Here is a 144,179-nt window from a genome sequence, read left to right on the forward strand (position 1 = left end):
CATCGACGGGAGGAGTTTAGGATGTAGAGTGGAAACGGCTCAAAAACTTGTGTATAGTTTGTCAACAAAAAGGACATCTGGCTGAAAAGAGTGAAATACGCCGGAATTTCTGGCGGCAACGGAGCAATCCCGGAAGAGGAACGTCGTGGATATAGACTATTAATACCCATACCCATTTATTAATGACAATAGCTGCATGTGAGTCACTGTATATACAGTTTAGTATATGCTAAACAGAAGGAATCCATGGAAAAATGCCCAAATGAACACAAATAGACCTGTTCTCAAGAATTGATTTGGCCTTTCCCATGCATGAAATATCTATACATGTAATGAATAACAGCAGCTTAGAAACAGGCATGTGTAAATCACACTTTCCCACACACAAATTGTTCATGCATCAGTGTAGCACTGATTTACGAGGCACTGAATATTTCTTAGTGATGCCTGTTTCTGCGTTTGTCTTTCATGTCTTACACACACACACACACACACACACACACACACAGACACTGACTGTTGTCCTTTCATGTGTGGAAAAGGGCAACTGCAGTAACCAGCTGTTTAGAGCCAGCAGTTGCTTTTCTGCAGCTAGGTCTCTCTCTCACACACACACACACACACACACACACACACACACACACATTCCTTTACCGTTATAAAATGTCATTGGACTTGACATAGTGACGACTGCCGTTTACCCTGGAGAGCTTCTGGTTGGGTGGGACGGAGGCTCAGCGTGTCTACGATTTCATAAAGAGTGATATCTGAAAATGAATAAAAATACAACTAAAATCACAGGGTCACTTTTCTACTCTCTCCTCTTCCCTCCTTTTCTTTTTTTTCCCATTCTTTCTTTTCCTTTATCTTCTCCTTTCCTGTTGTTTCATTTCCTATGCTCTGCTTTTCTCACCTCTCCTCTTGTCTTCCTTTCTCCTCTCCTCTTGCTCCTCACCTCTCTACTCCACTCATCTCCTTTCCTTTCCTCTGCTTTCCATACCTTGCCTCTTTTCTCCTGCTTTCTTTCGCTTTACTCCTTTATCTTTTTCTTTCCTTTACACCTTTTTCCCCTCTCATCCTTTCCTTTCTTTCCCTCTCTTTCCGCTCTCCTCTCTACTCCACGTGTCCTTTCCTTACCTCTCCTCTTTTACTATATCATGGTTTCCTTTTATTTCCTCTCCTTTTCTTTGATTTCCTTTACACTATTTTTATCCCCTCTCATCTTCACTACTTTCTTCCATCCTGCTCCTCTCAGCTCTTTTCTGCTCCCCATCTTCCCTTTCCTGTGCTTTCCTCACTTTTCATTCTTTTCCTTTTCCTCTCCTCCTGCCTCTCCTTTTTGGAGTTTGCTGCCATCACCTGCAGAATCACCTCTCCTCTTCCGCTCCCACCCCACCCCTTTAGTTTTGAATTACACCAGATGTGGAGCCTCGCTGTTTAGAAGACTGATTGATTTTAGGCCTCACCGCAACCCAGCTGTTGTATTTGTGTACCTCTTGTAGTATCTAGCGAGAAAGATTTCTGCCTCCACCCCAATACAATGATGGTGAGTGGACTTTCATTGGTGGTGCTCACGTCATTGTAAATGTGCAAAGTGACATTTTGAAAGTATTTTGACAAAAAGAAATAGTCCCTATGATACCACTACAGGTAAAAATATTTCTTGTAACTTGGATGAACTGACCCTTTAAACTCAACCTATTGCGTAGAATGCAGTGGCCGCAGCAGAAACACATGGGACATTTTTCTTTGTCGACCAGAGCCCTTCACTGAGTTGCCTTCAAAAAAAAGAGGGGCTTCTGAGTGGAGCTGGGTCATAACTATGATGGATCACCCCCCTGTGTATGTGTGTGTCTACATGTAAAGTGTGTAGTGTTTGTGTCTCGTCTACTACTATGGAAGTATGTGTGTCACTCCTGTGTACTTCTGTCATACTTGTGTGCATATAATGCTGTGTTTGTGTGTGTATCAGTGTGTGTGTGTGTGTGTGTGTGTGTGTGTGTGTGTGTGTGTGTGTGTATGTCAGTGTATCCCAGCCTGAATGTTTCACTGTGTTTTTTTGTCCGTGAAAGACACAAAGACTGCACGTAGATGAGTGTATAAGTGCATGTGTGCCCGTCATTTGTGTCTTCATCAGTGTGCGAGTACACGTGTTTCTATGCAGAAGCCTGTGTGTGTAAGCACAAACACGTGTGCCAATTCATGTCTATGTGTGTGCACATGTGGAAAAGTGTTGGTGTGCCTGCCTGTTGGTGTGTTATAGTTCAAATCAGCATGTGTTTTTGCTGCATGTGTGTGTTTGTGTGTGTGTGTGTGTGTGCGTGTGTGTGCGTGTGCGTGCGTGTGTGTGTGTGTGTGTGTGTGTGTGTGTGCTCTTTTATCTTTGTGAGGACCAGTTTGAGTTTTCAACCTATGAGGACATTTCTAGAAAGTGAGGACATTTTGGTAAGAGTTGAGGTTAGGCATAGTTGTCATGGTTAAGGTAGAATAGTTAGAAGCTAGGTAATCCATAAAAAAACAAGGGTTCTCACAAGTAAAGAAACACCAACATGTGTGACTATACATAATATGTACTATTATGTGCAGGAATTCTTGTCATTGTGTTTCCACAACTCTGTATATGCATGTGCGTGTGCTCTGTGTTACACATTAACACACACACTTCAGCGTGCGTGAATGTGAGCGGCGGTCTCCAGGGCCGGGCCATAACAGTGATGGATTGGCCGTGTGTGGAGGCCGTTATTATTTGTTATGTGAGCGGGTATGTGTGACTGGGCCGAGGGGGCCATACACCTGCTGCGCGTCCAGAGAGCCCCTGCAAGCTCGGAGAACAGCTGGACGCATTGATTTAGCTGCTCGCTCTGCAGCCTGCAGGAACAAATCAAGCAACAGCTAATAAAACCGACCTTTATGATGGCTGCTCCATTTGCCCTCCAAAACAACTGGCTACATCATGTGTTTTTCTAACGCCCGCCGCCACACAAAATTAAATCCCGGGCTAAGGTGTCGCTTCTGGATGCTGTGGAGCTCATGGCTTAATGTCTGGCTTTAATGCAGCGGGGTAATCAATGTTGCATGGTGTATGTGTCTGTTTTCAAGCACAACCTCTTGCTTTAATTGAAAGTCTATATATCTGTGTGTGTGAGTTGTTTAGTCAGTTTTTGATGTTTGCTCGAGCATGTGTGTATGTTTTTAAGCATGTTTGCCTTCACGCCTTGATTAGTTAATGCGATCAATACTTTTTGATTATACGTTTGCTCAGAGCGAAATGCTGCAGCAGGGCAAATGAGGTGTGTGCGTGTTTGTGTTTGTAAGAAAGAGAAAGTGTGTGTGTATATGCTTACATGTGTGTTTTTTGGTGGGTGCAGAGTGTATTTTGTATGAGTCAGCCCTGTTAAGGCCGTTCCATAAAGAGCGGTGGGTTCAGCTGTGCTGTGTGTCTCTATGCTGGCAGATGATACAGAGGCTCTATTGTGAGTCTATTGTGAAGCTTTTATCCCGCCCGCTGAGCCAGTGGATACAGAGAAACAGATTAACTAAGCTTCTGCACTATGTTTTTCTACACATTCATACAACCAGATACATGTGTGACTGTAATTATGGTTCTCTGAAGATGCACATGCATGAACATCTCTGTGGGGCTATGCAGAGAAGGATGTTATTGGTAATCGAAAGTCACAGAGGATTACACGGTATTTTGCTGATTGGTTGATCCAACTGTTGGGTGGTGGGTTTGACAAGGAAAAGAATAATAACGTCTCAACTACTCAACATGCGTACACCCATGAGAACGTCTCATGACACCTGTTCATATTTGCTTCCGTGCAGCCCCGAGAATTTTCCAGCCTTAAGTCATATCTCATAGGGCTGGGTATCATTTAAACATTTTCGGTACCGATACTAATACCATGACTTCGATACCGGTTCCTAAACGATACTTTTTTCGATACCAGTTTAATAAAACAAAAATAAATTACAACGTAACACATTACGGCACAAATCTTTTTATTTATTTTTCTGCTCCTACTACGTGAGCCCTGTCTCTGTGTAACGAGGCATTTTTCGATACTCGGTACTTTAGAGGCAATTCGGTCGGTGCCTAAAAAGTATTGAATTCGGTACCCAGCCCTACTCACAACTAATCAGTGAAGTGCTCCCCCCTCTTTACACACGTGCATTTATCAGTCTTTATTGGGATAACAAAATAATAATGTTAATGGACCTTGCTTACTTAAGTTTCATGTTAAGTTTAAGTTATTTATTTGTTTTCATATTTGACACAATTTGGCTATTACAATTACAGAGAAGAAGTCGTTGGCAGTGGAAATCTTAGATCTCAGGGTACCTCCAACAATGCTCATTTAAATGTTTATAATCACACAAGTAAAACATGAAAATCTAAGATATAGACTAGTGCAGAAGTAAAATATATAGGGATACAATATAACATATAATATATTTGTGGTAGACAATAATGTATAAACTATAATGGAAACCGGGATGGATATATATATATATGTATGTATATATATATATATATATATATATATATATATATATATATATATATATATATATATATATATATATATATATATATGTATGTATATATATATATATATATGTATATATATAATAAAAACATAAAAGTATATAAAGGTAAAGTGACAGTATAAAGTATGAAGGTGACAGTATATAAGAAAAATTAGGATAAGATTAAATGAAAGTAATGTGACAACCATAGACTGTATATATTATTATTACTAATATATACAGTCTATGGTGACAACATATGAATCCACTGCAAGGATCCCAAACATCACGGGAAATAAAAATTGTACTTCCCCCTGGGATTGTTACACATACACAATTTCCAAGGGTAACTTTTGCAGGAAAAATACTCCCCACCCGCCAACATAGCAATTCTGAATCTGTCTTAGTATATTCAAGACAGGTTATAGTCAGTAATATGTAAATGTGAATCTGAATCTTGCGGCAGGTGACAGCCGCTGCAGTCTGTGAGCTGAGATGCTTTCAGGAGAGGGTATTGAGCAGACAGGGTGCTGCGTGGTCATCACTGCCGAAACACACACAAGAGGTGACACGGCGTCACCCCAGCAGCTGTAATAAACAACTATCGTGTGATGCCGTGTCCGATGCTGTGACATTGTTAAACGGACAGAGCGTTGGTGAGTGACACCACTTAGTGTCACGCTGGGAAGCCGATAAAAACAGACAGGCTTTATTGTGCAGCGAGCTGAGCCCGTCAGCTTGTTGTTGATGTGAGAGTCTTACATCCCCCACTTCTGCTATAAATACATCCCAATAATAGATTTACAAGTCAACGAGAAGCAGTCAGAGATCAGAGGAAAGTTGAATCTCACAGACAGGACAATGATCAGTTACAAAGGAAATATTTACTGCTGTTATTCAGCATCGTATGGCCTCGCTAACATTTGTAGCCAGCAGTAATAAAAATCTGATTTAATAATTGAAGCAAAATGGAGAAGCTGAAAGATTGTCTTTGACATGGTAGTTGCACCCACTTCTGAGCTCTGCGATATCTATTTCAGGAATCCTGCCGGCCAAGCCGAGACTGTAAAAAACCAAAGCTGGACTTCAGATGTTAAAGCCATCAGCTGCGTGTGTGTATGTGCATGTGAACATGCAGTAGATGAGCTTGTACCAGATGCCTGCAGTGCTTGCAGTCCATAGCTAAACCATGGAACTTCACCATTCCATCATCTTCATTCACCCGTGTGAAAAAAAATCCCTGGCCGGTGTCAGAGATGGAAAAAGATGTGATGACCCTCTCTACTCACTGTGGCCCGGCCTTCACAAGGATGTGATTTCCTCGTAAAAAAAAACACTCACACTCTTCTATTCTTACAGAGGTCCTCAGGAACCTGGGATCTGTGTGGGACCAGAAGGAACTGCAGCCACATCGGGGTTGTCTTTCCCTGTAGAAGCCATCCCCATTTTTAAAAACACGTTTTCTTACTTACCTCTGATCAGGCCAGGCAGATCAGAGGTTTTGAGATATCTGTCGCAGATTTCTGCTGCCCCTCCAATACACTGGAGGTAAAAGAAATTTAGTTTGTGGTGCTCACAGTATTGAAAAAATTACTAGGGCTGCAACTAACGATTCTTTTCATAGTCGATTCATCTGGTGATTATTTTCTCCATTAATGGATTAGTCGTTGTAAATGTCAGAAAATGGTGAAAAATGTCGATCAGTGTTTTCCAAAGCCCAAGATATGATGTCCTCAATTGTCTTGTTTTGTCCACATCTCAAAAATAATCAGTTTAATTTCATAGAGAGTTTAATTTTCACTAGAAAATATTCAAATTTTAAAATCTGAGAAATGTTTTTTTTTAATTTATTTAAAAAATGACAAGCCGATTACAGTAACCGATTATCAAAATAGTTGCCGATTCATTTAATTGTTGACAACTAATCGATTAATCTTTGCAGCACTAAAAATTACTATTAATATAAGGTAGCCATAGCCATCCACGGATGAAGTTAAGCTTAAGGATTCACTGTGCCATATTTTAACATTAAAACATGATGTATACATATATGAATATGTCAACAATTATTATTTGAATAGCTTAGTATTGTATGCACCATAAAAAGGTATGTGTCAAGGCTCTAGGCCGCCCTACACGTTATTGTAGGCCCAGTTTAATATGCAACTCAATTTTATACAACTTTATATTGGCCTAAAAAGCGTTGAAGACCCCTGTCCTAGTGTTTTGGGAGTTAAAAAATGTCTGAAGCCTCTTCCACATTAAACGCAGCTCCTTTAGGCTCTCCCTGCATGCAGCAGGTCAGGTCCGTTTGTCCTGTAGAGTCGTTAACCGACAGGTCAAAGTCAGACATATAACCTCTCTGATATCCACGCTTTATGTTGTTCACCTTTGGCCCCTGGGCCTCTGAGGTCAGATGGACCACACACCTCTTGCAGCAGGTGAGTATGAACTGTGGAATCTCATAACGTTTACAAGTCTGGAGGCAGGTGGCGCTAAAGAGAGCGATGGTCATCACTCTGCTATGTCAACCATTATTTTCTGCACCTGTTCGTTACCATATGAGATAATAATGATAATATTATTTCTTATTATTCTGGATTTCATGTTGATAAGGCGGCTTACCCTTACTGCACATATTATGACGACTATTATGATGTGTTGTACAACTGGCAGTGTGCAATTTAGTTGCATGCAACATGAGCATGTCCATACAGAGTGATGCAACAGTCTGTGTACTTTATGCATGTGTGTATGTATGTATGTATGTATGTATGTATGTATGCACTATGTTGTGTTGAGTTCTTTAAACAGCAGATATTGTTTGTTTGTCCAAGACGAATTTCCTTCGGGATAATAAAATCTATCTTAGCTTATGATAAAAAAGAAACAGACATACTGTAGATATCAGAATTGTAATCAAAAGTCTCGCCAACAACCGAACAAATTGATTTTCTCTGGAAACTTTCCGTACATTTCGAGGCCATGTGGATTCTAAGTAGCTATCGAGTTAACACTGTTTCCATGAGAACACAGTGGTTATGTAGGTGCTATTTACACACACAGCGAGACGTCGCTGATAGTTGGACATTTACGCTCTTGAGCAAGGCTTCGGTGGACGGCGGGTGATTCATACCCAGTGCCCACTGCTCCCAGGGAACAAGCCCTAAATTATGTGAAGGGGAAAAGAGCTGCCAGACTGAAAATTAAGGAGGAAAAAACTTTTCAACGTGAATTATTCACTGGACACGACTCAAGGGCCTCAGACGTCCCTTTACAGTCTGACTCCCAGCTTCAGAATGCATCTCCCTCGCTGCTCTGTTTTATTGCCTGCGTCGCAGAACCGTCTACTAGCGCAATGCCGTTCGATCCTGTCACCTTACTTGTTTTATTATCACTCCTGAGATGTCAGCACAGACCTCTCTCTGTCACCTACCAAAGTTACTCTGAATTCTCATCATGGCTGTTTCTGTGGAGGCGTATACAAGCTGCCGGATGGTGGAAATGACATTTGCTCCTCGCAGAAATCTGGCAGGGAAGGCGAGAGCTGCCATTTGGCAAAGCCATCAGGGGCACTTTACGCATCTGACCTTCACGTGTCTACATGCAGTAAATATAACCCCAGGCCTTTGTGGTTGATCGCTGAGAACTCTGACTTCCAGAGGGAGAAACCGGGAGAGGAGAGCGTGAGAGACAGCTGAGGAAAGAGAGAAGTTTAGCTGGGAAACATTTTGTGTAAAAAAAAAACCCGGTTATCTTAGCATTAATCACACAGCGGGGCTACAATGTTTGCGTCCACCTTTAGTGAAATTCACAATATTTTCCCAAACTAAATTCTGGTAATGGCTTTCATCACTTCTGTGTTCACAGAAAATGTCCTGGCCTGTATTGCAACTGGAATGTTTTCATGCAACCTACATTATATACAAATCAACAATATTCCAGGAGTTTAAACCACTCAGACACACTCATATTTAAGCTGGCACTGGATATAAATGCCCCGATAAGTAACAATTTAAAGACTTGGCTCACCCAAATAACAAAAACTTATTTTCTCACTTCCTGATAGTTTTGTTTTCATTTGGATTAGAGGTAGCCTATCTCTGAGGTTTCTGCCTCCAGTAGGTGAATAGAATTTGGTCTGTGTTGCTCGCAGCATAGAAAAATTGCATTTACAAAATTAAACAGCAACATTTCTATCCTCTGGATAACCCACTGACCTCACCATGAACGGCTTTTCCTCAAACTACTTTCTGATATAGTCAGTATAGAAACTGTAGATGTTGCTACTGAACAGAGGGTTCCCCTCTCGTCAAAATAAAGAACTGTGTTTAACTTAACATACAATAGATAAGGTTACATTTTCATACAAATGTATGCATTACCTTGACATTCAGAAAGCCACATCCTGAATCAGTGATATTCCATTTTTGGTTAAATTCTCCTCCTGCATCCACACATACTCACTCCCTCTACTGTAAGTAACTGCTCTTGTTTCATCCATGTCTAGTCATTGCAATACAATTTATTGAACTTGTCTCACATGCTGCATGAGTGCTGTTCTAATAAACCACATTTAATACCTCAGCCTGTTCTCATGAACCATTCGTTCAAAAAGCTACGAAAAGCACTGTAATTTGTAAGCATTCCACATATTTTTTGCTTACGAGTCGATGTTCAAATTTTGTGGCTAAGTCCTGGATCTTCACAATCCTAGCTACAGCACCTTTAATGCAGTGTTTCTCTAATGGGGGTACTAGTGCCCCTAGGGTTACTTTGGAGAACTGCAGGGGGTATGTGAGATTCTTTTATGCATAATTCCTAAAATAATTTTACTATATTAGCGAATTAAATTAGTGATGGATTCTAAACATTTGATTTGTAGGCTAGCATTTAAGGGTTTTTTCAGTTACAAGGTTGTTGTTTAATTGTTGGTAATTGTTGGGTCTCTGTAAATATAGTGTGGTCTAGACTTACTCTGTCTTGTAAAGTGTCCTTCTCTTATGATTTGACACTATAAATACATTTGAATTGAAATAGTTTAGCCTGAACAGGGTGTATTGTACCTCTTTATATAGGCTTTTTTTTTTTTTTTTACTACCAAAAATGTTTTGCACTGTTTGATACCCCCTTTGTTTCAAAGGGGGTATATTATTGGAAAAAAAAAGTTTGAGAATCACTGCCTTAACGCATCATCACCAAGTCTTAAAGAAAGCTGACCAATACAGTTGTTTCTTACGGACAGATAATGAAGTATTGCTTGACAAAACAATGTATATTTGCAGTGATGCAAGTAATGCAGTAGTGGTTTGGTAGTGCAGCAAATAAACAAAGCTAAATGCATGCAAGTTCTGAATTTATATATGTTACTCTTTAAACATGTATGTGTGTGTGTGTGTGTGTGTGTGTGTGTGTGTGTGTGTGGTGAGCCAAGTTCCTGTCCGTGTCCGTGTCACCCTCAGATTGAAGCTCCAGAGCTGAAACTTTCCCTCAACAGCACATCTGGAGTCCAGCAGTGACGCTCCGTCAGAGTCCAGCAGACCACCTCCTTTGCACAGCTCGCACTCTGCTGCTCCTCAACTCACATCATCTAACTTCCAGCTCACTCAGTCACAGTGTAGCTGTGTATTAAAATTGCGATTATAAACTTCTGCAGGCCCATTTAAGGGCTGTCGTGGCCGAACCAAAGTTTGAGTTAAGGTGTATGGCATGGTTTGTTTTAATGGATAACGATTCATTAAAGGGGAACCTCTAAATCCCTTAATAATGAATTGAATTGATCCTTAAAGCCATACACTGTACCTTTTTTTTTTTTTAAGTATGTTACCTTTAGTCATGCATTTGTATAGCTTTATCACACCTTAAATTATTAATTATGTTAATGTTTTTGAAAAAGGCTGCTTTCAGCTTTTCAAATTAAGGAACACATTTAGGAATCTATACCAAGATAGCATTCAGGGGTGAACTAAGGTTTGATTAATGGTATTTTAAGAGATTAGATTTATTTTTCTGGTGACATCTGGTGTTTTTCGGCACTCACACACACCTCCCCTGGGTTATCAGTGCTCATGCCAATTACACAGTTCTTCCTCTGTTTATATCAGCTTTGAAAAACACATCACTTCCTGTGTTCCTGAGGAAGTGCAACAAGACACAGAACAGGAAATGTAAAAGCTTCCATTAGAGACAGTGAAGCAAAATGGAAAGTTATCCAGTCTATGGAAAAAACATTGTTTTTTGTTTCTTGTCAGAATGTAAAAATGACTTCACGTCAACATGTTCTTTCTTTCTCTCTCGTGTTTGACTCTTTGAGAAAACGAGGCCCAGAGCTTCAGCTTGTAATGGGTTTCAAACTCTTTGACCTTTGCCCCAGGAAGCATGCGTTGGTGTCGCTCGCATTTAAACGCACAGACTGACAGAAAACAAACGTCAGTGTCAATGAAAATGTAAATCATTTGAACTTAGTGAAAGCTCTCGGTGCCCCGGGGAGCAGCAGGGGGATACACTGCAATAACAGCAGACAGAGAAAGCTGCCATTCACAACGATTTTCAAAACCCCACAAACGCTTGTCGCTTTGACCTTGTCGCTTCCGGCTTATCACTGCACTGTCAATGATCAGATGTAATTGGACAATACATTTCTCTTTAATATTGGCCCTATATATGCATAATTATACTGATAAAGGGCCAATATTTGATAAAAGAAAATCAAGTATCAGTGTTTCCTCCTTGTAGAGTAAATAGTATTTCATAGACTTGATTCAGTTCTCCTTTCTCGTATAATTACTCCAGTTGTCAATTGAATATGTAAGCATGAATACATAAGTATGCATCATTAAATTGCTATTTTTATGAATATTTTGGAGAATTTAATGCATTTTGACATTTTTCACCTTGAAAACAGCAACTGTCTTAAAAATCTCTACTCAAGTTCCACTTACTCGCTTGTTCTGTAGTTTTTGACCGTGTAACACAGTCTTCATTGGCAGATGAGCTGTAATGAGACTAGATGTTCATCATTATCCTGAGCATTTTTAAGGCTTCTCTCAGCCTAAAAAGTTGAGCTTCAACCTGGACTTTCAAGTCAACACAGATGACAAATACTAATAATTAGACAATTGTTTTTTCATTGGTATAAACAAATATTACAGTGAAACAATATACCAGCATCCATTGGTCTCCATCAGCGTGTATTTCTCACTTGACATTATGAGCTGCTATCATGTTGGATTTGTGGGTTAAAAACATCTAGATTACACATTTAGGATGCTTTAAAATAATTCATAGTGAGCAGGTTATTGATATTTAAAATGTAACCTGATTTATGTTTGTGCTTCTGTTACTTGAGAGCACTTTCAACATTTGTGGATCATAAGATTTTCTATTTATTTATTGCGAACCGTATAAGATTTGGGTTTCAGTTACTTGAAATGTGTTATATTACTGTTATATAATACTTGAAAATAGAGTCTAGTGGCTTTTAAATCCTCCATAGAGAGTAAATTGTGTGTGTGTGTGTGTGTGTGTGTGTGTGTGTGTATGTGTGTGGGTGTGTGTGTGTGTGTGTGTGTGTGGGTGTGTGTGTGTGTGTGTGTGTGTGTGTGTGTGTGTGTGTGTGTGTGTCTAGACTGAACAGATAGTGTTACACAGTGAATCTGTGGCTGAAGAGCTGGTGGACGGATTGCTATAAATTGACTTGCCATGCTGACATGCTGCTCTCTTTGAGGTCTCTTTTTACAGCATAAACGCTCCATCAGTCAGCACAGACAGTTCACCATAGATGGAGCAGATCCTAGTGTAATCTCTCCCCAGGCACAACAGTACTTACATCACATCCTGTGCACAGGGGAAATGCCACTGAACCTTTTGGTACAGGTTGTTGCTCATGTGTTTGCCGACTGCACATTGTTTGATCAGCACTTCATGGCCCTTACTACTACACAAACTAGTTGAGTTTAACTTCAGTGTGCAGACCCAGGCATGTGTTATTGGGTGTTATAGATGGATGTGACTTGGTCAATCTGGGCCATTCTGTGCCCCAGTTGTGCAAGTATCTCAGCATCCGCATTCATATTTTAACCCTTGTGTTGTCTTCATATCTTTTTTTCAATGTTTTGGTGGACTTTTCGGCACTTTTGTCGTTTTTCCTGATGTTTTTGTCACTTTTCCCGATGTTTTTTGTCGATTTTTTAAAAATGTTTTTGTTGTTTTTTCCCCACGTTTTTGAAGCTTTTCTGACAATTTTGTCACCTTTTTCAACATTCTTTTATCAATTTATTTTCAAATGCTTTAACAATTGAATAAAACACCCAAATTCAATGAAAGTAGTGAACTGATCATTTATTTTACTTGTGAAGAGCGTTGTATGGAACCATCCATGTTATATTTTTTGACAATTTGGTTGAAAGAAACCCCAAATTTCTGATATAGAAACTTTTTGAAAATGGGTCAAATTTGACTCGAGGACAACAGGAGGGTTAAAGGTACAGTAGGTAAGACTTATAAAACTAACTTTCTGTCATATTTGCTGAAACTAATCCCTATGTTCCAGTAGAACTACATGAAGCAGGTACTTTAAAAAAAAATCTGGCACCACCTACAGCCTGTAGTGTGATTTGCAAAATTCCGCCGGTCCCTGTTCAGATGCACCAATCAGGGCCAGGGGGGTGTCTAACTGCATGTCAATCACTGCTCATGCACACACATTCATTCTCCCTTGTGGGGGGGGGGCTTAGGAGACCGTTTTGGGCTTTAGCAGAAAGGGGGAGGGACTGAGAAGTTGTCGATGTTCAAGGACGTTAATACAGAAGTACAGAGTCATTACTATGGAGATGATACACCTTCTCGTCTATTCACATTGGTGTAAACTGGCACGTTGCAGACCGGCACATTGTAATAGTAGCAAGTTTCAACTCGTCTGGTCGCGGATCTCTGATCTGAGCTGGGCTTTAGAGTCCACCACTGCTACGAGCCTTTAGTGGTTTTCATAGCAGAAACACCCCAGCTACTGAAGTCTATCAACTGGACTGTTTAGCCTGCCTCTGAGAGACATTTGTATAACTGCAACATCAGTTTATCCCCTGTAATCTGTAAAAGGAGACACATTTCAAATCACGCATCAACAGCATTCATCTGCAAAAGCCTTTTTCTTTGTTGTTGCTGCCAGTAAGAGATCAGATGGAGAGAAAGAGTCGAGAGAAATAAAGCCGAGAGCTCTGGGAGCTTACACGTAAACAAAATGGTCCAATGACCCTCTCCCCGTCACCCTTTGTCCCCCAACTCATCTCCCTTGCACCCTGTGTCATCCTAAATTTAGTTTGGGTATTTGGGGCAACCACCCCTACCCACTCCCCTCCCCCCCTCCCTCGACCTCCCTCTCTCCTGGCATTTATGCTCAATTTATCTTTGTCAGGGATGGCGTGGTGATCCGTCTGGGCGCAGACATCTCATGGTGAGACGTAAATGTTCTGATAAGCTGTGAACAATGTCGTTTCACGTTAATGATCCCGGTCAGAAACATGATGTATAAACCCCAACAAACACACAGATATGCACATGCTTACACACACATTTGCCGTTGAACAAATGCTGCCACTGCCCCTGTTTGGGCACTATTAAACTTAAAAATATTCCAACAACAAATTATTATTTTGAAACTGGATTTGGCAGAAAAACTACAGCCATTTAATAAATGTGTTAAACAAGAGACTGGACTGTTGGTCAGTCAATAACAAATATGTTCATAATATATAATTGCTAATAACGCTTTAGCATGCAGTTGCTAATATGAACTGGCAAGTTTACTTATGCTAAACAGTAACTTGTAACTTTCCAGAACTGATGTGATTCAGAGTTGTCATCGTTCATTAATCTCATTCACACACAATCTTTTGAGACTAGTCACACTGTAGAGGGACTGAGATATGTGGGCGTGAGGGAGCTGTGTACGCAGATCAATAAGGAGATAGAGAGAATGTCAGATAAAGCCAAATGTTTTCAGAAGCAAAGTAATTAATTAATTAATCTGCAAGTATCTTTAAAAGAAATCCATATAGTAACAACAAATCACTGTTACAATAAATGTGATTATGTGATTTTGATGTTTTTATATGGAGCACATATTCTGCCATAATTAATCTTTTGGAACCTAAAACTCAGAAAGGCGTGGTGGTTGCTTTTTGTTCTGCGCCTGAAAGGTGAACATTTGGGAGATGCAAGAGTGATGAATTTCCATTTATCATCTTCTACCCTTCTGGAAAGTTTTGGTGAGCAGTGACATGATTTTTGTGCATAAGTACAGTGTGTTCACACTCTTTGTACACTTCCATGAGGTGTGTGTGTGTGTGTGTGTGTGTGTGTGTGTGTGTGTGTGTGTGTGTGGCCAGGCTGGGTTTGTTTGGCCAGCTGTTTGGAGGGAAAGCCTGATCCCAAGTGACCTTGTGTTTCTCCAGCTGCTCTCGGATCAGAACAACCAGCTCTCTCTGCCAGGAGACCCGCAGGACGGGCCCAAACCCTGTTTACCCTGCTTTTTCTGGTTTTCTTTTTAGGATTATTATTGTTGGTATCGGTAGTAGTTGGACTGGTACAAAGAATGACCCCTTTTAGAGAGAAATGTGGGAACATTGACGTTAACTCGATAGATGTTAAATGGGTGAATTCTGCCCTATGGCAACAAAACAGTCCCATAGTGATAGAAATCCTGCTTTAGTTCTTATCTGTCCATTGCATTTCATGGGAACCTGTTCCTGATTTGTGCTGCTACAAGCCACCTAACTAACTCTGGTAAACGTAACATAACTGAGTTGATCAGTGAGTCAGTGATGGGAATTAGATATAAAACCTCCAATGATCTGACAGAACCATCATCTGCAGGCTTTAGCAGTTAGATTAGGAGTGTCAAACTCCAAAGGGAAAATGAGAATCACATCAAGGGCCAGATGTGGAGTTTATTGACATGCTTTTATTTAATCGGAAAAAATATCTTTGACTGTATTATTGCATGTCTCATATAGTGTTCTCACTTCTCACCCAAAAAAAGTCAGCCATCATAGAAAAAAGCAGCCAAAAGGTCAAATAAATTGAGAAAAACGTCGGAAAAAGTGACAAAAATTTCGGAAAAAGCGACAAAAACTAGGTGGGCCAAAATGTATTGTGAACCTTAATTGATATGTAGGCCGGAACAAAATCTGCGAGGCCTTGAGTTTGACACGTGAAATGTTAAATGATCCAGTATTTTTGCTCGGCGTATAAAAAGTATAAAACATGGCTTTGAAGTCATCAATCAGTCAATCATCATGGTAAAGGTAAATTATATTTGACATTTAAGTAAATAATGGCAGTATGAACTTCAGTACAAAATGGAAATATTGCTCAAATTAATCTTTTGTTATATTGTAAAAAGCTGTGTCTAACAACAATTATTTTAACAGTGGAGTTTGGTGCAGATGGAGATGCCTATAGTATGAAATGGTATTAAAGTAATGCTTGTCCTAATTTATTACTACAGTACACACTTTTTCAAACTGTTTCCAAGTGTCTGTAATCACAGAAGCAGATGAGCACAAATGACTTCACCTTGAATGTAAAAAAAAAAAAAAATATGGAAAACTTCCAAACAGACATTATTGCAAACAGTCTTTCTATCAATTTATGTCATTAGCCCACATAAAGAGTTTGTGTGACAGAAGTGCACCAGTAGTCAACAGATGTGGCATTAGATGCTGGTTCTCCACTAAAATTAGACTAGATTAAACTAGCAAGCAATACTCATATGAAAAGTACAATTAAACTTAGGGACAGTTAATTTCACATAACTTCCTGAGACCAGACTATGGTCAATCAAAAATAAACTAAACTTGATCAAACTTGCACCTGTTTGACATTAATTTCTATTATTTGTGCGATAAAAATACGGTATATATTCTCAGAAAAAAAACATGTCTGTCTGAAACGATAGAAAAACATCACTAGGTAAAAATATGAAAGGTTAAATTGAGCAGTGTTTGTAGATGCAGTGTAAGTTCAGTGTAGTTTCAGATAAGCAAGTAATACTTGTAGTGTGATAAACATCCTAAATGTTGTTAACCATCATCTTCGAGGCTACAGAGTTACAGGAACTGAAGACCAGAAACAGGATTCTCAAGAAGATAGAAACGAGCCGAGACCGTGGATCAGCTAGGTGGTGAAACCTGTCGGCTTCACACTCGCACTGTCAAACGCACATGCACACACACACACACACACACACACACACACACACACACACACACACACACAGAACTTAACACAGACGTACACACATGCACATATGAACAGCTCTACACACAGATACGCTCAAAATCATACATACACACATGCACACACATTCTTGTAGACACATGCACACACAAACACACACACACACACACACACACACACACACACACACACAAAGCCTGTTGTAATGAGAACATTATCATACATCCGCCATGTCTCATGCTGTTCACAGTAGGTATTTATAGTGTTGTTCACCGCTAGTAAAGACTTCGATGTGTGTGTGTGTGTGTGTGTGTGTGTGTGTGTGTGTGTGTGTGTGTGTGTGTGTGTGTGTGTGCGCACCAATTAAAATGGCAGAAGAGCCATGACTGGATGTCAGGTGGAATTTGGCGCATGACCGTGCTGAACCCTGACGCCAGCAGGTTCCCCAAACACACCAGTTTGTGCTAAAGAGACAGATATAGACTTTCATATATTTATTTGTTAAATATAGTTTATTAGTGATACTAGGTGTTGAATCAATTTTTTATTTAAAATTGTGTTCAACTTTGATTTATTGTACATTTAAATCATGTGTTTTAAATCACAATAAACACATTTGTGTTTGGGCTATTATCTAAATCTATACTAATATAAATTCCATTCATTACTTCATAAATTAATAAAAATAGTAGAGTTGTTAGTTGCATAGTTTCTGCTTTAGTCATTATGTTTTTATTTAACAGGGATAGTGTACATTTAAAAAATAGAAAAAATCTAATTAACTAAATTAAATTAACCATAATCTGTTTTTTGTAAATGTGGGAGACAAATGTTTACCATATTCCCTAAATAAATATAACAAAGCCAATAACATGTTACTTGTTAAATGGCTTAATAACAATGTTAATTGAAAATAGAAACATAAACACAAAGAAACTGTTATATTCAACAAAGTTTTCATTTCTATTAATCTATTAACAAGGTCTTTAAGAATCAACATATGCCCATGTGTTTTATAACTAACATAGCCCATATTTCACGATAATTTATTATAATATTTTACATTTACTCATCTATTTACCATAATCAGAAAAAGAGATTTCTTCAATGAAGTAATGATACAGTGCAGTTAATAAACAGGTCATTTGTCAGGCAGAAAGATAGATAGACAGTTAGTCCTCGACATTTCCAGTAATCCCTCGTCTGTTCCCGGCTCTTGTTTACAGATGTCTCTCTCTCTGCTGCTTTAAGTCGCTGATGTTTAAAAGTGTCCGGACTGCCTTTTCACAGCTTTCAACTGCCGCTGAGGCTTCCAGCTCAGCTGGTCGCACATGTCTGTCAGCACCGCTATTACCATCCTCTGTGCGTGTGTGTGCGTGTGTGTGTGTGTGTGTGGGGGGGGGGGGGGGACCCGGGCCTGTAACCTTGAAACTAATGCTGAACATTATACTCAAGACCTTCCAACATGCACATACACACAAGCACAAAAGTTAGCTAACTCATATTCTCAGCCAGAGGCTATTGACCCTTTTACTGGTTTTACATTGCAAACACATGTTCAAATCTTTGCATTCAGTGTGTATATGTGCAGTTTTTAAATGAGTTCTGTCTTAAAACTTCATTGAAGCCCAGTTGAGCTCAGCGTGCAGGACATTTGTCAGAATGAGGATAATTGATAAGCTCTGTAAGTTGTTTTGCAGTTCACATAAGAACTGTTTTGGAGTTCACATAAGAAAGTTCAGCCTGTTTTCTGCGATCTCAAAGGATTACATTGGGAAGATTAAAGCGTTTCTTTCGTATTAAAACCCTAATATTATAGGCTAAAGCGGAAAATCATTTCTGCACTGGCCTCTATTGCTACTGCCCTTCTGACCCCACCCAGTAAGACAGTTCATGGGTGTACTGTTGAACACTACAGTGCATTATGATGTGTTGTACTTCACACAGTGTGGACAGACCATGAAGAAACTGATAGATGGCAGCACAAGCTGGATACACTCTGGTTTTCATCCCGTGTGTAGTTTCCTGTACTCTTAAAGCTAGCCGCCTCTCTAAACTAGTTTGGTCATGTTAGGTCAAGTAGCAGTAATAGAAGTACATTTTGGAGGAACACATTCAGTTAATAAAGTACATAAAGAGCAATATATTTAAATATGTAACTTTGTAAACATGGACCAAAAAAAAAAAATCACAAAATGTTTCTGCTTTTTAACAGAACACACTGGTTGGTGAAATAGAGCATAACAGTGGCCGCCCCCTTTTTGAACGGCTGTGGTTCCAGAAGTGATTTTCCCCATTTAATTGATTGAATCCATTGATCTTTCAGAAAATGCTTATATAAAGAGTTTTAAGCCTGGGACCAAGCCAACCAGCTCCAAGATGAATCGTGACCATAAAACATTTGATTGGGCGCCAGAAAATCTTTTGAAAATGTAAAGAAATGCAAAGGTACAAGACATAAACGATCATAGACTTGAATGTTAGCAGCTCACTTGCTGTTCCTGGGTTAGCAGGTGCGGTAAACATTTCCATTGTGACAGCGAGCTCCACCAATCAGACACTCCGCTGTAGAGTAGTGTAGTACTTCTCCATGACATCGCAAATAAAACATGTTTTTCCTAAAACAAGGTTGATTTCATACAGACTTGTAGCTTCTACAGGGGCATGAACCATCGTTTCACAATCTTGTAACTTATGGTAAGCCTACCTTGGATTGTTCAGCCATTATGGCGAATAATCAAAATCCTTATGGAGAAAATGAATGGGATTTTTATTTTCAGAACCACACTGTTAAGCTTTATGGACTAGCTACAAAAGCTCTCTTAAGTATTGTATTTCACCGAATGAGATGCCAATTAAACAGGGTAGGGGGTATTGTCATTTGTCCTTTTTTTGGATGCTCTGTTAATGCATTTTCTATAGGCACACCTTAATAATATTCAGTTGATGACAGAGAGCATAAGGTTACTTATTTAACAAAGAAGGTAACGATAATTCATCCTCCATTATGCTGTCTTCTTTTAGCGGTCTTACTTCCTGAAACATTGACATCCTGTGTGGAGAAATTCATATAGCCCTTTTATTTCGGAGATGCCAAAGATGTTTATATGCAAATCTGTATCCTCTCGAGGGAAAAGTGTTTGAGCTGAAGTGCCGCAGTGCTAAAGTGAAGAGGCTCAGTGGCCATGACAATGTGCTAATGCTACAATGGGTCTCTAACGAGTGAGAGCCAGCGCTAATTTCCCTGTTTGACAAAAGGACTCTGTGATCCTTGGCTGTCAGTGGTTTGCTGCACTAGCAGGTGTGTGTGTGTGTGTGTGTGTGTGTGTGTGTGTGTGTGTGTGTGTGTGTGTGTGTGTGTGTGTGTGTGTGTGTGTGTGTGTGTGTGTGTGTGTGTGTGTGTGTGTGTGAGCGCGTGCGTGCGTGCGTGCGTGCGTGCGTGCGGGCGTGCGTGAGACAGAGAGACCAGACTCAAACACTGTTACTGAAACAGCAAAATGGGATTTTGTAGCATTCTGTGTGTGTGTGTGTGTGTGTCTCAAATTACATGCATTCTTTTAGCATACACACATCAGTGCACCTGCCTGTGTGTTAAAATATGTAAGTTTGACTGAAAGTGTGTTGGTTCCCATGCTGCATGTAAGCGATTGCTGAGGTTACGGGGTCGGTGGTTGCGGCGGCGGCCTGCTGGGGGTTATTGGCTGCAGGTCACAGAGCAGACAGGTTGAGCGACAGATCATTTACATCTCCCAGCATGCTCGGTGTGTTCCTGTCACAGGAAGTGCCACTGGTGCTGACCGCTCACAGCGAAAAGCCCTGATGAAGACGAGCTGTCAGCGTCAACCTGTCACGCAGGACACCCACAGCAGCAAAACATTGGCTGGCAATAGAACGCTGAAGTGGAAGCAGAACTTCCGGCCGAAGAAAACCTAATTCAAAATCCCATTGACACCTGTAATAATGCAAATTACTAAAAGTCAAGCTCTACAACACAACCAGGCTCAAGACCAAGACAAGGATCATAATTAATTTGACAAGCATGTCTTTCCTTTCCTTTATTTCTTTTATTTATTATTCAAAGGGTTAAAATTCTAACAGCAAGTGCTGCAGTAGATAATCAAAGAATGAACGATATCCTGATCCTTGTAATCATATTGATTTTATTTTGAAAGACAATAATATTTTAGTTTTTTTCTGAATGTTCTTCAGAGTTTTTATTTATTCATTGAATGATTATAACAAAAGCAGGAATAGAAGAGAGCAGGTGAGACATGCTGAGGGTATAATGTCTCTGCTAATGTAAATCTCAGTGGGGTAAAGTAGAGTGAGACACTAACCACAGGTTTAGAGTTTGGCTTGGGATTAGTAGGATGCTTGCATTGCACTCATGTTCCCACCGGTACCATTTCCTACTGAGGAAAACCACGCTAAAAATGTACACAGCCATGATACTGCAAGGAACTCGGGATAAAAGTATCCACCAAATGCCACATGTGAGAGGAAGAGACAAGCGCTATGTGAGGAGATGAAGAGAAGATGGAGGAGGCGATGAGTGATTGGACAAGTGGAAAAAGTGAGGAAGGGGAACGAAGAAGAGAGTGAAAAAAGGGAAGGAGGACGGTGACAACTCTGACAGCTTCAGGCCTCGTCCACTCCTTCAGCCTCCGGGATAAATTTAAATCTGATGATTGGATGTGATGTCCCAGACCTGTCACTTCTACAGACTGCATTTTTTTCTGTGTCATATATAACCATCCTTTCCCTGTCAGAGCTCATGCGTTCTGAAACCCCCTTCACACCAAAACAACTACAGTACAGACGGTTGTTTGAATTGGCCAAGGCAGGTGATCCAACAAGCCATCCCAGATTACACCAGTCCACATTGTCTACCATCTTGAATTTCAATACATTTTATGACAAACTTAAACTCCACTGTAGAGTACTACAGTTGGAGACCCAGATTTTAATTAATCTACATGTATCCATCCAACTATTTTCATAAACTCTTACAGTACTTGGAGGAAACCCTCACAGACTACAGCAACAGTCCATTAACCACCTGGAATATTGGATATATTCAAGTATTCTTCGGTTCTGTTGACTTTATTTGATTTTATTCTTTTCTCACTTATTAAATAAAAAACTCCAGCCTAGGGTTCACCTACGCCTTCGGCCTCCCGAGCAAGCTCCTCCTCACCATTTCCTCCCCACATAGCTCTATATTTTGAATTGTTTCGTAAGTCCTGAGCTAGCTCCCATGTTCATGAACCAATTTAATGGAAATTGACATATTAACCGGGCAACTTCGGTTGGCTTGCTTGCGTGCCTGCAGTCCGTGCAGTCAAAATTTTGGGCGGACATCATCACGCAGACTAGAGGCCAACATTTTCTTCGTGAGTCCTGTAAGTCACGGGATGTGAGTTCATCCAGGTCTGAAGTAGCATGGCGAACAGAGAGATAGGCGTCCTTTAATGTTGTTTATACCATGGTCCAGTGTGTTTTTGTGGTTACACTTTACTTGAAGGTATCTACATAAGAGTGACATGACACTGTCATGAACGTGTCATAAACATTATAAACAAGTCATAAACGTTTATGACATAACACTTCTGTCATTTGGTTTTTGTCATGACAAGTTAGGGTTAGGGTTAGGGTTCATGTGTCATGACACTGTCATGTGTTCATGACAGTGTCATGTCATTCTTATGTAGATACTTTCAAGTAAAGTGTTACCGTTTTTGTCCTTGGTGGGACACTTGATGTGATGTCTGTATTTTGGAGTGCGCTACGTTTGTAATCTGGTCAGCCAGGTGTTGTAACACACTTGTTCACTAAGAGATTTTGACTATACCTCTCCAAATCTCGATGGTTTTGTCCTCTATTTGTCCACTATTGTGTCTTGTTTTCTTTTTTCCTAAGCAAAAATACCGTTTGTATGATATTTAACTCTTACTAATGTTAATGTCAACACTGACAATACTGCAGTTAGTTTGAATACAAATTACCTTTAATTTCAGAGTAAATTTGACAGTAAACGTGCATTAAAACACGAAGTGACAGTCTCATGGACTTTATCTTGACTCTGCCCTCTATGTCCCCCTCTGCTGTCCACATCTCAAGCCATACATAAATCACACAGTGTATACAGCCACGCAGACTCCCTGGGGTGACAGGCTGGCATCGGTTTCTGTCTATCAACCCTTCTGTCTGTTCTCCATAGTTGTCTCTTTGCATTTCTCCCTCTGTGTTTCCTCTCACTCTCTCTGTCTGTCTTACTCCTGTTCACATGTACACAAATGCTAAGTGGGTGTTTGAGTGTCTTGAGGACTTGTGAGCTTAATGACTGGATCGCACACCTGCCTGCCAGTTCATTCATGATGAAGAAAATACAGGGAGAGATTTCAACATTTGCTTAGTTGGTTCTTAACCAATTGTTATACTGCTCTTAGCATGTGTCTAGTGTTAACGCCATCTGTTGTTGCAAGTTATTTCCATCCCAGCCACCTTGTAAGACTAGAGCATGCTGGGATGGTAACACACGAGACGAGTAAAGATTTAGCTTGGCACAGGACTGGACAAGCTAATGAAGTGGGACACTTTGTTTCTCTGGGGAGGGATCATAGCTTCGTCTGCATCAAGTTCTGCTTCCTCTTGTTTCTCAAGTTAGTGCCTTCGGTTGCTTTTGGAGGCCACGCTTTAAATATCTTATATGCCACATTTGATAAAGCAATGAAATAAGAACTTTGAAATGCAGCTTACATTCCGTGGATGGTAATGTGAGCAGAGCCATAATTATTAGGCTAGCTTACTGGACTGGATTAGAAGACTCTAGTTAGATAGTTCATTATTGACCTTGAAAATTGTAGTTTGAATGATTTTGACTCAGTGACTACTTGCTGTATTTTTCCAGAGGCTTTTCGCCATATTTCATGGTCTTCATTAGTGAAAAAAAACTCAAATTACAACCATCGTTTCGTTTCGTATATTTTCGTGAAATGCAGTTGAAAGCTCTCGGAGAAGTTAGTAAATAGACCTTGAGTCAGGATTATTCTTGTCAAACTTTAGTTTAGATTAGAATTATCTTTATGCAACTAAACACAGTACTGTAGTTGTGTGTTGCACAGACTCAGGCACGCAATTTAGGCACTTCATTACATTTAGTCAAATGTGAAAGAAAATGGTACTTTAGTTTGTGTTAGTAGTTTGTGTCTAACAGTATCCACATTTCATGGATAAGATGTATTCATTTTTGTGCATTGGAGGTTGCATTTTAGGGATAGGTTTACATTGTTTCAAGTGGGATCTTCAAACAATACTTGTAGAGTTAATTGGTGGCTGTTATCATTCCTCCTGTCCTGAAGAGATGTGGTTATGAAGCAATTTCAATGTGTTGGGGGATACAATCCACATTTCTTTTGTGCATCCCATAGTACAGAAAAAGCTAACATTAAGCTTGGGCAGTCTGTGTTAGACCAAAATCAATTTAGTATCTTTAAACGATTTTAATACAAAATTCCCACTTTGACTGCATTTCCTTGCATGGGCTACAGTGGAGGGACACTTGATTTGTATAACTCAGACTGCTGAAGCCTCATATTATCTGAACTTTAGAATGTATTTTTGCACAGATAGACTGTAGATTTTGTCAACTATCACTTACATAGAAATGCTTGTAGTATGGGATCTGTTCAGAGCCAGTGTGAACAATTACAGCCGGCAATAACTTTTATAGTGTTCGAGACAAACTTGAAAACTGTGAATCTATGTATTTTTATCTTGTGAAAGAAACAAAGACACAGCCATAAAAATAGATGAAATAAGGTGATACAATTTATTTATGGAACCAGTAGTTTTTAGTTAGGAAAACACAATGCATACAGGATGTCTGAGATTTGAACTTGTAATTGGCACCAGCAAGACTGGGTCTGTCAGGATGGCCTGGATGTTGTAATTCTGATACTGGCTCTTTTGGTGGTCAGTGTTACATTTTATCATGGGGATCAAAACACCTAGCAGTTCCCTAAATAATACCCTTTTTCCTCCTTTTTTATTTTCTATAAAGTAGGTACTATCAGAGGAGGAGTGGAATAAAGGCATGCGATTGTTCAGAGCTGTTTTTATCTATCTCAACTCTCTACACCACAATCCATCCCACCACAGAACTGCAATGTAAAATGATGTCTCGGATCACAAACGTTCTTTGCATGATGACGAAATTTTTTTTATATTACACCAATGGAGAAAGAATTTGAGACAAAGATATAAAACGTGCACTTGTGTCTGATTTTGCAGCTGCTTAGCCATTCGATATGAAATCATCATCATTGCAAAGCCTGATAGATGTAATTAGGCACCACAAGTGCAAGCAAATCGATTTGTATGTATCTTAAAACGAATTGTCTCATTTTCACACTGCTATCAGATAACTGACTGTGATCTGCCAGCGCCGTGTAACGGCTGGTGTGGATTTGAAATTAGGCCACAGCTGTCATTGAGAACCTTATCGTGCCTCCACATTCGTGTTTTTTTCGCAGAACGGGATAACCTTTCCGTCCCTTGGGGGGCCAAGACAGAATGGCTGGGACCATCTGACACCAGATCAGCCGTGTGGAATTTGGGGAATGGCGCTGCCCCTTTGCTGTGCCCACCCCACGGGGGAGGTGTCATCTCTGAATTGTGTTTATTTGTTGGCACCCTGTCGTGCAAACCTTCCCATCAACTGCATGTTAATCTTGTCAGTAAATTACTCTATGACATTTCGTTTCAAACCCCAATCTCAACCACTTGACAATAACCTTCACTGCTCCACTCCTCATCATCCCATCCTTTCTTTCTGGCATTTTATTCTGCTGGTACACACCTCTGCCTTCTTCGCTGCTGCCATGCACTTAGACCTCCCAAATACATACACATAAACATGTAGCCCAGCATTGGTTTTGGTGACATGTGGTGGTGGTGGCAGTGAACGGCACTAAACAGGCTCCAGCTGTCCAGGGAAGCCATCTTCTGTTTCACACCGGGCGAAATTTATGAGCTCAGCACTCAGCATCTCTGCTCTCCTGTTGAGATGGAGAGAGTTTCAGAGAAAGATATATAGAAAGAGAGAGAGAGAGAGAGAGAGAGAGAGATAGCAGTGGAGCGAGTAGAGGAGATAGAGATGTAGAGGAGAAGTAAGTGGTCAAGAGAGAGATGGAGTGACAAGAGGAGAGAAGAATATGCAGATGAGAGTTTAAGAGGCAAAATGAAATTGAATTGATTGACATTTGTCAAATGAACAGTAGTGCTAGTTGGTCATATCAAGATTAGCATACAATTGATGTCAGCCCAATGTATCCCAGTTGTCTACAACTGGAATACAATCCTAAAAGGGAGTTTTTCCTCGCCACTGTCACACTAAATGCTTGCTCTTTGGGGAATTACTAGAATTGTTGGGGCTTTGTAAACTATAGAGTGTGGTCTAGACCTACTCTATCTGTAAAGTGTCTCGAGATAACTCCTGTTATGATTTGATACTATAAATAAAATTGAATTGAATTGAATTTTATTGAATTGAATTGAATAAATGTCACAGACATGCTTGAACTGATCAGATTTCTTTTTACAATTTTGAATTGGCATTTGCTAGACAGCTGCTAATTTATCAACTAACACAATAAAGTGATGTTATATTATGACAGGGCATACCAGACGAGAAACTAAATATTAAAGACAAATATAATTTCCTTATTCAAACTCATACTGTAGCCAAACACTCCTGTGGGGAGGGTTGGACATCACTGACATTCTTTTCTGCTCGATACCAAAACATTTTTCTCATTCTTACTTAAAATTGGTAAATGTAGACATTAAATATGTTGTGTTTGCAATAATATATAAATAATATCAATAATTAGACATTTAGCTTCTGTTAAAAAAGTGAAGCTCTTTGAGAACGCTAGTCTAAATGTAAAAGTGGAAAGTAGCAAAATATATATTGAATAAAAAAAAAACTGCAGTCTTCTCGTTGATTTGAATGAGGACAGCTGGTGGATGCAGCAGCGGTGTCGGACCGCAACATGACGTCATCCAACAAGACGCTAGGGAGGCCAATCAAATGTGCAAACATACATTCCTGGTAAATATCTTTGTAAAGTGAACAACCTATTACTACTGTTGAATTTGTGATCGTTGCGACTAGAGATAAAATAACATTTGAGAGTTAGAATCTGCAGTTTGCTAAACAGGAATGATTGAGTTTGTCAGTTACAAAGCCAGTTTTATGAAGCCAGTGAGGCAGGGGGAAATACTGCATGTTGGCGAGTAAACTACTGTATGTACTGTAAAGAGACATAAATATAAACAACAACAACCTTTCTGTGTATCTTTTTCATCTACATTTTCCATTCATCTTAATAAACTTTATATCTATTATTAGCAGTCTTGTATAAAGTACTTGAAAGCAATACTTGAGTAAAAGTACAAGGATGTTACCAGAAAATGACTGGTAAAAGTTAAAGTCTCCTTTTAGAATATTACTTCAGTAAAAGTCTTAAAGTATCTGATATTTACTGTTCTTAAGTATCAAAAGTAATTGTTTGATATTAAATGTACTTAAGTGTTAGAAGTAAAAGTAAAAGTAAAAAAAATAGCTTTGATTATGAACTTTATGGACAAAAGTGTGTAACGTTATCTTCATCACCACTGTCGTCGGGGTTGTCATCGTCTGTTACCATGGCGGCAGAGCCTGCAGCAGGTGCTTCCATGACACTATCAGTCATTATGTTTCTTCTCTTCTTCTTTAGTTTTGGCCTATGTTTTTTTTTTTTTTTTTTTTTTTTTTGCCGCTTGGCAACAAACAGGCATTAGGTCACCAACCGGAATGCAGCGTGCATTATCTTGGCAATTTAGGAGCAATGATTCGCCAAACCTGCTTTCTTCCAGTGTAACAAATTTCTTCTGATTTTATTTTGTACTAACGAGTAACTAAGATGCTTAGGGGAAATGTAGTGGAGTAAAAGTAAAAGTTTCCGGAAATATAAATAATGAAGGAAAGTACAGAAACGTGAAAATTCTATTTAAGTACAGTAGTGAAGTATTTGTACTTCATTACATTACAACACTAATCATTAGTACTCATAAAGTATAAGATTTATGACTAAATTCAACACAAATAAAAAGGTCAGTAAACTGAGTTACCCTTCACTACATCCCTGATCTCAACCACTCACACCATTTAATGGAAACACTGCTCGCCACATAAGCACAAATTAATCTGAATCTCATGTTTTCCTACATATTTGAAAGGCTTGAAGTCGTGTTTTGCCCAAGCCTGTCAGACAGCCGCTACATAATGCCTTCAAAGAAAGATGGATTCACACAAGTAGAGGGTCCAAGCAACAGAAAAAAATGACCTCCACTATCCATCACCAAGTTTATTTACTTGGTGATGAGATCAATATTTTGTAGGAGAGCGTGGTGGAAAGTTGGATGTACTGACTGAGTGTCGAGCCACATTGACAGCTCATGGAAAAAGTGTCGCTCAAGAAAATGGCTGAAGCTCAGCCAGGGCATGCGACTGACTCTATTTTGTGCCGGAGATGGATGAGGGAACTGAGAAAAAGAGCTTCACAAGCAACACATGAGCGTGTTATCAGTCAAATCAAAAACAAACCCAACTCCTCGGTTCACTGCGTCAAAGAGAAACCCACTCCTGCAGATGAGGGTTCAAGTGTCAAAGGGTCACCACTATGCTAATTAAAATCCTGAATGTCAGCCAAGGGGTCACTCCAGTTCTCATTCCCGCATCTCCTCCCCATCTTCTCTTATCCTGCCACCTAAACCTTTAGCCTGACACCAGAATACGTCAAGCAAAATCCGAGACTATCGAACTACAGACTAGCAAGGCAGAAATGCACAGTTTGGAGATGAGGTGGGAGGCCGGAACGCGGTAACGAGCACTTCAGAGGGCAAAAATAACAAAGACAATGATCATGGCCGTAAATTGTGCTGCAGACACATCAAGCTGTCTATGCACTCCTTAGGTCGAGTGTCAGCTGGTTTGGGAATGAAAACACTTAACCCCACCATGGCTTAAAAGGTCATAACTGTCTTTCACTGACATGAGTTACTGCGTCTCGTTAGGACTGGACATCCCCGTCTCTCACCTTCTGCCTCTCGCTCTCTCTTTCCTATCCCTCCCTCCTGTCCCATTTGTGTAACTAGTAGATGTATCCATTGCCTGAATCTCTGGGGGCACTGAACAAGATACTCTTACTCAACCTACCAAAAATGTGCCACAAGTGTGCAGCGAGAGGAAGTGAAAGCAGCGGTGGTGTCACACGCACTTTATTTTTACAATCCGGACACACGACGCTCTCATGCGGCATGGGTGGTTAATCTCCCCGGATGTACATTTATATTCTGTTCAAGCAGGGAATAAGGCAGCTTCAGTACGAAGTCCCTCCCCCCCGGCAGTCGATGGCACTCTGCCCGGGAGACCCCCACCACCTCAAAAACCAGTAGATAGTGGTCCTTAACCCTCTCAACACCCCACGCTGCCAGAATTCAGGAGCAGCCTGATCTCAAATCACTTCATTTCTAAGGCTTTGATTTATCTGAAGCTAAACATAACCCTCAACACAGCAGTTATATCGTCTACTCTTTTTTGCTTTTTCAGCTAAGGCCGGGGATGAAATACAGAGGGCTTGAATCAACATGGACTTTCACTGGACTTTAACAGTAGTGTGATGAATGAAGGATTTATATAGCTTCATAGATTATTTTTTTATTATTTGGGGATGTGAAATAAATGTGCTTGCCAAGGTGGTGTAATCAAACCGTGGGAGTCGCTGTGAGCACGGGGGAAGATTTATCGCCCGTACTGCAACATGTTAGCCAGATAAAATGTTACTTGAGAGACATTAAAACTGCTGTAGGTGTTTAAAAATGAACACAGGACTCAGAGCGGCTGGGAGTGAGATAGCGAGGCTGAGAGATGTTGACAGATAAAGAGGTATACAATGACAGAGAAAGGTAAGAATTGAGGTAAATTGAGAAAGTGGAACCAAAAGAATTCCCTAGCTTTCCTATCTAATGATCTCTCACACATGCAGCTTATCTTATCTCTGCAGCAGCTGAAAAGCCTTCTCCTCTCTTCTCCTGCGGCTGATAAAACAAGTGTGGAAGGGAGAGGATTTCTCAAAGAGGTTTCATATGTTTTTCTATCCCTCCCCGACATCCGATCGGAACCACAGCGGCAGCCTCTGGAGATGAGGCCCGGCCGTGTTTATTCGGTGCTAAAAAAAGGTTATCTGCAATTTATGAAGGTGCTAAGCAGAGATCTGTCATTGTGGAGGAGGATGGGGAGGAAAGTGCTGATGAGCTGGGAGGAAGAGGGAGGGAGTTATGGTACAGAGAGGTGATGAAAAATACAGGATATATTGAAAGAAGAAGTGGAAAAACATGGGGGGAACGGAGTGAAAGGATGCAAGATTAGCACTTTCAACTTGAAGAAGTTATATGATTTAAATAGTGTATCTCACCCTGAACTAGAGCCGAGCGATATGGAGAAAATCAAATCTCACGATATTTCTGACCAAATACATTGATATTGATATTATGGCGATATTGTAGGGTTGACTATTGGTGCTTTCACAAAATATTTACACAATGAGATTTTTGATAAATAATCATCAGTAACATAGATATAATGACTAAGTGGGTAAAGGCAAACAATAGAACAGCTATAATTATCACTTTACTGTAATGTAGACAACACTTATTGGGTGTCATATTGCACTATTACGATATCCAAAATGTAAGACAATATCTAGCCTCATGTATCGATATAATATTGATATATTGCCCAGCTCTATTCCGACCACAGAGTAGTAGACTCTCAAAAAAAGAAAATGAGTGGCACTTAACTGACAGAGGCAGCCAATAGCATCAATAAACTACGTCTCTGTAGTTTGACAAAAAAGGAGCGTTTTTGGTCTGATATAGGCGTTAAAATCTTCCCACATATATTGTACATGACCAGACTGAGCAAACTCCATCTGCTGAGGAAGAAGAGAGATCAGTTACAAATCTGTAGTCTTGCTAGGCAACTTGTATGTTAAACCTTGTACTCAAGGAAACCAGTGCAAGAAGCAGAAGCAAACAAACTTTTTTCACACTCTTTAAACTTTAAACATTAGCAAACCGTGGAGCAATGCCAACACTGTCCTCGCCTTATACACAACTCTTTCTCCGTTGCTTAAAGTTCCCGGGCGTTACTAGCACTTCCACATTACATGCATCAATCTACATACTGTGTATTCTGCGTGCGGCTGCATGCACCAGACCGTGATCCCCGTACCGTGACGGTTGGGCTTGGATACATAAACCGTTTTATTTTGTTTTCTTCTGTAAAATCTCCTGTTGTCCCTTGTTTCTCTTACCTATACTTCAAAACACAATGAGAGCCAGCAGGAGAATACAGAACAGCTTCTGCCATATATTGTTTTAAGTGATGAACAGATCAGAGAGTAAAAAAAAACAGTATCATGCTAATTGGTATTATCTTGACTATCTTGAAAAAGGTTTTCATGTCAACCCCATTGTGTCATATGTATGATTTAACTGTCAGAAGATGGCTATGGCGTTTAAACAACTGCCAGATATTACACTGTATATTGTTCTGTATATTAAAATTCGGACAGTCAATGTTAAAGATTAGATCTGAAAAAACAAATCAGATTTTCTGGCTGCCTGCTTCCTCCTTCAATATTTAGGATAAAAGAGCCCTACCTGCTTGTCTTGGCAGCAGTGAGGCCCAACTTTTGGCCGGAGGGTAAAACCTGAACTTAAGAAAGTAAAAGGTTGGACACTGTCAGGGCTGATCGGAGATGAGAAAGAGAGCAGGTAGTATGAAAAGAAAACAAAAAAGAGGGGGCACCAAAGACAAAGTGAGAGAAAGGTTTGTGGATAGATGGAGGTCTGTGTAATAGTTTTATTGAGTTAATCACATGAGTGAGACATCAGCTATAGCCGGAGGCGTCAGGGCTGCAGCGGTGATGCCACAATCTGCTTTTTATGGCCCGTGATCCCAGGCTGCAGGAACGCTGCAGCTCAGAGCCATGAAAGAATAGACAACTTCAATTGAGTTATTGGACTGTGGAGCAAGAGAGGTGGAGAGAGGCCTTTTAACTTAATTAAACACTAATATGAAGCAGCCAGTGCCTCTCCCCTTTTTTCTAGGGGGCTTTCATGTGTGTGTGTGTGTGTGTGTGTGTGTGTGTGTGTGTGTGTGTGTGTGTGTGTGTGTGTGTGTGTGTGTGTGACGTTTGTGAGCTTGGACCCCCCCAGGAGTCTCCAATACTGGCCAAGTCAGAGGTGTTATTAGATAAGGATAGAAAGATGTGTGTGTGTGTGTGTGTGTGTGTGTGTGTGTGTGTGTGTGTGTGTGTGTGTGTGTGTGTGTGTGTGTGTGTGTGTGTGTGTGTGTGCGCACGCTTGTGGCACTGTGTGGGAGCATGTGTTTTGATAGCATTAGTCTGATAGGATTAGTCAGAGGCCACTGGATTGTGTGTGTGTGTGTGTGTGTGGCTGAGCCCTCAAGTGAAGAACGTTTGTTTTATGAGGAACATATTTTTGATATTTGACATTTTCACTCTGGCTTTTTACATTGACTGTGAAACAGCTTGATTCATTAAGACATTTTAACAGCAGAGGGGTTGTTGTAACCACCCTGACTCTAGATGTCCAATATTATGTGGACGTGTGGTGGAAATCCTACCGTAATGCTGAACAAAACAAGGTCCAAGAAATGCCTCGTCATAGTTTAAAATTTTTGTCAATTCTGAGCTTATTCTTTCAGTTAGTGTTGATTAAGTGTGTTGATTCAGGGGACCAACCCTTTTTTCTGGTGCAGTGGAAAGTCACCATTATGCATTACCTTTGTGTGACCATACCATATTCGACAAAAAAACGCCCAGTGAATAATTTCATAGTCAACAAGGGCTTTTTTTTCAATGTGGAAAGGTGTATTTAGGTGTTTTGGTGCTCCATGTAAAGTTTGGTACAAATACACCTTTTCCTCAGTGAGTTAAAGCAATTTATTGGATATTGTCCTGGCCTTTTTTTAGTAGACAATGTGACAATCATACATTTTTGTGCTGTCTTTACACACACACACACACACACACACACACACACTCATGACTAGTGTAGCATCGATGCTACGCTGGACTTTTAAGGGTTAAAGAAATGTTGTTCACAGTTTTGACTGGCCACTTTTTGGGATTAATTGGAACCCTAACTGAGAGCCAGACCTTATCACCCAACATTGGTGTTGGACCTCAGTGATGCTCTTGTGGCTAGATGGGAGCAAATCCCTGAAACCATCTTGTCTCAAGCATTAAACCAGAAGAGTGGAGACTGTTATAGCAGCAGATTAATACTCATGCCTTTGGAATTCAACAATCACATATACAAGAAACGTTCACATATCCACATACTTGTGTCCAAGTAGCAGAGTTACAGTGTTCTACAGGCCATCTATTACTGTGACCCTCTGTGTTTTGTTATGTACCCTGCTGAGTGCACCTCTGTATTATTGTGCCCTTGGCATGTTTTAGCTCTGTTTTATGCTCTCTTGTGCATTTCTCAGTATCAAATTGCAGAATTCCAAGATTTTTATATACATATAGTCACACAATGTCTAACCATTAGACGTTGAGCTGTAAGGTCACAGGTAACTGCCAGCACAGTCTGCTAACGTCTCTTTGGATTACCATACCAGTGGTTTTGAATGTTTTAACCCATTTGCTACAAACCATGCAGACTTTACGGCTGAACATTTTGCAGACTGATAAATGTGTTTTTTCTACCTTCCAAGCAGCCACTGGTTTTAGTTTGTGTCAGTACAGCAGAAACTTTAATGTACTGTGTGGATAAATGGCAGATGATGTAAAGTGTATAGGATTGGGCAAGTATGAAACCACTGGTATGATCCTTTATAAACTGGATGAGTTTGGATGTTTTGTATTCAGCACTAGAAGCGACAATAGGCAAGGCAAGGCAGCTTTATTTATATAGCACATTTCAGCAACAATCCAAAGTGCTTTACATAAAACATTATAGAGCAGTTAAAAAATGAAAATCAGATAAAATTAGAGAATAAAAGTTATAGTGCTGTATAAGAAATTAAACATTAAAGAGCAGTTCAAATCAATGAAAAATATAAAAGCAGATAAAATACGAGATTTTAGGCTGCTAGTATGGGACAATGTATAAGGCGTTGCTCTATACACGCAATCCACTCGCAATCCTTGCCATTCCCACAACGGGCCAGTCCCACCGGTCTTACCTTTTAATTCTCTTTATATGCTTATATAGATTGTCATAACAATTATTAAAGAAAGGCAACATCAAAAAGAAAGATATGTGGATAAAAACTGAACGCTGCTTCCCCCTGTTTAGTTCTGACTCTGGGGACAGAAAGCAGACCTGTCCCAGATGACCTGAGAGGTCTGGGTGGTTCATAGTGTACTAGCAGATCAGAAATGTATTTCGGCTCTAAACCGTTTAGTGATTTATAAACCAGCAAAAGTATTTTGAAATCAATTCTTTGAGGCACTGGAAGCCAGTGTAAAGACTTCAGAACTGGGGTGATGTGATCCACTTTCTTGGTCTTAGTGAGGACTTGAGCAGCAGCGTTCTGAATCAGCTGCAGCTGTCTGATTGATTTTTTAGGGAGACCTGTAAAGACACCGTTACAGTAGTCAAGTCTACTGAAGATAAAAGCATGGACACGTTTATCCAAATCCTGCTGAGACATAAGTCCTTTAACCCTTATATATATTCTTAAGGTGATAATAGGCTGACTTTGTAATTGTCTTAATGTGGCTGTTGAAATTCAGGTCTGAGTCCATGACTACACCAAGATTTCTGGCTTTGTCTGTTGTTTTTAACATTGTCGTTTGAGTGACTTTTAATCGTTCCTCTTTTGCTCCAAAAACAACCACCTCAGTTTTTTCTTCATTTAATTTAAGAAAGTTCTGGCACGTCCAGTCGTTAATTGTTCAATGCACTTAGTCAGTTTTTGTATTGGACTATAGTCCCCTGGCGATAAGGTTATGTAAATTTGTGTGTCGTCCGCATAACTATGGTAACCTATTTTGTTTTTTTTCCATAATCTGAGCCAGTGGAAGCATGTAGATGTTAAACAGGAGAGGCCCCAGAACAGAGCCTTGGGGAGCTCTGCACGTCATATTTGTATGCTCAGATATATAATTACCTATAGATACAAAGTAATCCCTATTCTTTAAGTAGGATTCAAACCAGTTTAGTACTGAGCCAGAAAGGCCAAACCAGTTTTCCAATCGGTCTAGTAATATGTCATGGTCGACCGTGTCAAATGCAGCACTGAGATCAAGTAACACGAAGACTGAAATTTTGCCACTATCTGTGTTTAAGTTGATGTCATTAAAGACTTTAACAAGAGCCGTCTCAGTGCTGTGGTGTGGTCGAAAACCCGACTGGAAGGCATCAAAACTGTTGTTTAGTGACAAGAAAAGGTTGAGTTGTTGAAAAAACGCTTTTTCAATGATTTTACCTAAAAATGGAAGGTTTGATATCGGCCTTGATATAGGTTTGATGTAGGCCGTGTTTTCACTGCTGTGACTAATCGGACTACAAACTAACTACAATTACCATTAACATTAACATAAAAATGAAAGCATAATTGGTCCATTCCTTGTTGAATTTGCTCAAATAACTGTTCAGAGTCGGTGCATGTCGGGGTTTCATCATCTGCTGCCATGTTGACAATAGCTCCTATCATAACAACTCAATCATGAGTGGTCCTCAGTGTTTTTCAATATGTAATCGTATATCACTTTGTCTGTCATTACATGAAAGCAACGCCGTTTACATCAACTTCTCTTAAATCTCCCTAGATTAGCCAGATGCCAGAAGGCTGTGTGGTGGTCTGGACTGAGGCAGCAGGTTATGTTTGGACTGATGTTGGTCGGTAAATTGGTTGGTCAGTGGCGTGTGTGTGTGTGTGTGTGTCTGTGTGTGTGTGTTACTGGCAGGAGATCCAGTTATTGACAGAGGGATTACAGCGAGCTTGGAGTTCAAGCCTCTGCGCTGACAGACAACTCGTCCCTGAGAGTCAACACTCTGGAGACACACTCCGCCTGCGCCCTCACCTGACCCTGATGTGTGTGTTTTTATCACGGTGATGATTGGGCAGCACTGCAGGGTTGTCTTTATCATGTTTATCAATCTCACTTTATTCTGAACTGTCTCTGTATTTCGGTGAGATCGCCTATACAGCTGCAGTACTCTGAAGATGCACGCCATGTTTGTGAGTTTAAGATCAATATTTGCTTGTTGCGTGTTTTTCAGGCTTCAAATGCCAGCCTGTATGATATCAAAATGGATCCTGAATTTCTTCTAAATGCAATCTCTACACAAGAAAATCTGTCTAAAAACTTGTGGGATTCAAGTTGTCTGAATGAGTTTAAGTTGAAAACATGCATTACTTTTCCCATAAAGAGATATTTAGAAACAAATGTTGACAACCAAAAAAAAATGAACCCCTGTACTCACAGACATATAACAAAAATGATGTGTACACCACAGCAATATATGAGTCTCCCTTATATGAGTTAGAGAGAAATCTGGAGCAATACTTCACTAAGAAACAAAATACTGCAATGTTTATCCCCTAAATGAAATGACTGACAGCTCACTATTCTTTCTGGGTGGTCTCTGGGTGGTGGTGGTGGTGGTGCTAGTAGTGGGGGTGAGGGAGTTGACAGGCTCTATGTTACCCTCTCAGCTATTTTTCATCCCTCGTTTTTTCCCCACAAAAACATTTTAAAGGGGAATAGCCACATTACTCAGGTCATTTGTTCCTCAGCCCAAAAGGCCATTCTGAAACATTAGACACAGAATCCTACTCACTTTAAGAGTCACTCTGCCCTTTTTAAAGATCTCAGACTCTTGACTTTCTCTATTCTGGATATTGTGACAGATTTTAACATGGTTCACTCTGGAGTCACAGACGACCTGCATGCATGGCTGTGAGCGAGTAATATTTAAAACATACAGCCACTAAAATCGCTGAAATATGGTTTAATATCACATTCATCTGGCTTTGTTACAGGTTTTATGTTGTAATTCCATATTCAGCTTTAGTAGTTTAGTGATTATTTGGGATTCATGACTGTTGACCTGAAGTAGGTCATAGACTGATCTTATTGTGGCTCACACTATGGCAACCGCTAAGGTGTTTTATAAGCAGAACACTTGCAAGATAGATGTGAATGGTGGAGCTGCACAGGAAAACTAGGAACTTGGAATATTTTCAGTGAGTCAACTCCATTGTGTGAAATCAATCAACCAATAATCAATGAAATTGATTGGGTGGTAATGGTGCAGTGGATATGACACATGCCTTTGGTGTGGGTGACCCGGGTTTGATTCCCACTGCGATACATCAACCAATGTGTCCACAAGCAAGACACTTAACCCCTGGTTGCTCCAGAGGCGTGCAACCTCTGACATATATATAGCAATTGTAAGTCGCTTTGGATAAAAGCGTCAGCTAAATGACATGTAATGTAATGTAAATTACAGGTATGCTATTTTGTGGGGATAAACTCAGTGTTTCATTTGACTCTGAAACTGAGACAGGCAAATAATCTGGTAGTAATTCACATACTTTGTCTTGTGAAAAGCCAACAAATTACAAAATGTGTCCGACAACATTATTTATTCACTTTAGTGCACTATAGTTACTTGACGTCATTTTATTTGAGGGTACAAAATTTAGGTGTAAAATGTCTGCACTCTATGTACTGTATATAGACCATAGAGCCCCCCCAAAAAACCTACTCTATATTGAATGTAGTGTCAACAGCTTGTGCACCCACACAATGCATGTGTAAATTACCCTTATGTTTATTATATCTGTCAGGGATACGTCAAATATAATGAAGAGAACTCATAACTCTATCGACTCACTATAAACTATTGAGTGTTTATCATGTAGAGAATTAGCTTCTTCTTCTCTTACCACTTGCCTATTTAAATGGGCTGTAATGTTATTTAACCACAGAAGCTGTAGTTTTTTGTCCCTAATATATCCCTCTGGAGTTACTGTTTTATAGATTTAAAGTCATTCCTGTTTAGCCTTTTTCACCAGCATAATGTAATCATGCTATTTCCCTGCCTTGTAGTCCTCAAGCTGTGTTCAAAACTGTTCCCTATCACAGAAATAGTGCACTATATTATGGGTTTGCCATTTTGTAGTGGTGTTCAAATTCTCCACGGTTACTTTCATTCACTATATAGTCCACTATAAAATACCTACAATGCACAACTAATTTGAGTTTACATGCGATGTACCCTACATTTTACTCCCGTATACCACAATGCAACGCGGCCGTGTTTTCCCGGAGGATGATGCAGGCTGCGCCCACCTCTGTCACACAAATAACTGGCGCATCTTCCGACCGAAACGATATCTGGAATTAAAATGGCCTTCGAGTGTGTGATGAGAATTAAAAAAAAAAAAAAAAGATAAATATAATTTGATAGTCGGTTTTAGCTCAGAGGATGTTTCCTGACTCGACCAGAGTTTAGAATGCCAACACAAAGAAAGCGGAAGGTGACAGACATCCGGCCGAAAATGAGGGACATCCGGCAGAACCTCCGGCGGCACAATCCCGTAAATGAAACATTGTTGATATAGATTATTAGTTTTTTTTTATATTAAAAGGAAGGAAAAAAGGTCTTCATCAGAATTCCTCCTCTTTGTCTCAAACCTACGCTGTAGCCTACATGGAAACAGCATGTTGTTAGCCGTGGTATTAAAGAGTAATATAAAGATCACAGCAGCATCTAACCTGACTAAGTAAAAGTGACATTTGCTGTTTAATGTGCTGCAGCTGAGCAGCTAATAGCTATCTAACCTGCAAACTGACGTTACGTTAGCAGTGCACCACCGGTGAATGTTTGTGTGGACGCTCGTTCAACAGGCTGTTTGTAAGTCAGATAAGAAGAAGACTTTAGTATAAAGCTAATGTTGTTCAGAGTCTCTTGTATTGTGTAGCAGGCTGCTGTCTGGCTCAGTGTGACAGTCTGCTCTGCCTGTGACAGGACGCTGACTCACTGCTTTATGCAGTATTTGATTGGCTGTATTAAAATAAAGTCTCCATTAGTGCTGCACAGTCGTCATCGCAATATCACCTTGCGGAATAAACACTTCAAACCTCAGGTGTTTTTTTTATTATTTGAAAGAGAGAATCAGTAGAAATGTGAACTTTAGAATGTAGCTCATTCTTTTATTTTAATTGTGCCTTTTGTGTTAATTTTGTTTTGTTCAATGAAATCATGTTGGAAATAATTACTTTTTTTATTTAACAAAAAGTTTGTTGTAATTTAGCAGTGTACTAAAAGCAGTAGAAAGGCAGAACTGAGTACATTTTAATATCTGTTTATATATTTAAGTAATATCGTTATCGGGATATTCAATAATGGTATCTAGTCTCCTTCTACGTATGTTGACGGATGCCTAAGGGTGTTGCGTCAAACTAATGCAAAACTAGGCGGTGCTATCATGAAACCAAAAAATATAAAATATAAATTTCTCCTTTTTGGTTTCTGATTTTTGTTTTTCTCAAAGGAGAACAGTAAATATATCTATGCTGTAGCACCCAAATAAAATGCATGCATTTGAGTACATTTTCAACACTCAGTCCTTAAACAGAGGTTATGTTTTATCGCTGTGAAGGAGCCATAATGGTGTTCTCCTTCCTTGTGCTGTAAGTCCCTCTGGGCCCAAACGTCTCACCATTATCTCTGTGTGTGATTTCAATCATCTTGCTGATGTCCAGTTGAGGCATTTTTTTTTTATTTAAGCATTGCAGCTTTGCCTCAGTTTGTGTCGAATCTGAACCTTAACGGTTCAACTTGGCTGTAGTCGCTAAGAGGAGAGAGTTGAACTTCCATATTTTATAACTCCGTCATCATGGCAACCGTCCCATCACAAGCTGTCTTCCTGCTCCAGTCTAATAACCATATCCTTGCTAAAGGCTTAAACAGTCGTTGACCTTCTCACCTTTAAGCGTCGTACCTCATCCAGATGGAGGGCTTTACCACCAACCAGACTTCACAGGCATTCTTCAAATTTTTTCTCATTTTGTCTGATTATTCCTTGTTTCCTCTCGCTGGGTCCACAGTAGTTTGAGACACCTTGATCCAATGCTAGACCAAACACCGGCTGCAGGGATGGACCACTGATCATGTCTGTCTTAATGCCCTGGAGGCTGTTGGGGTTAACAGAGTGAGTGGACCTCCCCACTGAAAGCAGTAATTGGCTGTGTGTTTGGGTTTGTGTTGCACTACCAAGGAACTACAACACTTAGTGCGGTCTGCAGAGAAACAAAGAGTGAAGCAGTGATTGGATTTTTGTAGACAGGTGGGTTTTTGAAAAGACGTGTATTAAAAATTTAAAATGTATGTATTAAAAAAGTCTTTTTTGCATACAAAGGCAACTAACTATTCATGGTGATACTTTTTCTGCCTACCATGACTTGTTCTTTAAAGTGCTCATATTATGCTTTTTGGCTTTTTCCCTTTCCTTTATTGTGTTATATATTTTTTGTGCATGTTATATACAAAGTGAAAAAGCCCAAAGTTCACCCCAAAGGGACTTACCATCCTCAACAGAAAACACTGCTCACAAACTGCTCCAAACAGCTCTATTGTAGTCCAGCCTTTTCTTCCGTGACGAACGTACGTCACTTGTGTGTAACACACGTTCTAATGCTCACCTAGCTGCTAGCATGGCACGACCTCATACTCTGCAACTGACAAGCTAGCAGTGCTTAACTAGCTACTGCGCATGTGTGACTCCCAACAAAGATGGAACAGAAGTGAGATGTCTCACTCTGTAGCTAAAACAGAGAGCTGAACACACAGGGTGAAAAGAGGAGCTGCAGCAATGTGAAGTACAACAAATATATGGTGTTTTTTGAAAATTAAACCATGTAAACCTATTCTGGTACAACCTCTAAATACAATTATGAACCTGAAAATGAGTATAATATGAGCACTTTAATTGTCTCTTATTTGAACCTACTCTGGCACATATAGGCCAATGATTTTTATCCATTTGACACTCATTTTAAACATTTTAAATTGTTTTGTAACTTTTTTATTATTTATTAAATCAATGCCCAACGTTTCCCTTATAACTTACAACCTATGTTTTAGGGGAACAAGATTTGCAGTACCTCTTTTAGTCTTTGGATGTGACTTTAATGATTTGCATCTAATGCTAAAAAACGACAGATAAACCATTTATGAGCTGTGAGAGTTGAAGAAAAATAATAATTTAATTGCTAGTTTGTCCTAATGAAGACAACACTGTTGCCCATACTTGTTTCCATAATAAGCTTAATTTTTTAAAATACTAATAATCCAAACTAGCATGCTTCCATCTTGACTCATACATGTTAAACCGCACTGCACTGAGTATTTTTTTTTAAATAATTTACTAGAAGATTTACGATAATGTCAGAGCTTGGATGAAACATTTGACTCTGACGTAAACATGGCCGTGCGTTTTGATGTGTGTACAGAATATTTATGATGTGTGCCTCCCAGATTTGTGGAATTACATAAAGTAGGTAAACTTTGCAGGCCAATTGTGCTGTCAGTGTTTATGGATTTTCACAGGAAATACCGTAAAAGTAAATAGTCTGAGGTTTTTCATAGGAAAATATGAGTTGAAGCTCTCGAGCAGTGACAGTCTAACTGTTTTGTCTGCTAGTGGTTTGACTATTATTCATGAACAAATAGTTTCTGTCCGTGGCTTTCTTTGCTGTATGGATTAAGTTAGTGTTTTTTCACACAGGAAATTGCATGTCTGTCAGGAGGATTGTGGGTCAGCGTCCTGCTCGTAAATCACGGCTCTAACAGTGAGCACACGGTAACTGCATGTTACATAAAATGGATCTGCTCCCCGCAATGTGTTGTTATACAGCTTATACAGTTATTTTTCAGCAGATTGTTGATTTGATTTAAAAAGTCCCTGAACTAACAATCACATTACTCAAGGCTGACTTCAGTTTCTGCAAATTTACTCCCTTTATCCTTTTTAATGATCTCTCGTTAGACCCTCATTGGATTTTGTTCTTAATGCACAAACTTTTATTGCCCTTAACGTCCCATTGTTCCAAAAAAACACAACATTATAACACAGATTAAGCCTTCAGCAAACATCCAGTCATTTCATCGTTCAGCCAACATCACCCTGTAATTCCAGCCGAGTGCCGTTGTGTTTTTGGAGCAAAATTGGGGCAGAAAAAGTCAACTTAATTTTTGTATTTATTTTCTGTGTTTAATTGGACAAATGAATAGCATTCCAGTCTGGGAGCATAGTGGCATTATTGTTCTCGGAGAATAAACACAGAAGGGTCCTGCGTGGACTATAAAACTCCAGAATAAACAGCTCTCTCAAAGCCCAGTATTGAATGTCTGTTTATGACTTGTAATATGAAGTGCAGAGCTCTAAAATCACTAATTACATCAGCTATGTGGATTTCTGGGGAGAGCTCTTAAAAGGGGTATTGGTGGTTGTAAGAGTGTATGTGTGTGTGTGTGTGTGTGTGTGTGTGTGTGTGTGTGTGTGTGTGTGTGTGTGTGTGTGTGTGTGTCTTTGTGTGTAGTCTAGTCTAATGAATATAGACTAGAATAAAGTGAATATTTTGGTATACTGTATTCTACATTTTTCTATAAATGTAGGTCCATTTCCTCAGTCTTAACTTAATGCCTGCGTGTGTGCTGCAGTATTACGAGCCTATACGTGTGTTGCACATGTGCACACGTATGTGTGTGTGTGTGTGTGTGTGTGTGTGTGTGTGTGTGGCTTCATAACAGCCCACAGAGGGCTGACCTCGGTGCAGCGCAGGAGGAAAAAAATAGTTTCCTCTCCCCTGATCTCTGCAGACTCTGGGTATTAAAACATGTTTCCCTCTTCCGCGCAGATGAGAGGAGGTGAGCTGCCGACCCCCTCAACACGTGCAGTGACGACTTTTTCAGCCACTATTAAAACCCTGACATGGAAAGGAACAGTTATACAGAAATAGATAAAATAGTTTTTATTGATGAACTTGATAGATTTACTTTTGGATTGATTGCACTTCTGGGATTTGATTGAGGCAGATTTTTCACTTAAGCAACCAAGACTTTCAGGTCTTACAGTTACACTCAATGCATTTTCAGAAAAACACCATTGGTGAAATCTTGGCTTTGACTCAGAATTTTGACTTTATCACCAATGAAATAGAAAATATTTGTCAAGTTTTTGTTCATTTTCACCCCTGCACATTGAGCAACTTCAAGTCTACACATTTCAAGCCATGTGTTTACTTGATGATTTTTTTGGACTGCATCTGCCTTCATTTTTATGAAACTACCTGCGTCTGAAGGAAATCAGCTGCAAGAGAAGACAGATCACCACAAACAAACATCAAGGGATGAAGTGTGAAAGGCCTGAGGACAGCTGACGGGTGGGGGGAAAAAAGCAGAGCAAACGCAGAGAATGGAAACATTCATGGCCCTATGTGTGCAGCTATGCAGTTCAGTTAGTGGCCAGTTAGGTCTGTTGGCCGCCTCTGCATGCACCATCACCTCATCACTCAGCGACCTGCCTGGACGCCCAGCAGACACCGCCCACCCCTCCCGCCCGCTGCTGCTGCTGCTGCTGCAGCCACATTACGACTGCGTCTCATCTGAATGACCTGCCACCTCATATCTCAGCGCAGGTATGGGCTCATTCATGAGTGCTGGACACAGATTTAACACGAGACCCGTCAGTGGGATGACTGGTGGCCTGTCAGGCTGATGGATGGCCTGCCTGTCAGTTGAAGCTGTCCTGCTGTCTGACTGGACGCCGTTTCGACGGTGCTGAGGTCATCGCAGACAGACGAAACGAAATGTGCTGCTGGGAAGTATTCCTGGACATTAGAAGCTATTTTGATGAGCCAGTTGGCTTGGTAGATTAAATATAGTTGAAGGGTTAGACGAAATGTGTTGTTGTTGCCATATAGGAAGACGTATTACCTGAGATAAAGTGAAAATATGAAGATGAAATCGCATCATAAGGTTCTCAAACAGCGAAAGCAAAAATGCCAACTGATTTCAAGGCAGAGCTAGAAATGTGATTTTGCATAAATTATAAGGAAATAATACCTAGTATTTATAGCATAATGTTACCGTAGCTTTCAGTGGTGGAATAAGTACTCTGATATTTTAGGTAAACATAGCAATACTAAAGCGTAAAAATACTCTGTTACAAGTAAAAGTCCTGCATGCTAAAATTCACTTAAAAAAAAGTATTGGCATCAAAATATACTTAAAGTACAAAGAGTACTCACCATGCAGAATGTCCCAGTTCAGAATAACATATATTATTGAATTAAAATTATCGATGCATTAATGTGTTCATCACTTTAATGTTGCAGCTTGTAAAGGTGGGGATTATTTTTTACTACTAAACTGCCGGTTTGTGAAGGTTAGACAGGGATTCAAGATTGTACTTAAGTACAGTACCTGAGTAAATGTACTTAAGGGACTGTTTGTTACTTAATTAAGGGGCCACAGGAGCAGTTTTGTGGCCTCTAATCTAAAAAGACGTGACCCTCCCCTCGTCAGTAATAATTTTCCTATGACCCTCCAAAATGATTTGAAGAAGAGAAATGACCCTCCCCTCGCGTGCAAGTTTACACTTAACAAAGAAGTACAGATACCATTTGATTTTTACAGCCATGACGGACAGGAGTTAACCTCTGCATTCTCATCTTACACATCCCACTCCTCTGTTATGGTGTGGTGGCCATTTCAGTAGATTTACTCACTAATATTGTTGTGAAAAAACAATAAGCATGGAAACTAAATGCACACTTCCTACATTACTGCATTACTTCAAATACTAAGTTACTCCTCTAGTAAACTAGTATTCATATGAAATAAAACAATAAAACATTGAGACCATTCAGCAAAGGACGCTGGGATATAACCAATTCAACACTGGTTGCTATGGACTTGTCACTATCGTCATTGTATATTTTAGCACATAGGTAAAGCTGCCGAAGCTGAACATTATATTCCAAAACACATATGTTTATTTTTAAAGTTTTTAAGTTACATTGTAGCAATTTAACAAATCGCCCTTATGAAATCCAATCGCGACACGGCTGTTTTGGAACGCAATTTAAATTCAACTAAAATGTAACAGTGAACAATCAGTGTTGGACCTACAGTCTGTTGAGATGCCTCTCCAAACTCACCATAAAACGTTAAGACACGTTGAGAAAAAAGATCCGCATTTTGCCGTAATCCAATGACACGAAAAAAAAGTTATCCACAGAGATAAGTAGATCCACAAAAAGGTAAATGATACGGTGTATCCAGCAAGGCCGATACGAGCGTCACATTCACCAGCCAGCTCCAAACAGGTGAACGAGGTCTCTCCACTTCGCCGTTTAAACAAAGTGGAATAAACGTATAAAAGTCCAAATCTACACAAAACCCGCAATCAATTAGTAAGCTTACATCACATGTATATACATGGCATTTAGGAAACCTTTATTGCAAGGTTGGCACGGCAAGATGTCCAGACTAGTGCAACAGTAACTTTCGTTTTTTGCGTCCTGCTGCTCCCATCGTCAGCCAGGTAATATTTTTTTTTTACTAAAGCAGTATATGAAATCAGATGTATTACCTATCACCATTTAGTTGTTTTGTGTTATTTAAGATATTTATAAAATATCTGGTCATGCCAGATGTAATTATTCCACTATTTTTTTAAACAATGCAATTACCTGTTTGAGCCACCAGGGGGCAGTGCTCCTCCTGCCCCTCCAGCAAACTCCACGTATGCGGTCAGACCATCTGGTAGGGGGCCGAGACTGAGAGCTACATGGATAAATATGCACCAAACAAGCCACTTTGAATTTGCTCTTTTCATGAATAAAAAAGTTGGGTGACCCCCCCGCCCAGACTAAAAAATGTTGGATGACCCTCCCCTCAGCAAAAAATAAAAAGACATGACCCTCCCCTATTTTCCTCCGGTGGTCCATTCCATAAATACCGAACGGTCCCTAATTACTCTCCACCACTGGTAGCTTTATTTTAATTCATTGTAGTTTTGACGGGGTTTCATTCAGTTGAGGAGGTCAGAAAGGTATCTTAACTGAACAAGGAATTTAATTGAAGTGACAACTATTTTGGTCTAACTACTCTCATTTCTACCAAAGACTTACATTTAAAAAGTATGTATATTACTGTAATTCATTTTTGCAGTTCACTGCATATGTTCTTTTTTTTAAAGTATAAATAAATGATGGACACATAAGTTCTCTTGGTAGTTAAATCACTCCACTTCAGTCAGACTGTTAGTGAGTTGCAGTGCAAACTGTTCAACAGAGGAATAGTGCTGCTGTAACAGGAGGCCTGTCACTGCCAACAATATCTATCTACGGGTACAGGTCATACACATTTATAGCTCGTATCACATTCACCGGCCACCAAATCAAGTCAGCAGCTACGAGTTGATCGTACCCTGCAGTATATAATATCATGCTGACCATATGATGACAGACTATAGCAGTGTGGACCACAAAGTAACACTATCTCCTGTCCATCAAAATGTAATGCAAATACGGGCTGTAAAATAACACGCTGGCCTGTCTGGTAGCTCCTTCCAGGAAAAAATCATCTGTCACACAGGAAGTGATGTGTTTTACTCTTTTTTTATTTGGATTGAAAAGTATAAGAACTAGATAATTATCATACCTAGCACCACCTACAAAAAAGCCAAACTTTATTGTCAATGCCAGACAATCAAAGTAAAATACAGGGTGCTCCTTAACAAACACGCATGGTGGCTGTAGGAAAATGTGGCCTAAAGCTGATCAGCACTGAAAGTGCCAGTAATGCCATGTGTGGATATACAGTATGTGCAGAGATGATGACCCCTGCCCTCAGGATCTCTGACTTGTGGCCAGCCGCCAGCACCGGAATCTTGACCATTATGGGCTGAGCGCTGCAGCAGAAGGCGTGTAAGCTCCGAACATGGAGCAAGGATATGAGCCCAGATACCAATCGGGACAATCTGGAACCAGTTTAAGAAAAGGCAAGACTGCCATCTAGTGACTCAAAGGCAGACTGTTCAATGTCCTGACCTGGTTATTGTCATTTATGGTCGTCTCACCATTGAAATAAGTACAAACGGTTGCCTTACGACAGAAGATGTGTGTGACTGGACTGATTTCTCATCTGAACAACAGCGTACTTGCAAAATAGGCTGAAAAATGTAACATTTAATATATATAATTTTGTCTGTAAGAAGGCATCATAATTTAAGGGAATTTAAGGCTTGTCAAATAAACTACATGTAACCCAAATAACAAGGCAAAGGAAGGAAAGGAAAAGGCTACACATAAACAACCAAACCCAGTAAATTCTTGATCCATGTCCATGACATGAAAGATTCCTGTGCCTATTCATTCCAGTTTAAGGTGATTGGCGGCTTAAACCTATCCCAGCAGGGAAGTGCAGGTCAGCACCCTGGATCCACCACACAGCTGACAGACATAAGATGATCATATGGGCCTCATTTACATGCAAAGCTGAAGTTTATGAAAACAATTAGTTGATACCAAAATCCTTGGAATAACCTGTCTTTGGGATATTTACCACTTTGTGTGACGCTGGTATTGTTTTCACCTTGTGTGTGTGTGTGTGTGTGTGTGTGTGTGTGTGTGTGTGTGTGTGTGTGTGTGTGTGTGTGGTGTTGGAGACCTACTGCAGCAGGAACTACCACAGAAAAGGTTTCGAGTACAGGTGTTTGTCTGTCTGCAGACAGATTTTGTGTGTAGTTGAGATTAAAATAAAGGCAGAGTTCAAAGTTTAGGTGTGGTCCGAGCAAAGGCGCCAGAAGTAGGGGGGTAAGAAGTATTTTACGCCCCTGGCCCGATTTGGTGTTGTGGCGGGTGTGATCCCATCACAAGATGGTCTCTAGTTTAAGTTTAAAGTAATTTGTCATAAATAAAGATGCTATATATAAGGCTTTAAGTTACTTGAGGTTGTTTTACTACACAAGCTCTCTCTCACAGCTGAAGCCTGACACAAACTCTTGCTGCATACTAACTTTGTGGCCTGAAGTTAGGGAGCACGAGGCTGAAAATGTTCAAAGTCAAGATATGCAATGACTCGCTTACTATTTACACTGGTGACTGTGAAAATGGCTGTAATAAAGTTGTCTGGACACAGATGAGTGAAGTGAGTGAAATGTTGTCAATGTTTCATTTACTCTGCATGAGGTTCTGTTAAAAAGCACGACACACCCAGAAAATATTGCTGTGGTTTTTTTTATATTCAGATTTGGCATGAGCCATTTGAAAATATTATAAAAACTATATCTTGTGCTGTAACCTCACTTTAAGTTCAAAGAAATGTTGCAATTATTTACATGTTTGGTAGACACTCGTAGATTGAAGGCCTTCACTTCAACGTTGCATTGTTCCCCTTTAAATTTGTGATGATTAATCTAAACTGCTGTTGGGTGCTAATACGGTGTAAGTGCTGTGCGAGTGTTTCTGGGATTTTCCTAAAGAATTTTTAATTTTGGTAGGTGTGACATTTACAGCCTCGAGACCAAATCCAGCCCCATAAAGAGCTGCTGGCCCCTTTTTTTTTTTAACAACCCTGTAAATACAGAGTTAATTTGTTTTTTGTCCGCCGTGAGATTAAAACATGAACAGTGAGCGAGAGGTGTTTTAAAGGGTTCATTTCATTCCACAGTGCCCCACGGTCAGGAAATAAACACGCTTGTGGAAAATTAAGTGTCAGATGTGGGTGTGAAACTTTTGTAAAGGTCACAGGATTAGAGGCCTGGGCACCTTGAAAACACACGCTGTTCACATTTCTCCCTCGCTATGAAATATGTTTACCACATCTACCCGGCCTTGGGACTATAAATTCAACCAAAGTTACAAGGGCTGTAAAGTCAAACTACATCTCCCTGATTTCAGTGGTGGACGGCTGCAGCGAGGCCAACAGGGATCGAGGGACGGTTTTTTTCTCAGCGACTTGCTATTTGGGACAGTGTGGTAACACCCAGGTGGTCTGGAGCTCAGGTAGTCTGACCCCAGCCATGTCCAAACCATCTTTCGCCTGGTTTGGCACGGGGCCTGAATTGCTCCCTGTAGGCCTGTAGGACAGAAACCAGCTTAAATCATACCTGTCCTCTGTGTGTGGTGATCATGGAGGGAGTACTAGTGCTGCCTTAAACATGAAATGTATCTATTTAAGGCTCAGCCGTATATATGGATATATTTTATAGAGACCTAAAGCTGCAGAGGGAACGGCTGTGTAGACACTACATTTCTCTCTGCAGTGGAGGATTTATTTGTTTTGAAAGCCCCTTATAAAACCTCAATTACTGTGAGAAAAAGTCAGACAGTTTATTTGGGAAATGAAGCGTGCCACTGAATAACATTGTTAACTTCCTATCAGGATTTCATAACATAGAAAAACCAAAAGTGTAAGCCCACTGGTCTACCCCTGCAATACAGCTGGGAGTGGATGTTTGTACACAAACAGTCAAAAATGTCCATTATGATTCAAGCGATGGTCAGGATGGCTCGCTCCCTTTTCCTCCTCTTCTTCTTCTTCTCTGCCAGTTGGCCTGTGGCGTCAGCAAAGAACATCACGTCCTCTTTGCTCTCGATTTCCCGCTGGAGGAACTGGAGCGCCGCGCTGTTGAAGCCCATCACGTCCTGAGACACAAAGAAAGAAGAGTTGGTGAGGAAATGGAAAAGGAAAGGTGTGATGAGGAAAATAATCTCTACATCGGTCAGGACGACAAACAGCTTCTCTCTGTGACAGAATTCTCTTCTCTGGATGTTACTTACTCTGATCTCGCGCACTTTTGAGACAGTATTGGTCCGTAGCTCGTCTATGACAGACAGCAGCATCTGGTTACTGGAGATCTGACCAAAATGGATCCTTAGAAGGAAACAGACAACAGTGTCAGCCCGATACTGTATCACCAGAACAATCGACAGCAGCGTGTGCAGATCTACATTTACAATTAGATATGCCCTACCACAATTACTAGTCTAATTACCCTTAATACTGAATGCTGTCAAACACTTTTTTTATGGCTGTCAACAAGTTCTTCTTCTTATTATAATTAGTTAAAGCTTTAGTGCGTAACTTTTTGATATTAATGAACATCCGTTACATTCAAGCCATTGCCAAATGAGTTGCTACAAATCTAATTAAGACTATCAGCTCCACACAACTCTCTCTGGATTTCTCAGTATGACTATGTTCAGAAGATTGTGTCGTCCGGTGACTTTCCCACGCAGAAACTCGAGTGAAGATAATTACGGAAGGCTTGTATCATGTGGACACGCCCGACAGTTTTGTTGTCATTACTTAGAATTCCTCATGGGGGCGGCAGAAACTACGCACTATAGCTTTAAAGGTAAAAACTAAAAAAAGCCATTTAAATCTTACACCTTCACCAAAATGATTTAATTTACCCATTAAAGGTCCTATGACATGCTTCTTTTTGGATGCTTTTATAGGCCTTAGTGGTCCCCTAATACTGTATCTGAAGTCTCTTTTATATAGGCCTTGGTGGTCCCCTAATACTGTATCTGAAGTCTCTTTTATATAGGCCTTGGTGGTCCCCTAATACTGTATCTGAAGTCTCTTTTATATAGACCTTAGTGGTTCCCTAATACTGTATCTGAAGTCTCTTTCCCGAAATTCAGCCTTGATGCAGAATTACAGCCACTAGAGCCAGTCCCACAATGAGCTTTCCTTAGGATGTGCCATTTCTGTGTCTGTAGCTTTAAATGCTATTGAGGAGGAGAGAGGGGGGGGGCAAGGTGGAGGGTGGGGGTGTTGCGTTGACCAACTCCCATGCTTTGCTCGTTTTCAAGCCATGATGTCTCTCTCTTTCTCATGGGCGGCCCAAATTCTCTGGGCGGGCAAAGCAGAGAAAGGGGAGGTAGATTCCAGATCGGCCCATCTGAGCTTTCATTTTCTCAAAAGGCAGAGCAGGATACCCAGGGCTCAGTTTACACCTATCACCATTTCTAGCCACTGGTGGACCATAGACAGGCTGGGGGAACTCATATTAATGTTAAAAAAAAACCTCATAAAGTGACATTTTCATGCCATGGGACCTTTAAAGAATTTAATCTTTACAGATTTGTTTTATGTTTTTCAACAATGATTTATTAGTTTTTAATTCACATATTTTGCATATCATGGCCAACAGAAGATTTGCTCAGCTCATCCTGTTCTTGTTTTGTCTGACAAACTGCCAGATCTCTGAACTTCATTTAACAACCAAATACAAAACCTCTTTTTTTTTTTTGCACACACACACACACACACACACACACACACACACACACACACACACACACACACACACACACACACACACACACACACACACACACACACACACACACACACACACCTTACTTGAGAAGGAAGAAAAGGCAGCGGCAGACCAGCTCCACCTCCAGGCCCTGCTTGATGTAACTGTTGAACAGCGTCAGCAGCTCGGGGATGTAAGGGAATGGTAACACCAGCAGAGAAACCTCCAGCTCACTGGGGAGCACAAGAACTTGGCTTTATATGCACGCAAAGATCAGCTTTATGGGTAAAGTCAGAGTGCAACATCATGTTTGTTTGGTCTCGTCACCCTGAGCTTACGTCTTACCTCGATCTGACCTTCTTCACGACGTCTAAAACGTAGCGGGACGGCTGACAGAGGGACAAAGACAGACTTAGTTACAAGCAGCTAAAAACAGCCTAAATACAATATTAGGTGTATTATTGATAATGTTCAGTTACTGGAGGCGGAGTTGGCTACACATTTTTTCCTTCACCATTGTTCTACTTACTGAAACATTTCCAAAAGCCACGAGGATAGGGTTGGGTTTGGGTGGAGGAACCTGAAAAACAACATCAGCTGTTTGTCAAACTTTAGTTGAGAAATCATAATACTGACATCATAAAAATGAAGCTAAAAGAACGTTTCCCATTGCATCCAAAAACAACACAACAACAGTTTGTTTTATGGCCCATTCTAAGAAGGGGCAACAACAGAGGGAATAAAACCTAGGATTACTGCATCATGTCTGTACCTCGTTGCCTGCTGTCTGACAAGCATATTTATACACTTCCATCTTCCTGTTTTCCTCTTTGTAAAGTTCCAGAGCCTCCATGATTCGCTCTGCCTGCAGAAAGAAATCACACGACAGCAAGAACATCATAAAAAGAACAAAACTTGCTTATTCATACTTTGTCGTTTATGAAGACTTGAGTCAAACTGAATTTAAAATAATCCTGTTTTTCCCGAGCACCCTATAGGCGGGGTTTGCGACGCAGAAAAAAGATGAATGCAACTAGCTTTAGCCAACACAGATTATTTTTAAAGATTAGTTTTGGGCTTTTCCGCCTTTAATGGACAGGACAGCTAGGTGAGAAAGGGGAGAGAGAGGGGGAAGACATGCAGGAAATCGTCACAGGTCGGACTCGAACGCTGGACCTCTGCGTCGAGGCATAAGCCTCTCAGTATATGTGCGCCTGCTCTACCCACTGAGCAACCCGGCCACAACACAAAGTATTTTAATGTCAATGACATCAAATAAACTAACAAACTATCTAAGTAACTGCATCCAATTGGTGCTCCATATGAAATCCAACGCGAGGGGAAGTCAACTTACAGCTTTGACTGTCTCAACGGTCTTCTTGCTGGCTGGTGCTGCCTCTCCTTCAGTCTCTCCGGGGATCTGAAGATAAAACAAGTCAACGCATCTCTTACATCCATCTTACACAAAAACAGAACAGAGTTTTCTTTCATTTAAACTGGCAGGGCAATTCAACATTTGGTGGTGGTATAATTAATGATAGTGTTCTTCAATTCAGCTAACTGACCGGACGTTTCCATTCAAACTGTTATTTGAGATGTTTGTAAAAGTGTCAAACATCTTCTAAGTGAACTGTAGTGTTTTAGGACTGATAATGCACTCTGAACCAATGACAGGACATAGAGCTAAAATGCAAGGATCTGGGGTTGTTTTTTGTGAACAAATGTTCTTCATAATTATGCTTTGAAATTAAGTTTCAAGTTTTGACTGATGCAGCCTTGGTTATGGTAGGTAATAACAGCTAGATTGCTGCTCATATTACTGTACAGGGACTGGAAACTGTTTTTGAAACAGGCCAGTGTGAAGCTAATATTCAAGTATAGGTAATGTCTGGTGAAAGTCGAAAACTGAGTGCTCACCACAGGCACATCTCCTTTGGCCATGCTCTCCTCAAACTCTGCTTCCCGTTCCTGTGAATATGAAAAGAGGGTCATTTAGAAGAAGAAGAAGAAGAAGCTGTTTACGTGTCTGAATAACTGTCAAATCTGTCTGTGTCCACACCGCCCTCCACCTCACCATCTCCCGTTCCTCATCCAGGATGATGGGCTCCCTGGTCCTCTCCCACAGTCGCAGGGATTTGTCGTGGGATGACGACACAATGTGGTCCCCGCTTGGGCTGATGGTCAGACACCAAACCTCCCGATGATGGCCCTGTAAGGCCGAAAGAAAAGCCAAATGTCACACACGGCGATACACTGGTAAGAGCAACTTACAATTAACCATGTATCCAGCTAACTGAAATAGCTCACGTTACTGTGCTGTGTCAACAGTTAACTTCATTTAATATTTTGTGTGTCGCTTTCTTCTGCGGGGTGCAAATGTTCCACCAAAACAAGTTCCTTCTCGAGACTACTTTGCAGAGCCACCGTCGCTGCGTCGGGAACTTTTGTCAGCTTTGCAAACAATTTTTTTTTTCTTCCTATCCCAGAATGTATCTGTGGACTACCAGATAGGTCTGGCAATGCGAGACTAAGGTGGAGCTAATTTTATTGAATTTATATACAGTTTAATCTATAATAATCATTATATTATAATAATGAAGTAGTTGATTTATATTTTTTATTAGTAATCTAAATCTGTTAAAAGGTGCAGTAGGTAAGACTTATAAAACTAACTTTCGGTCATATTTGCTGAAACTGACCCTATGTTCCAGTAGAACTACATGAAGCAGGTCATTTAAAAAAAATCCTCTGGCTCCTCTGGCTCCACCTACAGCCTGTAGTGCGATTTGCAAAAATCCACCGCTCCCTGTTCAGATGCACCAATCAGGGCCAGGGGGTGTGTCTAACTGCGTGTCAATCACTGCTCATGCACACACATTCATTCTCCTTTGTGGTGGGAGGGGCTTAGGAGACAGTTTTGGGCTTTAGCGGAAAGGGGGGGGGGGGGGGGGACTGAGAAGTTGTTGATGTTCAAATTTTTTGGCTAAGTCCTGGATCTTCCCAGTTCTACCTACGGCACCTTTAAGTCAACTAAAGTGATCCAACTGAAGGTAGTGAAGAAAAAAGTAGGCTTCCAACATGTAGAAGTATAAATTAACATACGATGGAAATACTCAAGTAAAGAACAAGTACCTCATCTCATCATACTAGTAATAGATAAGTACAGTAGGTGAGTAAATGTACTAAGTTACATTCCACCACTCCTTTTAACTGCCTATCAATGCAAATGATCGTGCCGAATCCACCTACTAACAACCGGACAACACAAGTGATCCAGAAATCATTTATGCAAAAGCACATAATCTAGTTTTTGACTCTCTCTTTGACAGATCTGTTTTAGAGCTGACTAATGAGGTGTGGTCAGTATTTCATTTCAGCATTTCAGATGTGAAGGAAGCCTGCCAGAGGACGCTTGATCTAAGCCACCAGGTCGCAAATATCAAGGGTATGAAGCCGAGCGTCACCTCTAGCGTCTGGATGTGCTCAAACTTGTCGGCGTCCCACTGTTTGATCTTCTTGTCCTTCCCTGCTGTGAAGAACAGATGAGTCTTGGGGACAAACTGGAGGAACATGACGCTGTGGAGAAGAAACAGAGTGAGGGAAGAGAAAGTCAGCCAAGCGAATGGGTAAAATAGAAAATAAGTAAATCCAGAGCTAGAAAGGAGGTAAGGCAAAAAGAAAGAAAGCAGGCACCTCAGCAGGAACTCAGAAGAAACTAAGAAGAGAGGGACATAATCATAAGGTAGTACAAGAGAGAAAGACAAAAAGAGAGACAACCAAAAAGGTCAAAGAACAGACAGAAAACTAAGTGAACACAGAAGGGCTGAAAATAAATTAAAAAAATGATAAAAAAAAATAAGAAGAGAACAGGAAAAAAAAAAAGGACAAAAAGTGAGATGATCCGAGAGAAAACAGATGAGCGGTGAGATGAAGGAGCAGCTGGTGTGAAGTCACAGGGCAGTCGGAGTTAACAGGAGACGGATCAGAGTCCCTGACCACAACAGATGAAATCACAGCTGGAAACTCAACAGCCTAGAAAATGATTTCATCATTTAATAAAAAAAAAAAAATAAAATAAAAAAAGTGGTTTTCGTTCCAATGAACCCATGACAAACATTTGGTTTGGGTCCGTGTTGTTGGGTGTTACCTGTCGTCATGAGCAAACATGGAGCGGTGACAGTCGCCGAAATCCAAACCCCAGATCTTCACGTTTCTGTCAGCGGAGCCGGTGGCGATAAGTGTGTTATCCTAGTTAACAGAAACACGAGGTCAGTCAGAGTCCTGGGAGGCAGAACTGAGGGTCAAGATGACCCCAAGTCGATTCCAAACAAACTGATGCAATGACAGCCATGACCAAGCCAAAAAACAGGGTTAGTGAACAGTAAACATTAGAAAGCAGCATGGAGGCCAGTAAAAATGTTATGGTGTTAAGTTATTATTCTTATTCAGTCCCAGTGATGACTAAATTGGAACGATGTTCGAGCGCTGCTTGCATGCAGACGGACAGAATTTGTGGCTGAGGTGACAAAGTTGCAGAAGTTGCCGACGGAGGCGACAAGCGTCATTGCCAGTCCTGCCAGTTTAAGCTACTTCCCTCAGGCCGTAGGTACTCCATGCCCAGGTGCAGGTCCAATAGACTCAGAAACTCTTTTATCCCGACTTCCATTTCCATTTTAAACAATTTGCCAGAACTTTTTTAAATGTATTTATTTATTTATTTACTATTGCGTTTTAGATACTGCGGGTATTTCATGTTTTGCTGTATTGCTGTGTGTCTTGTCCTTATGTCTGTCTGCTGGCTGTACCCCTCGGGGACAATAAAGTTACCTTGACCTTGACCTAGCATTGCGCCGGAAAAGGGGCGAAAATTAGCGTGTCCACCTGGGTGTCGTGTTTCCATCACTGCCGATCGGAGCTGGAGCCGATAAATACCTGTGACTACTGCAGTCATTTGGGCTGGGAATAAAGGCCATTTTTCACTGACTTAGTGGGTTTCTTGTCCAGTGGAAAAGGGGCTATGGATGTAAACAAGGCTGGATTTATTTATTTATTTTTAAATTGGCTTTGAGGTGTTGAGAAAACTCCACATGGCCCCTTCAAGGGTGAACAGACATGTAGATGTATTCATCTAATTGATCTCATCAAGTTAAGAACTTTTTTTTTTTTTGGAAGTTCAACTTTTTTGTCTTTGGTACTACTGAGACAAATTTTCTGAGTTGTTAGCTGCGATCCTCTTGCAAAATGAAGCATGTTATCACATTTATCACTGAGGCCTAAACGCAGCAGATAGTTAAGACGTTTTGCAGTTTGAGAGTACTCACATGTGAGATGTCCAGACAAAGTACAGGCAGCTTGTGTCCATACAGCGACAAGAAGAACTGAAGCAGCGAGAGGGAGAAATGTTCAGTTATAATAACAGACACTATGACACTCACAATGAAGCAATTACACAGAATACGCCGTACTTATTTCATGTGGTGTGTACCTTAAGTGTGTCTGTGTAGAAGACCTTGACAGTGCAGTCTAACAGAGAGACGGCCAGCAGTCTGTGGTCAGGAGAAAACTTCACGCACAAAATGTCTTCCTCCAATTTCAGCGTGCGTGTGTGTTTCACTGTCAGCCTTCTATATATCACACATACACACACAAAATATTAAATATGAGTCATGTCTCTAAGTCTTGTTACTGAGCATTTATGTGCTTTGTTAAGCAATTCACGATTGGAAATTGTTGCACACATTCAATATAAGATTTAACATCAATGGTAGAGACCAGTTTATATTTAGTACAGAGAATATGATGGTGTGAGTAAAAAGCCAAATATAGTAGAAATAATCTATAACAATACATAAGTATTCTGATGTGACTTTAGACCAACTACTTATTTATTAAAGCTGAACTAAACAGTTGTTAGAATAAAAACAAACAAATGTTTTGTCCCAGGAGACAATATCTTAAGATCTCTGTTGTAGTTGAGTACTTTGAGGTGCAAGGAAATATGAGACTGATCGTCCCAAATGAACCGTACAGGTAATTTGAACAAGGTGATGACTTACTTCTGGCCAGTCCCTTCGTCCTTTATCAGCTCAAACTCCCAGAACTTCACCATCTTATCTGCACTTCCTGTGACAATCCCCCTCTGCAGGAGTGACACGCACAGCGAATAAGAAAGCACAGAAAAGCCAGCTATTTTTCTGATGAGTGTAAAGGTTTGACATGGTGGGAGAGATATTTAGAAAAAAGGGGTAAGACAGGTGTGAGTGCAGGTAGTCAGGTTTACCTGGTCTGGGGCCAGGCACAGGGACCACAGAGCTCCATTATGGGCATCCACAGTCTCCAGTAGGCTTCCTGAGGCCAACTCAAAGATCTGCAGCTTCCCGCTCTGACAGGAAAAACAGCACAAAATATGAAAAGATGTTTCTTAACAGCTAGCAACCCTGTCCTCCTGTCCCATAGAAGTTCTTAACTGAAAGGTCAGAACGGAACACAAAAGTCCCTCTCAAACAGCAGCAAATGCATACAAAGATGGCATCTAATACCTTAGTTCCCAGGATGATCTGTCTGTCTCCAGGCACGAAGAGGGAGCAGAGGGCGTATTCACAGGCCATGGTGCGAATCACCTGCAGCGTTGACCTGTAACGGGAGGAGATCGCAGGAGATCTTGTGAGACCACCTCCCAGCTTTCTATCGGTTTTGTCACATTTGTCACAAGAGCTGTAAGACTTTTCACCTGTTCCAAACTTTGACTGTGTCCCCAGAGGCGGAGAGGACGGCCAGGTTGTCCGAGCTGAAGGCCAGCGTGCGGACATCTGTGCGGTGGCCGCCGAGCGTGAGGCGAGCCGTCTTGTTGGCTGTGGGGGTCTTGTCTGAAGTCCTCAGGCTGTACGTCTCGATGGTGTTGTTCTGCAGCAGCAGCGCCACCTTCAGCTCACCACCTGCACACGACAGGCAGTCCACCCACCTGAGAGGGGATGCAGGAGACGCGTGTGAGAGAGGGAATTAAACACACCTGTTGGTCGCGAGCTCACCTCTCTAGCCTCTGAGCTGCTGTTGTGTTTAGCTCCATACTAGTCTACAGTATATCGACGACATTTCATTTTCGGGATTGTTCAGGCGTGGCCGGAAATTCCCCCGGATGTCCCTTATTTCAGCTGGATGTCCGTCACCTTCCGCTTTCTTTGTGTTGGCATTTTATTGGATTTATGAGGACTATGGTTAAAGGAGAACTCCGGGCAATTTTAACGTTAATCTTGATCACTATGCGTATGCGAGTACTGTCGATAGCAAAAAAAAATGAGCCGAATCGGTGCTAGCAACACAGAGCTGCTTCAGCTAATGCCGAGAGCTCCCACTTAGCTAAAACGGCAGTTTTGGGGGCATAAGATAAAGAGTGCCTTTATGCCTCTTAACAGACACAAAATGCAATTAAAATGTCTGTGCAACATGAACAGGGCCCTTACATGACAACAAGATGCATTTTCAACTCAGACATTGTTTAAATTCACCTACCCTGTTAGCTGCTAGCTGCCGTCTGGCAGTTCTCCTTTAAAGGACAATTCCGGCGCAAAACAAACCTAGGGGTTAATAACGGATGTGTACCCACTCTGTCGTTCTCTGGGACATGTTTTCATGCTAATTGATTGTGTTTGTAGCTTGAAGGAAGCTAGCGCGGACTGCTGGTTAGCTTACAACGCTAGTATTCTGGGCACAGGGAAAGTAAAAACAAATCGCTATTTATACCACTAAAAAGGCTCAAAATATCACCACACTTCAACGGTAGCATAGTGAGGGTCCCTACATGTTAATCGAAGCATTGAGAACTTTTTAAGTGTACCAACAGTTTATTGAACGAAGAGCTGCGGGAGCTCCGTGAAAGGGCTACGAGAGAGAGAGCTACACAGCCTCATACTTCGGGGAACTGGTGGTGTACCTGCGGACATTGTGAAGCTATGGCCACCGAACAGGAGTATCTGTGTTGCAAGGAGTGGGACCTGTTGCGTCGCAACACCCAAGAGACGCAGTGTTTTGTACAGTCTGAAGATTTCCCCTCTCTGATGAACAGGGAAACTTTTTTCCATGTCCCAAAAATAAATTGGAGACGGCGATCCAGACCGGAGGGACAAGATGGACAGTTATCCACTGAGTAAGTAAACTAGACAAGTTATGTTTTACATCGGTGCGATTATTTCAGATATATTGTGCAAATTGCTTTTGATTTTAGTTGGCATCGCCAGCTGTAAGTCATGACTGGTTTCCCGAAGTACGAGGCTCTGTTGCGGCATAGCTCTCTCTCTCTCGTAGCCCTTTCACGGAGCTCTCGCAGCTCTTCATTCAATAAACTGTCTGTACACTTACAAAGTTCTCAATGCTTCGGTTAACATGTAGGGACCCTCACTATGCTACCGTTGAAGTTTGGGGATACTTTGAGCCTTTTTAGTGGTATAAATAGCGATTTGTTTTTACTTTCCATGTGCCCCGAATAGCTAAGCTAAGCTAACCAGCGGTCCGCGCTAGCTTCGTTCAAGCTACAAACACAATTAATTAGCATGAAAACATGTCTCAGAGAACGACAGAGTGGGTACACATCCGTTATTAACCCCTAGGTTCGTTTTGCGCTGGAATTGTCCTCTAACTGCTCCTCAGATCTCTGCAGGGTAAATCCAGACAGCTAGCTAGACTATCTGTCTAATCTGAGTTTTCTGTTGCACGACTAAAACAACTTTTACACACGTTCCACCAAAACAAGTTCCTTCCTGAGGGTATTTTGCCGAGGCACCGGTGCTCCGTCCGGCGCTTAGCGCCGCCCAAGACGATTGTGATTGGTCTAAAGAAATGCCAATTAACCAAAGCACATTTTCTCCCATCCCAGAATGCTGTGTGGACTCACAAGACCCTCCATTGCAGCGCTGTGGAGGAAGGTCTGGCAATGCAAGACTATCTCCACACTGACCTGATCTTGGAGGAGGCCTTGATGTTGGTCAGTCTGAGGATCTCGTCCTTCAGCGTCCTCTCCACCACCGGCTCTGCTGCCTCCTCGCATGCATCTTCCTGAGATCTACAGCAAGGGGGCAGCCACACAACAAGCTCCAGCTTCAGCATGCAACTGAGTAACTACTGCACACTACAGTGTAGCAATATCAGTATAAGTGGGTGCAAAGATAAAAAAATACTTCTAATACTAGAATAAGTAACATGTAAACATTTCAAATGAACTTAAGAGAAATAACTGTCTTTACTTTGCTGCCTTCTTTTTGGCTTTCTTCAGCTTCTTTGTCATTTTCTTCTGCACTTCCTCCTCTGACAGCACAGTGAAGAGCTCCAGGACTGAATCATTGCCCTGATGAAGGATGAAAAGAGATATGGATAGCATTAATTTCCTACAGAATATCAATATCGATACATTTGAGTGTTACAGATTCTGATGAAAACAAAGCACATTAATTGCATAAAATACTACTAAACAACAATGTAAAAATCCCTCTGTAATTCCAGCTTTAGGGTCCTGACACATCAGGCCAACTTTATAAAACTAACACAGACAGTAACCAACTGCTGCCTTATTTTGACTCATGTTAATTGAACACACTGTAAAAACTACATCTGACAGCCAGCTGAATGCCAACAAGCATGTTTATTCTGCCTGAGCCTTCATGGGAGAAAATAATTTGTCAGTAAACACTGTCCCTTTCTAATCCCAAAAACATGAAGGAAAGACAAACAAAACAAACTTAGCAACAAACTAATTTCACGCCATTGTGAATCATTTCAAACAGTATCATCATGTGGTCAGGAAACAAATTGATTAAAAAGACAAAAATGTGCAGCTGGGTCTGCAAAGCCTTTCTTTGATTTTGCACTGTGGTCTCATGCTTGTGGACAAAGAAGATCTAGAAACCGCACTTAATGAGCAAAATCACTAATTCTGTGGCTGAACAAGACAGACAAGAAATTAATCAATGTGCTCATCAGCCAAACAGCCACTGATGACAGCCTATCAGAGCCAACAGGGCCGGGGAAAAAAAAACCAAACTATGGACAATGGTAAGCCTCAGATGTCAAATTAAGTCTCGTTCAAACAAAAGAAAGGCTGACATCTGAGCTCCAACATGAGAGAGTAATATGGTTCTAAAAAGAGAGCAGAAAATAAGTGAGCTTTATCTGTTCTTTATTGTGGCTATGATGAAAATTTCACTTTCATAAACTACAAATATTAAGTTTGATTTGGGCAGAACATCTTCCTTAAATTCCCAGATTTTTCCCAGATGATTCCTGAAGGAACTAGAGATGGCCCGATACCATTTTTTGCTTCCCGATACTGATTCCCATACCTGAACTTGCGTATCGGCCGATACCGAGTACCGATTCGATACCAGTGTGTTGAAAAACCCAGATTTTTGACTATGTTTTAACAGCAGTATATTACGTTCCCTGTATGGATGTGATATGATTTCTATCTTTGTTGTCAGCCTGGCTCAGGTTAAACTCTTTGTTAAACATGAACAAACTCAAACAATGAACGCCACAGAACTTTATTGTCATAACGGTAAAAGAACATAAATAAACTTCTTTAAAGTAGAATTTAAAATTACGTGGTATCGGATCGGTGCATAAACTCCAGTACTGGCCAATACCAATACCAGCATTTTAGGCAGTATCAGAGGCTTTTCCGTCACTGGTATCGGAACATAGATAGATGGACTTTATTAATCCCAAATTGGGAAATTACTCAAGCAGCAAGGACTCACACACAAACCAAAAATACAAGAAATATACTAGAAATAATAAATAAGATAAAAGATGAGATGAAATAAAATAAGATAGCAAAGATTAAAAAAAATGCCAGAACAACTACTGAAAAATATACTTAGACGAATGAACAAGAATGTACATGTACTGTATATACAAGTGTATACACCAGTGTGAACATCTCTAGAAGGAACCCGGACATCCTCTGCATTGGGTATTCCAGACTTTTTATGATCTTTCAGAGGAAACCGAAGGACGATTCGACACTTACATGACAGGCGATGACTCTGGCCTTGGCGTCTGCTGCCAGCGAAACAACTCGGTCTCGGGCCTCTCTCAGGATTGATCCGGCTTTCCTACAACTCAGGATCCGCTGAGAGAGGAAAATAGGAAGAGAGGACATATATGAATGTATGTAACGTATATATGAATCAGGTTTTGTGGCCTCAAATGATGCAGATATATATTCACCTTTTTCCCTCTGAAGACATTACATTACTTGTGTTAAAAAAATATATATATCCATGTAGTCTTCATCATTTTGTTGCAGTATTTTCTCACAGGAATACATTAACTCTCGTACCTCTTCAAGACTTTCATCCACCCCTTCCTCGTTGTTGTCCTCATCATCGTCATCATCCAGCAGAGTTTTCCCCTTCTTTACCTTGGGCTCACCTTCAGCTTTCTCCTGAGCAGACAGGCAGATGGACAGACCTTTTACAACAACTGAGGCAACATCAGTTTCAATTTTACATCTCCTTTGGTGAAGTGTCCGTAGGAGGCTTTATTCGGCCATGGTGGCTGTGTATTAGGGCTGCACAATATAATGTTTTTTTTTTGTTTGTTTTTTTAAATCGGCATCACAATATCAACTTGCGCAATATACACATCGCAAAAGGCTGCAACATAGTGCGATAGACACTCAGATATTAGTTAGTTGAAAGAAAATATCAGTAGAAAACTTCACTTTAAAATGTAAATGTCATTCTTTTTTTAGTGGCGCCTTTAATATTCAAGTCAATGTTCAATTTGTTCAATTCAATTCATGTTGGAAATATTTCCTTTCATTTGTTTTAAATTTAACAAGCAATCTGTTGTATTTTAGCAGAATACTGAAAGCAGAAATGCAGAACTGAGTACACTTTAATATCTGTTTATTCATCGCAAGTAATATCATCGTGATATTCAACGTTATAACATATTGCATATTTTTCTCCTATCGTGCAGCCCTATGTATCAGCACTTTAGCTAACTTCCCAGTTCTTCTCTGTGTGTATCGATAAGTTATACAGGGAGCAGAACAACTGGCATGTACTGTGTCGAGCCTGATCTTTCCCACCTCCTGCAGGTAGTTGATGTCCCAGGCTCGAAGCTCACTGTCTGCTGAGCCTGTTAACAGCCTGTTCTCCTGGTTCAGCAGCACCATGCCCCAAACCTAACACACACAGAAAAATAAACACCGTCACAAAGACTCCTCTTATTCATCCAGGTACAAAAATATCATGCAGCCTCTTAAAAGACCAAAAAAGAGCAGAGAGATGTTAAAGATATATTTGACATCGTCTAAAATGTAATATCTTCCCTTTCTCATAACAAACTTAAAACAAACAAACAGTGAAAATGCATGAACATACAGTATATCATGTTCGAAATGTCATGTAAAATAAAAACACATCTGGACCTTTACAAGCTCTTAGCTTATTTTTGTCTGGACCGCAGCAAACCGCTCATTCCCATTCTATCGCACGCTAAGAAGTCTTAGATATTACTATCTGTAGACTGAAGACTTCTCAATTCAACAATGTGGCCACAATCAGCACACTGATCAAAGACTGTCCACCCATATACAAAGTTTCGATTTGCAAAAACAGATATCTTCGTTTTATTTATCTTCCTAAATCATGGGTTTTTTTGTGCAAGCCAGGGAATATCAGTCAAACTGGTGTTGGTTTATTACCTCCACCAAGGAGGTTATGTTTTCGGTTTGTTTTTTATTTTATTTGCCTGTCAACAGGGTTACGCAAAAACTACTGGCCCAATTTTCATGAAACTAAGTGGAAGGGTGTAGCATGGGCCAAGGAAGAACACGTTCAATTTTGGAGCGGGTCCGAATCCACAAAAATATTTTTCACTTTTGTTAACATTGGATGACTGGGCGTTTGTGCTGCATTCATGTGGTGTTGAAATAATCGGAAGGAAATAAGTTTAAGACTGGGATTCTCACAGAAGAGTGGGAAATTCACACTGCATTAACATTGTGAAGTAAGGCATGCCTTGGTCTGCCTAGGTCTGCGCTCTCTGAGTGTCCTTCTAGGTCATTTTAAAATTGGCTTGTATCTGTTTTTGCAAATTTACTCTTCTCTTGTTTCTTTGAGATTGAGTACAAGGTCTTGCTTACAACAATGAGAATATTGTCACAGTGATCTAATTATGAGCCTCCACTCAGTTAAATGAATCAATCCTGTCTGTTAGTTGTAATACAATCAAATAAACTTTTTACACAAAACTCAGGAGACTGAAACATTAGCTCTGCTTTAGAAAACAGCCAGAGCCATGGAAATCAAATTGAGTATGAGAAGTGAGACAACACTGGTTATGTTAACCTGTGTTTAGTAAACTGCACTGGGTTGCACCAGCTTTGTGTAAGTTCTCTCCTCAGTCAGGGTGTAAAGTGGACACTAGAGGCTTAGTAACTGCTAGTTAGTTTGTAACTAAATCAGCTACAAAAATTGGTTGCATAACCACTTGAGTCATAACTAGTTTTACTGACTAACTTTTTCTTTAAAGGTCCCATTTTATGCTCATTCTCATGTTCATACTTGTGTTTTGGGTTTCTACTAGAACATGTTTACATGCTTTAATGTTCAAAAAACACATTATTTCAGACTCAAACGGTCTGTCTGAATATACCTGTACTCACCCTCTGTCTGAAACACTCTCTGTCTCTTTAAACCCCCCTCCCGAAAAAGCCCAGTCTGCTCTGATTGGTCAGTGTTTCCGGGTTTCCAGTCATTCCCCGGCTGCAGCCGGGGAGTGACTGTAACGGCACTGTAGCTGCACTTTCTACTTATATATAGTATAGTTGTGACATTACAACCGTACAGACATCCTGACAGCCTGTTTAAAGGCACAGTTTCTAAATACGGGCTGTGTGCATTTCTCTGTGGATTGAGTGTTTCGATACTTTCGCGGTATTTAAATATCGCACCTCGAACAGCTTTGTAATAAAAAAAAAAAAAAGACATGGTTTATGTTAATAAGTATAGAGTCTGAAGCCCCTCACCTCACTGCGATGGCCCACCATGGTCTTGAAGCAGTGCTGTGTGTCCAGGTCCCACCACTTCACAAAACTGTCCTTGGAGCTGTACAGCAGCAGAGCACACAGACGCACATAATGTGTTAGCAACACGGCACTTCTTGTTTTGAACAGTGTTAAGCGTAGGAGGGTGTTTTTATTGTTATTAAAGGCTAAAGGCTTAAAAATCACAATTAAAATGTCACATTGAACTTTATATTACATTTAAGATTATATTGTTTAGTGAGGACTAATCAAACCCACATGCAAGTTCATATGGTTGCATCAAAGGCAGTGTGAAGTCATGTAGCCACCACATTATTTAATGTTACTGTTTGTTGAATGATAGCATAGAGGGAATTACATTATCCCAAATGTGTATACTATTAATATAAAAGTCTGAGTAGAAATGTGCTAATTAAAAAGAGAATGAGGAAAAAAACACGGATGGTATTTCAACAAATCAGAGCCCAGAAACTCTACTGGGGAAAATGTCCTAAAGCTCTCGTTATTATCTGTAAATATGAAGCTATTCAATATGGGATAACTTCTCGCAACAGTTGCTCAAAGTGACAAAAAGCTGTGATTGTAGTTGTTTTTTTTGTTTATTTAGATGCATAACATGACATTCTTTTCCTTTTTCAAAGTTGCATGTCATCAAGTCATGTTAGTGTCCGAGGAACTGCAAAATAAACGAGTGTCTGGCATCAGGTTAATAATAAGAAGCTTCATAAAACTCTGACTTATATTTTATTCTTTAATTATTAATCATTTGTCATAATTGTGATAATGTCAAAGGCATCAGGTAGAAGGGTTGGTTACCTCGTGACCAGGAGGTTTTTGTCTTTGAGGAACAAGGCCTGTGTGATGACGTCTTTATGGCCTCTCAGCCTGTACAGCCCACACTCATTGATGATGTCCCACACGATCACATCTGTGTCCTGAAGGGGGAGGAAGGGGTTATAACATGCTCAACACATGCTTTAACAAATAGTAAGCTCAGATTGGAATTAGATTCATTTGATCAAATCTGTACACACACACACACACACACACACACACACACACACACACACACACACACACACACACACACACACACACACACACACACACACACAGGGGGGGGAGGAACCACGTGAAACTCAATTTATCTTCTGATTGTACCTTAATACCTGTGTCTCAGGTGTAATTGCATATATGTAATTTACATTCTCATCTTGATCTCAAAGGCGCCTGTCTCCTCAACCCTTCATCCTGCTCAACTTACCTTGGAACCAGTGACGAGCCGAGCTCCGAGCGTGTCATATTGCATGACGCTGACAGAAGTTTTGTGGCCATTGAAGGAGACGTTACTCTCGCCGTTCAGCAAGCTGAAGATCCGCACGGCACCGTCCTCGTAACCCACGGCGATATGGACGCCATCGGGCGAGGGGCAGAGGAAGGTCACCTCGTGTTTCTGGCCCTGCAGGATCAGGACCTAGACAGAAAGACAAGACGCCGGGTTTGAATTCTGGAAAGTTTGAAGAAGACCGGAGACCTGAACCTGCCGTCATAACCACGTCGAAATCTCACCTTCTCTCCTTTTCGGGCATCCCAGATGAACACATGTTCACATGCAGCCACAGCGACGTAGCGCCCCCTCTCTCCTCCTCGGAGGGTCACATATGCAATGTTGGCTTTTTGGCTTCCGATTACTCCAAACACTGCACTGGCAGTGTAGCGCAGGTACTGCTTGGTCAACCCCATGAGCGGCAGCCTCAGGTGATTCTGAATCCTGTTTCACAAGAACATGAGAGCGACTTCGTCTGATCACACTATAAAAAAAACAAAAAACAATACTGTAGTATTCATAAACTACTCCCACAGGAATCTACTGTATGGTGTGTCTGAGGCATTTTAGTTCCTAGTGACCTTATCCTACTTTATTGAGTGTTTCTTCTCCATAATATGCCAACAGCCTTGTATGTGTCCTTACAAAACAAACACATTCTATAATATTTTTTTGAAAACTATGTTTATTTTCTACGGCCAGGCCAGTCAAGTTCTTCCACATCAAACTGGAAAAAACAGGGTTATTGTCATGTTGAAACAGAGATGGGTGTCCCCCAAATGTTTGCCACAAAATTGGAATCACACTTTTGTGTAAAAAATAATAGATTTTATATATAGAAATATATAGATTTTGCTTAATTGGAACTAAGGGGTCTAGACCAAACCATGAAACACAGCCGTCCGCATATTGTTGGCCAAAAAGTGTATATGGTAATTATAATGTTACAACACATTTGTAGAGAACTTAATTGACACAAATAATTAAACACCTCACAGCAATACACATGAAGTACTAAAGATTAAATGTATTACTAACCTTAGTGTGCTATGTTACATTATTAATGTGTTAAAAGTATGACCATAACCAGTGGTGGAATGTAACGAAGTACATTTACTGAAGTACTGCACTTAAATACAATTTTGAGGTACATAAGCATTTCTATTTTATGCTACTTTATCTTTATCCTTCTATTCCATTTTAGAGGCAGATAGTGCACTTTTTACTCCACTACATTTCTTTTAAAGCTTCAGTTACTTTGCAGAGTCAGATTTTTTATCCAAAATATAAATCAACTGAATAATTAGAGAGATGGACACATTAATGCATAAATATTAAATAACTATAATTCAGTATTATAATATACATAAACTATATATACTTTTGGTACTTTAAGTATATTTTGATGCTAATACTTTTGTACTTTTACTTAAGTACGATTATGATTGCAGGACTTATACTTGTAACAGAGTATTTTTTACCCAGTACTATTGTTACTTTTACAGTAAAATATTTGAGTACTGTATACTTCCACAACTGATCATAATGCATAACGTTCCACCACAACAAGTTATAAATCTGTGGTGGTCCAGAGTGAGAATATGAGTGTTTCGTGCTATTTCATCTCAGGTGGTATCACTTTAATATACATACATACATACATACGGTTTTCTGTACCTACATATTTGTATATTATGCTTTTAAATAAGCGACAATGAACCTAAAGGCTTACTTTTAGTCCATGTCTAGCTTGGTAAAGCACGCTAGTCTTCTTAGTCAAAGGAGCGTTTGTTTTGGTATTAAAAACTGCCCACGTGGCCGGGGTTTAGAGCCTCTGACCCATGAATTATCTACATACGCAGCAAACCCTGTCCGCCCAGCCAACGCTGTACAATGAATCGAGTGCACCTAACCAGGACACACCGCTTGTTCCTGAACACACGTGGTGAAGTTCCTGCGTAAACGTAGCTCTTATAATCTGATATAACATAGATTTATGTCTGTATATGTTTTACATCAAGATAACATTTCTTTCTATAACGCAACACATTTTAATGTTTGGTTAGTTTCTCCTCTTACCTCCGAAATGCTGCTGCTGCTGCTAGCTAAACTTGTGTTGTGTTCACTGCGCTGCTGTTTTAGACCCAACCAGTAGATCACACATCGATACAGTGGGGAAACAAAGATTATTGTCGTCACCATGCAACCATGGTAGTGGAAGTATTCAGATCCTTTTTTAATGGCTTAATAAATACTTAAGTAAAAGTCGTAACAGTCCTTGGTAGAAGTACAAATACTACACTGTAAAAAACAAAAAACAAAACATTACAAGTCATTGGAAATGTCACTTAAGTAAAAGTATGTAGGCTAAAGTATTAAATGTTGGGTAGTTTAATGTATTACAAAATATTGTATAAGCTCCAGATATGTTTTGTATGCAAACATTTGAATTTGTAAAGTAACTGGTAACTAAAGCTGTCAGATAAATGTAGTGGAGTAAAAAGTACAGTATTTCCATCTGAAATGTAACGTTAGTGGAGTAGCATGAAAAGATAAGACTCCGGTAAAGTCAAGTACTTTAAAGTAAATGTACATAGTTACGCTCTACCACTGCTGTGCAACACTTCAAGATACGTAACATTATAATATACCGTTACAACAAGTACCCAGTGATGGAACACACTGAGAGAGAATAAAATCAGTTTTCTTTTTGCTCGATCATTTTCTTTCTGTTGCTTTTGTCTGCGTTGCCAAGAAGCCCAACACACAAGAGACTTGCCAAAGCTCTTAATTCTTGGAAAACAAATCCCGAAATTACGCCTTTGTTATGAGTTTGTTGTAGATAACCATTTTGTTTATTTTATCAGTGGTCAGACACGTTTGGCGCACAGAAAAATGCAGCGACTTCTCACAAGACCCTTAACCTAACAGTCACAGCGGAAGTGTTTTCGCTTATTAGTCAGCTGATTGAAACTGAAAAACAGATACGTCAAGTTAAATAGTAATAACAGAACCAGATGTGTACTTGTATGGTCCCTAAAGAATAAAAGCATGTGTTGTTTCGATCTCAGGACATGAATTCACAAGGATCCCAATGGGAAAAGGATAGGGCAAAAAAGCATATTAAACATACTACTCAAAAAGCAGTGCACCTACATGTTTCAGGGTTAGAAGAAGCAGAAGAAGAAGAAGCCCTTTACCAGCTCTAATTTGGCCATACTATATTATTTAACACATGATCAAAATATGGAATTATTACAGAATCTTTTACAGATAGGTCAGGCAGATGGATTGACCTGATGTGTTACGTACATGCACGGGAAAATGAATTATACAGTAAAATAAAAATGTTCTTGTGTTTCTAATGTCATTTTAAGAGCTGTTTTAGGCGTATGAGCCCCTCTCCAAACCTGTAAAAAAAAAGTGCACATAATCTGAAATTACTTAAAATAAATAAATAAATGAAAACCTATATATTTTGAGGCCTCAACTGGACTTGCTAATGATACCATTCACTATTCCCCTTTATACTTTTACTTGCACCATATTTTAAATAATAATTCTGCACTATATATATTTTGAATTTTGCATCTTTGTTTGTATGTATTTTCTCTGTTGTATATACTGTATTGTTGTATATATTGTATGCTTACTTTTTTAAATTTATATTCCAAGGACAGGACTGTAGGAGGCAAACAAGCATTTCATTGCACAATATAGAGCTATGTTGAGAATTTGAAAAAAATAAAAACCTTGAACCTTGGACATTTATTCTGAAATTCACAACCGGATGTTATTTACTCAAGCTAACTTGATGTTGCAGCAATAAGCACCTAGCTAGCATATTGGCTAAATGTGTAAACCTGGTTAACTGGCACTTTTAAACTAAATTTATGACCGCTTTTGTGATTACTTTGCTCGCTAGTATGAGGAGTCAGTGGAACGACAATGCCTCCTGAGTCTAAAAATTGTCGTGTCAAGATTTATTAATTATTTCTTTGAATTTTGGACATCACAACTGCCTGGAGGAAATACAACTGGCGAGGTGGGTAGCTGCTGATGTTGTGGTCGTGAGGCCAAAATACAGTCTGGTCTGATACAGTGTAATCGGTTTATTAAGCAAATATAGCTATTGAGGACTGTCGTAAATATGTTTAGAAAGACAGAGGAGTTCAGTTATTTGGGTGAAATTCTTTTTTTGACAGCACGACTGTTCCCTTCTTACTTTCTCATTACGCTGCTTTGTTTTTGCTGTGTTTAAAGGGGAGACACTGCAGGTGAATAGGGGAAATATTTCAACTAATATATATCACAATGAAACGTCCCTAGTTGATTACTTACATTAGGACAATATTTTTTTGTATTACAAGTTTTCTGAAATTCAATGTTTAAATATGCAAGTGAGGCATCATCTAATATGTGCTAACTTGCATAGCTAGCTACATTTCCAGAACACAAATCTGAACATTGGATAAAGCTAGTTTCAAAATAGTTTTTTCATTTTGTTGACAGAGTCAAATTTGTTTTCCAAAATACTGACAACTGCCATAAAAAGAAATACATTTTCACCATGTTTTTAGGAATAAAATGTTACAAAAATCAGGCTATGAATTATAAATGACCAAACCCCTCTGTAAAAAACCTTCATAATATAGATAGGAATTAAACTGCAAAGTCTGGTGTATGTAAGTGCTACTAAAGTGGAGATTTCTAGCTCAGGGTATGAGAAAAACTCATTCTGAGAAAACAGCCTTTAAAGATATGGATTGTAATCAAAACTATTTCTGATTCATGAACTCTGTTGAAGGTTTGGTTATGTGGAGTTTAGATTAGGGCATCACTACGTCACTGAACAAAGAGACTGCTGTCATGCTTGTAGTTTATGAAGCATGCAGACAGTTCAACCTTCTCTGCTGATAATGTTATTACGTGCAGGGTTCTCAGTGGGTTTGCTGCCTAAAATCAATAGTTTATGTGACTGCAGTTAGACTGATAGCCCTGTAAGTAGTTTTATCAGTGCTGAGTTTTTTGAAGACTGGCAGTATTGTGTGCTGATCTGTGGTATCTTCAGATTTGAAAGATGTCACGCTAACAATGTCAAGTATTCCCTTTATTCAGGGAGTTTTCTTCTTGTCAAGGCAGACAAGTCTATGAAAAGACTAAGTGGGTAAAGGCAAATAACAGAACACTTACAACAGTCTGGTAAGTTCAGAAAAGTACATCACTTTACTGTAATGCAGCCTTTAAAACCAGGAAAAGACAACACTTATGTCATGTTGCGATATTACGATATCCAAAATCTAAGACGATATCTAGTCTCATATCACGATATCGATATAATATCGATATATTGCCCAGCTCTAATTTAAGCATACTGTTGATTGGCAGAATATTAATTTGCAACAAGTTTTATGGTTGTTTAAATAATTTAAGCCATTTATTATGCAATATCAAACATACATTGACTGGTTCCAGCTTCTCAATGTGAGCCCCTTGTCTGTTTTATATTATTGTCAATTAAACATCTTTCGATTTTGGACTGTTAGTCAGACAAAATGTGCAATCTGAAGACATTATTGCGGACTCTGGGAACTTGTGATGTGTTCTGGAATTTTCTGGAGTCAGTTGATTTTAAAAAAAAAGAATCCATACATTAATCATAATGACAATAATCAGTAGTGCCGGCCCTAGAAAAAGATCACAATGGATCACAGTAGAGTCCAACGGCACAAAATGTTTCTGCAATCTCAAAAAGCAAATATCAGGTTTTAGTGTCCTGCAGAATCGGATAGGAAGGTCTTATTTCCAGAGCTGCTATTTTACACCAACCTGCAACAATCCATCCATAGAAGAAGCAGCATTTTTCGTTCACATACAACAACATTTGACACATCCAATGCATCCAGGTAGTCTTGTTGGAAGGAAAAAAACATATCCTACACAGTGTATGTTGAAAACAACAACCAACTTAACCTAAGCCAGAACGGCTTCTATGACTGAACCAGTTACCCATTATCCCTTCCCACCCACTGCTAGAGGGAAAAAAAGAAAATAAACCACAGGAATAAAATAAAATAACAGAATTGAATAAATAAGTAAAAATCAACCAATAAAACAAACTAGAGGAGAGAAGGGGGAGGGGGTGGGGGGCATCTAGTCACTTTCTGGGTGAATAGTAGTTCTGTCTAAGTATTCTATAAAGGGCTGCCAGGTTTTGTTGAAAGCATTACCACAACCCGCAAGCGAGAATCTAACCTTCTCAAGATTGATATGAGTTAGGACCTCCAGCTATTGTGTGAGGGGGAGAGAGCGTGTTTCCACTTAAACAAGATAAGGCGTCTGGCCAATAGAGTCGTAAAGGCCAATACCCGACGCTTTGTCATAGGAAGACTGGGTATTGTAAGAGGGGGGGGGGAACCAAACAGGGCCATGCAAGGCTCAGGACTAAGATCCATACCAAGCACTATTCCAAGTGCGTTAAAAATTTGGTGCCAGAGGTTCGGGACCAATTGAAGTTTTTGTTTAATTGATTAGTGCTTCTCCGTCACTATATTAACACTATTAAAGCCCTTTTGAGGCAGCTTTCTGATATATATATATATATATATATATATATATATATATATATATATATATATATATATATATAAAATTGATTTGACTCTATATCTAATGTTGTAATCCAAGTTTCTCTCTTTCTCCCCTGCTTGCAGCGTGGCTGCTTGGAGTTCCAGCGTCAGCCTGTAGTGCCAGAGGTGGGATGGATCCTCTGGGTGCTCGCTCCCAGTTCGTGGACATCCAGAATCTCCCCACGTGGCAGCAGCAGCTGGATGAGGATGGCGAGGAGACACCGCTGGAGCAGAGCGACAGCCTGCTCAGCCAGCAGGCCTTCCCCTCGCCCTTCCCCTTCAGACCAGACATCAACCGCAAGATCATCCTCTTGTGAGTCACTCTTGTGTTTCTTCACATTGTTGCTGTTGGGTGAAAAGCTGCTCACCAAAGATGCATTTTACCAGTCTGGGTTATTGTGGATCGCTTTGCCAGACCTTCCTCCACAGCGCTGCGGAGGAGGGTCTGGCTAGTCCACACAGCATTCCTGGATTGGAGAGAAACGTGCTCTGGTTTATTGGCATTTCTTTAAACCGATCATAATCGTCTTGGGCGGGGCTAAGCGCCCGACAAAGCCACGGTGCCGCTGCAAAATAGCCTCAGGAAGGAACTTGTTTTGGTCAACGTGTACGTTTTAAAAGTTGTTTTAGTCGTGCAACAGAAAACTCAGATTGGACAGATAGTCTAGCTAGCTGTCTGGATTTACCCTGCAGAGATCTGAGGAGCAGTTAACCATAGTCCTCACAAATCCACCGGAGTTTAGAATTCCAACACAAAGAAAGCGGAAGGTGACGGACATCGAGAGCAGCCCCATGATGAACCCGGTCAAATATCACATTTGATCTGACTACGACACTGTATGTTTTTATTTGGGTTTCTTTATGTGCCCTTTGCAATCTTAAAGCAATAGGGCTTCACAATGAATTGCAATGGACTAGTGCAATATCCAAATCCCAGAAGGGGGGCGCAGTATTTGTTAAAGGCAAAATATGTGTCAAACCACTCTGAGTTAAGTATCGTGGTGCTGCAGAGACGTCCCGGCCTACAAATCCTATCCTACAGACTAAAGAAAAAAATCTTTGTTTGGTACAGATCCTCGCAAAAATCACACTTATGATCATTTTCATTTTTTTAAATTTTAATATTTTTCAATGAAAATGAAAATAATGATACAAAAATGATCATTCCCTCCAATATCGCGAATCATATCGCAATGGCAATATCAGTCAAAATAATCGCAATTGGATATCTTCCTCATATCGTGCAGCCCTAGTTCAGAGTCCAGACCACCTCATAAAATCCTCTTTGTGGAGGAACACATGACCGTCCGGAGTGTGACTTGGCAGCGGCTTCTCTGTAAGAGCCTTGTTGTTGCGGCCCCTCCCCTGCTCAGTGATCAGAAGCAAGCACATTCCTGCAGCAATGTGACCAGAGCTCCTCAAGCATTGGTAGCTTTTTTTTTTTTAGCTTTTTTTGATCACTTTGTCACAGTTCATGAGTGGTGAACAGTCCCACCATAGATGTATTTTCTCTTATAACTTTGTTAGATTGTTGCATTTTTAAAGATAAAGTTGTCAGTATTTCTCATGTAAAAAAAGACAATTTAAGAAAAAATATACAATGTAGTTTCATGAAACTATATATTTCCTATCCTGGTAATCATTTCAATGCTCCTCAGCTTTAACTGGAGGGTTCCTGACCTCCAGGTTGAGGATGACGGTAGAACCCTGAAACAGGTTTGAGCTCCTACAAAAATGTTACAAGCACGCATTTACTTAAATGCCAGTCTGCATCATCATTATAGAAGGACATTAATCACGTGATGATTGAATAATGACGTGATAATGAAAATATGAGAGGCTCTGATTGTCTTCCAGCAGTGTTCCCGCAGAGTCTTAAAAAGTCTAAAATTCTGAACTTTAAATTTAATGCCTTTTAAAACGTATTAAAAATGGCCAGATTTTCTGGACATAGTTATACTTGAGCTCTCTACAGCAAGGATTAACAAAGCCAAATCATCAACTATCAGCCTATGGGAATGCGCAGCAGCACAAATATCAGACTTAATGACCTCAGCCCCACAAGAATTAGAGGAGAGTGACTAGGCAAGGTGTAATTTCTGTTTGTTTGTTTGTTTTCCTTGATACTGCAGAGGATGGGGGGTGGGAGAGGGTCTTTGTTCTGTTTCAATTTGTGTTTCTCTGTTCTGTGCACCATCTGATATTACCTGTCACACATTGTGGAATTTATTTTGTATGTCTGAAGGTGCTAATAAAAAGTTTGGCTAGGCCTGCGTGTGGTAAATGGGAAAGTGTACTTTTAACGAGACATGGCTAGATCACAGCGATTTCCGCTGTTGGTTACAAGCAGTTAGGGAGTCTGGCTGTGAAGGCGCTGGAGTCACACAAAAAAATTTTTTTTTCAGAATTTCTTTGAGTTGAATATTTTTTTGGTAATGCGTCGTGTAGGTCTTAAATTTCAATCTTTATGGTCTTAAAATTTCTTAAAAATGTCTTAAATTTGACTTACTAAAACCTGCAAGAACCCTGTCCAGGTAAACCTCCCAAATAATAGTCATACAGTTGGTTACATACATTTATTTTAAAAAGAAATGTTCACCTCTGATTCAAATCTGATCTAAACATAATTCACTGAAGCCTCATAAAGACATTATCCATAACTGTATTTTTTTTATTTGTTTGCTTTTGACATAAGTTTGAGGCATTTGCAAAGTTTTTTTTCAGTTCACAACTTCTACAGTAAACATGGCTCATTAAACAGATGAGTAAATGTCTTTACACTTAACGACCTCTTTAAGTGTCTTATTTTCCCTGTGGGATGGGCCAGACAAATATTAATATAATTGATAATAAAGATATTTGAAGAAACAGGTGAGAATAGTCTGAAATCCTGTGGGATTGAAAACACAAAATAATTAATAACAATCTTCATCCAAAGACCTGGACAGACCACTAGATAAAGGCTGCTGAAAATGATTTGATATTACAGGTTACTTTTGCAATGATTATTATCAGCGTTTCTGCTGGGGCTTAAAAAGTCTAAAAAAAGTCTAAAATTTCAAAATCAAAATTTGAGGCCTTAAAAACTCTTAAATTTGCTGAAGTGTTCTAGGTATTATTATTATTTTAAACAGGTCTTTATTTTCCTACGTCCATGTAACACTACCTCTAATGCTCATTGTAATGTCCCCGCAGCACTAGAATGTTATTTTTTTAAATTCTGTGTGTTATGTTGTAGTTCTTTCTGTCGCTAGTCCAAATATAATTCGCTGTATCTCGACTACAAATGAGACCAACATGCAACTTACTGTATATTGCAGCCAATCTAAACACCAGGCCTATAATGCCAATGAGGAAATCTGGGAATTGTTTCAAACAATGTTTCCGGACTCTGACATCTTACTTTGTTTTTGATGTCGTGATACAGGTCTTAAATTTCATTCATAATGGTCTTTTAATAGGAATCTTATATTTGACTTGGTGAAACCTGTAGCAACCCTGATTAATGTATGGCGAATTTATTTAATGCAAATTATTAATTGTATTATTGATTTACTATATTATTAAAACATCTTGCCAAGGATTAGGCTATCAAAGTCTGTGAAATACATGTCCTGTGTTGTTACCATATTCCTAAATCTTCTTACTGCTTACATTTATTTGACCATGGTTTGATCTGACCATTCACAACCAAACCACTGCCAAACGACCAAAGTCAACTCCCTTTTTTGGAAACAACTGCTTCACAGCAGAGCTGGCAGCAACATTACTTTCACTTTCAGACATGCATGTTGCTGCTGTAGTCATGTCAAATATGTGAACATGTCACCACATTAAAACATTTTGAACAGTTTGATGTCTGATTATGACTCGTACACAAGCTGCATGCAAATAATTCTGTTCCAATGATAAATGGGTCGAGGGGAGAGACTGGAATGTTGTTGATGTAGCTCAGTGTATATAAAGCTGCTTGTCTGGCCAATTACATACTCAATGTCATTTAGAGAAAACTGTCCTCCCTCCATATTGACAGAACCTTGATGACCCTATTATATCGTGCTTTCATTGAAACCATTTTGTCTTTTTGCCTGGTGTTACGGTTAGGGAACCTGTCTCTTAAAAATAGGAACCATCTAAACCAAATTATTAAGTGCTCCAGTAGGCTGATGGGAGAGCCACAGCTCAACCCAGAATCCCTGTATTCCAAACAGTTACAGAGGATAGCTGGATCTATTTTGAAAGGCCACTCCCACCCTCTACACAATGAATTTCAGCTCCTACCGTCCGGACGCAGGTACAAAGTACCAGCCTGTAGAACTAAGCAATACACAAACAGCAAAGTCCCAGTGGCTATCAGTACAATCAATAAGTAATAGCGATACAGCTCCGCCACCTTATTTTAACTTTTTGTTTTTAATCGGTCTGTTGATTTATTTATTTGTTGTATTTTTTTTTTATTTTTTTTATTATTAGTACTGAGCACTGTTGTCACTTTGTCACATTATAGCCTACCATGTGCTGCTGATTGTGTGTTTAAAAGGAGGCTGACCCACTCAAAACCAAATTTAAAGTTAATTTAATTTAAATTTAAAATAAAGTTATCTTGACCTTGATGTGTAAGACTCAGTAAAACAGCATCTTAAAGGCTGTGACTGGCAACAAGGTCTGTTTTTCATTCAGAGTTAGTGTCTGGCAGCATTGTGACTCATTTTTATCAACCTAAAAGGGGCTAATGTAGAAAAAAAAAAAAAAAAACCTCTTCCTTCTCGATCCTGGAGGCTAAACTCGTCTTGTGACCAAATGCTTTCAACACATGCTCGAGTAGTTCCTCATTGTTCTTTCCAAAAAAATCCTGAAGGGCTTCAGAGTGAAGAAATGACTTTACTGAATCATTCAAATAAACTTTTTACTTTGGCTAAATGGCTAAATGTCTTTAAGGTTCTTTTGATAAATGTGTGCAGAGTTATGATATGTGTGTGGTCAACCAGTCACTGCTCCAATGTTTTGAGATAAACTGGATACAAGTGGAGTGGCCCTTGTGCTGATATTTGGAGATTGAATGCAATAACTATTGAAGTAGGTATTAAACATTAATAAGACTTTTGGCAAATGGAGAGTGTCTCTAATGATGAATACCAGAGAAATGTTGAATAAAGCAATTTGAGAGTGCACACCAGCAGCAATATAACATGAGGACCCTCAGAAAAATGGTACAATAAAAACATACAAAACACAATGATGTATATAAAAAAAACATTTAGTGTCTTTTTGGGTTTGTGCAAGATTTTAAGTGAAATAGAATCTTTACAAAATAGTTTAGTAGTAGTTAGTATTCTGTAGCCAGATAACACAAATAAATTCATGGTCATCAAATTCATCAATAAAAAAAATTCAAGATTCAAAATCCTTTATTAATCCCACAATGGGGAAGTTCACACTGTTGCAGCAGCAAGGGATAAGGGGAAAAGTAGAAGACACAGATAAGCAAACAATAAATAAATATAAGTAAAGAGAATAAATGGTAAAATATATTTACGGTATTGCACATTTTGTGCCTACATGTTTATTTGTATATGTGTCATGTATTTAAAATGAAATAGAAAAACCTTTTTTTTTGTCTTCCACAACAGCTGTGGTGACATCGCCCTGCTGAACTGCACCGCCATCTTGAACACCAGCAACGAGTCGTTAAACGACAAGAACCCAGTGTCTGACAGCGTCCATCAGCTGGCAGGGCCCGAGTTGCGAGACGAGCTGCTCAAACTCAAAGGTAGAGTTGAGGGGGAAAAACCGGAAAGATGAGCTCCAACTCCAAACAAATGTTTGATTTTAGCTTGGCTGCTCAGTGATAATGTGGAGTCTGGAAGCAGAGGTTCATAAATGTTAGCGGGAGTCCAGCAAATATGAATGTGACTTCACTGGAGACATAACCAGGCACATGATGCTCAGCTGAACTTTAATAAAAAAGGATTGTACAGTAACTGCTATAGCTACTCTGATATATATTATAATGCTCCACAGCTGCTCTCGTGGAGAAATACAAACTTAGAATTTCCTTTAAACTCCACCAGTATGACATATTATCCTTGGGAGAGTGTACATCATACCGTACCCAAGAGGAATTCAATTAACAAATACATTTTTTCAAGCTTTCAAACACACCTCGAGGGCTTACTTAGTGGATGGAGTTGCTCAGTTGTCACATACACAAATGTACTGTATATTTTTCCACTCACTCACTACTAGTGGTATCAAGGCAGATCATTTTGGTTTTTGTCTGTTGAGGTTCTGCTGTCACCTAAATACAAAGAGGTGTAAGCAATGTTTGTTTTTAGGTGTTCGCATTCATAATCCCAGCAGCCACTATCTATTTCCAGAAACAATGTTTACTCCTTTCATAAGAGCTACGCTCTACCGATTAAAAATATTTCCTGTAAATATGATTTTCATGACTTTTTTTAACCAGGACATTGTTCTGGAAAGAGCTGCTGCTTTTATAAACTTTACATGTGAACACCACAAATATGTCATTCATCGTAATTGTATGTTTGGGGTGGTTGCATGCTGCAAGTTCTAAAGGCAGATATCTTAAAAGCTTGGCACTCAAAACCAAAAATATCTGCATGGTTATACCAAAAAAACATAAATACAGTTTTAATGGTAAGCCTTTTTTTAGCTACTTGCTGAATGTTAAATCGGTTTTATTTGCATGTTTGTGTGCAGGATGTCGGACAGGTGAGGTGAAGCTGACCAAAGGCTTCAACCTGGCAGCGAGGTTCATCGTCCACACGGTGGGACCAAAGTACAAAGCCAAATACAGGACGGCGGCGGAGAGTTCACTCTACAGCTGCTACCGAAACACAATGCAGCTGGCCGTGTAAGAACCATCAAATCAAACGATTGTTCAATCAGTCAAGGTTAAAGCAGGCAGACTTGTAAAGACTTACGTATAAACACACATCACTTCTCACCACTTGCAACATGTTACATAAGTGATATGAGATCCATTAATTTCTTGTAGAGTTGAACTTTCATGACAGTTATTTAGATTTTTCATTTCCCTCATATGATTTAATTTGATAAACAATATTTGCGCCTGACTGGTGCAAATAAACAATGGTTTAATGAAAGCCACTCGGATTCCCCAGTTTTTCTCCAAAAAATGCGTTGGAAAGACTGCAGGAATAAACATTTCAATAACACAGTTTGAGAAAAGTTGCATCTGTCTTTGGGGTTCATGGTGAAACCTAGCTAAATATATTAATTTAAATCATTAAAGTTCTAAACAATGTAAAAGGCAGTTATTCAGAAATGAAAAATACAGGATGTGCACATTCAAAACACTACAGCCTCGGGCCGCAACTTCAAAGCTGCATCATTCAGGCTTTCTGTTGATTATGCCACTGTTTAATACAGCAGCTCTGATTGTGGTTTACCAATTGGCAACAGTGGGCTTTAATAGCCGTGGAATAAAAAAATATAAATAAATTCTTCATGTGAAATGTTATATTTAATAACATTATATTTTTACATATATAAATGTAAATAAAGGAGCGTGTAAAATACATTGATATGAAAATATATAAACTTCTGATAATGGTCTCTTATTAACTCATTACTTTTAAAATGAGAAGTAGCATTTGATCAGCGTGTGTGTGTTGTGTGAGACCACCTGGTGTGTATTGTAAATGTGGTGTACAGTGTGTGAGAGACCACCTGGTGTGTGTGTGTGTGTGTGTGTGTGTGTGTGTTTGTGAGACCACCTGGTGTGTATTGTAAATGTGGTGTACAGTGTGTGAGAGACCACCTGGTGTGTGTGTGTGTGTTTGTGAGACCACCTGGTGTGTATTGTAAATGTGGTGTACAGTATGTGAGATTGTTTTTTTTGTCACCTCAGAGAGCAGTCAATGACGTCTGTTGGCCTCTGTGTGGTGAACACGGCCAAAAGAGGTTACCCACTGGAGGACGCTACACACATGGCTTTCAGTAAGACACACACACGCACAAACACACATACACAACCTTTTTATCAGTGAGGTACAGAGATACACAACTTGTGGTAATAAAAACCTTTATCGTGTCATATATCACACTTTCTTTTTCTGTCCCACATACAGATAATGGCCTTGGAAACCTTAATCTCAGTCCCACAAACACACACACACACACACACACACACACGACTCGTTCTCCAAAATTAGGTTAACAAATTATACAGACAGATGCACACACACATTTTTACTGTAATTATAACACACTGCAAACCTTTACTGTATGGCTGGCTACCATTCAAATTAAATGACATGTTCAATATAAGCACACATGATAGCCTGATAACATCATAATCTTATAATGTAAACAATTACAAGCATACAAACACATTACAGATCCAAAGACTTAAAACTGAATGTTATCACCTTCATGTAGGTAGGATTGATTGCAGAACTGTTGTATTAGAATGCATTAGGTAGTTTAGCGCAAATAAATACCTACAGTATGTGTTATTATATACCGAGTATTTGTCCAGGTAATGCTGACAACATTAGTCGATAACTTCATCCACACAAAAACAAAGATTTTGATGATTAATTATTGTTTAAGCCACTTAAAAATGCCAACGTTCAGTGGCTCCTTTTCTTGAATGTGCGGATTTACTGAAAATCTTTGGGTTTTTGAAACAAGCACTTTGGAGACATCTGAAACTTGTTTTGATTGTCTTTTATTGTCTGTCTTAATATGTAAGGTAACACAAGTGTGTGCTTATGTGTTTAAAGGAACAGTGCGCAGGTTCCTGGAGAATCATGGAAACAGCCTGGAGATGGTGGTGTTCGCAGTGTCAGACACAGAGGAGGTTTGTGTGACTTAACTCTGTGCTAATTCCCTAAAAAAAAAGGTTTTAAAGGACTTTAAAGAAGATTTCTTATTCATGTGCAGATTGATCTTGCATTGAGTGAAAACTGAACCTGCTGCAACAATATTGTTTCCTCACCCCACACTAAGAATTAAGGTCACTTTCTCATGATTAAAAGTACATTAATTAAAATGTAAATAAAAAAGCACACCCACTATGTAGGGCTGGGACGGAAACCGCAATACCACAATACCGCGGTCACATGCGGGTCTGAGCTCGTCACCGTCATCACCGCAAAATAACATTGGCCTGCACGTGTGTGCACGTTGTGTGTAATGACATGGATCCATTGATTCTAATGACATGGATTGTGTCTTACATGGATTCTAGGTTTTCTAAACAAAACTTCAACATCATCAAAAGATGGAGTAAATCTAAACTGTCGCGAGTTGGGGAGCGAAATATTCAATGACACATAATAACATTCCATTTGTGTTGACTATTAGGCCTTTGCGAGAGTAGCCTACCTGTGTAATGTCTTGTATCGTATAATTGTCCTTGCCTTTCCTACCGTAGGAAAGACATTTCTCCGTTCTCAGCTGAGGTAGACACATTAACGTTACAGCTGCAGTGTTTACCATTGCACATTATCCTAGCAGCTAACGGAGTTTCCTTCTGTTTATAGCTTTATCCCGATAAAACGGCACGGTTGAATTTCAGCCTGCATGCACGTTTCATAGCCTAAATCAGAGCGGCTTAGAGAGAGCAACAAGTTAGCGGACTGCCGAGTCGCCCTCTCTGCTCTCTGTCTGCTCAGCTGCTAGACGGGCTGCACACGGACTACAACATGTTGTAAGGTTTAAGCCGATGTTTTTCGGGGGTAACGCCATTCACTTTACCGGCAGTATTGACAATAGATAAAGCCACCGTGTCTTGAGAAGCTCTAGCTTGTTGATTTATTGTTCACTTTTAACTCACTTTACATCAACTTTGCTATTTCTTTTTCCTCTCGCTTTTCCTCACTTCGCCATTCATACACTACTCTCCTACCGCTCGCTCTCCTTGCGCGACCACACGGGCACTGACGTCACTCACTTAAGGCACCCTGCCATTCTCGCTCTAACTTAAGCTACTCTCATAAGGGGGTTGCGGTATACCGCTCTACCGTGGGAATTTCTTGCTTTTCAACCGCGGAAAGAAAAAAATCCATACCGTCCCAGCCCTACCACTATGTTTATCAATGATATTTAAACTTTGTCAGCTGTTTGAGGGCATCTTTGTGATGAAAAACATAGAAAGCTCTGAATTTATAAGTTGATAAAAAAGCGCCCAAATGCATCATTAGTTTTGGTCTTTGGATCTTCTGAAGGATCCACCTTCCTTGGCTGCATCCTTCAGACGATTCAGCCCCTTAATTGGGACAGCATTAAAGGGGTCAGTATGCTTAAAGCTAACAAGTTCATAGGGCGTGTTTTAGGGCTACAGCTATCTATTATTTTAGGTGTTGATTATTCCACCGATTATACCTTTGATTAATCTAGTAATTGCATAAGAAATACTACTAATACTTTATTAAAGAGCAATAGTAAATATACAAAAGAGGAAAAAAAGACAGGTCTCTTAAAATGAACAACTAACCCAATCAGCCAACCACCTCTGTGTCACCGCAGTATGGGCAGTGTGTGTGTGTGTGTGTGTGTGTGTGTGTGTGTGTGCTCCCCGCTCATTATTCGATCCCGGGTTTTGCGTCACTTAGCGGATGAGCAGGGAGCTCTCATCTCAACTAGAAACCATATTGATTTACGTTAAATGTTAACGTTAACATTACCTTTTGGGTAACTGGGTGCATAATATGAGACTGGATGCTTTCTGCTGAGATGCTGAAGCAATAACGTTGTACTACTGTGGTAAGCTAGTACTGTACAGAGTTTTCATTTTGCTCTAGCTTGAATTGATCCCAAATTTTGGACACTTCCTGTCGTTTTCTCTGGCCTGTCTCTTCTCTTCGCCCCTCGCTATTTTCTCTCTCTTCCTCCAATTTTGCAAACCCTGCCGTCTTTTTCACGTCGCCTGTAGGCCTACACGGCCCGTAAGAGCATTGTTGAACAGTAATAATCATTCGTGCAAAACACAGTGGGCTGTATATAGTTACATGGATTAAAATGAGCTTTGATGCAAAGAATTTGCATGCTTGTCAAGAGTGCCGGGTTTTGGAAAGTTACAGAAATTATATCGAATACAGTTTTGACCATCCGACAAGTATTTAGGTTGAACCATACTGACACCTTTTAATGTCTTGCAGAAAGGCAGATTCAGAAAGTTAGATTATGGGTGTCAAGAAAGACTGAACCTTTTCTGTCTAATTTGCCACAACGTATATTTTTGACTGAGATGTGTATGTGTGTTCCTTAAGCGGCTGTACAGGAAGTTACTGCCTCTGTATTTCCCTCGCTCTGAGCAAGAGGAGAGGGCCTGCTTGCCTCTCATCCCAGCTGACATTGGCAACTCTGAGGGTGAACCCGTTGTCCCAGAGAGACAGATCCGCATCGCAGAGAAACCAGGCACCCTGGAAGGTACACAAATCTATTTCTACACACAATGTGATGAGATGTTTCCCGGCATTAAAAAGGACATGTAATGTATTCACTTTCATGTCAGCAATCTATTTTTAAGAGTAGGCATCTTTCTTTTCAAGTTCATTTAATTTTGGAATCAGACTATTTTCTTGTGTCAATAGAAAACAGTCCAAGATCAATTGCCTTCATGGCGTTAAGCATCACACAGGCTTAATTTAATATTGTGTTCCTCTCCATTTCTGTCTCCAGTCATCTCACACTGAGGAAAAAGGAACCGTTTTGTTGTTTTTCCACCTAGTTTAATTTTGACTTCAAACAGATGACGGCTTTTATTTCAGCTTGAGGCACAAAATTAACAGAGAAAGTGTCACGTGCACAATAAAAACCCCTTTTTAATAGTTTAATAATGTCCAGGTTTTCATGTTTACAGTGTTTCTGTTTTTAATGTTGAAACAATAAAACACAAAATCACCTTCAATTTTGTTCAGTCAGGGTGGGCAGTCTGTTCTGCCTCTTTGGGTTGAGAGTTAACCAGTTCAGTCTGTCAGTTGACCAATGAATCAATCAACAAACCACGCAGTCAGTCGGCCATTTGGGCTACTAGCCAGTGGACACAGGACGGGTGCCGTGTCACAGCCGATTAGTTAACAACTCGGCACGTTGAAACAACAAATATAGCCCAAAGATGAAGGCCTGGATGAGGATTCAATTCTGATGAGGACAAAGTGTTTGATGTCAGTCATTAGACGTGGAACAGCAGGGCATCAAAATATTTTGCAACCAGGACAGTGAGCGGTCACATCTGGCTGCCTGGAACCTTCACACACTCTCACACACACACACTCTCACTCATTCAGCGAGCCATGCCTTTCTGGAGGACTTCATTTTTTTCCACAGTGTCATCTGCATATTACAAAGAGTTTCAGTTGACAACCTGCAGGCCTGACTAAGATTGGGGATGTGACAATGTCACAGCCAGCTTCTTTAAACCCCTCGGTCAGTATACTCCTACATCAGAATCAGAATCCGCTTTATTGGCCAGGTTTGCGTAGACAAACAAGGAATTGGACTCCGGCTAATCTTTGCTCTCAAGTACAACACTCACTTAATCTATAAAGAATAAAAAACAGAAATGACTGTTAAGTACACGGTATAACACTGCACTAGAATTTAGATAGACAGGTAAAACACCATGCCAGTACCAAATGAGGGACGTTATATTCTAGTTCCAGAAACTTGTAGAATCTATATCAAGTCACATTGAAGCTGTTCTGGAGGCTCAGTGTGACCCAACAATACATTTTTATGTTGTTTTTTTCTTTTATTTTTTATCTTTTAATACTTTTTGTCGTATCCATGAAGGAACTGAGAAAGGGCCAACACTTATATGACTGCATGCACAGTGTTTGGCTCTGTTGCAGAGACAATAAAACAGGCAAAGAAGAACAAAAATGTTAAAATAAGATTTTGAAAGCATTTTGACTATTGGCAGCTTCAGTTCAAACTCTCTTTAAAGCTTTAAACCCTCATATAAACTGTAATTTGTATGACCTCTTTAGATTACCAACTGAAGCTTTTGCTGGCACTTTGTCTCAGTGTTTGCAAAGGATTGCAAAGCTGTGTTTGTGGTTTCTGCGTTGAGCCTGTTGACTTCATTGACCTCCAGTTGGAATATCTGCTGGCATGGCGCTTCAAAAGTGGCGAGATGCGGCTTTGGTGTGTTGATCCAAAGCAAGCAGGCCGCCTGCGAGTGAAACCCAATAACAACAGGCTGATGTATACACACTGACAGATACACATGCCCATTTGGATGCAGATAATATGGTCATTTGCATGTCCATGCATGTGGTTTCTAGAAAAACATGCAGAGAAACAGACCTAACCCTGAGCCTGGATTCTGTCTTCTGAGTTTATGACCTCTGTGGCAGCTTTTTCACAAACGTACACACACATAATGTCATCCTTGTGGATAAATTAGGAGCAGTGAAATAAAGACAGGCAAGCAAGCACACCCATACAGTGTAGTAAAACAACTTTACAACTTGAAAGATTCAAGCATACAGTTGATCTTTTCAGGGAAAAATGTATCATATCAAAATGAAGCATAGTATACTTGGGTGCTGCAATATCTGTCCTATCTAACTTTACCACAACTCTTGTGCATGCTACCACTACCATCATGAATCCATTAAAGCTAGTAAAATAAATTAAAAGTCCAGTTGTCATTTGTTTGTTTGTGTAGATGATTCTGAAGAGGAGAGTCTGGAGTCAGATCTGGGTCAGGTGGGGAATCACGCATTCGCCCGGATGGAGGGTGATGTGGACAAACAGAGGAAACAGATCCTGCAGGGCCAGATGTCAGAGGCGGCCATCCACAAACAACACCAGAGAAAGTAAGAGTCCAAAACCAAACTAAAATAACTGGAACATACTGGAAAAAACACATTTTATATGATAAAAATCCAAGTTGCAGCTGTGATCAGTTGAGTTGTGTCCCATGAACACTAGCATTAGCATTGGCATTTCTGGCTTTATTCAGTAGTTGACAGTAGGTAAAGATGTTGTGTGTACATGTATGTCATAAGGACGCCTGCATTGAAGTTTTCCCTCACAAGACCAAGACCATAAACGGTAGAAAACAAGAAAGGCTGCAAAATAATCACAGGTGTATGCAGAGCAATATGCCTGTATGAAAAGGTTTTAACTGAAACTTGAATTTCTAAATAAATAGGTTTGATTTATTTCTTGATTATACTTGAAATGATCTTGTTTAGGCATTTGACCAACAAAATGATTTTACTGCCTCAATGAACTGTGCTACCCCACAAGTCATAGTAGAGATTTATAGCTCTCATACATTAATCCTGCCTTTACATTTTACCAGATAAACAGATATAAATACATATAAACAGTTGCAGTATTTTAGATGAACGTCCAATCTGTATTGTATGCTGCGTTTTGCAGCGATGTAACCGTGTGTGTCTGCGTCTGTGTCTGTCTGTCTGTCTGTCTTGCAGTTACAATCGCTGGCTTTGTCGTGCGAGAGCAGAGGATCTGTCAGACATCGCTGCACTGAAAGCCTTATATCAAACTGGTATGTGTTTGTGTGTTTGTCTCAAAAAATGAAATCCAACTTTCCCATCTCCTTTCTCAGCTGTCACAAGGTGCAAATGTATGTCATTACCAGCAGGTGGCAGTGTTGTTGTACAGTTTAGCCCCAGTGTTACCTTATTTGGTTATCAGAATACTTTATTGATCTCCTCAGGGAAATTGTTTAGTTGAAGTTGCTCACAGTCAAATCCAAGGTAAAAAAAAAAGAGTAATGGGGGTAAAAAGCCAATGTGCCCATGATCTCAGAATTAAAATGATATTTGAAAACTCCCATGGCCAGCTTTCTCAAACCAGGGAAATGATTAAACCCACTTTGTTCTGATTTAAATAGTAATGCTATTTAATTGTAATCAAACACAATAAATTGCATAAATCTAATGTTGTGGTTAATTGTCTTATGAGGATGATCATGACTAGAGGCCTCTGTTTTTATTTACCAGTATATGACTATGTCCTCTCATAACAAAAAATTAATATATAAATATGTATTTCAGACAGAAGGAGGGCAGAAGATTAGTTTTTCTATTTTGATATTGGGTGATGTTTGATTGGATTTCCACTTTATGTTCAAAACAGGCTCTTTATTTCAAAGTGTATATGTTTGCAGACAATATCAAGGTTGAGTTTATCTTTCATTTTAGATGTAAGAAATACAGTTGAAATGAAATGTTTCTTTAGAACCAGAGTATAAAACTGACAAATGTTAGACAAAACAAAAAAGCGTCAAGACAAAACCAAAACATCTAAAGTGCAACGGTGCAGGAAGATCTGAGTGCAATAAAAGACCTGAGTATGTTTAAGAGGAGTGCATATATTAGAAAAAAAAAAGATAAATGATGGCTCTAAATACACAAACATACTTTGGATTTTTACATGAAGAACCTTTATTTTTCATGGTCGTGCTACAGGAATGAAAGGATTCTATTCCATTCAGAAGAAGAACGAATAAAGAATAAAATAAAGTAACTTGAATACACTGGACACAGCCCTCAGAAGACATACCACAGAATAAAACTCCCAAATTAAAAACATCTAAACTTCTGTTATGCAGACCACTTCTCAGTCTTTTCCAAAGAAATGATTGCACTTTCTTCGTGGGGACAGGTTTTCTTTTGCAGGAGGAGGCAGAATGAGCTCCAAGCAGAGCTTTTCACAGAAGGGGTTCTATAGGCCATCAAATTTGCGCAACCATTACTAATATTTTGGAATATAACTGTGATAAGGAGAGACTGTATCTTTACATCATTGCAAATGAAGTAAGCCTGCAGCTAATGGTTATTTTTACTTTTCGTTTAGTCTTTAACATATCAGAAAATAGTGAAAAATGTGCATCACAAGATCCCAGAGCTTTCAAATTACTTGTTTTTTTTCCTGACCAATAGCCCAGAAAAAGCTCAATTTAGAATCATATAAAACAGTAAAAAACTGAAAATTCTAACATGTGAGAGGCGTGAACCAGCGTGCGTTCGTGCATGCGTGACCTGTTTAATAATGTGTATGTCCACAGGTGTGGATATGTGTGGCAGGACAGTGATGATTTTGGTTGGACGAAACATCCCAGTGACCCTTATCGACATCGAAAAGGTAACAAAATAAAAATTATTTCAAAATAAAATGCTGTTATTGATGTTACAGTCAGTCAATCTTTCAGCACATTCTGTATTCACATGTGCTTATTATGGCTGTGTGCAAACTGTGCAAATGTATTTCATTTAATCATTTATGTTTTATTCCATAATACCTGTTGGAAACAAATACTGTATAGACCTATTCAAAACTTCTGTTAACATTAACACTTGAACCAAAAGAAACTAAAACTTCTTTATCAAACAAACACAAGAGTGATCGAAAAGTGAAAATCTGCTATTAAACCAAATGATATCGAACTTCGAATTCAAATAAAAATGAAAAACTGTAAAAGAATATATAGAAAATTGTGGAAAATCCAGGACTATAAAAGTGTATGCACACTGATTTGGTCTGTGTTTGCATGCGCAGGCCCTGCTGTACTTCATCCATGTGATGGACCACATCACAGTGAAGGAGTATGTGATGGTTTACTTCCACACGCTGACCAGCGAACACAACCACCTGGACTCCAACTTCCTCAAGAACCTCTACGACATCGTGGACACCAAGTCAGTCTGACTATTTTACTGTACTTAGTGTTAAACTGAGCTAATAACCGCTATTCCGAGTAACATCCTCTGGGAGGGGTGCATAGATGGGACAAAAAGTAAAAATGAACATAATCTAAACCTAATAATATTGGACATTCAGTTCCCATTGTTTTAATCTTTTGTCTATCTTTTTAAAGTTTTGTCTCATCCCTCAGACACACACAATGATTGAATAAGAAAGCTCTTATTGCTTTAACTCCCCACCCGCAAAAGGGCACGATTTTAATGTTCTGTGCTGTATGTTCTGGGTTTGCAGTCATTTGGCTAACTCACGCTGGCTAGCCATGTCTGCGGTCTTTCATAGCCAGAACTGAATATAAAAAAATGGTACGAAAATTCTTAGAAACATCTTCCAGATGGAACAAAGTTCTGACGGGCAGCTCCCTGGCATTTTTGTTGTTTCTTTGTTTATAGAAATAAGACATTAAGTCAACCCAGGTGCAATATCTTAATGAAATTGCAAAAAAGTGCAAAATGAAAATTCTCTCTTACATCCTGAGAGTCAAATCTATAGCTGGATATGATACATGCAGCATCTTCTTTGAGGCTTGGGTGTTATTTGACCCTCTTTTGCCCTTCAGTTGGCCGTCACTCAGTCCTTCTTCTGCAGCTGCATTGAAGTTCAGATACATTGTTCATGCTACAGTATGACACCGCCAAGGTTACAGTGTTTATACTTTTGGAAAAGCAAAACTAGCTTTGAAACGCTTTTGTTTCGCTGTGGGTTTTGGAAATCTGGCAGCCATATTTGGAACAGGAAACCCAAACTTGGAACGTGTTGTCGGGGTGATGTATTTGGTTGGGACTCAGCCTTAATCACAGGATTCAAAGTTTTAAATGCAGATTCTTGTTCTGAACTATCTCTGGATAGGCTGGTTATATGAATCACTTACAAAACTAATTCTTAAACATTATATTTGTGTGAAGTTGAAGAATGGGCCTTCAGTGGCTCATCACAATAAAGAACTGCTGGCGATTATTTTAATTCAATTTCAAAGTTTATTGTCATGCACAGTAAGGAAACATGTTTCCCTGTACAATGACATTCTTTGCTGTACACAGAATGCCTTAGAGAAAAGATAAGATCCTGAGGGAAATAGTTGTCTAGAGGTTGCAGTACAAAGTGCAAATATAAAGAATGCATAAAATATATATATATATATATATATATATATATATATATTATATATATATATATATATATATATATATATATATATATATACACATATATATATATATATATATATATATATATATATATACACATATATATATATATATATATATATATATATATATATATATATATATATATATATATATATACATATATATAAAGTGATATATACTGTAAAGTGATAATTATGTTCAACCTTTTGTTTTTAACAGTGAGTTATTACCCAAACAGTCTTTTGTAAAAAGCCATCACAATTTACAGACCAACTGGCTGGTTAAACTTTCATTTCATTTTTTAAATTTTTTTTAAATTTAATCTTTATTTAACCAGGTAGGCCGTTGAGAACAGGTTCTCATTTGCAACGGCGACCTGGCCAAGGAAAGCATAAGCGTGCAGGACAACATACAGTTTCACATTCAATACAATAAAAGAATACAGAATACAATGAAGAGTCAAACAAAACAAAACAAAAACAGTTAGTGCAAATTATGATGTAGTTAGTGATGTTGATCAGTTAAAACGCAATATATTTGTATATAGTGATGTAGATCAGAAATAACACGATATGCATGAATAGACAGTCTATAAAATGCTGAGATGTAGTAAAGAGTCAATATACAGTTTGTGGTGTACAAAAATTGTGTGACAGCAAAGGTTGGAGGAATGAGGAAGTAAACACAATGTGATAGCAATGCAGGTGAAGATGTGCATCTATGCAAATATGCAATGGGGTGTGACATAGGTAATGGATTACAGTAATGCAATAGAGGTGTGTGAGAACAGAGCATTTACACAGGGAGTAAACACTTTCCTTGTGCAATAAGGCATCAGTATCTTATAACAGAGAGATTATATCATAGAAAACAATTGTATGTAGGTTCCCTCACTTTCAGTTGTACCTCTAAATGAAATGTTTTAAGTAATCTGGCTGAACTGTTGTCTGAAAGTTGATCCAAGTTGTAATTAACAGGAACTATCCTTTTAGTGTTTAATTCACTGTAAGCATACTGTACTGTAGCTTTAATAAAGCATGTGAAGCAGGTTTTTTTTTTGTATAGCACTCTTCAACATCAACACAAAGGCATTAAGGCACAAAACAGAAAATAAAAATAGACTATACTGTCATAGCTTTGAATGTATTTATTTTCTTGCTAGAGAGAAACTCCAGGCCTTCATGGATTAATTAAACATTTTTAGTTCTAGTGTCTTTCTAGTTTCTAGTAACCACAACCGAACAGGCTTCCTGTGTCAGTGGGGAAACTCCATGCAGTCATTATGCACCTTTTAACCCCCGTGTTTTTCTATTCATTACTGTCTGAGACTGGTCATTCAGTTGGTTTCGCCACACCTTAATAACCTTCTTCTGTCTGGAAAATTCAGTCAATTAAGCCCTTAAGACTTTGAAATGTAGGAACATATTCCTGATGTATTTCACATGATATATATGTCATGCAAAACCTGTAAAAGTCATCTACTGGTTATTTCAGTCACACGGTGGAGAATTAAGAGAGCTAACAAAAAGAGTGCTACACAAAATGCTAAAATATGAATGAAGACACTTTCATTCAGCTTCCCCTGTCGTTGGAACAGGGAAACCCCATTCAGCTATAAAGAACAACCAGACTCCTTCAGTACATGTTGCTGATTCATCACAGAGAGTTGCAGCTCAGGGTGTAATGCTAATAACCTTTAAATGGCAAGGTTGTTTAAAGTTCCCTAAACTCTCTGCAAATTTTAGCTCTGGCTCATGGAACCTTATTATGAGAAGATGGACTGTAATTAGGAATGGTTTGACTGCCACCAACCAGCTGATTTTAATGTTTTAAAGCTGACAATGTTTTTGATTATTTGTGAAACTTAGATATTAGACTTTAGCCGTCTGTTTGGAACAATCTGAGTAGAAAAACACAGAACCTGTTTCTTCTAAACATTTTTGTTTGGCATTTAGCAGTGACCTAGGCTTAGTAGCTCTCTATGAGTCAGTGAGCAGCAACAAAACACTGTACAATGGTTCAACCAGACTGACAATTGAAAGAGCAGATAGAGAAACAGTTGAATAAGAGCAGAAAAAAAATCAATAGTCATTGGTAAATGAAACTGGAAGCTTGGCATAAAAATGTGTGTAGATAGGAACAGTTTCCTTTTTCAGTGTCAAGTGCACAATAATGCAGCCTATAACAAGCTGGAATTAAACTTACTTAGCCAAAGAATTTGAACATCGACAACTTCTCAGTCCCTCCCCCCTTTCTGCTAAAGCCCAAAACGGTCTCCTAAGCCCCTCCCCCCCACAAGGGAGAATGAATGCGTGTGCCTGAGCAGTGATTGACACGCAGTTAGACACCCCCCCTGGCCCTGATTGGAGCATCTGAACAGGGAGCGGTGGATTTTTATAAATTGCACTACAGGCTGTAGGTGGTGCCAGAGGAGCCGGATTTTTTTCTTCATGTAGTTCTACTGGAACATAGGGTCAGTTTCAGCAAATATGACAATATGAAAAGTTAGTTTTATAAGTCTTACCTACTGCATCTTTAACAGGCAACATGTTGCTTTTGCAGAGCTCTCTCCTCAAACTTTACAATATAAGTAGAAGGTTAGTCTAGGGTTAGCACTAATAGTTCAGGAAATATTAGCTGAACATACAGTACATATGGACTGACAAATCATAGTTCACACCTATTCAATCTAACCACTGAGTAGACTTCAGAGGGCACAAAGAAAAACAGCTTCCCAACATGTTTACAGCCACCATTGTGGTTCAGTAATGATCAAGAGTCACTTACACTTTTTTGGACTGGAAAACAAATTCAAAATGGAAGGGATTTTTTATATAATATATATAATAATATAATATCAATGTAACAGGTGATTCAAAGCTTTTGAATGGTAGTATATGAACCTTGCAGCATTGTGGGGCCAGGTAGACCCAGTAGGAATCAATCCCTTTTTTGTATTCTACTCTGCAAGCGGCACAAAGGTATTTGTTTCAGATCATGTTTAGGGATCACATTTCATATAAACACAAATTTCATCTGTAAATGTAATTAAAGGCTTTACAGTTTCTACGTATGCCCCAACTTGTAAGTCACTTCTCCAGTTACTGCTCTTTTTGCTTGGTGAGGCATTGGTGATCTACTCTGCCAGTGAAACCACTAACCCTGGCCTGGCATGTCCAGCATGTTCAACCCATTAAGCTATTGATTTGCTGCAGATGCATTTTGGCTCCAGACAACCTAACGAGCAGACAAAAGCCAAACATGAACACAAAAGTTTCCAAAACTGTCTGGCTAAGTGGCGAGACATTGATTACTTTCTCCAGGAGACAGATGAGGTTGATCATTATTTTTGTTCCCTTAGGGTCCTGTGCTGTACCAGAGCAGAGGCCCCACGTCATGGTTTAGTACTCCTGATTCCCCTCGGAGTTAGTTTGTCAACTAAAATATTGAGTTCCTCCCTCTCTTGGCCGACTGTTTTGTGTTATATGAGCAGATGCAGCTTCCCCCAGCCAGACCACCACTGTGCAAACAGTCACAAATGTGGCGTATTATGGTCAGAGTACTGCCATGAAATGAACTGCCAAGTCTTCACTACCAGTGCTGAGTAGATTATAGATGACCTGTCAGTCTATAACAACTGCTGATATTTGGTTTGTAATTACACTTAAGGTTACTTCAGATTTGTTGGTTTCAGAGATTCACCCTGAGGGTCTGGGTATTTTGGAGCTGCCACAAATGGGACAGTGACTCTTAACTGGCAGACTGTGGCTCCCATCTTTTAAACAAGGAAGCTGAGAGTATGCTCCCAGTGATTAGGGAATCACTGGTTTAACTGGATTTTACTAGTTGGATGACCTCAGGATTACATCTCTGCTTTCTGCCAATGATGTGGTTTTCTTGCTTCATTGGACCGAGACCTCCAGCACGCACTGTGGTGATTTGCAGCCGAGGGCGAAGTGGCTGGGATGGGGGTCAGCACCTCTGTTCTGAGTTTATGGTACTTTCCCAGATAATGGTGGATTGCTCCCTGCTGGTTAAGACTGAGTTGCTGCCACAAGTGAAGTAGTTCAAGTGTCTTGGGGGGTCTGTCTTTTCATAAGGTGATTGTGAGGTGTGTGAGATTGACAGGCCAGATTGTTGCACCATCTGTGGTTTTGGCTGTGTTGAACCAGACTGTCCTGGTAAAAAGAGCTTTGTCTGAAGGTAAAGCTCTCCATTTACCAGTTTATTCCAATCCACACCTCTGGCCAGTAGCTCAGGGAATGAGATCATGGACACAAGTGGCTAAAATGTTTTCTTTGCCGGCTGTTTTGACTCCCCCTTAGGGACAAGTTTACCTTCAGTTAGGTGATTCTGACATCTTATTAGTTCAGATCAGTGCAGCAAAATAAAAGATCTGTACTGTGGCAGCTGTGATAACTAACACTGTCCATTAACACACTGTCCAATACAGAATATTACAGAAACATTTGTAGAGAACTCAGACATTCAAGCATTGGCAATTTAAAAAAAAAAAGGAAAATTTGAAATGAAGAGTGGATATTTTGAGATATTTTGTGTACAAATTGACAACCTGATTAGTGGCTGGAGGAACAGCCAATTCAATTTTATTTATGGTGTAAAATCATATCACAAGTTATCTCAGGACACTTTACAGATAGAGTAGGTCTAGACCACATTCTATAATTTACAGAGACCCAACAGAGCCAGGAGAGGATCCATGGAAATCCTGCTATTATAATACATTGTCAACAACCAAAAGGTCGAAAGGAAAATTAATGCTGTCAAGCTTGAATGTTGCATGGCAGCACCGGAGGAAACGTAAGGTAGCCTCAAAACCTTGAATGATTTAGGAACTTGGGACATGAATGCCTTTACCAATTTTAATGACAATCCATCCAATAGTTGTTGAGACATTTAACTTTGGATGCACCACTGCTAGCGTGGTTAAAAATGGCCCATCCAGCTGACAAAATCATTAATCATCAGTTGTTGCAATACACACTGTGCACTGTCAACTGATTGTTGGATTCACTGACATGTGTTGCATTGAAAGTGCACTGTGCCTATTTATTAACTTAACATACGGAATGGATAGTCTGATGAAATTAAGTGATCATTTAATGGAAGCTGCACCTGTGAGGTTGATGGGGATCAATTGGCATTGGGGCTTAAACCACGTTTATCTGGTTATGGGTGTAACTTCTTACTTTGTGTGCCACCTTTATGCACAAAATATGTTTCATTTTCATGTCTAAGCTCTCCCTAAAATGTGTCAAAATTCCCAAATAGGGCCACGAATTTGTCATCTGTCATCTCTCTAATAAATCATACAATTTTCATAGAAATAAAGTTCAGTTTTGCGCTTCTCTAACTGAAAGATGTGACATAGCCATGATTCAATTTATATCCTCTTCATGGATATTTAAAAACACATCAGAAAAAGATTGTTATACATGTATTTTATTAGAGGGCTGGGAACTGTAGTTTTTTAGCAAATGTTACTCAAACAGGAGGAATGTTTGCATTTGTGGGGGACTATACACATTTGTTGCTCTAGTCAGTATTTAGTGTAGCAGGACAGTGTACGTGGGATTAACTCAAAATGAACCACCCAGTGCCCATCTACATGGTAATGAAGGATGCAACGATGTGCCTCATTGATTGATTTGATGTTTTTGACATTGACGTTTTTAATAGCTTTTGGACAATAATGGAGCTCAATGGCACAGTGGAATGCAATACTGTACATTTGATCAATAATTGTTGGTTTTGGTCTTTTCATTTGATTTGTTGACAAGAAAATATATGATTTTCTCAGAATATTATTACATACCATTACATAACATTCAGGGTCTGGTAGCTCTCGCCCAGGAATTGATGTGCTGCTATAATCTTTATTTATTTTGGAACAAACTGGATGATTAGCACAAGCAGTGTCTTCATTGTTGTATGTATGTACTAACTAAAGTCAAACTTTGCAGAGTAGCTACGCTTGTCTGTGTATACATTCTCCAGGCTATTAAATAATGATCTACTGTACAAAGACAATGAGTTGTTAATTGACAAGTACACTGGCCTTAAGCAGTCTCCACACACTGCACATGTACCATGCATAAAAAAAAACATCATACTCTATCAAAATCATAACCTTTTGTCACATTACACCCTGGAAATTAAAACAAATTAAATATAACTTTTTTCCTGCTGTATTTACAGATTATAACCCTCAACATCAAAGTGAAAATAACATTTGGATAGGTGATCAGCACCTTAGACTAACCATTATAAACTAATAAAGAGCCAGGAGGATATTGATCAAGGAAGCTACCAAGAGGTCAATGGCAACTAAGGCTTGTTTGCACTTTGCAAAAAAAAAAACTTTGGAAGATTCTGATGCCATGTGGTAAAATGTTTTTTGGTCAGATGACACTTAGATTGAACTTTTTGGACTTTATGTTTGGCGGGGGGGAAAAAACAGTACACCAGCCTAAAACACAGCATACCTAGAGTGAAGCATGGTGGTGGCAATATTATGTTGCGGGGTGAACTCGAACAATTCTGGTAGAGACATTTACAAAAAGACTGCTGGCTGTCATTAAAGCAAAAGGTGGCTCTACAAAATATTAAATAAGGGGACTGATCACTTTTCCGAGCCTGTTGTTCTACTTAAAAGAAAAATCAGAACTGTTGCCTTTTTTCATTAGTTGAATGTTGGAAGGCACTATGTGTAAATAAAGCTCTAAAAATAAGTTTTTATGAGTTTTGACTTTTTCAATTTCAAAGGGGTATAATGATTTTCTATAGGCACTGTTTAAAGGTCGGTGTGCTGCAGATGTTTGTGAATATCTACAAGTATGTGGTAAATGTTTCCTTGCTGATGGATAGGCTGAAACTGACTGTCTCTGAAGTTGTGTTTTTTGAGATCTCGTACCTTTGGACACAACTAGGGATGCACCGAACCCAGATATTTGGGGTTCGGCCGAATACCGAACCCACTGGTTAAGATTCTGCCGAACCCTAAACTGAACTCTATTCCCATCCTCTACTCCCATCTTTTATCTTTTATTTTATTTTTTATATTTTATTTTTAATTTAATACATACTGTATACTGTGTACAAATACTTATACTTTACTTATATTGTTTATATTCTATTTAGAGAATGTGTGACATGCACCAACAACACCAAAACAAATTCCTTGTATGTGTTAAAAACGTATTTGGCAATAAAGCTATTCTGATTCTGATCCTCAGTCCATTAACACAGTAAACACATTAATTAAGTAAACAACGTCCACAGCCTCTAAAATAGTTAAATGTAACAACTTCATATTGAATTCACACGCTCTTTTCACATCGTAGGAAAGCACATCGCTATCGCCAGCTGAGTGACAATTTTGTTTGGCAAATTTTCACTAACCAGTGTATGATGAAGGCATGTTGTGTGGGTGAAATTAGAAAGCTAGCGTTAGCTAACGAGCAGCAGTTGCTCTGCTCCGCTCCCACTGTAGGGAGACTCATTTGCCAAGAGAACAGCTGACAGGCCGGGAGAGGCACTGTCTGGTTAACACAAGTTTTTAGCTGTGACTGTCCTTCCTAACCTGAAGTTGCTGCATTTTGGCTGCTGTCTGTAGATTCCTTCATGCACAACTCATACGCAAATGTCTTAACAGCGACGATGTTATGTATTATTTAGGGCCCTTGCCCCCACAAGACAAATCGGCATTGCAAATTGAACATGCAGCTCTACTTGAATCGCCTTCTTTTGACTGAAAGTACTCCCAAACAACACTTTTTCTGCTCACAAGTTCCATTTTCACTTTCTCACAGCCTGCTGCATTGAACGCTCCACCTAACGCGCCATCATGACATCGACCAGCGTAGTGCGCGAAGTGCAAGCGTAACTCTACAAAGAGTATAGAAGTAACAAGAGCGTTCAGTCTAAGATGGCAGAGCTGCAGCTGGGTCATGGGTGCGTTTGTTGCAATGGAACGTTCTATTGAGTTCCGCCTCTTGTTATTTCTATACCCTTTGACAAGAGCAGAAACTCAACACAACGTTCGCCTCCTTTTTCTCAAGTTTCGCCTCTTGTTACTTCTCTTTGGTAGCGTTCGGTTCGGTGGAAAAAAATTCTAAAGTTCGACAGTACCCAGACTCCATCAAAAAGCCCAAAGTTTGGCCGAACCCGAACCCGAACTCTGGGTTCGGTGCATCCCTAGACACAACTACAGTGACTTTACACATATCTTCTCTTTCAGAGGATTAATCTTTTTCACTTAATCTGTCAACGTCCGTGTTTTGCTTCTGTTGTATTTTAGGAGTAGTGAATCATTACTTACTGTAAAGTATTCTGTTTTATGTATTTCAGGTTTAAAAATAATTTAAAGGCCTTCTACTTTGTACATCCAACATTTCGCTCTAAGGTAAGAGTATGTCTTGTCATGTATTGATATTTGCAGTGTCAACAGGGTTTACTGTATATTCAGGCCTAGATGATCATATCGGTGTTTACATTCCTGTTCCTGTTAGAATTACTGGTCATAGGAGTTAAAGAACATGTTTATTGCATTGTCATTCATATATTTCAACTGAATAAATCCCTGTATGTTTTGGCTTATGAAGGCACCATCATTTATTATATTCCTTTTTTTCCTTTTCATTCCCATTGAGAGATATTTTCCACCATTAAAAACCAAATTTGGTTAGTTTAGTCAACCTTAAAACAAATTAAATGTGTTAGTTTTTTTACATGTAATATTATTTTACTATACTTGCTTGGCAATGTTTTACTAATTGTGTACTACATAACCTGCCATGATGCATTACAGTTAATGTATTGTGCAATTGCAATCATCCCTGCAAAATTACTACAGCAACACGATCATTTTAAATGGCTTGGTGGTTGTGGTGGAATTTCCGGAAACACCATGTTGTGGTATGATGGGACTAAGGGAAAGCTTAGACAACATCAGGTCATTATCTCTGATAACCAAACCTGTTCATGTATAATTATGTTCCTCTACAGATTCAGGGAGTCTAGACAGCTGTATGATATGGGAATGTTTTGTCTCAGGACTGTCTCCTTTCAGAGGTCGGTGGGCCTGCCACACTTTAGCCTACTTCCAGAGAGAGAGATAGGCTGAACTAGGCTTTAGCATCAGTGTTTAGGCGACTGCAATATCTTTGTTTACCTTAAAGGTTCAGCTAAACGTAATGCCTCCAGCATGAGTTTAAATACACCTTCAGGAAGACAGGAACTTCAGAGAGTTGAGACGGCACTGCACAATAACACACCGTGGTTAAACTCTACTGCCTGCTTAATTGTCTCCTCAATTGAGTGTTCATTAAATGCTCATGTGTAATTCATAAGTCTCCCGAACCTTCTTCACACATGTGGAATGAGTTGTGCTGCTCCTGAATTTTTGGCAGAATTTTTGTCTGCCTTGCTTGAAATTTGAAATTGTGAATAATTTTGTCCTGGGACAAAGCCCTAACACTCCCAGAATGAAGTATTATCCACAAAATCATGCTTGTCCATCACACTATGTATTTAGATGCTAATCCTGACCCAGATGCAAAATCAAAGACTTCTAAATATTTTTTTTTATTTTATAATAACATTTCTAGAGAATTATGCAGCCTTGGCAGAGATATACGCTCTCTGAGTGCTTTCTGGCTTATATCTGTTTCTTTGCTGTTTACTGGAATTGCAATACTTTTTGCTCCATTTACCAAACATCTCCTTCGGGATCATTAAAGGTTCATTAGATTTAATCTAGGTCTGTTGTTTGCTTTAGAAAGTTGTGTTGAGTTTTGTCTTTGTTGATTATGGGAAGATTATTATCGTGGTAAATCGAGATCAAATGCCATCTCTAACCAATGAAGTGTCCTTTTCTTATTTCCTCTCTTTTTCTTCTTTTTCCCCGGCTCATTTCAGGTCTCAACCTGGTTCTTCACCAGCTTCAGTGTGTCTGGGATGAAGGACAAGGTTCGCTACCTGGACAACCTGCAGCAGCTCTTCACCTGCATCAAACCTGAGCAGATCGACATCCCTCCGTTTGTTCTGGAGTATGACGCACGGGTAAGCAGCAGAACACACACAAATAAACTTGTGTGTGTGTATATATATATATATATATATATATATATATATATATATATATATTATAGAGATTAATCTACAGTGCACACAGAGAAGTCATTGGCATGTCATCTATAACCACCTCACTCTATTCTGAGACTGTATAGTCTATAAAACTTCATGAAATCATTGCAAACTCCATCTAGTAATTCTCGAAATCCTTAAAGGTCTCATGGCATGAAAATTTCACTTTATGAGGTTTTTTAACATTAATATGCGTTCCCCTAGCCTGCCTATGGTCCCCCAGTGGCTAGAAATGGCGATAGGTGTAAACCAAGTCCTGGGTATCCTGCTCCACCTTTGAGAAAATGAAAGCTCAGATGGGCCGATCTGGAATCTTCCCTTTATGTCGTCATAAGGGGAAAGGTTACCTCCCCTTTCTCTGCTTTTCCCGCCCAGAGAATTTGGCCGGCCCATGAGAAAGAGAGGGATATCATGGCTTGCAAACGAGCGAAGCATGGCAGTTGGTCAAGGCCACACCCCCACCCTCCACCTTGACCCCCCTCTCTCCTCCTCAATAGCATTTAAAGCTACAGACACAAAGGCTGAATTTCGGGAAAGAGACTTCAGATACAGTATTAGGGGACCACTAAGGCCTATAAAAGCATCCAAAAAGAAGCATGTCATAGGACCTTTAAAGTTCTCATTTTGGACATGCAAGTTGCTACCTGACAGCAACAATACATTGGTATCACATTACCTGGAAGAAGGTGTTGGACTGGGTTTCCAGTTACATACCCTATAGCCCAGCATCCCCCAGCTTATTGTGTTTTCAATGGAAACCTAAGCCCTCGCAGATTTCCACGTTCTCACATGCCAAATCTAAACACTGCAACGCTTACACCAATGTGTGTTTTATTCCGAGCACTATTCATCAGCTGTTTTTGAAGGTAGAAAAGCAAAGCAGGGAGGGAATGAGGAAAGAAATGCCTGAAGTCTTTTCGTTTACAGGGTTACACGGGGTAACAATCAGCTAATGACTTGTTTATTGTGTGTATGTGTGTTCGTGCGCATTATCAGAAATGACAGTTAGCTGACAAACTCAATTAAAGTGAGATTGTCCAGGGTGCTCTGTGTTGATTTCCCTCTGATATTTGGGATCTAATGTGAAGACAATTGGATGAAGTCATTGGTATCAATAGCTTTAATTTAACTCTAGTGCTGTAAGAAGACTGATGTAACTCACACTTACTCACAAAAGATTACATTTTTTTTGTTTAAAGTTTTATTGTTGTCCTCTGACCCATGTGAAAGAGTTGCAGTGTGACTGTTTTGAATTTAAGACAGCTGTTTAAAATGAAATTGGGACGTCAGAAAAGTTTTCATGTCCACATACACTGACTACGGACAAGTACCTCATACAACCCCACTTCAAAATATCCAAACTATCCCTTTAATATATAAATTGTTGACATACCAGTATATGGGAACTCAAATTTCATTTCATGGTACCCATATTTTAGGCTCATTATGAACTTTACATAAACAAGAGCCAGAGCAAGTACAAGACTGTTCTTATACTTACAGACTGCACTGATTATGGCTTTGGTTATATTATTATTTTTGCAATACATTTTGAAATCACTTTTGCCTGGCACTAAGGCTGCGTGGCGTGAGCGTGGCGTTTCTGTTGCGTGTCAGCTGCGTGGATTTTACACACCAGAAACGTGTCTGACACGGCGCTGCTGCTTCTAGCCTTGTCTGTACACATGTATGTTTCCCATTGATGGGACTGCACTCAAGCAGTAGTATACTTCATGTTAAACATAAATATATACTGATTTGATTACAGCAAAGACAACATCGGCAGTATTGACGGCAAAATAGGCTACAGAATATTTCGTTCTGTATTGTGTATGTATATGTATACATGCACGCATTTTCGGCACAACTCGAGCCACGCCTGAGATGTGCGTGTCACGCAGGCAGCGTGTAAGCTCTAACCTGTTAACATGCCGAAATAAAAACAGACACGCCACGCAGCTGACACGCTCACGCCACGCTGCCAGTGTGTAGCCGGCTAAGTGTTGTAGTCAGATGCTATGCTACGGCTGCCTCAGTAGTCTTGAGATGCTTCACTTTCACTGCCAGTGTTTTAGTTTTCTCTATGGCTTCGCTTACACATCAGGAACTTACTTTTAGGGTGACCTCCATCTCTTGCAGGGAATTTAACTGTAAGTATATGAACACAATGGGCTGGCCTCCTCTTAAGGCTGTATTAAGGTGCATTTCATCCTTTCAGTGTTATGGCCAGCGAACTGGGCAATAACATTCATATCAACACCTGTGTGTTGCTGTTACCCAGAAATACTTTGCTCTGCTGGGCTGAATTACGGTGCTGGTGCTGGAGTCCAGGAAATAATGATTCCTTTTGTTCACTAAAAATGAAGCCTTTTAGGAGACACACACCACATTAGAGGGCTGCATTGGGATTGGGTCCCGCCGGGTCCCGCGGGACCCAACGCAAATCTCGCGGGAGCGGGCGGTTTTAACTTTGCTGCGGGTGGCTAAAAAAAACACTGCAGGATCGGGATGTAGCCTGGAACCCCCCCATGCCAGCAGAAACCATAGATATACATATATACTGACTGAGTATATACTGTATAGGCCATCTATGGGTAGACACCAGCGTGCCTGAGCCTCCCAGGATGGGGGAGCTCCGAGCCAAGGCTCCGTCCACCGTCCGCTCGCTCCCTCATCCTCGGCTCCTTCCTCCCCCTCTCTCCCTCTCCTCTCTCCCTCATCCTCGGCTCCTTCCTCCCCCTCTCTCCCTCTCCTCTCTCCCTCATCCTCGGCCCCTTCCTCCCCCTCTCTCCCTATCCTTCTGCTCCTTCCTCCCCGTCTAACAGCAGCAAGCACCTGCCTTCTTTGCCTTCATCTTCTCCCATTAACCTATAAAATGACGTGTTTTCTCATGCGGGACGGGAGAAGACACAACGTCAATGCATCTCTATTATTGTGCGGGCATAAATTCTCAGAGTTTTGCGGGTGCGGGCAGGAGTGGACGTACACATTGCGGGAGCGGGCGGGAGTGTAACACACATGTTGCGGGTGCGGGCAGTAATGGTCAGAAATTCGCCGGGAGCGGGATGAAGAAAACCCGCGCAGGGCTCTACACCACATCACAGACAAACTCAGCAGATTATTGGATTATTGGAACACAGATTATTGGTTACCTGAGAAAATATAGAATATATTATATGATGATTTTAACAACCTTAAAGGCTAAAGTCGATATTTTTATTATGTCGCCTTCAATGAGTTTCAGCTCATTGTTTAACTGTCCAACTTTAATGTTTTGGTTCACTCTAACCGCTTTGGTTTTTGGCCGAAAAAGCTGTACAAACTGGAGCTGGAGGACATGGTGAAGCATTTAGCAGCTAAAGAGACAGATATTTCCCATAGGAGTTGATAGAGACTTAACCCAGAGCTAGAAGAGAGAGAATATAGGACTTACGATGACAACATTTGTGATAATGTTGCTCCATATCTGATGGATGTGTAAATAAGTTAAATGAACTTAAAAGCTGATAATATAACAACGTTGTGTTCAACGCTTGTTTCAGCTGCCCCCAAGTAGCCAAAAAATCTGTTATTTGATAGTTAGGGTAAAGCTTCTTTTTAAGGACTTAGTTTAAGAGCTTACACCCGCCCTTTATCACAAACACACATGCACACTCAGCCCCAAGGTATTTCACAATGATATAATACACCACCTGTAACACTGATAAGCAGCATGAGAGAATAACAGGTGAGCTTGAGTTACCTCTGACTTCAGCTAATTGTAGCTTTCCTGGAAAGTTGCATAGGAAAGATAAAGACCACATTCAGGTCTACTTTACTGAAGGCCTCCCATTCAAAAAGGTACAAAACCTCCGAAGATGATGTTTCATCAAAAGGAAAAAAAACAAGTCCCATTTCCACCTCTTGTTTTGTCAGTTGAATAATTTGTAACACTTTTTTGTCTGGAGTCAATCTGGTTGTCACGGTGCCACAGTTATAACAGTAAAGGAGAAGAAATCAAGGAAGGGGAAGTAATTATGCAGACAGGTCCAGCGGAAATGAACTGTGATCCTTTTCAGATCTATCACAGATGACCAAAGGGGACATTATTGTGTCCTTTCTTATGATATATTGCAGGCTTTTTTTTTTTTTTTTGAGAACAGCAACACACACAGAGCGGAAGCAGGGGGGCCAAGGCTGACATTAGGTCAGGCTTTATCCTAGAAATGTATTCCAGTGATCCAGACTACCCAGGGAGCCACTTGCCACTGTTGCAACTATCACTGCAAGCCAGAATAGGGAGAGGTGTTTGACTGTTAAGGCCGTTTTACAGTAACCGCAGCCCGCGTGGCGCATCCAAATGTGACATCATGAGATCGCCGTGACCATTTATACCCGCGCTGGTGGTCGCAACACTAGTTGCAGTCTTCTCCTGAACAGCGGTGGCGCTAATGAGCAAAGACTACCGACGTTACTCTTTCTACGGACTAGAACAAGAAGAAAAAGGTAAACGGCAGAACTGGCAGAAGCATTGCCGTCAATGCTTCGATTTGATTGGATGACTTACTTGGTGGGATCAAGCCTTTCATTCACCATAAAAGAACTCATCTTAACCCAGTAAGTTTACAAGAGGGACTAGCAGTCACTGTGAGAGCCCTGGCATCCGGTTGGCTGCCGACCCGTTCGGCCTCCCGTTTCCGCTTTGTCGCGCGCCGCTGAAAAAAAAAAAGAGCCGTGCGCGACAGCTCGACGCGCGCTATAAATCGGACGCGCCGGCAGGATATGACATCATTTTGACGTCACGATGGCGCGCGCCAGCTTGGATGCGTTCAGTATATAACACCTATTAGAAGGTGTTTGACTTGACCAAAGCCCGTCTACGGAAAGCCGTTCCACTCCCTATTCAGCCCCATTGTACCTACTTTGGTTGCAGTTCCACCAGAGTTCCACTGGGGGTGATCACGGTCCAGTGCAAAATGAATGGGACTCTATGGAGCTAGACGGCTAAATTTGTCTCTTTCGCCTGATTGTCGTTGAGAAATCTCAGATTTGATTGTAGTTTTTGCAAGTTCAACATGGATTATAGGTCGAAAGTTGAATGAACGAGTACTTATGCCCTTTCGATTTGTTACAGGTTGAGTCGTTGTTGCCCATAACACGCTAGCATTCTGCTAATGAATGCTGATTGGTCAGTGAAGGACTGATTACGATCGGAGATCCCGCTTGACGGCATCCGAAGCAGAACCAGAATGCCAGAGTGAATATTTCGGCGTGGTCTTTAAAACATTAGCAAACCTCTTTCTAGCATGTGTATTGACAGGGAGAGTCTAACCTGTCAGCTGTGTTGTCGATGCCTCGAGAGAAAAAAGGAAGCGACTCAGAGCTTGCCGTAAAGCAGTATCTCTGGCCGTATATGTGTATGACGTCATTGACATTTTAAAAGGCTTTTTAGAACAAAAAAGCCACTTTAAAAAAATCTAACACCCAGCAGTGTGTATTTTCTTAGCCTCCCCTTTCAAATGCAACATTCAAATTGCTAGACAAAAAATTATATCCTGAGAAAAGTGGATTTTGAGGGGTATAGCTCCATAGAGTCCCATTCATTCTGCACTGGCCTGTGAGCGCCCCCTATATGGAACTCTGGTGGAACTGCAACCAGTTCAGACGCCGGAAGTAACGAGAGAGTGGAACTTCTTCCCTTATTAGAAATTCTTTGACTTGACCCACCCAAATGTATATTCTCCAGTTCTTAGATGAGTGCAGCTGATTGACAATGCTGATCCTGTCACCTCCTTCAGAGTCGACCACTACAAAAAAAAGATCAACCTATTGGGACTTATTATGTCATGCTGTGACATTTTTGTTACCAATTGGCCCAGAGAGGGGCTGTGTCCTTTCTAAAAGGACATATTTGCTGTTCATTTTTCTTAAACAGTTGATTCTGTTACCCAGTGGTGGAAGGAATATTCAGATCTTTTACTTAAGAAAAAGTAGCAATACTGCAAAAATACTCCTTTACAAGTAAAAGTCCTGCTTTAAAATGTACTTAAAACATGAAAAAAGTACTCATTGTGCAGTAAAATGTCCCCTGTCAGCGTTTCTGGATTAATATTCCTTCTGCATTAATGTTGCATTTTACTACTGTAGATGTTTAACGTTGTGCTAACTTTAACTCTTTTATATACTGTTGGGTAGTTTAATCTACAGCAATGCATCATATACTATTACGTGACGATGCATTTTCCATCTGATCCAAGAGGCTTTTTAAATACTTTATTCAGCTTAAGAAGTAGGAGAATTTTCTCAACACATAAAGGAACACTTCATCCTTCAGTTTATTACAAACATTCGACATCAACACATTGGGAGATACATGGTTTTCACTGGACTGGAAGGGAATGAAAAAGTTATCCGAAAAGTAACTGAAAGCTTTAACTAAAACAAATTTAGTTACCTCTGAGATGTAGTGGAGTAGAAGTATAAGTAATGATCCTTATTTGTCTGTATTAATATGAAAATCTGATACACTATATTTATTTATTTTTTATTTTTATCTACGGTAGTAACAACTATTCTTCCTGAGGTACACAATTATAGTATATAATGCAATACAACAGTAGGACATATTAACATAATATAGTATAATACAGTATGGAATATGAGATATAGTACAAGGTGAAATGCAGTATAGTATAACAAATCAAACTTAATATGATGTACCACTTCTGGCTCATGTGATCTGTGTTAACCTCAACTTTTCGTCTCCTCCATCCCAGGTGAATGGACCGTACCATCCCTCCCAGTCCTCCAGTCTGTGACAGGAGACCAATTGGACCTCCCAGCCGGGGCGACGAGGTGGTGTCAGCCTGTCAAGTGGAAGCCTTTTATGGACATTGTGTTGCCCGTGCGGTCTGAACTCCTAACCTCCTCTTAAGGCTCTGAAACGTCGTCGTGGGGAAACTCTCCTTTTTGTTCTGTCCTGGCCAAAAGGACAAAATTAACAGTTGCAGCCCACATTTAGCAGCATGTGGCCTGCTGAGCGGTCGTTCTCTCTCACCACAGACTATTTGTGGATTTGGTAATGGTTTCTGGATTATGCCTTACACCAACATTTCTTATTCAGCAGTTTCCTCAAACATCCCTAAATATGAAGTTTCATGTCGAGCCTGACAGTTTGCTCAAACGTTTTCCACCTTGTGGTCATATGGGACGCCCTCGCCCATGTCTCAGAATATTGTCAGACTTTTCAAATGCTGGAGTAAAATGACGTCTGGATTTCCACAGCGTCTCATTCTGTACCGTACCATGCTATACAGGAGTAAAGACTGAGCTGGAAATTCCCACCCAGTACGTTGTAATAACAACCTCTTGCGGTCACAATCTGGAAACCCCAGGGGAGAAAGTTTTTCTATCTTAGCTAAGCTAGGTATCATATAACATTTACTTTATCACAAAGTTACGTTTATCTATTAAGCAACTTAAAGGAATATTTCTACATTTTTTACTTACAATTTGCTTTCTTTGGCAAGGGCTTGAATGTAACGCACATTCATTTATATGTAAAAGTCCCGCATTCTAGATTTTATTTAAAATACTTAAAACATTAATCGATAATGAAAATAGTCATTAGTTTCGGCCCTCATCACAAGGCTGTCAGTCAAAAAGTTCTCTTCTTCTATGGCGGTGCCTGTGTAAGAATACCTAGCTGTTTTTAAATCAGCCAACTTGTCAAGCTGAAGGTCCTTCTTGTCTGCAGTGGTATTTTACAGCTTTATGACAGCGTTTCTCCACCTGGAGGTCAGGAGATGATTTATAGGATTACACACAATATTCTCCCACTGCACTTACTTATTGTCTCATGTATTTGCTTCCAAAGTGTTCTACAGTGATACATTTTGTCTTGTGAATTGCTGGCTTATTTTCAGCTGCTCTGCTTCCACCAGAATTCTCTGTTTGGTTGAATTGTTGCTGTCTCACTCACGGAAAAGATAGGGTACACAAGCCAAAAACGATGAAAACCATTTTCACCCTCGCATGATGAAAGAAAGTAAAATTAGCTGATTTTTCTCCTCCTCTTGTCAGTGGAGCTTGACATTTGTTTTTGCCTGTTTGTTAATTAATGAGTGTTTTTCCTTTTTTTTATTTGCACAGTTATGCTCTCCTTCACTTGGTGTTTTCACAATGCAGTAGTTTGATTTAACTTGGACTACCAGGCTGGAGGGTTTACCTTATCAGGGCAATTGCAAATCAAATGCACTGAACTAAACTTTAAAAACATTCCTGTGATTGTGTAACCACAGTCATTATGTAGCAAACCCCCATCTGTCTGGTACCCCAAGAGGTAACACTATAACAATAAATGTAGGCTCTGTTTGACTAACGTATGTCACTTTTGGGAGGGATTTCACACGCATGTACTCATCCCGTCCTGTCTGCTGTGTTTCCACACAACGTCAGAAATCTTTAAATCATTTCAGCTCTGTTGGCAAGAAACAACCTTTCTCAGCTCTTGATGGGAAAGCTATTTTCTTAAATGTTCTGAATGCTGACACAGATGCATGTCTGCACAGTTAGAAAAGTGATGACAGATTATCATCACAGAGTTCAGCTTTAAAGATGAGGCTTCTTAAATTGTAATTTACATGTCAGATTTTGTGGACTCATCATTATTCAGCGGGGTAAAATACTAATCAGTTGCTTGAGGACATTTCATTTGATTACTGTACTGTTTTAAATCAATATACATTCAATCACCCTGTAAGGAAATGCAAGGAGCCAATAACGTTAATCAACTGTTTGTCTTTAAATCTTGTTTTTCTAAAAACGATTGGGGGTTGAGATGATTCAGAGTAGAGCTGCATTGAAAACTAGTGAATTCCTTCACCTCTTGCTTTTACAAAAATAAAGATTTAAAGACTGATATGATATATCTGATATATGACGATGAGATGTTAAAAATTGTATATGTACGACTGGATTGTTTTCAGTTGTCTCCATTGTGAAGAAACAACCAGATTAGCTTCAGATAACATAAACTATATTGTCAGAACTGTGATTATGTCAGAATGTAAATGATGAGCCAAACTTTGACTTCCAGGAAATGTGTATTATCTTTTTTTTTTATGATTTCAAAGTGATGAATGGGGGTTGGTTGTCCACAATGTCTGAGATTTACAGTACAGTACTGGTACTGTTTTTTTTAATATATATATTCACACTGATTAAAATGATTTTCCTCTGTAAAACAGTTTTTCAGTTTGATAATTGATTGTCCTTTTAGAAAAGAGTTGGTTTTGTTATGGGACGTCTTTCATTTAGGGTGAAGAATGAATTAAATTCCATTCAAATTACTTATTCGTTCCTCATGGGGCTATTTAAGGCAAGCGACCGGCAAACAGAAATACACAGAAAATTTACAGGCATACAAAACAACAAAAACTACAAGTATGACAAATATGTTAGAATGACATACACAAGGATTAATAACATATAAATTGTAAAAGGTCAAGTGCATTTATCAGTCTATACACAAGGTAAACTTCCTCCTATTTGTTATACATACAGGCAATTTCTCCTGTAGCAGCTTGAAGTAGTCATGTCATGTACACGATGTTCATGGGCGCCACCCACGTACTCAGCTCTGTTGCTCATCCCACAAATGCAAGTTCCTTACAAATGTGGCACCATTTAAAAGGGAAATAATCAGACTTTCCAACGGTATAAGACTGATTGCCAAGAAGCATTGTTACAACAAAGAAATAATCTACCAAACACAAATTTCCTTATTTTTTGTGCGTAGTTTATAATATCACTCTTTCTACATACTATACTATGACTTTTATTTCGACAAACTATATTATGACTTTTTTATGACTTTTTGGACACATTATACTGTGACTTTTTTGTGATTTTTTTTCAACATACTATACTATGACTTTTTCATTACTTTTTCGACATACTATTTTATAACAATTTTATGACTTTTGACATACTATACTAGGACTTTTTCATGACTTTTTTTGTCATAATATACTATGACTTTTTTATGACTTTATTGACATACTACACTATGATTTTCTTATGACTTTTAACATACTATACTATGACTTTTTTATGACTTTTTCGACATACTTTTTTATGACTTTTTCGACATACTATACTATGACTTTTTATGACTTTTTAGACATACGATATATACTATGACTTTTTTATGACTTTTCATGACATAATATACTATTACTTTTTATGAGTTTTTGTGATTTTTTTCGACATACTATATACTATGACTTTTTTATGACTTTTATAACATACTATACTATGACTTTTTTATAACATACTATACTATGACTCTTTTATGACATGTTATACCATGACTTATTAAGGACATACTAGACTTTTCAATAACATACTATATACTATTACTTTTTTCAACATACTATACTATGACTTTTTCATTACTTTTTCGACATACTATAACTTTTTTATGACTTTTTCGACAGTTTTATAACAATTTTATGACTTTATTGACATACTACACTATGATTTTCTTATGACTTAACATACTATACTATGACTTTTTCGACATACTATACTATGACTTTTTTTATGACTTTTTCGACATACTATACTATGTCTTTTTTATGACTTTTTAGACATACAATATATACTATGACTTTTTTATGACTTTTCATGACATAATATACTATTACTTTTTATGAGTTTTTGTGATTTTTTTTCAACTTACCATTGTATGACTTTTAATGACTTTTCGACTTACTATACTATGACTTTTCGATATACTATACTATGACTTTTCGATATACTATACTATGACTTTTCGACTTACTATACTATGACTTTTCGATATACTATACTATGACTTTTCGACTTACTATACTATGACTTTTCGATATACTATACTAGGACTTTTTATAACTTTTTTCGACATACTATACTAGGACTTTTTTATCACTTTGTTCGACGTACTAAACTATGACTTTTTATAACTTTTTTCGACATACTATACTAGGACTTTTTTATAACATACTATACTATGACTTTTTTATAACATACTATACTATGATTCTTTTATGACATGTTATACCATGACTTATTAAGGACATACTAGACTTTTCAATAACATACTATATACTATTACTTTTTTCAACATACTATGATATGACTTTTTTTGTGATTTTTTGCGACATACCATACTATGACTTTTTTGTGACTTTTTCGACATACTATACTATAACTTTTTTTAGACATACTACACTATGAAGTTTTTGAATTTTCGACTTCCTATTCTATGACATTTTTATGACATTTTCGACTTACTATACTATGACGTTTTTATGACTTGGTGATTTTTTTCGACATACTATACTATGACTTTTTATGATTATTTTTCACATACTATAAGACTTTTATGACTTTTGTGTTTTTTTTCGACATACTATACTATGACTTTGTTTACTTTTTCTACAGAATATAATATGATTTTTTTTTTACTATTTTCGACATACTATACGATTTTTCTTTTTAAATTTGACATACTATACAGTGACATTTTTATGACATACTTTACTATGCCATTTGTATAACATACTACACTATAACTTATTTATGACATTTTTATGACATACTATACTATGACTTTTATGACTTTTTATGACATACAATGCTATGACTTTTTACATGACTTATGTATACCATTCTATAATTCTATACTATGCTATTTTTTACCAGCTGCAATATTAAAGTGATGCATTAATCATAATTATTCAATTATATAATATACTGTATATTATTCTAAAGTTGTTCTGCATAATGGATATATGTTTACTTTTGGTACTTTGGTCGTATATTTTGATGCTACTTTTGTACTTTTACTTAAGTAACATTTTAGTAATTAATACATGGCTTTAACTTAAAGATCTGCATACTTCTTACACAAACACTTTTTACAGATAGAATTTTAAGTAATCTTTCTAAATGTATGCCTCATGTGTAAACTATTGTGAGCTACTTTCTTGCAAACCTTTGCGGAGATCAAATTCAGAGCCCCTGGGTGTGTTTCTCTTTTAAGAACACAGGAAAGACGCACAAGTGGCTGAATAAAAAGGATAAACAGCAGGTGTTGCACTCACTGTTTTTTTCACTACCAATCTCACCTTCCCTCCGCAGAAAACAGCATCATGTTCCAGGAAGTGAAGAAGTGGCCCTGTGCTGATTAAAAATCTCCAACCTGCACGCCTGCCCTCCGCTGTCCTAAACACCTCCTGTCTCTCCACCTGCCCACATCCTGCTAACCGCTGTGACCCTCTTTCATCATGTCTCATCTTCATCTTTTTAATCTCTCTATTCGTTCTACCTGGATTAAAGTGCTAAGCAGGGGAAGGATGCTGCTGTGTGTTCTGTAAATGAAAAACTGTAGTGGTGAGTGGAGGAGCAAATCCATCTTTTCTGGACCTCCCTCCGTGACAGGCAGGGATTAGCTGGTCAAAACATGGAAGCAGACAGAGCAGGAAAACAGGAAATTATCAGTTGCCTTTGGCCACTGTTCAAATTACACTTTGAGGGTAAATGTGTTATTTACTTATATAAAACATACAGATAACTGACTCATATATATATATATATATATATATATATATATATATATATATATGCAGATTAATCCATTCCATATTGACGTTTGACCCGGAGCCGTTCTAGCCACCATTCGACTGTAAAATGAAGGAGGGAGACGAGAATGTGCTGCCTGGATCATTAACTGGAACATTTACTTGTAAAAATCTTCTTCCTGCCAACCCTGGCTACCGAAATCTGGTGTCACTGATATGTCTGCACTTCTCTCTGATGCTCTGAAGACGATACAGGCAACACAAACACCGCTGCATGTGACGCTAGTTAACACTATACTCGACAACAGCTAACGTTAGCCTACCGCTAGATAGTTAGTTAACACTATACTCAACAGCAGCTAACGTTAGCTTACCGCTAGCTAGTTAACACTATACTCAACAGCAGCTAACGTTAGCCTACCGCTAGCTAGTTAACACTATACTCGACAGCAGCTAACGTTAGCCTACTGCTAGCTAGTAGCTGGATTAAAAACGGTTAAAATGCTGACAGCTAACGCTAAACGGTGTAAAGTTTGACTGTGTTTTACTGTAGAGGATTCAACACCGGGATGTAACAATCTGCAGCTGCCGTCGGAAAAACAACACAGACGGTGCGTTCAAAGAAACTGGTAAACTACAGCTTCGTGGTGCATTTGAAGGTATTGTAAATGTTCTTTTCCCATCTGGTGGTTGTTTTTGTCATTCAACAGCAATTTACTAGTGAAATAAGTTATTGTTATACATTATTATTAAATCATTTAATTTTGACCATATGGCCTTAGCAATAAACAAGCCGTTCTTTAATGTCACCGACTGTTGTTTAGTACCCTTCTTTTTTTCTTTTCTTTTTTTACTTTCTTAAAAAGTATCGGTTCAGGCACCGTTAATTATGTATGCGATTAATTTTGATTAATTAATCACAGAGTATGTAATTAATTAGATTACATGTTTTAATCGATTGACAGCCCTAATATATATATATATATATATATATATATATATATATATATATATATATATATATGATGAACGCTGAAGTTCACATATGCATTCACCTACACCAAACAGAGCCTGTTGTGGTCAATTCATATCAGCCTCACACATGAATCAAAAGCACTGGTACAGAGCTAAAGACTTGATATGGACTTGAGACCGTTTAAGTCTTATTGGTTTTAGTGTTTTTTTATTTCTGTGATCCACTTGTATTCTGCTGTATTATTGTAAAAGTACTTCTGGTATACATTTACATAGTGTGTGTAAAATGTAAAGGCCAATATGTACATGCAAGATTTCAAGCTTGAACCTTGTAAGAGGCAGGCCTTGTTTAATATTTAATGATTAGGCCTATTTATGTAACATTTCTAGGCCAACATGAAAAAATACAGCTTTGAAAGGAGTCATTTCAACAGTCACAATGCAGAGACCTGAAAGACTTGTAATTTGCTTGTAGACTTGACTTGGACTTATCTTTGAATAGTTTTACATTTTGGGAACATTTTGTGAGACCGTGTTGCAGAGTAAGATGAGAAGATTGATACCACTTTCCACATGGAGAGTGGTATTGATCTTCTCATATAAAGTGCATTGCCCAAAATATTGAACTAGAGTTTAAAATGTATTATCTGCTCTCACCTAGTCGAACAAACTCAACTGATGAGGTTAAAATAAACCCCTCCATGCATTCTTGGTCTGCACGAATCTGCAGAGCCCTCATGACTCATCTCCGCTTCTAGGCCGACTGTAACACAGACTGCTGTGCAGGTGTTTTACATAATCATGTTTCCCATTATCCACCTTGTCTTCAGACCAGCATGGCAACCTGTAGAGAGTATGACAGAAAGGGAAAGGCTGTGAATCAGAATGACTTGGTCTCTGCAGGTTTCTTGTACAACAGAAGGTTAACACATTCGCACATACAAACAATGACAAGTTAGCTAAACAGCGAACATCAAATGGAATGCAGACTTCAACAGTGCAATGAACGTTAAAAAAATAAACTTTAGAGCACACAATCAGCACCAATGTGTGGATGCAATGACAGTTTCAAGACTGACATGAGCTCATAGCTATTAGATCTCAGCATTTCCTTTGAAGCTCATTTAAACAGTATTGTGTGAGTCATTGATCAATTACACCAAGTCTGATCTCCAGATGATATAAAATTAAAAACTGTATATTAGTAATTAGTAGCAGCACACAAAACAAGAGAGGAATGTTGAAGTGCACGTGGAAGCTGTGTGACGATGTGAGTGGTTTGTCGAGTGTGTGTTCGGTCAAGATCACGGTCCTACCCATAAGAAGTGTGTGGACACACTAATGAGACCTCCACGGGGATGTTAAGTGGTTGAGTAGTTTCCAGAGTCATTGCCTCTTCTGCTGTTTATATTTTCCCTTGCTTTCTACCAGGAAGACACCAATACTGCTGTGGAGAATGAGTCACTTTCTTTGGTTGTGCATTTTATCTACTGTCGCCCATCCAATGTGGTGGTTTGTCCGTTTTAGCGACCAAACTCCAAACGTTTGTGAACCCAAGTCTGGATTGGTTTAAGAATGTCTGGTCTAGAAAAAAATGGAAAATCTGCAGAGGCAAATAGCTTAAAAACCAGAGGAAAATCTGATGCAGAACACACTGAGCTGACACAAAAGTGCAAGAACAAAAAAGACTAAGAGACAACAGCTAAGCTATCAGCTATGTGAGGCTGTAGGCCTACTGACTGATAAATGCTCACATCTGCATTCTAACATGGTCACAGTGCTAATATGTTGATGTTTAACAGATATAATGTTTCTATGTACTTTCTTATTTTTAGCATGCTAACATTTGCTAATTAGCACCAAACACAGAGTACAGCTGAAGTTGATGGGAATGTCATTAGTTTTACAAGTACTAGTGCAGTGCCCATTGAAAATGTGCCTGTTTGGAATGGGCCGATTGCTTGGCCTGTGGTATTGCTGCTTGTAGAATTCTTCAAAACCAAATTGTACCCCAAAATTACTTACAGAAGGACCCCAAACCACTTCATAGGCAACTCCCCTGTATACCCTACTACTAACTTACTGATTTACCTGACAGAGAACGTTGCAGATTCAGAATGTAATCACAAAATATCACAATGAAAATGTGGAGTAATGTGGCCAGGTTGGATCAGTGGGTAGAGTAGGTGCATATATAATTAAAGATGTTTATCCCTCGACGCAGTGGTCCAGGGTTCAAATCCAACCTATGACGATTTCCTGCATGTCTGAGAGCTAAACAGCACATATCTGCATTAATCAACCACCAGAACTGGACTGTGTGTGTGCGCAGAGAGAGAGAGAGAGAGAGAGAGAGAGAGAGAGAGAGAGAGAGAGAGAGAGAGAGAGAGAGAGAGAGAGAGACACACGGTGCTGTATCGTATGATCGTTAACAAATTTAACATTTCAGCAGAGGTGTTAATTTCCATACAGGTTTAGTGGCTTGACAGTTAACGGTGAAGTAGGGGATTTGATTCGCGGGGGTATTTTGGCGACGGTAATGTTATTAGTTAGCAGTAGACTTAATTAACCCGGGTTTGGTCTGATGAAAAGTGCTGTGTCAGCTCTGAAATTTTCTCACATTGCCCAGCGCTGTGAAGGAATAATCTGAAGCGCCTTTTTTTCGCCAACCTTATTCCACACAACAGTCGCGATGAGGTGTATTTCACATTTTAGCTGCCAAAGCTCCGCTGCTTTCTTCGACCCTCTCTGTGTCTGGTCCTGCGCTCTGCTCGGTCAGTGTGCAGTGCGAGAGGGGGAGTGGCCAGCGGTTAGGGCAAAAGCCAATGTGTGCTTCTTTTACCAATATATATTTAACAATATATTTTGCATTTCTAATCCAAACAACGTCAAATTGGCACTGCACTTACTCGTGCCCGTAGCAAGACACCTGTCAAGTTTGAAATCCATCGGACTAACGGTTCGAGAGATATGCGCATAACACACACACAGACAGCCAGACAGACAGACGTTCCTGCAATTTATAGATAGATGTAGACTAAACCCAAACCCATAAACTGAAATTTTGACCTGATGATGGCGCTCATCATTGGGAAAAGTCAGGGGATCAAAGTCAATACAATTCATCCTCAAATTTCACAGCAATCCATCCAGCATTTGTCGAGATCTTTCAATAAAAACCAAACATGTCAACGTCATGGTGGTGTTAGAGTAAAAGTCAGGGGATCGCCGAAGTCAGCAGGATTAATCCTCTAGGGAACATGAATGTCTGTACCAAATTACATGACAATCCATCCAATAGTTGTCAAAATATTTCAGAGACCAAAAGTGGTGGCTCCCAAGACAGGAGAAAGGTAATGTTGCAACTAATAGCCCCACAATCAACCCGTACACCTAACCTCAGCCGTGAAGACTACAATCCAACTCAGCGTACCATGAAACACAGATTAAATATGGAAAATAAACAAAAATAGATCGTGTTTAAGCTGCATCTGGAGGTAATATCTTATCACTAAAAAACATTTCATGGAACACGTGAGTAACTATGTGCATGTGCCTTGGTGAACTGAGTTGACCAGTCTGTCTTATATCACAGTGGCAGGGTTTTCAAAGTGAGCATATGATGGCTTGATCAAAACTGCCTGCCGTGCTGGGTCTGCCTCTGTGAATAGTGTGTAATGTTGAGGCGGCAGGACGGGGTCAGAGCACAGTGAAGCGATGTGGCCACTAGGGGGACGAGCTGGGCTAAAATAGTACAGAGTGGAGTGATGGGTTTGTATCTGCAGGGGTCAAACTGAAACATAGAAATACTTCAGAAGAGGGTGCCCCCTTCTTATTTTATGTCATCTCATTTTTTATAGTTTATTTTACTCTGATCTATGCTTTTTCTTGGTTGTATATATTTTTGTAAAGTATTTGATAACTTGTTCTTTGAAAAGTGCTACATAAAAGCCCTAATATCATCAGTGATGGAATGTAAACAAGTACGGCACATTTACTTAAGTGCTGTACTCAAATACAAATTTGAGGTACTTGAGTATTTTCATTTTGTGCTACTTTGTACTTCAACTCCACTACATCAGACAGCTTTAGTTACTTTACAAATTAAGATTTTTGAAAACAAAACACACAAATATATAGAATGTGATGCTCTGTTATAAATGATATACCCAACAGTTAAGACAAGTACAGCTGAATCAATTAGTCGACTGACACTGCTTTTCCTTTTAATTATTTAAATGTATTCTTAATAATGTTGAGGTTTGGACTGTTGGTTGGACAACACAAACATTGTGAAGGTGTCACTGTAGCCTACTCTTGGTGATTGTGACATAATTTCTTACTATTTTTAAAAAAAATATTTTCAGACCAAACAATCAATCGATTAATGGAGAAAATAATCGTAAAATATGACAACAATCATTAGCCATCCATCCATCCATCCATCTTCTTCCGCTTATCCGGTAACGGGTCGCGGGGGTAGCAGCTCCAGCAGGGGACCCCAAACTTCCCTTTCCCGAGCCACATTAACCAGCTCCGACTGGGGAACCCGAGGCGTTCCCAGGCCAGGTTGGAGATATAATCCCTCCACCTAGTCCTGGGTCTTCCCCGAGGCCTCCTCCCAGCTGGACGTGCCTGGAACACCTCCCTAGGGAGGCGCCCAGGGGGCATCCTTACCAGATGCCCGAACCACCTCAACTGGCTCCTTTCGACGCGAAGGAGCAGCGGCTCTACTCCGAGCTCCTCACGGATGACTGAGCTTCTCACCCTATCTCTAAGGGAGACGCCAGCCACCCTCCTGAGGAAACCCATTTCGGCCGCTTGTACCCTGGATCTCGTTCTTTCGGTCATGACCCAGCCTTCATGACCATAGGTGAGGGTAGGAACGAAAACTGACCGGTAGATTGAGAGCTTTGCCTTCTGGCTCAGCTCTCTTTTCGTCACAACGGTGCGATAAATTGAGTGTAATACCGCACCCGCTGCGCCGATTCTCCGACCAATCTCCCGCTCCATTGTCCCCTCACTCGCGAACAATACCCCAAGGTACTTGAACTCCTTCACTTGGGGTAAAGACTCATTCCCTACCTGGAGAAGGCACTCCATCGGTTTCCTGCTGAGAACCATGGCCTCAGATTTAGAGGTGCTGATCCTCATCCCAGCCGCTTCACACTCGGCTGCGAACCGATCCAGTGAGTGCTGAAGGTCACAGGCCGATGATGCCATCAGGACCACATCATCCGCAAAAAGCAGCGATGAGATCCCCAGCTCACCAAACTGCAACCCCTCTCCACCCCGACTACGCCTCGATATCCTGTCCATAAATACTACAAACATGATTGGTGACAAAGCGCAGCCCTGGCGGAGGCCAACTCTCACCTGAAACGAGTCCGACTTACTGCCGAGAACCCGGACACAGCTCTCGCTTTGGTCGTACAGAGATTGGATGGCCCTGAGCAGGGACCCCCTCACCCCATACTCCCGCAGCACCTCCCACAGTATCTCCCGGGGGACCTGGTCATACGCCTTCTCCAGATCCACAAAGCACATGTAGACCGGTTGGGCATACTCCCAGGCTCCCTCCAGGATCCTTGCGAGAGTAAAGATCTGGTCCGTTGTTCCACGACCAGGACGGAATCCGCATTGTTCCTCTTCAACCTGAGGTTCGACTATCGACCGAACCCTCCTTTCCAGCACCTTGGAGTAGACTTTACCGGGGAGGCTGAGAAGTGTGATACCCCTGTAATTGGCACACACCCTCTGGTCCCCCTTTTTGAAAAGGGGAACCACCACCCCGGTCTGCCACTCCTTAGGCACCGTCCCCGACTTCCACGCAATGTTGAAGAGGCGTGTCAACCAAGACAACCCCTCCACACCCAGAGCTTTAAGCATTTCTGGACAGATCTCATCAATCCCTGGGGCTTTGCCACTGTGGAGTTGTTTAACTACCTCAGCAACTTCCACCAGGGAAATTGATGACAATCCCCCATCATCCTCCAGCTCTGCCTCTACCATAGAGGGCGTATTAGTCGGATTTAGGAGTTCCTCAAAGTGCTCCTTCCACCGCCCTATTACCTCCTCAGTTGAGGTCAACAGCATCCCATCCTTACTGTACACAGCTTGGATGGTTCCCCGCTTCCCCCTCCTGAGGTGGCGAACGGTTTTCCAGAAGCACCTTGGTGCCGACCGAAAGTCCTTCTCCATGTCTTCTCCGAACTTTTCCCACACCCACTGCTTTGCCTCTTTCACGGCAGAGGCTGCAGCCCTTCGGGCCCTTCGGTACCTTGCCACTGCCTCCGGAGTCCTCTGGGATAACATATCCCGGAAAGACTCCTTCTTCAGTCGGACGGCTTCCCTGACCACTGGTGTCCACCACGGTGTTCGGGGGTTAACGCCCCTTGAGGCACCTAAGACCCTAAGACCACAGCTCCCCGCCGCAGCTTCAGCAATGGAAACTTTGAACATTGTCCACTCGGGTTCAATGCCCCCAGCCTCCACAGGGATGCACGAAAAGCTCCGCCGGAGGTGTGAGTTGAAAGTCTGTCGGACAGGGGCCTCCTCCAGACGTTCCCAATTTACCCGCACTACCCGTTTGGGCTTACCAGGTCTGTCCAGAGTCTTCCCACACCCTCTGACCCAACTCACCACCAGATGGTGATCAGTTGACAGCTCTGCCCCTCTCTTCACCCGAGTGTCCAAAACATACGGCCTCAGATCAGATGAAACGATTATAAAATCGATCATTGACCTTTGGCCTAGGGTGCTCTGGTACCAAGTACACTTATGAGCATCCCTATGTTCGAACATGGTGTTCGTTATAGACAATCCATGACTAGCACAGAAGTCCAACAACAAACAACCACTCTGGTTTAGATCAGGGAGGCCGTTCCTCCCAATCACGCCTCTCCATGTGTCTCCATCATTTCCCACGTGCGCGTTGAAGTCCCCCAGCAGAACTATGGAGTCCCCCACTGGAGCCCCATACAGGACTCCATTCAAGGTCTCCAAGAAGGCCGAATACTCCGAGCTCTTGTTTGGTGCATACGCACAAACAACAGTCAGAGTTTTCCCCCCCCACAACCCGCAGGCGTAGGGAGGCGACCCTCTCGTCCACCGGGGTAAACTCCAACGTAGCGGCGCTCAGCCGGGGGCTTGTGAGTATCCCCACACCCGCCCGGCGCCTCACACCCTGGGCAACTCCGGAGAAGAAAAGAGTCCAACCCCTATCCAGGAGTATGGTTCCAGAACCGAGACTGTGCGTAGAGGTAAGCCCCACCAGATCCAACTGGTAGCGCTCCACCTCCCGCACAAGTTCCGGCTCCTTCCCCCACAGAGAGGTGACATTCCACGTCCCCAGAGCCAGCGTCTGCTGCCCGGGTCTGGTCCGTCGAGGCCCCTGACCTTCACTGCCACCCATGTGGCAGCGCACCCGACCCCAGCGGTTCCTCCCACAGGTGGTGGGCCCATGGGTTGGAGAGAGAGGTGCCACGTAGCTTTTTCGGGCTGTGCCCGGCCGGGCTCCGTGGCAAACCCGGCCACCAGGCGCTCGCTGACGGGCCCTCCATCTGGGCCCTCCATCTGGGCCTGGCTCCAGACGGGGGCCCCGGGCTTCCTCCGGGCAGGGTCACTCCATCTCTACCTCGTTTTTTCATAGGGTTTTTGAACCATTCTTTGTCTGGCCCCTCCCCTGAGACCACTTTGCCTTGGGAGACCCTACCAGGAGCACAAAGCTCCAGACAACACAGCCCTCAGGTTCATAGGGACACACAAACCTCTCCACCACGATAAGGTGATGGTTCCAGGAGAGGAACAATCATTAGCTAATAGTTTAAAATGAGTTTCACCTCAACCAATTACAAATCCAACAGTAAAATCCTGCTTTTATATTAATGTATGAGTAATAATAACTAAATATTTAAAATATAATAGTGTTACAGTCACATAGGACATTTTTCTGCATTGGATACTTTCACTTTAAATTAGGGCTGTCAAAATAACGCGTTAATTCCGATTAATTAATTTGAGAAAAAATAACGCGTTAAAAAAAATAACGCAGATTAACGCATTCCAGCCGTTCTAGCCACCATTCGACTGTAAAATGAAGGAGGGAGACGAGAATGTGCTGCCTGGATCATTAACTGGAACATTTACTTGTAAAAATCTTCTTCCTGCCAACCCTGGCTACCGAAATCTGGTGCCACTGATATGTCTGCTCTTCTCTCGGATGCTCTGAAACAGACGGCAACACAAACACCGCTGCACGGGATGCTAGTTAACACTATACTCAACAGCAGCTAACGTTAGCCTACTGCTAGCTAGCTAGTTAACACTATACTCGACAGCAGCTAACGTTAGCCTACCGCTAGCTAGCTAGTTAACACTATACTCAACAGCAGCTAACGTTAGCCTACCGCTAGCTAGTTAACACTATACTCGACAGCAGCTAACGTTAGCCTACCGCTAGCTAGTTAACACTATACCAAAGCCCGTCTACGGAAAGCCGTTCCACTCCCTATTAAGCCCCATTGTACCTACTTTGGTTGCAGTTCCACCAGAGTTCCACTGGGGGTGATCACGGTCCAGTGCAAAATGAATGGGACTCTATGGAGCTAGACGGCTAAATTTGTCTCTTTCGCCTGATTGTCGTTGAGAAATCTCAGATTTGATTGTAGTTTTTTCAACATGGGTTATAGGTCAAAAGTTGAATGAACGAGTACTTATGCCCTTTCGATTTGTTACAGGTTGAGTCGTTGTTGCCCATAACACGCTAGCATTCTGCTAATGAATGCTGATTGGTCAGTGAAGGACTGATTACGATCGGAGATCCCGCTTGACGGCATCCGAAGCAGAACCAGAATGTCAGAGTGAATATTTCGGCGTGGTCTTTAAAACATTAGCAAACCTCTTTCTAGCATGTGTATTGACAGGGAGAGTCTAATCTGTCAGCTGTGTTGTCGATGCCTCGAGAGAAAAAAGGAAGCGACTCAGAGCTTGCCGTAAAGCAGTATCTCTGGCCGTATATGTGTATGACGTCATTGACATTTTAAAAGGCTTTTTAGAACAAAAAAGCCACTTTAAAAAAATCTAACACCCAGCAGTGTGTATTTTCTTAGCCTCCCCTTTCAAATGCAACATTCAAATTACTAGACAAAAAATTATATTCTGAGAAAAGTGGATTTTGAGGGGTATAGCTCCATAGAGTCCCATTCATTCTGCACTGGCCTGTGAGCGCCCCCTATATGGAACTCTGGTGGAACTGCAACCAGTTCAGAAGCCGGAAGTAACGAGAGAGTGGAACTTCTTCCCTTATTAGAAATTCTTTGACTATACTCGACAGCAGCTAACGTTAGCCTACCGCTAGCTAGTAGCTGGATTAAAAACGGTTAAAATGCTGACAGCTAACGCTAAACGGTGCAAAGTTAGACTGTGTTTTAGCCGTCGGAAAAACAACACAGACGGTGCGTTCAATGAAACTGGTAAACTACAGCTTCGTGGTGCATTTGAAGTTATTGTAAATGTCCTTTTCCCACCTGGTGGTTGTTTTTGTCATTCAACAGCAATTTACTAGTGAAATAAGTTATTGTTATTGTTATACATTATTATTAAATCATTTCATTTTGACCATATGGCCTTAGCAATAAACAAGCCGTTCTTTAATGTCACCGACTGTTGTTTAGTACCCTTCTTTTTTCTTTTCTTTTTTTACTTTCTTAAAAAGTATCGGTTCAGGCACCGTTAATTATGTATGCGATTAATTTCGATTAATTAATTACAGAGTATGTAATTAATTAGATTAATTTTTTTAATCGACTGACAGCCCTACTTTAAATACTTTAAGTACCTTTTCCCAATTATACTTACATTTTCATTGCAGGACTTTTACTTGTGATGGATTATTTTTACAGTGTAGTATTAGTACTTTTACTTCTGAATACTTCCTCCACCCCTGATTATCATATCAAGAAGTGTTAACATGTTTACTGTGAACACATGTAAAGAAGATATCACTCTGGATACTCAGGCATGTTGTTTCTGAATAAAGCACGCATGCAGTAACAGTTTAAACAGTGCTGATAAGCTGCTGTACTGATTATAAGAAACTCCAGTACATCTGTGGCGTGTTGATACTAGCTGAGACACTAAGGCATGTCTGTTTTTAAGGAACGTGACTCTTTGCTTATATTCGGAATATTTATATGTCCTATTTGTTTACAGTGCATATATATTGTAGAGAGGGTCAACAGCTTTTCCCTAATAACAATCACAACACCTACAGATAAACTGAATATTAATATTTTTTTATTAACATGGGGACTCAGCAGCTAATACATACAACACCACAATTATAAATAACCAACTTTCTCTATGCATTATTATTATTATTATTATTATTATTATTATTATTTCATATTGATGATCTGAATTTCCAAAGGAACTATTAACTAAAGCTGTCACACAAATGTAGTGGAGTAAAAAGTACAATATTTGCCTACAAAGTGAAGTGGAGTAAAAGTATAATGTAGCTTTAAATGGAAATACTCAAGTAAAGTACAAGTAGCTGAAATTTGTACTTAAGTGCTGTACTTGAGTACATGTACTTAGTTACTTTTCACCACTGAGTTTGAAAAACATGGGTTTTACCTGGCAGGAAAGGGTTAAAAGAAGACACACTAAAAGAAGATACTAGTTGCATCATAGTTAATGTAGGAGCTTGACCCATATCAGGGCTTTTAGTTAGACAAGGGTTTTCATGGCTGTCTGATTTTTTTTTTTCCCCATTGTATTCTTATGTCTATTATTTATTGAATTTCATTTTATTGTAGAGCACTTTGTGATTTTTATCTGTAAAAGGTGCTATATAAATAAACGTTACTTACTATTTACTAGGGACTAAAAGTCAAGATATCTCGACCTCTGCTGCTTCTGTTTTGAAATTCTGTTTTTCTCAAGTCTCCCAACGTCATTGTAATGTATATAAACGTTGAGGTACTTTACTTACTGCAAATACTTTGACATTTCCAGTGTCGCTTGTATATTCTAATAAGTGTATTTTCCATGCACAGCCCCGGTGGCTGCCCTCAACTGAAAGGTCACAGCTTTAATGGCACTAACAAAGTGTATGTGAGGAGCAAAATGGAACCTTCACACGCAGCTACATGCCTAAAGAAATTAAACAAATTCAACTTTAAACTTTTTGGTGAGATGGAGGATGGAATGTAGTAAGTTTACACTCACGCAAACAACCTATTTTGCATAGTTTAGTTTATTCTCATTTTTTTCCAAAGAAAACAACTGAGTTTTGTCAGGTTTCACTTGACTGTAATTTCACATGCAGTTGTTAAAAAACGAGAAAAAAAAAGCACAAAAAAGAAACTCACAAACAGAGAAACATGTTCTTCCTCGTGGTTTAGTTTTGAGTTTAGTGCTAGAAGCAGCTGAAATGCAAGCCCTTTCATATTTCCTGTCTGTTCTTGATATTGAACCTGAATGCAAATATATAAATATTGTACTTTTTACTTCACTACATCTGACAGCTATACCTGTAGTTACTTTTTAGTTTTAGATGTTACATAAAAGAAAAATACTATATTTAGAAAATACAACACACTCTTAAATAAGTGGTTCCCAATTCTTTTTTGGGCTTTTCAAATAAATCAATAAAAAGCATTTTCCGGGCCTTTTTGACATGTTTCAGATGAGTCTATGAGTTGTTAGCTGTTCCATCAAAGAAGGACTTCTTAACTAAACTTCTCATATGGTTTCTTTTCAATAATAAAAAAAATCAAATAATCCAATAATCCTCCTCCCAGCTGGGAGGAGGCCTCGGGGAAGACCCAGGACTAGGTGGAGGGATTATATCTCCAACCTGGCCTGGGAACGCCTCGGGATCCCCCAGTCGGAGCTGGTTAATGTGGCTCGGGAAAGGGAAGTTTGGGGTCCCCTGCTGGAGCTGCTACCCCCGCGACCCGTTACCGGATAAGCGGAAGAAGATGGATGGAAATAATCCAATATTTCACAAAAAAAATAGAAATGTATTTATATTTGCATATCAGAACTTCATTTTTTTCTTCTTTCCTTTCTTGTTACTTATATCCTGACCCCTCAGACATCTCTTGTGACCCTTTGCAAGGGCCCGACCCCAAGTTTGGGAAAACTACTGGACAAAATTACCAGACTGTATTTAAAGAAGTTAAAACTAGCTCCACCTCGACAAGTTACAACAGAAAAATGCAACTTACAGTATGCATTGATGCATCAGTATTAACAATCTAATAATGTCTTAGTAATATATCAGTCACAGAGGACGTTTTACAGCAGAAAGAATACTTTTTACTTTTGATGCTTCTGTATTTTTACTTAAGTAGGATTTTGAAAGCAGGACTTGTACTTCAGCGAGTACATATTGTTTCGTGTATTAGAGTACTTCATCCCCCAGTGAAGATGCAATCTTCTTCACTGTGATCCAACTTTATGAGTTAGACCGGTGATGCGAGTGACGGAAACACATATTCAAAACACAGTTTAAGAAAAGTCAGTTGTCGAAATTGAAGGTAAAAAGTGGTTCGTATTTTTTTTAAACACTCTCTTTGTCCTGCTTATGTAGGGATAGCCTGATACTTTAAAGGCATTACCTCATCAGACCTCTGTTCTTCACTCTGCAGTCCAGGCATAGTGTGAGCGACATGCTGTTTGACCACAGAAGAAGATCCATTTTCTTATTCGCTTGGAAGTGGATCATACACCCTGAAAGAAGAGGGCTCCATCTGAGAGGAATATAATGGGAACAGCATGTCATTAAAAGTACAGAAACAAACTCTCGGCCAACAAATGTTCACAGAGTTTAGGGGAGACGGACACAAACGCAGTCGCAGGGATGCTGAGGTTCTTCAGCATTTACGACCACAACACATTCTTCGCTGGCCTCGCTCTGCTGGAAATATGTAAAGCAAAGCACACACGTTATGTCACATAAATCTGGTGGTAAGATATGCACAAGTCCTCAGGAGACAGACATGCTTGCACAGGATCTGTGGGGCTGTGGGTGTACGTTTTACATAGATTTATGGCTGTGTGTGTGTGTGTGTGTGTGTGTGTGTGTGTGTGTGTGTGTGTGGAAGGGGTTTATTGCAAGTCTTTCTGGGAAACAAACCACCAGTGCGTAGAAAGGGACATGAACATGATTCTTCTCTCTCTCTTTTTTTCTTTCTCTGTTTCAGCCACAGGTCGGTCACCCCTCGCTCGCCATCCACACACCACCCATCACCTGTTTTTCGAGACCTTGATGTCCTCCTATATATGGCCCTCCACTGGGGCTCTGTGAGGTTGGGGAAGTGGCTGTTGATGTTTGTGCAGCTTGCTTAAATCCTGAGATACGTGGACAGTTTACACAAGCTGCTCAACTTCTCACACTTTTTCTTTTTTTAATGTTCATTTGTTTCCTTCACAGATCGAAGTCCAGGCAGTAACCACATGGAAAGGAAATTTATTGCGTCTAATGGACCTACAGGCAGGGGCGGAAATATAGACAGTGCAGTGCACTGGGGCCCGTGGGGTAGGGGGGGCCCATAGACAGAGCAGACCCTCCAACAAATTGTTGGGCAGTGAGTGTGAGTGGCTTGCGAGTGATTCAGATTGCCACCTCAAAAATACACCTGTGTTCATATTTTTTAGACAATAGTGTGCTTCCAACGTTTTGGCGACGTGGTGGAGTTTGTGTAAGCTTCGTTTTGCCCTCCCAGTAGAGTGGAGGCTGTTATAGCAGCATATTAATGCTCATGCTTTTGGAATGAGATGCTCAACAATCACATATTTTTGGGTGTCCAGATAGTTTTGGCAATGTAGTCTAATAGTAAGTTCAGTAACTGTATAGCCTTGTAAAGTACATCATACCTTCACTCGATACAAAGATTAGTTTAGACTAAATTTTTTTTATGATTCCAATTAAATCTACACCAAGTAACTTTTCATGTGAGCAGTGGCAACAGACATTTTGCCTCATCTTACCAGCCCAGCTGTTCTGTGAGTTTTTCTATCACAGACACCAAAGGCAGGTTTCATACTTGTGCTCTTATGTTTTTATTTGTCATGTTGTGTGGGCACATATCTCAACACCTCACCTTATTTGAGCACACACAGTGAATTTCAGTTTGTGGGGATTTGACGCTCTTCTCTTTGCAGCAGATTAAACAGGCATAGTGAATTGTGATCAGTGCAACTTTAAAAGGATAACACTAAAAACCCCAACTTTTTAGCATAAATTTGGGGTTTAAGATTAAGATTTGATTGACTGTTCCTAATATCCATTAAATAAAGTTTACATTTAGCAGCATGTCATCCTGCAGAGAAACTCAGATTCCTCTCTGGGACTAGAGTCAGAGTCTACAGGTGGATGCTGGTGTGGTGGAGTGGTGAGTCTGAGTAAAGCTAAGCAAGCGGCAGCTATGATGGTTGTGAAAATATTCACAGAGCAGTGAAGCAGAGGAGAAGGAGAGCTAGGCAGTTTTACAGCTCACAGGACAGAACTTCCAAACTGTAAAGATGTTTTGAATATGTGTTTCAGACGGTGGGGCATGTCATGCATGACTGTAGCAGTGAAACTTGACTTGATTGCCTAAACTATCTTGCAGGCTTTGCTTAATCACATGACATACTTATGAGTAGAAAAAACCCCAACATAATATATATTTATAATCAAAAATGCTATAAACACAAGGTTTAAATAGAAGCCAATGGGTGTCTGGGTGGTGGTGACTCAATGTTAAAGTAATGCAGCATTTATATGTAATTTGTAGTCAATGGGCCACACATACCGTAAGTAGGGTCATTTAAAGGATTTTTGCTCTGTGGAGAGAAACAACATGACATAATGTAACGATTATGAGGTGAGCTTGAGCCATTTTTAGGTGACCTGGGATGATACAAGCTGGAGGGGAGCCGAAGAAAAGAATAAAAAATGTATTTAATTATTATCGGACATCTATTCAACAGTTAAATGTTTGTCAAACTGACGTCCAAAGGATAAATCTCGCCCTGCACGTCACACTGACACTCACTTATAGTCATATCACAATTTAATCCTGGTTATTTAGATTCTGTTACAAAGTGACCTCTCATATATAGAGGAATGTGAATAACTAAATTACTTACAAATGTTTGAAATAAAAGGAAAGCTTGAAAAGATAAGTGGAGAAACATAACAAATACAGCAAATAATAGAGAGGACAGGGGGTTCACTGAATGCTTCGATGAGAATGAAAATCATTCATCCATCCAGTAAAGTTCAAGAGACTTGGAGGGTCTAGGAGCATTGTACTTCTTATGTTGGTTTTTCCTGTATGTTCTGTGTTGACATTATATCTTAAATACGACCTAAACAGGTCCTCTAGGTGGGAGGCTGACCACCTGGTGACCTGGTGCAATCAAAACAATCTAGAGCTCAACGCTCTAAAGACAGTGGAGATGGTTGTGGACTTCAGGAAGAACCCAGCCCCACCTGCCCCCATCACCCTCTGTGGCTCCACAATTGACACTGTGGAGTCTTTCCGCTTCCTGGGAACTACCATCTCCCAAGATGTCAAGTGGGAGCTGAACATCAGCTCCCTCGTCAAGAAAGCACAACAGAGGATGTACTTCCTGCGGCAGCTGAAGAAATTCAACCTGCCAAAGACGATGGTGCATTTCTACACAGCCATCATTGAGTCCATCCTCACATCCTCCATCACCATCTGGTACGCTGCTGCCACTGCCACGGACAAGGGCAGGCTGCAGCGTGTCATTCGGTCTGCAGAGAAGGTGATTGGCTGCAATCTGCCGCCGCTCCAGGACCTATACGCCACCAGGACTCTGAAGCGTGCTGGAAAGATTGTGGCCGACCCCTCCCACCCCGGACACAAACTCTTTGAGACACTCCCCTCTGGCAGGAGGATGAGGTCCATCAGGACCAAAACCTCACGTCACATGAACAGCTTTTTCCCCTCCGCCACTAGCCTTATCAACAAGGCCCGGAAACCACCCTGACTCTCCACCCCTGGCTCTTCATGCCACTGTTCTCTCTCTGCTGTAATGCTCTTTGCTCTTTATTTTTTATTTATATCTTTATTTTTAATTTAATACATACTGTGTACATATACTTATATTGTTTATACCTATACTTATATTGTTTAATATTCCATCTAGAGAATGTGTGACGTGCACCAACAACACCAAAACAAATTCCTTGTATGTGTTAAAAAACGTACTTGGCAATAAAACCCTTTCTGATTCTGATTCTAAACAAGGAAATAGTGCACATGTATACAATTACTGATGGATGGGCAACATGTTGATGGTATGACACGAAAGACGAGGATATCTGGCCCAGGCAATGGTGGAAGAAGTACTTAAAGCCAGGGTTGGTAATGTTGAAAAGCTAGCATCTCCTCGGGTGCTAGCAGAGCGGAGAAAAGAACCGCAATTTTACTTCATGTCTGATTCACCAGTAAGCAAACACCGATTATTATCATACCAAATGTTTAAAGCAAACATGACTGTTAGCAATGCGGCGACGACGCACATTGAGCTCCAGCTCGTACACGGGAGGGGTAGAGTACGCACGGCGGGCAAGGAGGCATTTCATTGGTTCTTTCCAAGCGGACCGCGAGGCAATGATTGGTGGGCTTTTTTTTTTTTATTATTATAGGACTTCGCTCCTTTTTCAGAGCTCATGAGTTATTTATTGCTGTCGGGGTGTAAAGATCATTTCAAACTATATATATATATAAAAAAAGTTTATATCGGAAACACCCTGCCTTTAAGTAAAAGTAGCAATACTACAGGGCAAAATCAAATACAAGTAAAAGTACAAAAGTATTTGCATCAAAATATACTAAAAGTAAAACTAAAAGTACTCATTATGCAGAATGGCCCATTTCAGATTAACACATATTATATTGCTGTATTATGATTAGTGATACAGGTGGGAATCATTTTAATCACTGTATATACTGCTGGGTAGCTTAACTTACAATAACATATCAAAATGTTTTGGTTTATTTACATTTTGTATTATTCTAAATCTGCAAAGTATCTAGGAGCTGTCAAATACAGTAAATGTGGTGGAGTGGAAGTGTAAAGTAGCATAAAATGGAAATACTCAAACAAAATACACGTATATCAAAATTGTACTTATGTACAGTACTTGAGTAGATTTACTTAGTTATATTCCATCACTGGGCTCAATGCATCAACACGGGCAGACAACAGCCTGGGTTCAGCCTGGTGTTACAGCACTTTATCCACAACCAAGAGAACCAGACATGAGTTGGCAGGTTTGTCAACATGCTCCCACATCTGCCCTGTAATTGAATAACTTGCAAACATAAACGAATAAAACACACACATAAATTAATAAAAAACACACCACACATAATCAGCAAAATCATCATCCCAGAAAACAGATGCTATCGCTGCCACAGCTCATTAGTACTCTTGGATTGTTCGCATGGCTGCTGATGAGGTTTCTCAGGGATCTACTGTACTGTACATCAGCCTTAATCAAGCCAAGTGCTAATTAATCTGCCCAGATCCCGAGGACCCCGCACAGTCACACTGAAAACAGAAAAGAACAAAAAGCATCTTTCAACATTAATTACCGCACAAATGAGTGCCATTGAACTGGTGGTAACAAACGTCTCGGCTGCGAGGTCAACGTGAATGAGCAGCAGCTGCAGAACAATTGGTGCCTGTTTGAGTGTTTCTAAACCCAACAGCGTGCTGAAACAGTCCACTTCTTCTCACAAGTTGGAGAGAACACTGGCTCACAATAGCATCACGGTTAAAATGATGGTTATTGGAACACAATCGGTTTTGGCAATGACTAATCATGCTAACTTTACTCTGTCCCACACAGTCAAACAGCTGTGGGTGTTGTGAAACAGTAAAAAATAAATCACATCCGCTGCAAATATTGCTGCTACACAATCAGATAGCGAAGTCATAGTCATGGCCTTACCTTTGAGGGAGACAAGAAATAAGCTTTTTCTGTTGGATTTTGCAGAGCAAAGTTATTAATAAAAGCTAGATGAAATAGAAAATATAAGTTCCCTCAGTAGCTGCAGATGCACTCAAAGAATTTTAGTTTTGGGATGACAAACCTTTCTCCTTCACCTTTTTTTTTGTGAGGAACTGCTGTCCATTTATCTTTGTGAATCAATATTTATTGGTAAACTTCAGTGGGAGTTAAACACCTACTGAAGTACCAGAATTAAACATCAGTCAAGCAGAAGTAAGTTTAACTGTGCTGGAAAATAAAAGTAAAGTGTAATTTTACCAAGATTGCAAAAACATGTTTTTGTTCCTCTTATTTTCAGCTACAAGCCTGTTTCCTAGAAACGGTTTACAGTATATGCTACCAATTCATTTTGCCAAATGTTAGGAACGCCGTGTAAGGAGGCAGGTTTGGGTGGTGGATGGGTCAAACAAACAGAGAACTTTCACCCAGGAGACCGTGTCCCGTTTGAAATTAAAAGTAAACCGCAAGTTTTTTAAACTTTACGGACCAAACAGAGCTACGTCATGTTCTGCTTCACATGCGTAACGTAACTGATGATTTTTAACACAAACCACTATCTTTTCAAAGTCGTTTTGGTGCCTAAACTGAACCAAACTGTGACCGTTTCACAATGTTATGGACATGTTTAAAATCGCAACCTTTAGTTTCTCTGGTTTAGATTTGAGGACGGAAACCGCTAGCCTGGTCCTACCAGACTCTCGTACATTTCATTTGTACAGAGAGTCTGGCCACACTCCATTGACAAGTGTTAACTCCCTTGAAGGCGGGTACTTTGTTGAAGTTTAAAACTATTGGATCTGCCCAGAGCCACTCTGGATCTGTCATAACCAATCGCACGTTTGGTCGTGACATTGGCTTAGCATTGCTAGCGTTCGCCTTAGCCAACTCATTCACCACTAACGGTGCAAGCTGGAAAATCAAACTTTTCCCGAACCCCGTGGGGAGGAGGGCCACAACATCATGGCCACCAACACAACTCAGCAAAGATTTTTCTTGCTTGGGCTTTAACTTCTGGATATTCGGCAGCGTTCCCACAACGGACCGAACGGCTTCGCTCGCATCTTTCCATAGATATATATACTGACTTCGCCGCCATTACGGAACTAGCGCACAACCTCAACGTCATCGTTCTCAGCCACTCCCTCTGTTCGCTGATTGGACCACCAAATATTTGTCCGGAGAAAACCCAAGAATATACCGCAAACCCAGACGGTGTACTGAAGGAAAATGAAAATTGAGCGGAAGTACGTAGGAGGGTGGAGCCAGGCTAGGAAACCGCTCCTGTGGGTCGTATTTCCTGCCAACGCTAGGGGCGCTAATTTATGAAACGCTCCTGTGGGTCGTATGAGAGGGTAGGAATAAACAACCTATATTGTCGTATGGTTTGGAGGACTTGTTGGTTTAGAGAAGAAGACAAAGATAGCTAAGAAGAGCCCTACACGTTGCTCTGTTTTAACCTTGTTTTTATAGATATATTAATCTAGGCTAGTGGAAACGGGAGAGGGCAAGCTGACACTATATTGTATTTGATGTGTGTGGAATCCCCTTCTTTGTACTGTGATAAAATACATCATGTGTACATCGTAAGACAACAGACTGACCAGAGATACAAGCAGATAGTGCTGCATCTACTGTAGGTATCGCAGGGTAAACTAATTAAATATGTTGTCAATCAATAGATAAGTTGGTTAAAATAGGTTTGCTAATTATGTTGATAAAACAAATGCTGTAGTTTCTTTCAAATCGTGTTTGCTACATGAACGTATTTTCTAGGAGACAAACCATTACAGAAACAACAAGTTTTCATTTCTTAGGTTTCTACATTGATGAACATATGAATTTCAGAAAAGGTGTTAAGGTTCTTGCTGATTCAGCACGTAGAGCTTTGGGAGGAATCATTGGTAAAAGCAAGAATCTGAAAGACATAAGTTTTCAAACTTATTCTAAATTGTTTCAAGCTTGTGTGTGCCCTATACTTGATTATATTGTGGGTGTTAAAGGACTTAGGAATATATCTAATTGTGAATTAGTGCAAAATAGTGCCATAAGATATTTTCTGGGTGTGCATAAATATACCCCTACATTGGCGATAGTGGGAGACATGGGATGGGAATCATGTGAGGCTCGCTGGAAGATATGTATGGCCCAATTATGGAATCGTCTATTAGATATGGACGCAAATAGGTTGACAAGGAAAATATTTCTCTGGGATAAACGCATTCTCGGTCCTTGGTCTAATGACATATGCAAATTGTTTTGTAATTATGGTTTTGGTGAGTTGTTTCTTAATAATGAAAAGCTGAATATTGGTTTGTTTAAAGAATCTGTGTTTGCTAAAGACAAAAAGCAGTGGGCTGACGATATATGGGCTAAACCAAAATTGCGTATTTTTGTAATGATAAAACCAGAATATGGCACTGAGAATTATGTTGTATATAATTTGTCAAAAAGGCAAAGATCTTTATGTGCTCAAGGAAGATCTGGTGTTTTGCCTTTGACTACTGAAACAGGACGATATGTTAATGTAGAAGAGAAAAAACGGATCTGTCCCATGTGTTGTTTGAATGATATAGAAAATGAGTTCCATTTTGTTTTCTATTGTCCTTTTTATTGTGAACAGCGTGATTTTTTGTTTGGTAGGATATAAGCAGAGATTGACTTGGTAAATATGGATGATGCTCAAAGACTGAGATGGCTGTTCACATATGAAACTAGGTAATTAGGACTACAGTTGAAAATTAGCCGACTGGCTAACACTGGCACATCTACAGAAATGTTGATTAATGTGCATTGTCCTAATCAAATAAACTTACAAACTTAACTTAAACATATAAATTAGCCAATTATCTAGATAAAGCTTGGGAGAAGAGGAAAAAAGCTCTTTATCAAGATGAATTGTAGATGAGAATTTGTTGTTTGTGTGTGTGTATGTATATGTGTGTACATGTATATACATATATGTATGTGTATATGTTTGTATATGTATATATTTGTATTCATGTATTTCTCCAAATTATTTGTATATGCGACAGGAAGATGTTTGTTAAATAAGTAAATTTGTGGTGTCTTGTAATCCCATGTGGGATGGGCCAAAATGTTTGGCATGACACAGAAATAAAACATAACTAACTATAACTAAAAAAGAAACTACTTTCTACCAAAAAAGAAAATGTATTGACAGTGACATCTCTGGATTATCCAGTAGAGTATAGTGAACTCACCAACTCCATTCATCTCCATTGTACCGGGGCGGAAACAGAAATCCCAGACCCAGAGACAGAAACCTGGACAAATTAAACCAAACTTACATGGATACAGATACACATAACTTAAAACAGTTTATACTCATTTAAGTGAGCTGATCCTTTAAATAAAAATACAGCAGTTCTTATTAATTATCCTCTGTGGAAAACAGTTGAAAGGACTGTAAACATTTTAAATAATACATCTGCATTTCTTCTTTTTCAGGAAGGTTTGTAAAAGCGAAATGAAATAGAAATTCTTTCTGGTTACAGACCACTCTGGACATTCCCCCCCCCCCAAAAAAAAAGCATGGTACTTCTTTGAAACCCCTGGGTAAAACAGTAATCACTGAGTTTACAAGGTACTTGACACAGTGTGGGTATACCGAAAAGCTACTCAGTTACAGTGTTAGGACCACTTGTCATTAATTACTCTCCACCTCAGCTAAAAATTAGATATACAGTATATTAATGAATCAGACAAGTGATAAAAGCAAAACGATACCATCAAACAATAAAAAAACAAAACAAAGAACAAATCCAGCTGCTATACAGTAGAGACCAGTGGCAGGTGTATGTGTGTGTGTGTGTGTATGTGTGTGTGTGTGTGTGTGTGTGTGTGTGTGAACCATAGAAAGATGGATGGTGACTCCCCCGACCCACCCCCACATGCTCTCTGCTCTGTGTTAACTGTCCATTGTCCCTCTCTCCCCTGCATACTTGTATCAGTATTTTTCCAGAAATCGTGCATTGTTTGAACTGGACGAACACTGCTGGAGGGGTATTTGTGTGTGTGTGTGTGTGCGTGTGCGTGCGTGCGTGCGTGTGTGTGTGTGCGTGCGTGGAGTTGTGTTTGCATGTACGGGGTAGGGGGGGAGGGGTTGTGGTTGTTGAGGCCCTGAAACTCCCTCATAGAGGCCAGTTGTCACTTCACTCTGTGTTTCCGCCTCTGAAACTCAGGAAACCAGACGCTTAACTGTGACTAAGAAAAGGTGACAACTGAAGAAAAAGAAGAAAAAGAAAATGAGTTGAGGACAAAATATATTTTATATATACAAACTGCTGTGTATTGTTGTTTTTTGTGTTTATAGGAATAACAACAGCAGCTTGGTCCCTCTTGTGAACTCCACAGCAGATATATAGAAACTATAATGAACACAGACTATGAATTGAATGTTACAGCGATATTAACAAAATCATATATACGGCAACTACCGTCACACATAAGGAGGGAGGAGATAGTCTGAACTGAAAAATGACATGCCATGCAAAAAAAAAAATTACCCTGCCTCTAAAAAGCATCCTGTCTACCAGGAATAAAAATAACCTCCATGCCGGAAAGGTTGTCCTGGATGTGAGAAATTGACCTGTCGACCAGAAAAAATCGGCCCTCAGGCCAGAAATTTTACCCAAATCAAACTACCGAACTGGAAGAAGTGACCTGTTTACAAGCCATGTCTCCTGATGGTGAAAAATGGACCTGCTGAAAAGGCTTTTGCCCAGCCATGCAGGTATCCAGAGCTACTTTAATATTCAAACACACAAGAAAGCTTCAATACGTATAACAGGGGGATGGGATAGACTGGGTTTCAGTGTTTCAAGGAGTCCAACAGGCTCTTTTTGCAATTTTGGTCTGATTGTAAAAACATTGAAAATATTTGTGAGGGAGCAAGTCAGGCATTATTTAACAGTGCACAGTACAGTGATGGAAAGTGTATTCAAAGTGTAAGTCATGCAATTCATATTTTACTTCGAGTATTTATGTAGATAGTTTTGGTAAATTGATTCAGAGTTGTTAGATAACATGAGGGGTAAGTTACTCCTTTTTTTCTTTACTTAAATATATTTCCAATTAAATCTGTTGGCAGAGTGTTCTGTGGATTATCCAGAATTAAAGGGATGATGCTGTCAGTATCACAAACCTAAATTCCCTTACTTCCCTTTGTATTTGTGTGGAGGCAGACATATCAGAGACTAACCCAAAACGTGGGCAAATAAAAACAAAACTATTTTCATAGATATCACTAGAGGTAAGTGAGAACATATGTGTTTGGGTGACAAAACGTTAAGATCAGTTGGAGAAGGGACAGAGGGAAGGAAAAAAGACATGAAGGTTGGAGACAAAAAGGGGAAAACATGAAGGAAAAAAAAAAACAAGCGGGCTGTCCGTCATGTGATCTCTCAGTACGCAAAGTCATCAAATCTCCCAGTAAAACAATGGATTTCACGAACATGAACAAGAGCTTTACAGTTCGGGCAGATTGGATTTTAAAGTTGTGTCTCATATAAATGATATTATCATTATCAAATGAAAATGGGAAACATTTCAATATTACAAGGCCCGCAACCTTTGATCATGCATCAGACAGAGAGCGTTGAAGGGATTCAGACTCCATGCTCTGGGTCTGAAATTTCACCTGCTGGTGTTTGGGTGGCGTCGGAGCCAAAGGTCCCTTTCACTTCATGTGAGTTGTTGTGACAAAGAAAACAATCGCACGTTCCAGCTCTGAAGGCCATAGTGCATAAAAAAAAAAGACTGAATCTGAAACACTGCTGCTTTGCACTGAAGGGCCAGGTGCTGCTTTGCAAGTTATAAAAGAACTGCTGGTTGGGAAAAAAGAAGAGTGTTTTCAGGTAACAACAACAAAGCAGTTATTTACTGCATTTCACAATAACGAGGGAGCTCTGTAGAGGATGGAAGATAAGAGCTTGTATGATTTTTGCAGTATTCATATGAAACCTCAAACCACAGGGGAGAGACGAGGAGGAGGATGAGGAGGAATAAAGTAAGGCTAGATGAAAAAAGTGAAAGGTTAATGTGATCTGTAAAGAAGGGTCAGGACGTGGACGTAGATGGAATGGAAAGAGGTTGATGAGGAAACATTGCCGCGTCACCTAAGTCAACAACAGGGTGAGTCATTCCTTGCAGATATGGCATGTGTTTTACGAATGGCAGCTAGTGACTCAGGGCTGGAGGGGGGGTGGGGGGGGGGGAAGGGATAAGCATACTATGAGCACACAACAGAAGTGTTTGATAAGGGAAAACACATCAATTTTCATCCACACACAGACTCTCACTTTTACATGCAATGTCATTGCATTTCCCCTATTGCTTGCAATACTTAATACTTAATAATTAATGAAAACACACATGACAAGTTGCAACTAAAACATGACTTTGCAGCAGAGTGTGTGGATGTAAATGAGTGGTGAAGCTGAAAGGCCATGTACTGAAATGCTTTGAAGTACTCCTGTTCACAAAAGCAATGCCGAGGCTTTTAATAGCCAGTAAAAATTCTGGCAGAGGGAGTACTCAGATCAGCAAGAACAGGATTTAAAGTTCTGAATGCTGAGCTGACTGATCTCCCCACTAACCGCTTCCCCGGTGATGGAGATGGAAAACATCTCTGGTTAAAGTCATCATTGGGATGCCCACAAGTCAGGAAACTGCACAAAAATATGTTAATACCACTTTCTGTAAGTGTATTCAAAGATTAAATAGTTATTCGAAGTACAATAAAGCAATACAGTTTCAGTTATGTATGAGCCATTTTACTGTAGCATACATGTATGTATCTACTGATTACTAATTTTATCAAGCATGCCTGAGGGTTATTTATTAAAGTGTCAGTTAATCAGCTTCTGCAAACTATGGTGCCATATTCTTGAGGAAATTCCTGTTGCTCTGTGTATTTAGTTTGTTTTATTGAATCTGTATTGTATTAGTCTTTATTCTTCCTGCTGATTTATTGTTGCACTGTTTCATACTTGTTTCACACTATAATGTGCAACATGCTGTGCTCCTTGTGGTTGTTGCAGTCCTGGAGGAACTTAATTTTAGTGAGTTAAATAATTATTTGATCCTGTTTGAATTGAGCCATGAATTACACATATGTTTTTCACTTTAAAAGGTATTTTTGCCCAGTCCAGAAAGTCTGTTTGTCATAATACTATTGAAGTAGAACACTGTGAAAATCCGTAATTAGAAAAACTACTCACCCCAAAGTGGCATAGGTGACGTCTTGCTGAAGCTACGATGACTGAGTTTTGTAGCAGGATGTAAAGTTAACTTGCACCAACAACGGGTCTTGCTTGTGCTTTCGCTTCCTGGTTGATGAAAAGACACAGGATAAAACACATCAGATAAGATAACGTTACATGTGTTGTGAAACAGTTAAGCTAGCTAGCGAGCAAGCCGAGCATCAAGCAAATTGTGCGAGACAAGATATGTAGCTAGTTCACCGAGCAGTTTCACACAAAACTAAGTGGTACTACGGGATAAAAAAAACATGACTTTTTTTCACTGGCAAAATTCTTTTAAATTGACAAACGTGTAATTCATGGGTCAATTCAAACGGGATCAAAAAATGATTGGTCTCTCCCAGTGACAGTAAAAAGAAGGTTTCTCCCCATACATACTTGTTTGTTTTTTACAAATGAGGTCCCATCATGGATGTATTAAGGGCCCCATGGGGTCCACCGGAAGTGGAGGGAATTCACCTCTATTTGAATAGGTTTACAATTTAAAAAAAAAAAAAAAAAAAAAACACTACTTGACTTACATCAAACAGACAAGTTTTCTTTAGCGGTTTTTCAATAATCAAGATATAAAACATTTCTATTGTCCACCTTTCTAATCCTGCTTTTAAAAATATCTTCCAGGATGTAGTCTACTGATGCGGCCTCACTTTAAAAGGCATGAAGGCCAAATAAGTATTTTTTTTTTTTTTATTCTGTGGACAAAACAAAATAAACTAGAAGGCAGACCGGGATTTATTTATTTTTTTCCCAAAATGTTTTAAACGCACCTATTGTAGTATGACAGGTATGGCAGTTAAATGCTGAATAGGAAGGTTGTGTTGAGTTTAAACAGAAACAAATAAAAATCCTTGAAATGCTAGTTTGGCAGAAATCTGCAAAACACAGCTTGACAACAGCTTGACATGAGATTTCACTCAACAGAAACAGCTGAGGCAGAAATTGAATTTAATACTCTTTATTCATTATTTCCTCTTCAAACATTTTCCTGATGTACATGTACATTTCCATTCAAAAGGAAAAACTCAAGTGAGGTAAAAGTCTTGAAAAATGAAATAGTATAATGGTTGTAACCATCAAACTCGTCATCACATTCACAAAGCTGACAAAAAGCTCTTGCATTTACTATTTCAAAAAATATATATATAGACAATTTTCATATTTTTCCCCACTTTTTAAACTTGTATAGCAACAGGCATCCCTTCATACACACATGCAAACAAGCACACACACCTCCATGCATTAACAAACACAAATCTGCTGCAATTTCTTTTTACAACTCCCGATATAGAAAGTGTCGGAGAACCTCCAGCACATTCCTATGGTAAGACTTGTACTTTAGACAACCACAAAATATTTAATCCACAGCTCGCTCTGCACCCCCTCCAGCAAAGAATACTTACTACAGGTGTCATAAATAAAAAAAAACACGCTGCACTAATAAACAAAGGCCCAAACAAGTGGGACAACCAAAGGCAAGGTAAGTGAGAGAAGCAACGGGATCAATAAGTAGTTTACAACAGAAAAAAAAGTGGGGGCCAGAAAAGAAAAAAGGCAAAATACACTTCATCCTTATTTTTTTTTTTTATAAACACGTCCTTCAAAAGACTAAATGATGATCGACATACATTCATATATCAACCCTGGCGAAGAAAGTGATTTAGCATGAGCCCTGCTGCACCCCACTCTCATGTAATGGGGGAAGGTAAAGCTTTCATTAACAGGCACACATTCGTCGTCAGAAAACAGTCCGTAAACATGTTAAGGTTGGGTGGACACAAAAAAACAGAGGATTTACAATCCAGGCTGCGTTCACTATCGACTGTCTAGAAAATGCAAGTTTTTTTTGTATGTTGCATTTTCTTTTGACCTCGCTCAAAACTACTTTTAGTGAGCGATGTCAACAAAAAGCCCAAGAAGGGGACTAGCCCTCATCAAGCTCAGCAGTCTTCAACCTGCGACTGAGCAGCAGCAGCCTTACCGGGCTGCTGGTTTTGAATGTGGCTCCAAGCTTTAATAAACCAATGTATCATCACTCAGAGAGGGGATACACAAACTGGGGAATGATTGAGATTATGTGCTGCTATTCCCTGAAGGTTTTTTTTAGCACTATCACATCGTATGAGGGTTAGGAGTTTGATGACAAATCCAGCTGTTAGCACTAAACTAAGACGGGACTACCCACTGAGTGATAAGGTTTCAAAACAAATGGATGCACAGATAAAACCAAGTGCTGCTGCCAGGCCATAGCAAGCTGAAGTTTGCTGGCTACCTCCACCTTCAGGCATGATCTACTCCAATAACAACCTGTAGTTTGGGTAAGAAGAGGAGAGTCAAAGTTACAATTAATACAGAGACAAAACACAAAATGAAGGTGAGTATTAGGAGGGAATTTCTCCATGTCAAGGGCAGATTAAACCAATTTACCCTCCCAAAATAAAAAAGGGACAAAACAAAGCACTCACAAACACTATGATTATGTCCCTGAGAACCAGCTCAACTCCCTCCAGCAATAGACCACATGAGCTTATTTGCATTCCTATCAGGTGGCTGGGTTTGGAGTAAAACAAGGCCTCTTTAAAGTGCTTCTGTTAGTATGGGGTCTCTGCTGGGTGACCTCCAGCTACTGTGCGAAAGTATGGCTCGTCAGTGCACTTCAGGTAATGCTTTGGTTTGGATGGGGACAAAAGGTTGGCAAAATAAATTTGGCCAGGCTGCTTTGGGGCAGGTGGAGCTACGATGCTAGGCAGCCCAATGAAGGGTGTAAATATATCAATGAAGGGTGTAAATATAGTATGTCTAACCCTAAAATCAGAATGAATCAAAAGTTGGATTTCAAAAGGCATTCAGGCATGACTGACGTCAACATGGCTGCCAGTGAAAATAAGACCCAAACTTTTAAGAGATGGGAGTAAAACAAAATGGCTGAGAAGACTAAGACTGGGACAGGAATGACTAGACAAGTGGGTTTCAAGGAAAAGTATGGTTTGGGACTGAAACAAAGAGGCAACAACTAAGGGGAAAAATATGGTAAAAGAACAAAAACTCAAATTCAAAAAATGTTTGCTCCCCATCCAGAAAAGTATGTATTCTCCCATAAACTATGAGGAAAGTCTTGTATCACCTAAGTTTCAAAGGTTTAAATGGGCTGAAAAAAGTGCTTTCCCTCCTGATCACCATTTAAAAAAAAAACCTTTAAAAAGCTAAATCACTCTCCAAAACGTCAAAAGGCACTTAAGTGCTTCAGTTGCTGGTTGTAACTTTGGTCCAGAGCGAGACAGTGTGTGGCACCTCACTTGTTGTTAAAAAGACTTTTGCATTTCCCGTACCAAAGTTCAGCAGCAGTAAGCCAGCAGAGCATACCCGTGACCTGCAGAAGAGTTGACTGTCCCCCTAACAAAATATTTGAACCAGTCGGGAGTTGTGGGCCATCCAGATAAGAGGTTTCCGGTTATCTGGTATAAGCATGAGCCCCACTGAGCAAGAATAAGTTAGAGCTTCAGAGAAACTGAGGGGTGAGAGGAATAGAGAGACAGCAGTTGTCACTTACATAAGTTTAACAACTATTTTCTTCTCAAACTTGGATGCTTAAGAGATATGACAGGTTAAAGTCACAGCTTAGGACATCTGCTAGTAATGCCACACTGCAAGTGTTCAAAATGAACAGCTAATAATAGGCTTAGCTACTTATAGTAATTTATAGGTTGTTTTATTTTTTTTGGGCTTGTGGCTCAAGTCAGTTGTAGCTTCCAGGATACATCAAACTCCAAGTCAGGAAGGGGAGTGGCATCCAACTGGCATACATCATGGCATTTCTATTAACATACCAGTTGCACTCCCTGCTGTCTGTGCTCCCATGACCACAAAAGGGGTTCAAACACAGTGTCCTTTCAGAAGGCACTGGATAGGCTAGGAAGTGACTCAGCTCCCCACACATGTAAGGTGGCAGGGCTGCTGCTGCTTGCACACCCATCCCCAGTTCCCTGCTCCGA

The 144,179-nt window shown here is 39.9% G+C and overlaps 3 protein-coding genes and 1 long non-coding RNA gene across 6 annotated transcripts in view; 2 read left to right on the plus strand and 2 right to left on the minus strand.

The window, feature by feature from the left end:
* Positions 1 to 39,886: 39,886 nt before the first annotated feature.
* Positions 39,887 to 43,080, plus strand: LOC118495643. The gene is made up of 3 exons (XR_004898134.1): positions 39,887 to 40,225; positions 41,666 to 41,740; positions 42,798 to 43,080. It is a non-coding gene; the product is annotated as an uncharacterized LOC118495643 (long non-coding RNA).
* A 6,179-nt stretch (positions 43,081 to 49,259) lies between these two features.
* Positions 49,260 to 68,786, minus strand: wdr3 (WD repeat domain 3). 2 transcript variants are annotated; one of them, XM_031311488.2, is made up of 27 exons: positions 68,674 to 68,786; positions 66,837 to 67,038; positions 66,532 to 66,741; positions 66,084 to 66,202; positions 65,250 to 65,328; positions 63,306 to 63,401; positions 62,550 to 62,654; positions 62,238 to 62,339; positions 60,457 to 60,557; positions 60,171 to 60,275; positions 57,951 to 58,181; positions 57,760 to 57,853; positions 57,501 to 57,602; positions 57,277 to 57,359; positions 56,706 to 56,844; positions 56,542 to 56,598; positions 55,368 to 55,468; positions 54,685 to 54,796; positions 53,295 to 53,429; positions 53,138 to 53,188; positions 52,575 to 52,640; positions 51,993 to 52,085; positions 51,750 to 51,800; positions 51,566 to 51,609; positions 51,325 to 51,453; positions 49,731 to 49,824; positions 49,260 to 49,595 (listed from the first exon to the last, which is right to left on the minus strand). In XM_031311488.2, exons 2-27 carry the CDS (start codon positions 67,008 to 67,010, stop codon positions 49,440 to 49,442), a joined length of 2,829 nt encoding a protein of 942 aa, XP_031167348.1. In that variant the 5' UTR covers positions 67,011 to 67,038; positions 68,674 to 68,786; the 3' UTR covers positions 49,260 to 49,439. The 2 variants fall into 2 exon arrangements, with proteins under 2 accessions (XP_031167348.1, XP_035860361.1); XM_036004468.1 differs by lacking the exon at positions 68,674 to 68,786 and having other exon boundaries at positions 66,837 to 67,057.
* Positions 68,787 to 70,387: 1,601 nt separating this feature from the next.
* Positions 70,388 to 110,084, plus strand: gdap2 (ganglioside induced differentiation associated protein 2). Its single transcript, XM_031311335.2, has 14 exons — positions 70,388 to 70,639; positions 73,308 to 73,536; positions 78,854 to 78,993; positions 79,947 to 80,100; positions 81,121 to 81,209; positions 81,998 to 82,074; positions 84,488 to 84,647; positions 86,893 to 87,043; positions 87,668 to 87,744; positions 89,269 to 89,345; positions 89,760 to 89,899; positions 99,485 to 99,539; positions 101,054 to 101,197; positions 108,037 to 110,084. The coding sequence occupies exons 2-14, from the start codon at positions 73,355 to 73,357 to the stop codon at positions 108,076 to 108,078; spliced, it is 1,488 nt and encodes a 495-aa protein (XP_031167195.1). The 5' UTR covers positions 70,388 to 70,639; positions 73,308 to 73,354; the 3' UTR covers positions 108,079 to 110,084.
* Positions 110,085 to 141,129: 31,045 nt separating this feature from the next.
* Positions 141,130 to 144,179, minus strand: part of tent5c (terminal nucleotidyltransferase 5C) — a 6,717-nt gene continuing 3,667 nt past the window's right edge. For both annotated transcript variants that reach the window (XM_031311221.2, XM_031311149.2), the window contains exon 2: positions 141,130 to 144,179. This exon is cut by the window's right edge. The gene's annotated coding sequence lies outside the window, so the exon portion shown is untranslated.

The sequence above is a fragment of the Sander lucioperca genome, chromosome 8 (genome assembly GCF_008315115.2).
Source record: "Sander lucioperca isolate FBNREF2018 chromosome 8, SLUC_FBN_1.2, whole genome shotgun sequence".
NCBI lineage: Eukaryota > Metazoa > Chordata > Actinopteri > Perciformes > Percidae > Sander > Sander lucioperca.

Coding starts and splice junctions, on each gene's coding strand:
- gdap2 (XM_031311335.2), top strand. CDS start 73,355: ATGGATCCTCTGGGTGCTCGCTCCCAGTTCGTGGACATCCAGAATCTC. Junction 78,994..79,946: donor CGAGCTGCTCAAACTCAAAG/GTAGAGTTGAGG, acceptor GTTTGTGTGCAG/GATGTCGGACAGGTGAGGTG. Junction 101,198..108,036: donor TTCTGGAGTATGACGCACGG/GTAAGCAGCAGA, acceptor CCTCCATCCCAG/GTGAATGGACCGTACCATCC.
- wdr3 (XM_031311488.2), bottom strand. CDS start 67,010: ATGGGGTTGACCAAGCAGTACCTGCGCTACACTGCCAGTGCAGTGTTT. Junction 66,203..66,531: donor GGCTCGTCACTGGTTCCAAG/GTAAGTTGAGCA, acceptor CTCCCCCTTCAG/GACACAGATGTGATCGTGTG. Junction 54,797..55,367: donor ATGTTTGCTCATGACGACAG/GTAACACCCAAC, acceptor TCTTCTCCACAG/CGTCATGTTCCTCCAGTTTG.